At 34.4% G+C, this 124444-nt stretch overlaps 16 protein-coding genes across 16 annotated transcripts; 8 read left to right on the top strand and 8 right to left on the bottom strand.

Moving 5' to 3' along the window:
* Window positions 1-540: 540 nt before the first annotated feature.
* On the bottom strand, window positions 541-5653 carry LOTGIDRAFT_205563 (hypothetical protein). The gene is made up of 7 exons (XM_009045710.1): window positions 5619-5653; window positions 3428-3685; window positions 3090-3169; window positions 2632-2780; window positions 1646-1850; window positions 1368-1511; window positions 541-1186 (listed from the first exon to the last, which is right to left on the bottom strand). Exons 2-7 carry the CDS (start codon window positions 3663-3665, stop codon window positions 1028-1030), a joined length of 975 nt encoding a protein of 324 aa, XP_009043958.1. The 5' UTR covers window positions 3666-3685; window positions 5619-5653; the 3' UTR covers window positions 541-1027.
* Window positions 5654-8601: 2948 nt separating this feature from the next.
* Window positions 8602-9999, bottom strand: LOTGIDRAFT_103100 (hypothetical protein; the record flags this gene model as incomplete). Its single annotated transcript, XM_009045711.1, has 1 exon — window positions 8602-9999. The coding sequence occupies one exon, from the start codon at window positions 9997-9999 to the stop codon at window positions 8602-8604; it is 1398 nt and encodes a 465-aa protein (XP_009043959.1).
* A 17100-nt stretch (window positions 10000-27099) lies between these two features.
* On the top strand, window positions 27100-27765 carry LOTGIDRAFT_152266 (hypothetical protein; the record flags this gene model as incomplete). The annotated part of the gene is made up of 1 exon (XM_009045712.1): window positions 27100-27765. The coding sequence occupies one exon, from the start codon at window positions 27100-27102 to the stop codon at window positions 27763-27765; it is 666 nt and encodes a 221-aa protein (XP_009043960.1).
* A 537-nt stretch (window positions 27766-28302) lies between these two features.
* LOTGIDRAFT_152267 (hypothetical protein) lies at window positions 28303-36165 on the top strand (the record flags this gene model as incomplete). Its single annotated transcript, XM_009045713.1, has 7 exons — window positions 28303-28808; window positions 30142-30901; window positions 31156-31339; window positions 32325-32470; window positions 33838-33998; window positions 34349-34463; window positions 35230-36165. The coding sequence occupies 7 exons, from the start codon at window positions 28303-28305 to the stop codon at window positions 36163-36165; spliced, it is 2808 nt and encodes a 935-aa protein (XP_009043961.1).
* Window positions 36166-36769: 604 nt separating this feature from the next.
* LOTGIDRAFT_152268 (hypothetical protein) lies at window positions 36770-40991 on the bottom strand (the record flags this gene model as incomplete). The annotated part of the gene is made up of 2 exons (XM_009045714.1): window positions 36770-36807; window positions 40631-40991. 2 exons carry the CDS (start codon window positions 40989-40991, stop codon window positions 36770-36772), a joined length of 399 nt encoding a protein of 132 aa, XP_009043962.1.
* Window positions 40992-45922: 4931 nt separating this feature from the next.
* LOTGIDRAFT_181262 (hypothetical protein) lies at window positions 45923-54970 on the top strand. Its single transcript, XM_009045715.1, has 9 exons — window positions 45923-45972; window positions 46686-46896; window positions 47196-47303; window positions 47505-47660; window positions 49648-49796; window positions 50046-50192; window positions 52398-52527; window positions 53855-54072; window positions 54309-54970. Exons 2-9 carry the CDS (start codon window positions 46731-46733, stop codon window positions 54855-54857), a joined length of 1623 nt encoding a protein of 540 aa, XP_009043963.1. The 5' UTR covers window positions 45923-45972; window positions 46686-46730; the 3' UTR covers window positions 54858-54970.
* Window positions 54971-55033: 63 nt separating this feature from the next.
* Window positions 55034-57202, bottom strand: LOTGIDRAFT_228016 (hypothetical protein; the record flags this gene model as incomplete). The annotated part of the gene is made up of 3 exons (XM_009045716.1): window positions 55034-56432; window positions 56602-56713; window positions 57079-57202. 3 exons carry the CDS (start codon window positions 57200-57202, stop codon window positions 55934-55936), a joined length of 735 nt encoding a protein of 244 aa, XP_009043964.1. The 3' UTR covers window positions 55034-55933.
* Window positions 57203-65790: 8588 nt separating this feature from the next.
* On the top strand, window positions 65791-69010 carry LOTGIDRAFT_102642 (hypothetical protein; the record flags this gene model as incomplete). The annotated part of the gene is made up of 4 exons (XM_009045717.1): window positions 65791-66201; window positions 67208-67542; window positions 67912-68071; window positions 68645-69010. The coding sequence occupies 4 exons, from the start codon at window positions 65791-65793 to the stop codon at window positions 69008-69010; spliced, it is 1272 nt and encodes a 423-aa protein (XP_009043965.1).
* Window positions 69011-69659: 649 nt separating this feature from the next.
* On the bottom strand, window positions 69660-77826 carry LOTGIDRAFT_181264 (hypothetical protein). The gene is made up of 6 exons (XM_009045718.1): window positions 77407-77826; window positions 73491-73615; window positions 72543-72655; window positions 71886-72054; window positions 70880-71043; window positions 69660-70339 (listed from the first exon to the last, which is right to left on the bottom strand). Exons 1-6 carry the CDS (start codon window positions 77599-77601, stop codon window positions 70077-70079), a joined length of 1029 nt encoding a protein of 342 aa, XP_009043966.1. The 5' UTR covers window positions 77602-77826; the 3' UTR covers window positions 69660-70076.
* Window positions 77827-79203: 1377 nt separating this feature from the next.
* LOTGIDRAFT_228018 (hypothetical protein) lies at window positions 79204-83291 on the bottom strand (the record flags this gene model as incomplete). The annotated part of the gene is made up of 6 exons (XM_009045719.1): window positions 83084-83291; window positions 81911-82035; window positions 81531-81643; window positions 80087-80255; window positions 79605-79768; window positions 79204-79472 (listed from the first exon to the last, which is right to left on the bottom strand). Exons 1-6 carry the CDS (start codon window positions 83276-83278, stop codon window positions 79204-79206), a joined length of 1035 nt encoding a protein of 344 aa, XP_009043967.1. The 5' UTR covers window positions 83279-83291.
* A 497-nt stretch (window positions 83292-83788) lies between these two features.
* LOTGIDRAFT_205565 (hypothetical protein) lies at window positions 83789-94598 on the top strand (the record flags this gene model as incomplete). Its single annotated transcript, XM_009045720.1, has 17 exons — window positions 83789-84019; window positions 85093-85155; window positions 85479-85574; window positions 85946-86068; window positions 86802-86957; window positions 87570-87645; window positions 87882-87955; window positions 88304-88394; window positions 88769-88950; window positions 90176-90241; window positions 90553-90680; window positions 90892-90969; window positions 91255-91366; window positions 91597-91687; window positions 91852-91979; window positions 92198-92237; window positions 93621-94598. 17 exons carry the CDS (start codon window positions 83789-83791, stop codon window positions 93650-93652), a joined length of 1767 nt encoding a protein of 588 aa, XP_009043968.1. The 3' UTR covers window positions 93653-94598.
* Window positions 94599-97459: 2861 nt separating this feature from the next.
* On the top strand, window positions 97460-97741 carry LOTGIDRAFT_99434 (hypothetical protein; the record flags this gene model as incomplete). Its single annotated transcript, XM_009045721.1, has 1 exon — window positions 97460-97741. A coding segment is annotated over one exon (282 nt), but the record flags the coding sequence as incomplete, so codon positions are not given.
* A 6316-nt stretch (window positions 97742-104057) lies between these two features.
* On the top strand, window positions 104058-104339 carry LOTGIDRAFT_87448 (hypothetical protein; the record flags this gene model as incomplete). Its single annotated transcript, XM_009045722.1, has 1 exon — window positions 104058-104339. A coding segment is annotated over one exon (282 nt), but the record flags the coding sequence as incomplete, so codon positions are not given.
* A 799-nt stretch (window positions 104340-105138) lies between these two features.
* Window positions 105139-115616, top strand: LOTGIDRAFT_152277 (hypothetical protein; the record flags this gene model as incomplete). The annotated part of the gene is made up of 10 exons (XM_009045723.1): window positions 105139-105143; window positions 105329-105369; window positions 105812-106408; window positions 107035-107156; window positions 110525-110646; window positions 111319-111442; window positions 111747-111952; window positions 114613-114748; window positions 114993-115177; window positions 115487-115616. 10 exons carry the CDS (start codon window positions 105139-105141, stop codon window positions 115614-115616), a joined length of 1668 nt encoding a protein of 555 aa, XP_009043971.1.
* A 1377-nt stretch (window positions 115617-116993) lies between these two features.
* On the bottom strand, window positions 116994-117453 carry LOTGIDRAFT_152278 (hypothetical protein; the record flags this gene model as incomplete). The annotated part of the gene is made up of 2 exons (XM_009045724.1): window positions 116994-117107; window positions 117244-117453. The coding sequence occupies 2 exons, from the start codon at window positions 117451-117453 to the stop codon at window positions 116994-116996; spliced, it is 324 nt and encodes a 107-aa protein (XP_009043972.1).
* A 171-nt stretch (window positions 117454-117624) lies between these two features.
* On the bottom strand, window positions 117625-118007 carry LOTGIDRAFT_152279 (hypothetical protein; the record flags this gene model as incomplete). The annotated part of the gene is made up of 2 exons (XM_009045725.1): window positions 117625-117776; window positions 117806-118007. The coding sequence occupies 2 exons, from the start codon at window positions 118005-118007 to the stop codon at window positions 117625-117627; spliced, it is 354 nt and encodes a 117-aa protein (XP_009043973.1).
* Window positions 118008-124444: the final 6437 nt, after the last annotated feature.

Below are 124444 nucleotides of genomic sequence, written 5' to 3' on the forward strand. Positions count from 1 at the left end.
ATTGCGTTATGAGCTTTGTTCTGGATCCAATATGGCTGATGCGTGAATAAGGTCTATAGGGTTCATTTTATCAAGCACTGTCAAAATCTGTTAAGGATTGTGCCTTCTAAAGAGTTTACAGGGACAAGGGCAATAACTCATACTAAATATTTTTTTATTCTTCTGATTTTCAATAGGGTTCAACATTCACACCAAGTTTCATCAAACTCCATCAAGAATTGTGTCTCCTACAGCAAGTTAGGATGGACATGGATGACGCCAATATATATGTCCCCCATTTCATGCGTCATAGAGTTATTGGCCACATATTCTAAAATCAATCTTTGCGCCAGATATCCTAGAAACAGTGATACAAGTTAAGACATTAGGACATTCTAGTGTTAAGTTCATGTCGAGAGGTTTCTATGATTGATGCACCTTATGTGATATTATGAAGCAAAATCAAGGTAAAAGCAACAAATGCTGTGCAACTGAAAGCTAGGGCTAATTATCAAACTAAATGACAAAACATGCATGTTACAATATAACGAATTATCAGAAGAAATTTATAGAAAGATTTTATTGGCAAAGCACTTTTACAGCATTTTGAATGATATATCAAATGATAAATATTGATTCTGGATGAACTTCAATCGATTGAAAGGATCTTGTTTCTAATAGTCTATACTGACCAACATTTTGGGTACTGCCTTTCTGAACAATTTGGCATGGCTATTTTACAACCCCGAAAGCACTTCGTGTATATGCAACTATGATTCACTTCAATATCACTGATATACAATTGCAACATAAAAATACAACACAATACCCTACAGAGGAAAAAAATAGACTTAAGATTAACAAAAATATGTCGAAAGTTTAATTTGGTTTTATCAGTTTGATCACTCTCTAGTCTGTCAGACATGATTAGCTAATATAACCCAATCAAAATCCCTGACCGCTACAATATAACGGCTTTCAGAATTATACTAGAGATGACTTTATACATAATATATTAACAAAACAAAACAACTTGGGTTGATTTTCTTCATTTATCATCACCTTCTTCCTCATCATCTTCATCCTCATCATCATCATCATCGTCATCTTCTTCATCATCATCACCGGCAACTTCAGCATTTTGTAATTCTAACTTCTCTAACTGTTGAGCTAACTCAAATTCTTCCAAATCAGATACAACACGTGGCTAAAATTGGAAAATATAAAAAGATTTGCTACAAAAATAGTTCATATTTACTAGCTCCATAATTAAAGTTTATAAATGCCTTTTAAAGAGAAGAATTCCATAATTCCCATTTCCACTATAGATAGCTTACAATATTTGTTATTTGTCAAACCATAAACAATGAAATATAGAGGAGACTTACTGCTTGTTGTACACTGAAGACACCCTTATCAGATTCTATACTTTCTTTGATTGCCTCTATAGCTTTATTTAATATCTCTAACCCTTCACTTCGTTCTAATGTTTGTGTTGTTACCACATATTGTGGAGGAGCTATCAAATTAATCTGAAATTTAAAATTTAAGTGTTTAACAAACTCAAGGCCAAGTGCACTAAATGGAGTATTTAGTTGAGGTGGCAAATTATGTGAAAATCTGTGCTCTATTAAAAAACTGCTTTTGAATTTAAAGAAAAACTCACTTTGATAGGCAGTAATTCTGTGGTGAATTCTAAACCTTTCTTTAATGCTCGTTTAACAGCATCTACGCCTTCATAATTTGTACAAGCCACCTCTATATCTGCTCTGATTTTAACTGATTGTGGTGTCAGACGACGTTTGATATTCTCTAATAATACAGCTTTAGTTTTATCATCAATGTCACATTCATCTAATGTTTCTGGATTTCTAGAAAAAATAGTTTTGAACAATTACATTTATACATAATTTGATTCTGTCAATATTTTTACATAGCCTAGTGGCCACAATTTTAAAATTGTGAAATTTGCTCCTCTCCTGCAGATCAAAACTTGTTGATTCCAAACAACCTCACTTAGACATTTTGATGGTTATTAGTTAATAAAACACTGGCAGCTGGCAGAAATGATAAAACAGTCTTTAGTGACTTTAGTACGAAAGTTCTCATATTAAAGAAATTTTATTAGTTTGAATTCAATGATACATATATTTACTGCCAGTTATTAATGAAAAATCATCAAGTTCAAACTTGTCCACGATCTCATCAATATAAGTGAATACACCAAATTTCATTCAAATCAGTAGAAAACTGTAGTCTCTATTGTGTTCACAAACAAATTTTGACATGTTTTTCCTTTGTCAAGGGCAATAACTCAAAAACCGTTCATCAAAAAATCGTCAAATTCAAAGTTGACCAAGATCTCATCAATATACATTATCACATCAACTTTCATTGAAATCAGATAAAAACTGTAATCTCTATGAAGTTCACAAGAAATGTTGATGGACCAACGGACTGGGGCAACGGCAATATACGTCGGCATATAAAAAATCATAATCCATTAAAAGACAACATAAAGGAACTCTTCTGATAGCTATAAGCCGAACTGACTGACTCTTTCTATATACATAAAACTTTTGATTGTACAATTTTATCTTTTACATAAGGATGGGCATATAATTTTGTTATAAGATTGTAACAATAACTTACAAGACTGCATGTTTAAATATTTCAAATGCCATTCCTGGTTTTTTATATACATCATCAAAGTGCCATGCTGTTTTCATATGTAACTCTTCTAATTCTTCATTCGTTTCATAATGTAAAATTTCAGCTACATGTCTCAATATACTGCTGACCTAAAATACAAGCACATAATCTTGACACATTCTATAATTATTGCAAATGGTTTTTTATGTTCAAGCTTAACACCAGTCCATTTGAAATTTTTTGTTTGATCTTGAAATTTGTTTTAACTTATCATGTCAATTGGGCTAAGCTTACATAAGCATAGAATTTTAAAAATTTATTTTTTTAAATTACGTTGTTACCAAATGGATTTTTAAACCAATTTATTACAATAAAGCACTGTTGGATAAATCACAGAATTTTGTTCCTAAATATCAAAATGAGAAACTACCATATTTTATTAAAAAAATTGTACTTACTGCTTTTGCTTTGGCATATTTTTCTTCACACTTGATAACTTCTTCTTGTGACACTCTTCTTTTAGATAAATCAATGTAACCTTCAAGCATATTTGAATCGTAAGCTTATATGTTTTAAGACATTAACAAGTACAGTTACTAATTTACTGAAACTGGTTGGACCATAAGAAATATTAATCTAATTAATCAGATGTCGAAAAAATTACCAACAAAGGGCTTATATTTTACAAATAACTTGAGGACCAAATAATGGTTGTTTGCACATAATTAGGAATTCAACAACTACATTTAATAAGTTTATTCAAATTTGCCTATCTACATGTGAAATTTGTTCATACCTTTGTCTTTATCAACTCTTATTACCACTACACACTCGCTTCGACCCACACGAATAAGCTTATTGATGGATCTGATACGTCTTCTGGAAAGTTCACTAAGCAATATCATACCCTCAATATTATTATATTCTAATAAATGTACATAGGCACCCATCTCAGCAATAGATCTTACAGTTACCATTACAACATCTTCCACTTCTGGAAAGCGATTCTTATAGAATCTACACGACAACTTCATCTTGATTAATCAAAATCCTTCTGTAATGAAAATGAATAATTTTATCAATACTTCCTTAAAACTCAAGGACAATTATAAACCTGCCTTCAATTATGCTCAAATTCTAAAATTACTGAGCGTTTTAATTGATCAAATTTGCAATTTATGCGTAGAACAACATATCCACACAAAAGTCCATTAATGTCAACACCTAGCTTTGTTCATTTAATACAAGCTGTATAAATCAATCCATGAGAAGTTTGAAAATATAAATATTGTAAGCCATTTTACTGAAGGCCATCAGCAACGTGATTGGCTGTCACTGGCTTGTGATTTGATTAACTGCCATAAGAAGGTCATGAACCATGATCAAAGCTTTCACAGTAGATTTGAACCATTAAACAATGCCCATTCGTCCTTGGAGCAGGTATTTCTTCATATAAATGTATCATGTTATATCAATAGATTAATCGATTTCTAAGTTAGATTTCAGGGAATACTTATATCAGGACTGATGCCATGGCTATATACAGTATATTATATAACATGCAGTGTATGTTTGTGTGTGTGTCTTTTCAACTAAAATCATACTAATGACTAACTAATATTCAATAAACTTATCAATTGCTCTGTGACCTAGGCCAGTGCTTTCATTGAGACTCGTCTCAATACACCAATTGACTGATGATAAGCACATATGCTTAACTCTGTATACATAGAAAAAATGCAGAGCCCATTGCTGGATTAATGACTTGCTATTTATTACTTTATGTACCATGTTCATAGAATAACCAAACGCACTGGTACAGAATGAACAAGAAGTGTAGCCCTTATTGTGTACATTGACTAGATCGATTTTGTTTGTAATATTTTTTGACATTTTTACCATGTTTGTTATTATGTTAAATGCCAAATCTTTTTCAAACTATTACAGTCAAGTAACCTAATTTCGTGGTAACCTATTTTTCGTGGATTTCCGGAAATGATTAATAACTTACATGTGCGACCTCGCGTGACCTCCGCATTTGCTTGTTTTGATAAACATGGGTTTTCTGTACAATGTCAGCTAGTAGAATGAATTCAGTAGTTTCAAGCAAGGTTAAATGTATTAATGTATACTTTGACAAATACAAAATGGCGGATTTCACTTATTACCAAACGGAATTTCCTTATAATCCCAAGCGGTAATCGGAATTCCAAGTGCCGCCTTCTAAAATGTAGTCCAACGAATGAAGTCATGTGATCAACTAGCCGATTCCGTGTCAGCAGTAAATTTCTATGGAACACAAAGTGGGCCATATTCTTATGTTGTTTCAGTGACTTTTAGCAATAAATCACGCTACGTATCTTATTTTGTCAAATTTTTAAAATCGTGGTACTTTGAAGGAATTGTCACTAGTTATAATGAATTGATATTAAAGATAAATACTAAGAAAAGTTAATTATACCACCCGGTATCCATACAACATGTTTTTCTTGACTTATTTATAGATCAAACCTTGTACACGAAAATAGGTGACGCATTCTGCTGCCATTGCCGAGTTGGTTGCTCATGAAATATGGGTCAAAGTGAAGGATTCATAAAGAAAATCGAAACAAACCAATTTTAATTATTTTGTAGAATATCTGGGGAAACATCTAAGACATAAAAAAAAAAATTAGTTTTTTTAACTTTGACGAAATTCGGTGTTGAATCCTTATATCCACGAAAATAGGTTACACCACTGTATAATTATATCTGTACCACTAAGCTAATCTTCTAGCAGAACTGTTGGGGCATCACAGTGACGTCACACACTAAGTGACTGTGAGTGACACTGTCACTGACAGAGTTAGAGACACAGATGGTCGAATTACATATACCAGAGAGTCGGGTCCACTGGTAATATAAGAATGAAATGAGTTTAATTTGATCTGAAGTTTAACATTCTATACAAGTAAACAATATATTTAAAAAAAAAAAAATTATCATACATAAAAATTGGAAAATATACTTTTCACGTGTTCTGATGCAACCGGCAGATAATAACAATGTGTAAATGGTGAAATGGTTCAGAAATATGACACGATGTAATGAAGATTAGCTTCAGAATAATAAAACTGTTGAATGTAAAATTTTCTTTTTAGTTTTCTTTTATGATCATAAAAATCTTGATTGGAATTTTCTTATAAAAAACTATATGTAAACAAGATTACTTAAAACATTAGTTTCTACTTTTCATACTATCAATGTTTTAAATATTGTACGAAACCAAGAGAACACTACTCGTTATCGTTTTGTAGTCTGGATTTAGAGGACAATGCGTAACCATCAGTTTGGAATAAATATAGGAAGTCACTATCCAAACGAATTTATTGAAATTCATAGAAACGCGACTTTTCATTCCAAAGGAACTTGCCCAGAGAACCAAAGACGTCGCTAGTGGGGGTACGGGTGATATACCCTGACTTCATTTCTAATAAATTTAAAAATATAATTTTTATACGTTTTTACACAAAATATATGCCAACATAGAACTAACAGTTTTATGATGCCAATCATAAGAAGGCTGGGGCTATTTACCACTTCGTGTCAAATAGTCCTGAAACATTCTTAAGGCTATTTACCACGTAAACTAACAAACAAAGAGTTTTTTGTTACAGAATAAACTAGTTTATGGTAAGAAACAACAGTTTTTATGGATATATATTCTATTTATTATTGTGTTCAATAATAATAAATAATAAATATATTTCTTAATGTGCTGTGATACTTCTAAAACTCTTACAAGGATTAGTTTATAGTAATTTATCTGGTGTTACATGAATATTCTAGGGGGAAGACGATATTATTGCCATTGGAGTACCTAGAAGTCAACATAATGTTCGCACTTTGAACGATGTTCGTTATATCTCCATATCTTAACAGGGCAACGCTCTGAATTTGGAAACATGTACGATCCGATATATATTTAACGTATTGTAGAATTTCATTTGAATCGATCGAATAGTAGCACAACCGCGTATAGTTTGATCTTTGAATGGCATTTAGTAAAGGTGTTGGATATAATGAAAAAATTCTTATGGATTACAATTACTAACTTTATTTGAGGGACGTTTCGACCAGTGTTCTCTAGTCTTTATCAAGCTTGATAGTGTGTTTGGGCAAGGGAGGTAACTAACTTTACAACAGGAATTGTTTCAAATTTGATATCCTTGATCAACACAAAATAGTATGACTGTAGTCCGAGTTTCAAAGAATTCGAATCAAGGTGCAGGAAAGTAGGACGTAAAACTCCATTCATTTCATTCCATTTTGTTAGGGTTACCTCCCTTCAATTGATCCGTTGTTTACATGTGTTTTACTGTCTGGTACTGTCCGTCGCCATTAGCCCATTTAGGTGCAGAGGGTAGGGCGTGAAATTCCATTCATTTCATTTCATTTTCCATAGGGAGACCTGCGCCTATGGCGCTTCCACAAAACCACCACATTTTGAATTCAACCCGACAGTTGTCCCCAATTTAGTGGTTGGTTAGTGGTTAGATCACATGATAGTCAACGTGCCCTTCGGCGGATAGGCCTACTGATGTCGTAAACTATATAGGTAGTTGTTGTACTTGGAATTGGATTGCATGATTCTGTGCTGTTGGGCTTGGTAGGGTAGTTGAGAATACTGATCGGATGATATACCCGGGTGGTGTGGCATGAGTAACTCTTCTAGATTCTTCCAAACTCGTGATCATAGTAATATTTTAGTTGATAACTGTTATTAACAGTCTGATAATCTGCCTATTCAAATGCCCAGTCACAAAAGGCTGGGACTGCCACTGATAGTATTATTATATATCAATTATTACAGTATCAATAGCAGTATAGCAATAACTCCTTAGACTACCTACCAAATCTAATTGGCAGATGTCTCCCGCAAGGGTAGTGACTCTGTCCGTACTGAATTTATATTTTGCCATTGAAAGGCTTTATATTGCTTCATAGGGGTAAATGGTTATTTGTAAAGTCATTCAATTTTTAGCTCGTAAACAGATTTTTACAAACCTTGGTCATATTATACAGTATCGCCTCAAAAAATCAAAAAAAAGTGTATGAATGAAGGTTAAATATTTGTTATACCGGTGATTGTTACTCTACTGCCAAATAATTCTATTCAAAATCAAGCTGCCAGTGGGCGTATTTTACCTTGCCTGGAAAGCTATCTTTTAATTTGTTGTAAATAAAGAGTAGTTACAATTTGGGGTACAAACGTTTCTCCATCTATTTTGTGGGTGAGTCCTTTTTTATCATATAAGAAAAAAAATAGTTTAAAAAGATAGATTAAGAAAATCATAGTTTGAAACTATTTTAATTCCAAAACAATAATATAACAATAAACAAGTATTCGAAAAACAACATTGAAATCATTTTTTTCTGATCTCCAAGAACTTTAAGTGTTTACAAATATCCTTTTGAAACACCGGTACCATAACACAACAAAAATAACCTTACATTCATAATGTACATTCATAATACACCTACATTTTATATTCTGCATATAAAAATGGAAGGCAGTTGATACTGCCCAATCATTATTTCGATGTGATATTTGTGGAAAAAATTACATGGAACACCCGATACCATCCTGTGACTTTCTTTGTAAATTCGGCTTTTATCTCGAAAAGTAAATGTTCGTGTAGTTACTTTTTGCATTCTGTTACTTAAGTAGGCAACAGTGGTCCATTGTAACTATTAGTTTATGCACAGACAATTCCACTTAATATTGCATAATAAAGAAAATTGTGTATTCTACACAATAAAACCATTTCTGTAACCATCTTATGATAATAGGCGAAGAACCCCTAAAAACTTGCAGATTAATCAAGATAGTTCACGATAACACGACTGGAAAGTGCTTATACTAATTTGTATAGTTCAGTTTAAAATTATTTTACATTATTAAAAGGTTTAAAAGGGCCTACTATAACTCTAAAATAGTCCAGGGACGATTCTATGTGGGACTTTTTGACAATATTCCCGCCAAAAGACACCATATTTGTTTCCACATTTTTCATCATCCCGGAAGCTTCTGTGTGTCAATAATATGACTAGAAAAATGACGTAGGAATACGGCATTAAGTTATATAAAAGTGATGGTATGGTCCAACAGAAAGCCAACATAATTTCTGGAATGTAATGAAAATGTCGTGACAAACCCCACCAACCGGAAGCTAACAGAATGCTCTCTTTCTTGTCGCCATTTTCTAGGCGATAGGTTGCTCGGATGATTTCAGGTTTCTTTCCCCAAACAAGGCAATTACCATTTGCATACCGCACTTGTTGTTTCTGTTCATCTGCTTGATAATTGATGTAAATACTGACTATACCCATCCCCAAGAACAAAGAAGTTAACAATGGTCCGAGATGTACGGGTTGGTTTACATTATACAGACTAACAGATGTGTACAGTCCGGGAACGTATACCAAACATCCCCAACAAATATAAAATCCAGCTCGATCTAACATGATATCAATTGTTTTCAGGTAGCCAGCTTCCCACCAAAAGAACTTGGTGATGTAGATGAGCTGCAAAGTTGCGCATACAAACATACTGTCCACAAATCCATGTAGTTCGTAGCTTTTGAGCGCGAAAATTGAGACCAGTAAAGCCCACACCATCATGCCGAATCGACAATTAGTGAATGTTTTAATATCAAAGCCAAATATGCGAGGATATAGTTCTGTGCCCCAATAATAATCAAGGATTACATTGCCGGTTGTTCCGCTATCAGTTGTAGACGGTGCAAATAATCCTTTGATATACAAGAACCAACAGAACACAAAGCTAAAGATGTTTAGAGTTGTCAATACTTCGTCAAACCTATCATAAACAATAGTGGGACTGGATCCAAATTGTTTTAGCACAACTGTCAATATGGCAAACAAACCCATAGTGGTAATGTAAAACAAAAAACCATTGTCTTTATAAACGGGTACATTTCCTTTTGGGGTAACAGGTCCTTCTACACGTTTACCTGGAAGAAGCTTCATCATGGCCAGAGCGTACACACAATAACCAATAAGAATACTAGAAGTTGTCCAACTGCCAAACCTTACTTGACTCCAAATCGAATAGAGCCCATCGAACACAGAAACTCCAGAGAAGACTTCCAACATTTTTAAGTAACTTCCATTGCATTTGACGGCCGTAAACCACAAGAATATGACAAGATTGGGTACAAAACATATCAGTAATATTGGGATCACAGTATTATTCAAATGTCGGCGCAAAAATTGGTGACAAGTGCTTTGGCTTAGTTTTTCATATCCATCTTTATATTCACTGAACCCATTCGTTAGAACGTCTCCAGATTGGCTTTTCGACATCTCGTCTCCATTTTTGCGGGAACGTGTCGTCACCTGAAAGAAGGGATATCAAAATTTTACTAGAGAAGGAAAGACGAAGTTTATTTTACGACCACATGCATTCAAATGCATTAGTTATATCTAAACTAGGTAAAGTTGCAAGTGCTCATGATTCAAAAGTACCCAGTTGAAATACACGTGTGGAGACGATTAATTAATAATATTAATAATAAATACTCACCATTTTGAACCTCTGAGTGCTTTCTCAACTGTTTATTTAAAATGATGACTGACCAAACTACAAACCTGAAATGATTAAAAAGAGATAACAGTACAATAAAGTATACGACAGGAGTCTAATTTCTCTCTTTATCTATTATGTAGACCTATATAATATTTATATCGTTAAACAATATACGTTCTATAAAAAAAAATTATAAGCCGAACGGTTGTTCAAAAAACTAACTGAGTACAGGTTACAGAGCACGACACAAAGTTTGCAGAAGGCCACATACAAGTAAATCATAAAACCAATAAATGCACAAGACAAACAAGGAAGGATTCGAAAAATTTAGAATCTATTTTAATTGGGTATGTAAGCAGAGAATATATTTCAGTTAATGAATCATCATTATAAAAGGCCAGCAATATATATTTGTTGATTACCAAAGCATTTTGGATCCGTAAATTATAACAACCAATAGTCTCTTATGCTTCCGACTTCGATTTGCATTATTGGCTGTTCAAATAATATTATGCAGGTCTCTTTGCGTTCATTGTACACGAATCTTATTACATGTATACGGTCATGTATATAATTATATTGCATACATGAAACCTATATCATAATTCATTAAACATGTATAACGTAATCGTGACATAACTATTATGTTTAATAAAGGACCAAATTTATTACAACAGAACTACTTATCATTTGTTATCTGGCTCGGGTAGACTGTACATACATCTCATATAGTCTATAGTATAGATTCCAAAGAGGTCAGAGACCCGTGTTCATTGATTTCAACTTTCTGACCACAGAAATCCAAAATTGTGTCACGGTCAATGAGAGTTAATATCAAGAAATAGGCGTACATTTTTTAAAAAGCATAGAGTTATATTCAGTAATAAACTAGTTTCTACCTATGCCTATATAAAACAAAATGTCAACAACTGATCAACTGAAACTTCAAGGGAGGTAACCCTAACAAAATGAAATGAATGGAGTTTTACGTACTACTTTTCTGCACCATTCATTTCATTTGAACAAAAAATGTTTTTAGAGAATTGTTTCAAGTAAAGTGGTGGTAATAGTATTTAAATCCCGTGGAAGTGGGGCAAACCACACTTAAGTCCACGGGTCCCCACTTATTGAGTTGAGCCACTGCTAATTTGGCACTGCTAAAAAGGAGGCAACCTTAAATAAATCAAATTGTAACACAGTCTCAATACATCCACAAACAAGCTGCACGTTAGCAGTGGACCACACTCAAAACCAAATTAAATGATATAATTTTCATTATTTTTCATCTGTTATATAACCAGTACATTTGTCAACCACGAGTCAGTGAAAAGTCTCAACACAACACGACTAAAAACTAAAGAGTTCAAAACCGGTTCAACTTATTATTATCTACCCTAATGATCTTGATTATTTCTTGCTAAAACACATATATGACGAAAGCTACCGGCTTTTCAATTTGGTGTCATTTTCAATGCGTAAAGGTAAAATACTTACAAAATGTTATGCCAATATCTAGGCAATCTAATTCCAGGCGAAGCGGATATTACAAACTTACAATATATATATACTCTAAACGGAATAATCATCATCATCGAAATTTCTAACAAAGCAGAAGTATGCTTACCTTTTAAATCAGTGCGAAGAGAAGGAAAATACTCAAACAAAGAAAATGAATGAAAACTGACAATGACCGGGATGTCGTCTGCCAAAAGAATAAATTCCTAGCTGAAAATCAATAGTATGGTTATCCTACTCACTGAATAATAATGACAGTGGCGTTTTTACTGTCAATTGAATGGAGAAGATGATGAAGAGTGTTAGACTGACGTATACTTAATGAAATTAACCACTTCTTATAATTATAGCCTGAAGGTGTTGAGTATAAGGCTAGGATTAAACAACACTTTTTGCTTAAAGGAGAGTATATGCTACTATATTAGCCACATGGGCGGTTGGAAAGGCAAACAGAGTTCACAAACTCAGTCGATTGAGTTTCGAATGGAAACATGCCCTGCCTACTTTACGAGACCCGTGTTATTGTTGGTCGATAGTGCCTATAGGTTTACATCAAAGTTCAACATTGTCCTATCTTCATATCTCAGTTTACGAGATTCCAATCCTGTAGCCCACATACTCAAGCCGTACCACCTCCTAAACCTTCATTATATTGAAAGATTTTTTATAACTCAGTAAAACAGATTTACCATTCATGAATAATTTTGATATAGCTTGAAGCCATTGTACTTACTTTTTTCATTTAACCCTGACACGGACTAAACATTGTATTTGGTATAAATCTCGACATACATAAAGAACAATAACCGACATATATATAATGCAAGTTTGGTTAGATAGCAGATACATGTAGAGTGAATCACAAACAAAAGCACGACTGTTCATCAATAGACTATAACGAATAGATTACAATTTTGGGACAAATTGTGGGGACAAATTGTACAGTGTTGTGTCTATGCCTTAGACAAGAGTCACGAATCCCTCTAATGAATTGGTTAAGGGTAGTTTAAACCACATATCCCTGAATCGATGAGCCCTGTAATATAAATTTACATGCCTGGAGGTTTAGTCCAATTGTATCTTTGAGGGACTCGTCCATATATTTGTTTACGTGGATATGATGTATCATTCCAATATAAATCTGGAAGAACGATTTGAAAGGATGTATCAATCAAACAAAAGGCGTTTTTATTTAAGCAAATTGTATCGACACAGATCAAAGTGTGCATTTACACAAGCAAAGCGCCTACAGCGATTTGCCTACAGTCAGAGAAAGACCTGAAGAAAATTGTATTCAGAATTAACTGTCCAATAATGTATGTTTTGGGATTATTGAGAAGTAAACATGCCACTTGGTTATGCCGATGGTTATTTATTTAACGCGATTTGATTTGTACCGTGCTGATAATCGGCCCTCATAGCGAGTTGATACAATTTACTTAATTAAAGATTGCTTGCAAGGCAAGGTAATATACGCCTACTGGCAGCTTTGATTTTAAATAGAAATATTTGGCAGTACAGAACAATTACCAGTATGAAATATTCAACCTTAAGTCTTACACTTGAACTTTGAGGCGATACTGTATAATATTACCAAGTTCGTCAAAATCTGTCAAGAATTGAACCTTCTAGAGTGTGAACGCATTTTCAAGGGCAATAACTCATACTAATTACTTTTGACTTCAACAGGATTCATCCTTGGGTGATTACAAACAATCATACCAAGTTTCGTCGAAATCGGTCAAAAATTGTGCCATCTAGAGTGTTTACGAGCAATTGTGGACGGACGGACGTGGGTGTCGACGATATACACCCCCCTCCCCCTATTTCATGTAGGTATGCATTTAACGATAGATGGAAGGTTTAAACTAAAGTATGTGAAAGCATAAGGAAACATATTAATTGTACTATTGTTGTATCAAAAAATAACTAGGCCTTCACAATTATATTATATGTATAATATACAAACACAATGTCATCATAGAAACAGCTGTCGTACACATTTAACAAAAAATCAATATGTTCAAAATAAGTAGCATATCTTGTTTACAGTCGTTCAAAATAGAGAATATGATTATACATCTAATATAGAAAACTGAAACCATAAAAGCACAATAAAGTGGGTTCAATTTCAATCGATCTGCTTCAAAGCTCACTTTGTATTTTTTAAGATCATAATTGACCTCGGTGTTGTAGTTCTATGATCTCATTCGACTTGGTTTGATCAACATTAAATTCGTGGTTCAAAAATGCTTTGTTGTATCTGACAATAACGTAAATAGATTTTAATTCCTTTTCAAGAGGGTATTCACCTTTACATTCTTAAGATATAGCTTGCCAGGCAAGGTAATATTCGCCCACTGGCAGCTTTGATTTTGAATATTTGGCAGTACAGTAACGATCATTAGTATGAAATATTCAACCTTCAGTCATACACTTCTTTTGGGATTCATCCAAGTTTCGCGCCTTCTAGAGTGTTTACGAGCATTTAAAGAACAAGGGCAATAACTCATACTAAATATTTTTCGATTTTTATAAGGTGTAACATAAGATTACAAACGTAAATGTGTCTTTGTCATTGGACTACAATTATTTCAATGTTGATTTCTGCGAGAAGATTCATGAATCAAAATTATGAAAAAACAATTATGTAGTGGCGCAAACCGTGCGCATTTAACTCACCAACACGCTCGGCAGATAATGTTCTGGATTCGAAATGAAAATCTCACAAACGAATCTTTACTTATACTGAAATTTGAGCACGATGTGGTAATCCAGCTTGTGAATCAATTAAATGGCCTGATCATTTACATCTACGCAGTATTAAAATTCACACCTTAAAAAATTATCTCACATTACATCCCATTGATCTGAGTGATATCGATCTTAAACGGGGTTGTTGAGTGCATTATCGATTTAAAACCCCAAACCAGATTGTATCGCATTCTTTTCATTCAAGTCGCTCACGCCGGTATTTGTGACTTGAAGCAACAATCATTGAAAATATTTAGACAACCATGGACAGTAGCAGCGATAATAGTAATACACATCGGGCATTCCGAAGGACATTCAAATCTTTCGGCTAACTCATAGAAATCTAGGCTGACAACTTTGCCAGTTCCTCAGACGTTATATACGGATGAGATATCGTTAAGGTGCGGGCACATGAACAGTCTTGGTCGCCGATTTTTGTCGCCGACTCGAATCTTGAGCAAAATCTCGCATGTGCCCGCGCTTCCCCAAGATTTTCGCGTTGCCGACAGAATTTATAATAACAAACAAGCTTGATATTTGTCGCCGATTATTTTATCGTCTGCAAGACAGAGAGTTACATCAAATCAGATAAATTTTCTTTCCAATTGAATGGTCCGCACGTGATTATTGACATAGTGTCTCCTCTTGTGCCCGTGCCAGTTGACGAAAAGCTGACCAAGACTGCTCGTGTTACATGCTTTATGTTCTCTCCAGGCCATGCCCTATATCTTGTCTCTTATAGACCATTTATAACCTGGAATTTGATAATCTATGTTTTAAGCTGAAGTCCCCTGAGGCTACTTTCATATCAGATCAGACCCTTCACTCATGGATCTGCTAGTTTATTAAAACACCTTATTCATCGTGAACCGTGTCCCACTGTTGACCTATCATCATACAAGCATATCATTTCCCTAATTGTCCTTAATCATATAGATAGAGCTAGATAACGATATGTATGATCGTATGATCAAGTAAATTGAGTTGACGTAGTGCAAAGGTCCCATTAATAGGTTTTTACTAGTACTTCAATATCTTAGTAACTTATTAGAAGGTTTGTTATATGGCCACATCCGGATTTCCTCGTCTCATTCTTCTGGGCAGCGATAATATTACTTCACATAATAATAGTTTTTAATTAACTTTTAATGATAACTGACCTATTTAATATAACGTTTATAGGAGACAGAATAAACAATATCGAACGTTACATCTCGAGAAAAATATTTCAGAAGGAATAATGGAGGCACTCAACCGATCTGCAATCGGATCAAAAGTATGGATGCATCAAAAACAGTAAAAAGTTAGAATCAGCTGATATTTCCTGTTGATTTTGAATAAAACCCGAATAACTGAATACTTTTAAAAAACAAAACAGAAAAAATCAAAACATGTTTAGTATTTACTGAACATTTGGCACTCGAATGTAAAACAAACTATTTTCAGTAATTTTATCACGTTTAATTTCTATCATTCGAGTAAGAAACACTGCACTGTTTTGCAGACTGATTGAAAGATATAAGATGTTATTGCATTTGCATAAAAAGTTAATTTACACTCTTTATTTTGTCTTCCCGTGATTACTGATTAGGGAATATGATAACTCTTTAACGCCAGTTGGCATTCCTTGTAGCTTTCTGCCAATGCTTTAGAGCAAAATTTCGTTGACAATTTTCCCTGACACGTCTCTGACGACCAATAATGTATTTATTTAGTTTGAGTCCACTGAATCTCTATACATGTTTAGAGTGACATAAATACACAGACCTCGAACATACTAAGATAGAAATCATAATATATACTTGACCTGCTGTATATAATTATAGGCCCGTCTCATGGAAAGCTCATAATTAAATAATAGATATTATTCAGCCATTGAAAAGAAATTATACAAGACTATTTAAGTACCAGAATAGTACTCCAAAAAGCAGCATGTTATACTCACTGTTAAGTTTTATTTCCTGCGAACATTGCACAACCGGTCTATTCCATTCACTAAGTAGAGAAAAGTATTATACTTAATTAAGATTTCATTCACGAGTAGAGCATGTTTTGTTTTTATTTTTCGTTGTGGGTTTAGTCTCTGGCCTACAAGGTACCTTTTGGTAATTCATCGCTCTCCAAATACTGTCAGTCATGGAACAATTCATTTCAAAAGAAATTCCAAATAGCTTTTGAGCCATTATTTTGACCAATCATACCTTAGTCTCAGAAACGGAAATTTTTTAGTGTTTACAGTTCACCGTCGAAATCTATAGAAATTAGAAAAGAAACTCCTATTTGGGATATTTTTAAAGAAATTATGCGATTTTAGTACATTTCTAGTACTTCTTTAACAAGACTCAAATCAACCCTCCAAAATGGCCCATAATAATGAGTTCAGTAGAGCTTGTTGACTGATAAAGCCGGTCCCTTAATCTTCGGAAAGGGTGAATAATTAATTTTTGCACGGAAAAACGACACCCTTGCTTTTTGACAGATGTATAAATATATCTAACTAGTAGAATTTTTAATGCATTCTTTGTTTAATCGATGTTAAACTATTCAACTGAAACTTAGATCAAGAAATATCAAATATTTGAGTTATGTCTTTCACATCTATTCACACAGACAGCCTGGAGCTAAAATCAATTACTGAAATGGAATTTTAAATCAGTATAAAGGGAAGTTAAAGAGTTCTGTGCCCGACATTACATCGATTCCGTTACCATGGTTACAAGAAATGCGAAACTTGTGTATATTATTATATTTACGTCTGAGAGGGAAGAATGTTATTTGTAAGCTAACTGCTTCAATGTGGATTGATGAGACCTCCATCTGTTCTTTTAACACACATCAGTCTGATAATATATACCATTAAGATATGGGAATGGCACATTTATAAAAATTTAATGACTATTTTTTTCTCTATTCATTTAAGAAGTTTTCAATTTATCATTTTTTTCTTTCCACTCGCGGTGTTGTATCTTCGTGTTAAAAAAAAACGGGAAAAAACGCTATTATGAGTTTGCTCCAGGTTTTGACTATACTTTAATGTTTATATAATATAAAGGACTTTTTGCAATCGGATTGACCTCGTGGAAAGCACATAACACGTCTTGATTGGTTGTTATCTGGGTCATCACATCACTCTTCAAAATTTAATTCAAGTAAAAGCGCATCAGTTAAGTTTAAACGTTATCTAACATGGAATGCTCATGTAGCAGGAGAGAACCCACTTGAAATTTTGTGAAAATAAGTCTGCTTCTCTTACTTTGCACATTCCAACGCAGTTTTCAAAATGAGAATTTCACATCCAAAATACTTGTCAATCGACAATCTGGGCTCCCGTGAAACAGATAATAGTATATGTTTGGTATTTCCTATTATTATTGCATGTACATATACATTAAATGTACATTGCCGTTATTAAAGACCTCTTGATTATCATTACATGTATAGTGAATAGTTATGACTCCACATCATAATGGTTTTCAAGATTCTATCTTTATTCTTTGATTATTCAAGCATCTTTAAATCACATTTACTTACATTTTTATACTTATATTCTAGAGCTTTTTTATTCTTTTCTGTAGCCTTTATTTATATACGTTTACAAAATACAATGAAATTATGTTTTGATAATAGAGCTTTTCCTTCTCTATTCACCGGAAATACACCGAATTTAACTTCTGAAAGGGACTGCACCCATTTGGGCACTGAAAGAGAAACCTGTCAATATTAAAAACTTTGCGCATGAAAATTGGATCTTTATTTGTGGTTTATAGCTTGGTCGACTTAAAAACTTATGTTTTCAGTGAAACATTTGCAACTGTCCAACATGTCTATGGCAGTTTTGGATATGTGGTGAAGGCTCCTAGTTGCAGAAATTGGGTGACGGTTTGGGTGAAGGTTAAGGTTGCAACAGTCCAACTGAAACAGACAGTTTCAAATATCTTGTGAAGGTTGCTAGTTTTAGATATCTGGTGAAGGTTGATATAGTCCATGATATTTCGGTTGAAGGTTAAGGTTGCAACGGACGAACAAGTCGGTGAAGGTTAAGGTTGCAACAGTCCAACTGAAACAGACAGTTTCAAATATCTTGTGAAGGTTGCTAGTTTTAGATATCTGGTGAAGGTTGATATAGTCCATGATATTTCGGTTGAAGGTTAAGGTTGCAACGGACGAACAAGTCGGTGAAGGCTAAGGTTGCAACAGTCCAACATGTCTATGGTTTCTATAGTTCAAGATATGTGTTGAAAGTTGCTGGTTTCAGATATTCGGTGATGGTTGCTACAGTTCAACAAGTTGGCAATACGTTTAGATCATAAGGAATTGCATTCCACAGTCCTGGTCAATCGGAATCTGTGTGGTATCGGTCTTTTTGGAGTTATTAGAAGGCCAAAATCATAACTCAAATATTAATCTTAAAAACGGCGTTGGCCATTGTGATACGCCCACAATTGTAATGGTAGCCAAATTGTCCGAGAGATTGATTCGAGCTAACAGTAAATAAAACATTTAAAATCAAGGCAACAGTTTTATAATACAAGTGTAATTTTATATATGTTGCATTATTTGATGTTGGTTGGGAAATATTAAGTATTCATCCTTGGGTGATTATATACAATTTCACGAAGTTTCATCCATTCAAATTTGGTTAAAATCCAGCAAGAAACCAACTCTGTGTAGACAGATAGACGGACAGACAGACAGGGCCACCGACTATATACGACAACATTAATGTGTGGGCGTGTAAAAACTCGAGATAAATCATAGAAATCAAGTAGCTTCACTTTAAATAGTTTCACTTAAAATTCTATTCGTGACCCATCTTGATTCGACTACTGATTGTATTATCTATCACGACTCCACAATTCATTAATGTAATAGCTCTCGTGATTTACATATTCAAATATATCAGTCGTACAATTGATTGTTCAGTGAATCCCTCTCAGAAAATAATACAAGCCTACTTGATTTAAGAAAGCTTTATTTAAATGAAAATGTGTCAGCGATATTCACACAGCTGGTTGTAATAGAAGTGAATAATATGAGAAGGATACATTTTATAATTATTACAGTCGAAATGTCACGACTGGAGAATTACTCATTATGAACCATCAGTCATGACATTCTAACTGGAAAGATTTTATACAAATTGGGCGAAAACCTACATAATGGCTTTGTTGTTAAATAATAGACTACTGTGCAGTCATTATTAAAAGGAAATGACGTGTAATTAAAAACTAGATATTCCCAGACAAATAATTTCAGCCCTAAAGAGTACAGGTAAAATGCATAATGCTAGAATTTTGCAAGTTTATACATTATTAAGCCAGTAATTTCATTTCTGACTGCTGGTAGTGGTCGTATATATATACCTTGCAAGCTATCTTTATCATTTGCACCATAAATATAAAGAAAACGTATCGATTCAACATATTCAGTCCAAGTTGCATGAGGATAACATAACAATCTATTGCATCCAATGAGCTTGGCAGAGTGTTCTTGTTTTCCGGTTTGGTTTTCCTAAGGTATCGAAATCACACACCTATGCCCTTTGCTAACGAGGATTGTTAAAAAAGAAAAGAAAAGAGCATGCGTGTTAGACAATTGAACTTTAATGAACCTGGTGTTCAAGTAGAAATACGACCGAACCCTGGATTCAGAAAGTAAACAGGTACAGAAAGAAAACTTAATGTAAACACTGTATACTTTATAAAGTATGTATATTTAAAAGATAAGATACTGTCCGTATGTTGACATTAACGCGAGGAACACGCCACATAAGTTTTATATCGCGCCAGATTATTTCCGGATATTTTGACCACAATTGTGGATGTTGAAAGGGTGGAGAAAGGATATCATTGTAAAGATATTCGAGTGGTTTAACGATAATGACTAGCAATTTTGTCGAAATATTCAGAAAAAGTTGTCCATATACATATTCATATAATCCTAAATGACATAGTAACGAAACATTGCATGATTACATATACTATTACAGTGTTGGCTCTAGATCGAACAGGGCGCAACAATGATACGTAACAGTGTTGGGTGTCGCTCAGATCGATCAGATGAACTTCACAGTAGGCTTTGTTTAGATTGAAGTGGTCATTTCCGATAACCTTTCAAATCTACCCAGACTTTACGACGAGGCTCTAGTTCTAACAGTATAATTTATAACGTTATATCAGTATCATTGGATATTCCTCCTTAAAAGATCGCATACATTTGAAATAAAATGAATGGAATTTTACAACATGTGGGCTAATGAAGATATATATATATATCAGCTGATATAATACTGACCTTCAAACAACAGCTTATCAAGAAATTTAGAAATTTAAAGGGTTGTCAAGAATTGTAATCCAGATTCTTCCATTACAGTGTAGTTTTAAAACTGAATGTGACTTCTTCAGATTGTGATCCCCGCCTAAAATCTGCTTATAGTAATATACATGTATTTTGTGTTACTATTTTATTTGTATCCTTACTTGGACCGATTTTGGCGGAGCATTCTCCCTGGGATCATTCGTCAACCTCTTCTTAGCTTTCACCAAATATTTTATGTGGGTCATGCTTTATCAGTAGAGTTTTCAATGTTCATGATGAAATTGTTATGCAATAAGAATCTCAGATAATGTACGTACATTTACCTACAATGAGTTCTTTCTCACTTCAAATGTTATCTTTCTCGTTATCAAGTTAGATTGCAAAGCCTACGTCATGGTTGTCCTACACTTCGTACTAGATTCTACTTGTCATAAATTAAAAATGTACCTACATCTGAGAAATCTTCATTCTAAGATACATATATTATTGTGGTCACTAGTAATAACTAATATATGAATAAAAATGTTTTGCTATAAATATCTTACTGATACGCTGTAACTTTTCTGAGATTTCCGTGTAATAACTTTTCTTGACTGATCTATAGAACATAAAAATCTTCACAAAAATAACCAAAATCAACATTTTCTTAGACCTCAACATCTTAAATGCATTGTAATGCGGTTGCTGCATATAATATCTATACTTAGCAACTTTGCCATGGTCTGACTGAATTCAGTGTAGGCTTAAATATCTTCATTCGTTTATACTAATGTCCTGGTCTTCTAGTGTTCTGTTGACAAATCTGCGAACTCAGATATTTAACATTCAACTTAACTAAATCGAGATCAGTCAGTGTGCAACACCTTATTGCAATACCAGCTTATAACACCTCCTAAAGGGTCTACCTTGCAACTCGCATGAAGAGAGAACAATTGAATTTTCATCGACAGGTGGCATATCGGAAGAATCGATTCGGTCAATTGCCACCCGAGAACAACATCTAATAAATAGCAGTTGTCACTAGTTGCCATCCATTTCCGGTGTTCTTCTTAAACACTGTCTTTTATCTTGCTGAGCAGTCGGAATCTGTGGCCATCTATATGATGTCAACCAAGGGTATATTGTAAGAAAATATAAACAAGAGCTTAGTCTTTAGAATTTTTTGGAGAGCAGTGTTTCTAGTATTTAAAAGATCTTTAAGTCAAGTTATGAAAGTACCGATTGCCTGGTCTCGTACCAAGGTCACACATTAGTTTCTTTACACATTACATTTGTACACGGATTACAATAGGATAACACAAAGGCAAACTAACTCGTCAAAACACATACTGGGGAACGGCAAAAATCTAGTTATTTAATTAGCCTAATGGCTATGTAAACAGAAATTATGGAAACTAAGTAGGCTACACATGTTGAATATATACATGTTACAATAATTCAAAAACAAAGATGAAAATTCACAACGTTGGGTTTACGCCTCATCTTTTACAAAATAGGCAGACTGGCTTATTGACAGAAACCAATCATACGACTGTCATGATTCGTATAGTATATAGACGCATTGTGCAGCGTTGACTACATTTTAATATATATCCTGTTGATTCGAAGGAACTATGACCTAGGTTAATATTTCGATCAAATTGTGATTATCAAGATAATGGCCAATCATCATTTTCTCAATAGAATGTGAATCATCACACAATAATGAAATATGAATTGTTGGCAATAGCATACTAAATGTTAAGGTATTATCGATAATCCTAGATTAACACTTCTTTACTTGTTAAATCTCCCTTATAGCCAATGTTAAGTTTTTTATTAGTGGAAATGCTTCGTGGTAAGAATAGGAATTATATTATTTTTGCTGATTCTCCTTCAAAATTAGTCATAGTCAGTAAAAGATCTGGAAATGGAGATTAGAGATATGGTGTATTTGTGGTTATCAAAACAATCTCGATGTGAAATAAATGACTGAAATGAAAGATTTTTTAAATTCTGCACTCATTGGCCAAAATGGACTTCTCTAAAATTGATATAAAAACTCCCTTGAAAGACTGACTATTGAGATAAAGTGAAGTACATTGTAAATATGATACTAAGCTTAATGTGCTCATAATATCTAGTTGAAAAGAGCAAAATGCTTACGGTACCTTATTGCATATTAATTGCATTTCAAATGTTTCTAAACTTATAACAAAATATCAATTGTCAAAACATTACAAAAACAAAACAACAGAACAAACTACTCACCTTGAGCAATCTTCACACAATGAAGTAAAGAAAGTGTCGTCTGCTGAACAAATTTCGTCTGCTTAAAATTCCATCACGAGGCTACGCGGTAAAATGAATGACTCTGTAGTCCAATAAAAACTCGTTTCTCCAACATCGTACGATTGGGGTTATAAGAATGCGCATGTCGATTTTCCCAGCAGTCCTGCTGATTTAATCATGTTACAGAGAAATTTTATAATGGATTTTACATTGGATGAGCTCCTTGAACATTTGTGATTAACAACTATCGATATGATGGATTTCAGCCAACGGTTATTCTATTTTTACCCTTGACCGGTAGGCTACGTGTTCTCTGGGAACCGGTCGAAAAAGTCTGGTCGGCTTAAAGATTCTAAAAAGCTTGTTTTAGAGAGTACTATAGTTGCTGTGAGGTCAAGGGACTCTCCCTCTGGAAAATTCTCTTAGCTAGGAAAGCGGAGAATGAATATTACGGGATTTTGGATCTGAAAGTAGAATACATTTTTCGTTTTTCTATCCCTAAAAACGCCACTGCTTATCATTGAGTGCACAGTGCTAAACTCACCACCCACCTTCGTATCACGAAAATAGATTTTGACAGGGTCTTATAAACCCGTATTAAACTAAGCCCGCTTCACTTCGGTTTGTAGGCGTGAATATGAGATTGGTTCTATTTAAATAGGTAGGCCTAGATCGGTAATGAAGTTAGGCACAAAATCGCTTTGCTATCGCCCGTTTGATGAGATAACAACACATTTCCAAATAAATTTTCCAAAGTAAGGTTTGATTCTTATGGACACGATGCACCACCCACTAACAATCATGTGGCCTCTACTCGCTAACCTGAGGTCCAGGATTCAATTCCGGAATAGGTCGAAACAAAAAATTGGGATATTTCCAATCCTGTCAGTGATGCAGGTAGTAGGGGCTGACATGGAAAAACGTTAACTCGTTTGGATGGGACAATTATAGTCCAGCAGACACTAATAAAAATACCACAACAATCTTTCACTTTACAGTGCAAGCACCCAATTTTGGCATGGGTTATGCTCAGCCATTCCTCTGACAAAAACACATTAGCTACCTAAAATGTGGTGGCCATTTTCCAAGATGGAGGTCAATGGCAGTATTTTTTTATGAGCTTGTCACTGCAATGCAGCTGAAAATATATCGAATGCATTTTTTTCTTTCCCGTACTTTCATTCTTGAAATATTTATTGGTAGTCTGTGCGACTCAATAGTGTATCCAGGAGTATTTATATTGTGAATATAATTTATTCAATGATATGAAAATATGAGTTGAGCAAATGAAAAGATTACATCAATTGATACATAAATGTAACATAAAGTGAAACTCGTATTTCTTGGAACATAAAATATAGTTTGAGAAAATTAATTATGCTAGACACATCACCATTTGTAGTGACAAGCCCAAACCAAGACGTATAACAGTTACTGATCATAGATATGATCGGGGTTTTACCACAGGTTGTAGCTTGAGCAACCTGCTGGGAGAGAAACAAAAGTTTTAGTTGACAGCAACTCCTTTTCGACTTTTCAAGATGAAGATAATCAATAGATAACATTTCAAAAGGATGAGTGGTTATAATTGGTTGAAGAGGTGCTCGATACTGAATGTATGGCTTCTTATCTTTGATACATTTACATCTGGTCTGGATATAATCTTCCACAGTTTTAATCATTTAAGGCCAATAAAATCTCTTTCTGATCAAATTCAATACTCTTTCTGGACACCGATGACCCATTTGATTGTGTAATACAAAAAGAACTATACCTATATACTTTTCTGGTAAAACTAACTGATTAACAACACACTGATTTGGCAAATATGCAACTCTCCTCAAAATACCATTATCATTTTATCTTTAACCTTTTAAACTCTCTTAGTAACAATCTAACCTTTAAACTTAACTGGTCTCTCTACTTTACTAGGTAATTCCCATTTGACGACAAAATGTCTCACTATGGAAATGGAAGGGTCTTCTTTCTGATCGTTCAACACACCTGGTTTGTTGAAATCTGTTTGTATGGTGTAGACATTGCTCTCTGTTTTCATTTCAGCTAGGTATTACGAATGGAATTTGTCCCGATAACATAACAGACTCAACTGTAGTTACAATGGCTTCTTGACTGCAATGTTGAATGTAATGTTCAATATCCAAGGGAATTCTACTGAGACCATCAGCATCTTGGTTATATCGACCTGGTTTGCAATGAATTGTGAAATAAAAAATCGGATAATTCAGCTACCCATGTTACTCTAGTGGCATCTAATTTGGCTGTTGGGGTCCAACTGATACCTTGGTGTGAAGGAGGTTGACCCTTGATATTGGTTTTCTCTTTGTTTTCTTCTTATTTCCCGTGACTTGTGGATCTTTAGGTAATTGAAGAAGTTCATATAGTAATTTTGCTCGTCTAGAAAAGTCTTGAATATATTTCTATAATAGCCCATGAATCATAGTATTTTTCTAACATCACCCACTGTTGATGGAGTTTTGGATTTTTAACTGTAAAACAGCTTCCTTGTCCTTAGGATCTATGGTGTAACCATCTGCCATGACCAAATGGCCTAAATACCCGACTTTAGCTCTGAACATCTCACATTTGGCTGGTTTTAATTTAACACCCTTCTCCTAGAACCTCTGCAAGACAAATCTTAAATGTTTGATGTGATCTTCAAAAGAACAACTATATACTAAGACATCATCCAAGTACGGTCGACACATCTCATCTCTTCTTTTAAGCAACTGTTCATAAAATTTTGGAAACAACCAGGTGCACCTGACAAACCAAATAGAATCCTGCACCATTCATACTGACCCCAGGGAGTTACAAATGAGGTATATTTCCTACATTCTTCAACAACAAAAAACTGATGATAAGTCTGACCTTGATCTAGCAAACTGAAATTTACTACTACCTATACTATTCAATGCATCATCAACTCTTGGTATTGGATGTTGATTGGTGATGGTCTTCAAATTTATCTTTCTATAATCACTACATAGACGGATCTTTTCCGTACACATACAATGGGCTGGAATATTTGGAATCTTTATTTACTAATGAGACCTGGGAAACAGTGTCCCAGAGTACAGTCGAGTAACCTAATTTCGTGGAAACCTATTATTCGTGGATTTCCGGAAACGATTAATAATTTACATGAGCGACCTTGCGCGACCTCTGCATTAGTTTGTTTTGATAAACATGGGTTTTCTCTACAATATCAGCTAGTAGAATGAATCCAGTAGTTTCAAGCAATGTAAAATGTATTAATGTATACTTTGCGCCATTTCATGGTAGTTACGTATTAGACTAGCCTGAACTATTCTTATGTGTACGAACTGTACTTGTTGAATTACCTCCCCCTGCACGTGCATGTAAATTCATTCGTATTATTATTGTCATACTGTAAAACCGCCATCTTTACAATACAATATCTAACATCATTGATTGAAGAGTTTTCCCTTTAAGTGTGCCTGATTACTGACTGGCGTGGTGGCAGCAGCTGGGATTTCAGTTACCAAGTACAGAACTGATTCAAAAGTTCAACAAAAACTTTGTTAAAAGAACCTGTTAGTGATTTTGCCAACGCGAAGACTGGTTGTTCGAGCGTTACACACTTCTGCCGATAACAACTCGGAAAGGGAAGCAGTTAAACAACTACTGTTCTCAACTCTTCAGATCCTGCAGATAACTATGGCTAGTACTAGAGCCCCCAAACAATGGTCTTTGACGAAAAACGAGACCATAACATCGTTTGAAGCTTGGCGGCAGAATTTGCAGTATATTCTATCCCTTGATCCAAATTTTGCCGATTTTTATTAGACGGTGTGACATGGCTGAAGAAGTCTTCCACAACCCCCTTACGAGGTTTAGCTAATGACGGGGAACGCGTAGATCAGGAACGCAGGAGAACTGCCCAGCAGAAAGTCACACATTTAGACCTGATGCTGGGTCAAATTGCCAAGTACTGTCCTATCATTTCACGCAATTCTATCGTGAAGAACTCCACCTCCATGTCGTCTATTTGGCAAGTTATACGATTGCATTATGGATTCCAATCAACAGGCTCCCACTTCTTAGATTTTAATACCATTGTACTTCAACCAGACGAACGCCCCGAAGACCTTTATCAACGCCTCATGTCCTTCATAGAAGACAACCTCCTTTCTCAAAACGGACACATTAGCCATCATGGTATCGTACCTAGTGAGGATGAAGAATTGACACCTTCTTTAGAGAACATGGTCGTACTCACATGGATTAGATTAATCCACCCTGATTTACCTCAACTCGTTAAGCAGCATTATGGGACGGAACTCCGCTCTACAACTCTTGCATCGCTAAAACCAGAGATATCCCTCGCTCTAGACTCTTTATTAGATGAGGTAAATTCTGCTGTCGAGTCTAAAGTATTTCGTACTGTGACAAGAGACCTACTCCGCCAAAACACTCACAAACCTTCCAGGACAATGACCAATGCTCCAATAACCAACAGCAAACTGTGTCCTTTGTGCAGTCAAGCCAACCGACCTAACAACAAACATTTCTTGAGTAAATGCCCCTACCTTCCAGTTAGTGACAAACGTTTTATGAACAAAGCCCGACAAGCTTCCTGCTTCCATGATGAGGGTATAGATGCTAATGATCCAACCCCAGACGTAGATAGTCTAAAAATTTAATCATGTCGTGTAAGCACCAACAGATCTCCCCACTTCAAGGCATTTTACTCACAATTTCCCCTGCAACTTACTTTAGATACAGGGGCAGAGATGAATATGATGAAAGCTTCCGTCGTACATTACGTAAGTGCCCCAATACAGAAGAGTATTCAACGAGCTTTACAGGCAGACGGTATCACCCCATTGAAGGTTGTGGGCGAAGTCCATTTACAGCTGAATCGTGGCGACCACAATTTGACCCTCGATGCTTTGGTTGTTGAAGATCTTGATGTAGACGTACTAGCAGGAACACCATTTATGACCCAGACTGACATATCCGTTAGACCTGCCATGTGTCATCATCAAGGACAACGATGTCATCCAATACGATTCTTCATCAAATACCACACATTCTTCAGCTGTTAGGCGCACCCAAGCCTATGTGTTACGTGCACCTTCGTTCTCTACCACTGTTTGGCCAGGAGATTATTTAGAACCAACACTACCAGGTGACCTTCACTCTGAAGAGATCTTAGTTACGATACTGGTGCGCCGAAAATGTCAACCAAAATTTGGCCACAACCCAGCCTTACCGGACAAGTTGGAGGAAAAATTCGCATTGCTAATGATACCGATCAAGCACAAACTCTCAAACGCCATGAGCACTTCTGTCAAGTAAGACGTGTCCAAACTATCACAGATACAGATAATCTTGCTTACCCACCGGCCAAACCAGTTTTGTCTGCAGTTTTGAAAGACACTACCTTTTTCTCTGATATAGTCAAATTAGATCCAGATCATATTCTACCACAGTCTGTTCGTAAAGATTTCCAATCGGTAATGCAAGAGTTCGATTCTGTTTTTGATCCTACAATAACAGGCTATAATGGATCCGTTGGTCCCTTTCAAGCCATCGTCAATATGGGATCTGTGGAACCCCCACAACGAAAAGGTAGAATCCCCCAGTACTCAAAAGATAAACTACAAGAGTTGCAAGATATTTTCGACCAACTGGAATCAGTAGGAGTATTCCGTAAACCCGAGGATTTGAACCTTACAGTCGAGTACCTAAACCCTTCATTCCTGGTCAAGAAGAGCACTGGTGGATTTAGACTAGTCACCGCCTTCGCAGACGTAGCAAGATACAGCAAGCCCCAACCATCACTCATGCCAGATGTTGATTCCATCCTACGCACCATCGCCTGCTGGCAGTATGTCATCGTTACGGATTTGACACAGGCATTTTACCAAATACCTCTTGCCCCTGGTTCTATGAAGTATTGCAGAGTATGCACCCCTTTCAGAGGTATTCGTGTTTATACCCGTACTGCTATGGGAATGCCAGGATCAGAGACTGCGCTCGAGGAACTCATGTGCAAAGTCCTCGGCGATCTATTGTACTCTGGCAAAGTTACAAAACTGGCTGATGATTTATATAGCGGAGGTAACTCGCCAACAGAACTATTAGAAAACTTTCGTCTAACTATACAAGCACTCAGCAAGTGTGATCTCAAATTAGCAGCCTCTAAGACAATTATTTGCCCCAAGTCAACCACCATCCTAGACTGGATTTGGTCACAAGGATCAATTTCTGCAAGCCCTCATCGCATATCTACCTTATCGACGTCGCCTCCACCCGAAAACGTTCGAGGAATGCGCTCCTTCATTGGCGCCTACAAAGTACTTGGCAGAGTTTTACCTAACTGTTCCTCACTCATTAGACCCTTGGACGACGCCATCGCAGGTCCAAAATCAGCTGGTCAGAAGACTTACATCATCATTTCTCAGCAGCCCAACAGTCACTTACAGACCATAAGAGCATCTTGTTACCCCGTCCAACGGATCAACTATGGATCGTAACTGACGGTTCTGTCAGTAAGCGAGGACTTGGAGCCACTCTCTACCTAACACACAACAACAAAACCTCCTTGGCTGTTTTTTTAGTGCTAAGTTGAAGAAACATCAAATTACTTGGTTACCATGCGAGATTGAAGCCTTGTGTATTATTGAAGGATATGAAGATAGACTAAGTTTATAACAAGACAATTCCGTTATCTGTCGTCTGCTATCTTTCTGAGTTAGCACGCGCTGAAAAGTCACGTGATAGGCGATTATAGTCAGTTGTCATCTTGAACTCTATCCAAGCAGTGGGATTAGCCTTTAATTTCACTTATTTCATTACTTCGACAATTGGAGAATCTCTGAGTTTTGAAAGTATTTTTGGAGGTTGTAGATTTTGTAAGCAGTAACTTTGGTGTTTAATCGCTTCTACTAACGTTCTGGCTCGAGTTGGCCCGTTCTACCAACTTTGATATAGAACTTCTCATTTTTTCAAGATGGCGGCTCCTGCACGATAGAATTTAAGGACTTGCAGTATTGGTTTTTTTTATTGTTCAGTATGAGTTCCAGACCAAAACGAAACACAGATCCTCTACGATATTGGACATCAGAGAAAATACGCTTTGAACTTTCTAAGCTAGGAATTTTGGTTCTGAATTCATTTTCAAGGGCTGAAATGAAGCAGTTGTTAGAAGCAAACTTGGATTTAGAGGAGATGTCTACTGGCTCCAGTTCTGTAGCAGTGTCTATACCTTTATCAGTTCCAACGACAACTTTGACTGATTTATCCAATTTTTCTGCTCAAGCATCAGCGACTACTCACTTGGCAATTTCATCTGTTCCGGCAACAGATTTGACAATCTTACCAACAGTACAATCGGCAGTGATTTCAACTTCCATAATACAGACAGAGCCTATACCAGTTACAGCTTTGACCTTTGCCACTACATCCATTCAACCAACTATAGCCTGCCAGCGTCCCAGAGATACTACTACTACTAGATACGTGTACTCCAGTGTCCGACCGTCTGTAGTTTATCAAACTGTGCCTAATGATGTTAGACATTTGAATTCAGGGATTCAAACGTCAACTTCAGTTCATAACTTATCTTCGTTTTCTGATAATTTGTATAGTAGTCCATTGTTATCACTGAATGTTGACTCAAATTCTTTAGTGTCTTATCACAGCAGTGTTGGCCTTAGGCATATTCCTGCACAAGAACAACATAGTTCTCTACTTAACTCTATGGCAGTTACGAATCATTCATTGTCCTCAGCGCCACTGCAATCTAATGTTGTGTTTTCACAACCTAACATAGTCAGTAGATCTTCTTTGATCTCTTGCTTTGATACAGGCTTACGCCTTCCAGCAAGTAATTTGAATAACTCTTTTAGAAATCCTGAAATATTGCATTCTCATGTACCGTTGCAACAACATTTGCCTATAATAACTACTGCCTTTTTACAGGCTTCAGATGTGCCCTCTGCTACATTGCCTTTCACTTATGCTCAAACCAATTTTTTAAATGCTGCTACATTGCTCAGACTAATTTTTCTACTAGTATATTTCAGCCAGTAAACTATCAGTATAACCCGAATCAGAGTCAAGTCAATTTAATGCATGGGTCAAGCAGCTATCCAGGTCAAATTCCTGTTAGTCATGTTGATACAGGTCAAGGTTATCAAGGTTTAGCTCATGTTTTACAGTCTGTACAGTCTTCTGGTATGCCTCTAGAAATCAACCCACAATTACAGGGTATGAATTTTTCAGATTCAGTAGATCATAGCAAGTTGCCTCGAGCATTTGCGCAAGATTTGGCTTATGTTGATATGGTCAGCCCCGAGTTGCGCAGGAAAGTCTTAAAAGGAGAACATGTATGTCTTAATAAGTTACTTCTCCCCCATTCTGATTTCTCAGAATTCCTTAGGGGGGATAACAAACTTACCAGGAGTTTGTCTCTAGGTGAATTTATTATAGCATTTAATAGATTTAAGCAAATACTTTGCCACAAAACTGCATTTCCCTGGCGCCTGGAGGAAATGGATTTATATTTGAATCATGTCATTGAAACAGCTGGTCTTTGGCCAGATCGTTTCTACGAATATCATAATCTTTTTTCAGCCAAATGTGCCAATGCTTTGTCTCGTAATAATGTTTTAATAAATTGGTCAAAGAGAGACTCTGAATTGTTGCGCAAGGTAGTTGCTGGCTCTCGAGTCAATTGTTGAAATTACTGTCAATCCACTGCACATTCCTCTGCTACGTGTCCTTCTGTGAATCTCTCAGTTTTGACTAAAGTTCGTAACAACAGTAATTCTTCGAAGTTTGTGGATAAATACAATAGACCAATTAAATATCATGATGGTAAGCCTGTTTGCAATAATTTTAATTCTAAGGGCTGCTCCTGCTATGTGCCCTAGAGCCCATTGCTGCAATAATTGTTTTAGCTCTTCCCATAATGCTTCTAATTGTTCACAAACTGCTAGCATTCAGTCTCAGGGTGCCACTCGCAAGAGAAAGATTGGCGGTAGCAATGACGGTTCTAATATAAAAGAGTGACTAGACCTGTCATTAGTTAACAGAGTTTTAGATCCTGTTACTGGTTATTATTGTGATTTTACTGCTTCTACTCCTATTGATGTTGATCGTTTGGAGTTCGAGCTCATTAAACATCCGGATCGTGAATTTGTTTCATATCTTTGTGATGGACTTCGTTTTGGATTTGACACTCTTGTTACAGACTCAGAAGCTCAGATTCATTTTGAATGTAAAAATTTAAAATCTGCTCGTGACTTTCCTGCCATTGTTGATGAACTAATTCTAGTCGAAGTTGACAGGGGTTATGTTAAAGGACCTTACACTGTGTTGCCTTTTTCCCAGATTAGAGTAAGTCCTTTGGGTCTTGCTACTGGCAAATATTCTGGCAAAAAACGCTTGATATTGGACTTGTCCTCACCTCATACAGAGAATTCTGTTGACAGTATTAACAATCTTATTGATAAAGATCTTTGTTCTCTGCTTGATGATTTCCTAACAATCGATAAGCCCAATGTTGTGGGTGAAAGAACTATGGCATTGCTAACAACTATTTTTTCCAGATTGAAGGTTCCAATTTCATTAAAGAAAACAGAAGGCCCAACCACTGAATTACAATACTTGGGTGTAATTCTAAATACCCATCGTATGCAGTGCAGATTACCATCTGATAAGCTTGACCGCATTATTCAGTTCATTGAACTATTTTTAGATAGAAAATCTTGTACCAAGAGAGAACTACTACAGCTATTAGGACATTTCAATTTTGCAACAAGAGTTATTATTTCAGGTCGTGCTTTTACTTCACATTTGATTTCATTAAGCACTACAGTGACAGAACTCCATCATTATGTCAGATTAAATGCAGGATGTAGAGAAGATCTACGTATGTGGTATTCTTTTTGAAGGGACTGGAATGGAGTTTCGTTATTCTATGAGAAAATTTTAACTTTGTCTGCTGATTTAGAATTGTTTACAGATGCATCTGGTATTGGCTTTGGTTGTTATTTTCGTGGCTTTTGGTTTGCAGAGAAGTGGCCCTCAAATCTTCCTACTGTTGCTAATAAAACTATTTCAATTGCTTTCAGAGAATTGTATCCAGTTGTGGCTGCATGCGTGCTTTGGGGAAAGCACTGGTCCAGTATGAGAGTTTTATTTAGGTCTGATAATCAAGCAGTTGTGAATATCATTAAAAAGGGTCGATCACGTGAAGTTCGCCTTTCAGCATTAATGCGCACTCTTACTTTATGCTGCGCGCAGAATAATTTTGCTGTTTACTGTGAATATATTCCTGGTTTAAATAATACTATAGCAGACCATTTATCTCGTTTTCAGTTAGAGAAATTTCACCAAGCTGCACCCAATGCATGTCTTACACCAGAAACTTGTCCTACTATAGATCAAATCATTTGGAATTTCTAAATGATAAAGTTAACAGTTTATGTGCTATTGCTGAAAGCACTCATAGAGTTTATGCTACAGGATTCAGACTGTACAAACGATTTCTGACTTTGTATAATGTTCAATATATTTCATTAATGCCTCCCGTCTCTCAAGACCTTTTAATTTATTTTATAGCTTATTGCACTAGTATAGATATCAAGTGTGAAACCATTAAGGTTTATTTAAATGGGATACGTTTCTTCTTTTTAGAAGCAGGAACTGGTAGTCATTTCGAGACACCGGACAGAAATCCTCGTATTTTTACTTTTCTTCAGGCTGTAAAAAAAATGCAGAACAATGTTGTCAAACCTCGTTTACCCATAACTTATGACATCCTTGTACATATTGTTGCAGCTCTCAGAGCAGGTTACTTTGATTCCTATACTGATTTGTTGTTAGAAGCTATGTTCACTGTTGCCTTTTATGGGTTTTTAAGGTGTGGTGAGCTGACTTCAATCAGTAATTATAATCCTAATAAAGATTTGTCTATTCATGTTACATGTTACCTGATTTAAATCAATTAAAACTGAAAGTGTCAAAGTCAAGTCTGACCCTTTTCACAAAGGTATTTTTTATTAGTTTGTTTCCAAGTAATTCTTTCTTATGTCCTGTAAAGGCCTTGTCTGCTTACATTTTGTTACGCAATACATTATTTGGGAATTTAGACCCTTTATTTTTATCTTCCGATGGATATTCGGTTACTAGATTCTTTTTTATTAAGCATTTACATACCATTTTAAACAATTTACGTTATGACCCGAATTTATACAATGGTCATTCTTTCAGGATTGGAGCTGCTACATCTTCAGCTAAGTCTTGCATGCCAGATCATATGATTAAGTTTTTAGGACGGTGGTCCTCCAATTGTTACACAAGATATATCAGACCTGATTTAGATATGGTTAAACAAGCGGTTAAACATATTGCAGGCTGATTACTTTATTTTTATAACTGGTAGGCTGAAGGTTTTATTTTAATCTTACTTTGGGGACTACACAAATCCTATTCTTATCATATTTGTTTGTTTGGCAATTTCTTATTCATTATTTACATTCTGAATAACTTACCCCAAAGTAGTCTGGGGTTTTTCATTATTTTATGTTTTGCTTATAGATTGTTACAGTCATTAATGTTATTTCATTTGTTCTAAAGCTGATTCATCCAAGCTTCTTCCAGAACTTGGACAATTAGTATCAGTCGCTAACACTAACTCTTCGAGCTCAGTCACTCACGACGGCTCTACTAACTTTCTTCTCTTTGAGAACTTTGCAAACACGAGCTCTTCGAGCATTCAATCCAAGGAACTGCCAGTTGTGTGCAAGTCTGGTCTCTCTGTACCGATTTAGCCAAGTCAACACCAGTTTCCTCATTTACTGTTTATGTTCATTTTATGTATTTTGTATGTGTAGTCCCCGATCGCCAAATAAATATATTGAATTTATTTGTCTTGTTGTAAACTGCAGCTATTAAGCACTTCAGTCCTTATATAATCCAGTCTCACCACATGACGAATGTTTTAACTGACAGTAAGCCTTGTGTCCAAGCTGTTCTAAAATTATGCCGTGGTGAATTTTCCAATAGCCCCAGCGTCACATCCCTTTTGTCCATCGCAAGCCGCTACCATGTCCATCTTCTTCACCTAGCCGGAACATCCAATATTCCTTCAGATTTTGCCAGTCGTAATGCCACAGAATTGTCAAATTTGCAATTTTATATCCCGCACAGAAGATTCCGTTGTACGTGCTACCACCGTACAGGATATTATCTCTGGCACCTGTCCTGTTCCGTTTGCAAGCCGTTCAGCATGGATCCAAACTCAATCCGAATGCCCAGATCTGCGTCGTACACACGCCCACCTTAAACAGGGAACACGACCATCTAAGAAGTTGACTAATATTCCCGATGTCAAACAATATCTTCGTAGTGTCACCATATCCAGAGATGGTCTCCTCGTTGTGAAAAACTTTGAACCATTTTGCCCTACATCTGAGTTAATGGTAGTTCCTAGACCCGTTTTAAGTGGACTTTTAACAGCAATGCATATCAAGTGTAATCACCCTTCAAAGCATCAATTAAAACTCGTTGTGAAACGCCGTTTCTACGCCCTGGATCTCGAAAAATCTATTAGTGTGTGTTCGTCACTTAAGAAACTTCCACAGCCAGTAGCTGAACAGTCCACACAACCTTCACCACAATCTATTGGAATCTCATTTGCTGCTGATGTATTGAAACGTTGCAAGCAACTCATTTTCCTTCTACGTGAAACAGCCTCTACCTATACTGTATGTTGCCTCATAGACGATGAACGTTCTACAACGTTGCGTAATGCTCTGGCTCGACTTTGTCTTGAAATGCGCCCAATTACTGGTCCTCCTGTAGTTGTTCGTGTGGATCCAGCGCCTGGTTTCGTAGCTCTTCGTGAAGATTCTGCTTTGCTTCAACTCGGAATTACTTTAGACATGGGTCGAATAAATAATCCTAATAAGAATCCGGTCCCAGAGAAAGCTATTGCTGAATTGATAGATACAAAATGGCGGATTTCACTTATTACCAAACGTCACCATTTTTTATTAGCCGAATTTCCTTATAATCCCAAGCGGTAATCGGAATTCCAAGTGTCGTCTGCTAGAATGTAGTCTAACGAATGAAGTCACGTGATCAACTAGCGGATTCCGTGTCAGCAGAAAATTTCTATGGAACACAAAGTGGACCATATTCTTATGTTGTTTCAGTGACTTTTAGCAATAAATCACGCTACGTATCTTATTTTGTCAGTCATAATTTTTTTTTTAAATCATGGTTCTTTGAAGGAATTGTCACTAGTTATAATGAATTGATATTAAAGATAAATATTAAGAGAGGTTAATTATACCACCCGGTATCCATATAACGTGTTTTTCTCGACTTATTTATAGATCAAACATTGCATCCAAAATAGGTGACGCATTCTGCCGCCGTTGCCGAGTTGGTTGCTCATGAAATATGGGTCAAAGTGAGGGATTCATAAAGCAAATCGAAATAAACCGGTTTTAATTATTTGGTAATATATCTGAGGAAATACCTAAGACCTTTAAAAAAAGTTCGTTTTTTTAACTTCGACGTAATTCGGTGTTGAATCCTTATATCCACGAAAATAGGTTACACCACTGTACTACAAATTCTAATGAATTTAATTTACACTGAATTAAACACTGTTCACCAACTACCTTACAAAGTTTTTCTCTTGAAATGGAATACATCTGTTCCTTTAATGAACAAAAATCACGATTATAACCATTGGTTGCTGTAGGACATTTCTTCTCAGGAATCACATTCTGCCTCCTGGATGCGACACTCGTTCGTTTTTCCGACAAATTCGCTCTACAGTTGAAACGAAAATGTGAAGCTGAACCACATCGCCAACAGTGCCTACAATCTTTTTCACCATCCTTGAGACATTGGAAACAAGTTCTTTTATGCTTCTTAGGGCTTCCAACCCAAAGTAGGAAAAATGGATAAATATTTGATCAAAAAAAGACAAATTGCTTGATGGTTCCGACACTACTACGACTGACACACTGGGAAAGTAGCTTTTCGACTCTTACTCGCGTTGACTCACCACAACGACGATCTATGACTCAGCTTCGCCAGCGCAATCTTGTTCTTCTTGCCTTCAACAGGAAGCGTACCCAGAAAATTAACTTGGACGTATTTGTTCAAAGTTTTGCCATAAAATACCCGACTACGTTTAAACTAAAACGGCCATAAAAATGTAACGTATTATAACTTGTGTGTTTTAACAAAAATAATCTCGAATCTAAAATACTCCATGAAAGTCAGTTTCCCGACGTTTAATCGTCTGTCAAGGTGCTTTGCTAAATTGCCCCCCTCGATTGCAAAATTTCTTTCGCAAGGCATTAATCGTACAGCTTACACCAGAATGTAGTTGCTGGTAGTGAACAGACTTTACTATCAATTCAGTGAAGAGAGAATTTTTAGCAATAAGGACTGGAAATCTTGATCTGTCGTTGAGCATGGCATGTTCAAGTCTGCCAGGGGCAACAATAAGACCGTCACTGTTGAACTGTAGGTTAAGTTGCTTTATCAACTGTGGCGTAGGTTTGGTACATTTCTTCAGAAAGGTTACTTCCTCCACAAAATACTCCAGTTGGTGTTTATGTAAAAGTCTAACTTCAACATCATGGAGCTATTGAACTGTCAGACGACCTTCTGCTAGTAATTCTCTGGTATGTTGTCGACTTTTCAACAATTTGGCGAATCTTAATACAATTGCCACTGTTCGAAGAAGACTGGTATAGGAACTGAAGAGTTCAACATCAACCAGTTGTGACAATTAACCATTTTCGCGACTGTCATTAGCTACAGCAGACAAAGTTATTTGTTCTTCGTTTGAAAAATCAGCTGAAGGATTCCATTGTGGCCATAAATCTGGATCTTTCAGCCATGTTGGTCCTAACTTCCAAAGTGATGACTTCTGTACATGGCTTGAAGTACATCCTCTGGACAAAATATCAGAACATTTTCTGAAGTATCAAGTTGTAAGTGTCGAACGATAGGTAAGGTTGATGCGAATTCAATCTCGTGAAGAATACCATTAAATTCGACTAGATCATCTTCTGGTAACTCGTCGTCCCATTTGGTATTAGACGTCCACAGAGTTGAAATAAATTTCTTCGCCAAAACAACTTGTGATATAAAACCAATTGGATCATACAATGAAGAAGCGCGACTTAAAGCTAGTCGCTTGGTTAATATACGTTCTTCGAGTATAACCAGTGTCTTCTTAGGAAACTGCATCGTATTTTCTTTAATTTCCCACACCATACCAAGTAATCCAGATGTTAGAAGTGAAGAACCAGAACCGTCTGCGTCGATGAGACCTTGCAGCTTCGGCGAATTTGTAAATCATTGACGAAGATTCATGTCGGCATCTCTAATTAACTGACGTGACATTCGATAGTAGTTAATTGAAGATTCTTCATCATCTTGACCAGATAAGACGTTATCGCAGTACAGCTTACTCTGGAGGTCTTAAGCAATCTCAGTTGATGGACCACCATTGCAGGTAATGTACTTCGAAAGATGATAACTGATGACTGCATTCAGGATAAATGGTGAGCTGGTTCCACCGAAGAAGACAGAAGTATAACGGTATACTTTTAAAGCTTTTTCTGGATCACCATCTTCATACCATATAAACCGCACGTAGTCTCTATCTTCTTCTAATAGTTTGATGCGAAGAAAGGCTTTCTCAATATCAGCGACAAATGCATATTTCTTGACTCGAAATCGTTGCAAAAGTTCGTAGAGTGACTTTAGAAGACATGGACCTGTTTGCAAGCAGTCGTTCAGGGATACAGTTCCTGCATTAGCAGCAAATACAACTCTCAGTGGTGTAGTTTCGCTCCCAGGTCTCAAGACGAAGAAATGACTCAAATAGCGTGCATTGGTTTCTGTCCATGCTGATTCTGTAGGTACTGGCTCTAAGTAACCCTTTGTCAACTGCTCTGCTATAATCCGATCATAAGGTCCCCATAGATGAAGTTTCAGCAATCGTTGTTTAACCTGTTGAAGACGATTCAATGCAATACGTAAATTAGACTTTAAAGGTGGATGATCATCTAACCACGGTAGAGGAGCAAAGTATGTTAGATCTCTGTATTCTATCTGGCTGATGAATCGGTCGACGAATTCTTTGTCTAGAGTTACAGGATTTGAATCGTTGATTCCAATAGACTCAATCTGTAGAGCATTGTGAACCCGTCGGTAAAAATCCCTGTCAAAATCACTAGGTAACCAGCTTACATCTTCAAACGAATCCATTGATGTACCAACTGAACATTGTGTTACGCTTTTATCAAATTCAGCATTGGTAGAGGCATCAAGTAGTGGACCAGATAAAATATAACCTAAGTTGCATGCTTGTGCTGTTGGGTAGCCAATGTAGACTTGTGGTTTCAAGAATTGCCATACCGAATCTGCACCAATAAGTATGTCGACTGGAAAACTGGTATGCTGGAAGGTGTCTGCTAAAGTTAGACCTTGGAGATGTGGTAACTTCAAACAATCAGACCAATTTCTGCAATCTATTGGTTGTACAATGGTGTCCTTGAAATGAGTCTCAATGGTAACTGGACCATCTTCTGTGATGATGCTGACTAACCCAACATCATATTCTTGCCTGCATACACAGCATTTCCACTCACTGGTACAGGAATCAACTGTATGTGAATCCCTTAGGCAGTTAAAGGAAAGGTTTGATTTCTTCGCAGCAGTAAAGCGTTCATCTGCTGGCAAAGTACACTGGAAAGTACTATGTCCTCCTTTGCAAAATTGGCAAAGTTTTGTTGGTCGCTGAAATGGTTTGGTTCTTTTCCCTTGAGGTGGTTTTTTTGAAGATTGGTGTGTTGCTGACATGGATGTAGCAGTTCCAAATAGATTTTCAGTTGGACTGTCATGGTTAGATATTTTAGACTGATGAGAGGCAGACTTCGGTCTGGATTGTTGACTAGGCTGGGCAATGTAGGCAACCTGTTCCAACTTCTTCACCTCCTTATGAATGCAATCTAACAACTGGTCAAGGCTAGGGTTATCATCTGGGTACTGCTTCAAGTTATTCAGAAGGTAGTTTCTCCAACTGTACTGGAACATAAAATTCACCAGAAGCTACAGCATGTAATCCAAGTGTTGACAATGATCTAACATCAGCGTTGATACCATCATAGAATAGTCTGAGAGATGCAGCATTATATTGTGGTTTAGTAGCAAACACAAGTGCAGTACAATGTGCCTTTTTGATAGCAGTCTTATTTCCAAAAGTGTCCAGCAATGTTTGCACTAACAGACCATAATTATCATCACTGGCTACAATTCCTTCAACTCTACATATAACCAATTCAGAAAGTTGGCCCTTCAGATAGTTGAATTTAGTTACATTAGAAATGTCCTCACATTCATGAATCTCGCTTTGAAAAACATCCCAGAAACTAGTCCATTTTCGTTTGTCACCAGAAAATATTGGCAAGTTCATTTTAGGCAGTTTTACAGAAGATTGTTTTGACAGCTTACCAAAAATCGTTGGAGTTGATGTTTTTGAACTAACTTTGGACAGGAAATCAGCAATCTTATTCATGATTAATCCATGATTGTCGTACAAGATGTCACATTCTTCAAAATCCTGATCAGCCAAGTCACTGCGATCCATTTGCATGTGTAAATCTTGAATTTCCTCATCCAAACGATGTAATTGTTCCTTGGATTTCACCAGTTTGTTCTGAATTACTTTTAATAGTTGAACACCATCCATATCTTGGCTCTCAATGATAGAACAGACGCGTTTATCTTCCCTCGTAAACAAACTTCTCAAATTTGCCCTTTTTCTCACTGTTGATTTTAGCGAATCGGCGAGAGCTTTCTGTTCCGTAGGCATCTTTATAGAATACTTCAGCAACAAACAAAATAAAAGTTCTCAAACCTCAGAAAAAGTTCTTCAAATTACCCAAACTGTCCTTACTATGATCACCAAACGAAACTACAAATTACTGTCTATCATTTTGGCCATCACAGTCCACTGCAAATTTACGCACACCCATCAACCATCAAAGTATAACGATGAAATTGTTGAATACCGCAACTCAATTCCATTCAATCACCAACACTGTAAAACGTTCATCACGGCACCAATTTTTGTGGGAATATGTGCTCCACAAAGGTATCTGTAAACTTCACGTTGTGTTTTTTAAACTTTTAATATAACAGCATACATCATACAGTATTTACAACTGAGACAGGTTGAGGGAATGTGTCCGATGGTAAGATGGCGGTGAGAACATGTGGACAATATTTCTGACTTGCGCACTCAAACAGATATCGTGCAATTCGACTGTTGCTAAATATAGATAGGACTTGGGCAACAAATTCTTCTATAGTCCGAACTATTCCACAGTCCATAGCTCTTAACAGAAACTCTGAAGGATCTTCCTTACTATTTTGAACAATGCTCCCTAATTCAGTATATAACTCTGTAGCAGTTCGTTCCTTATAATAAGCCCTCAAAATTCCTCTAAATGTAGAAAATTGACAAATCAGGTAACTCTTCTAAACAACTTCTCAACCCTGTATTTACAGGAATTGCCCTGATTACACCATCAATTACCTCAATATTGCTAAAAAAGTTTAAGTTTGCCCAGGTCAATCTGTCTTGTTAAATTTGTAAAAGAAATGCTAGATTTAGAGTCAATAGTGCCACTAATTTTAAATTCTTTTCTATAAATTTCTATCTGAGGTTTAGTCAATGGGTTTAGAAATATTTACTGGTATTGTTTCTTCCTTCACAGGCTGAACGGGGCATAATATCTGTCTTACTGAACTTACTATAGATTCCAACTCTTCTGTTTTCTGTTGCTCTATCAACCACTTATCCACCATGCCAATAACTTCATAGAGGTTATCATCATCGGCAGGTAGTTTTAACTTATGAACTTCAATTATCTTCAGAAGTTAATCAGGAGTCTTATCTATAGCTTCTCTCCTCCAAATTGTGGTTTTAGTTGACAGCAACTCCTTTATTAAAAACGGAAAGTTCCAGACTGAGCTTTTTTACGCGACTTCCGCTTTAAAAAGGGATGTCCAACTCACAAATAGGGTGCGCCTAATTTGCAAATGGGGTGCCTAAATTGTCTAAAATCAACCAGGACGTTACGTAAGGAACCCACACCTAGGCCTGGATGTAGAAATAGGCTTTTTAAAATCTAAAACTTCTTAGAGCGGTTACCCAAATTCAGACGGTAACTATACACTCCAAGGCACAATCTAAAGTCCTTGCAAAGTGAGCACTTATATGAAACATAAAAGTAGAAACGTATAAATGATAAACCCCATTTCAAACTATAAAACACTTTAAATATCACGAATCTTAAAATAGACCTAAATGGATAAATTTGGCATAGCTCTTCCAGCGCTCCATTTGTTGCATATACCTTCCTCAGAATGGCCTTTTGGAAAAGCTGTTGAAGCAGCCCCTATTCGGAATGAGTGCAGTTTATAAAGAGCAGGGATCAAATCTAAATATGAAATCAATTTACGAAGGTACGAGTTGACGAAGTTATAAGTTACAGGGGCACCACCGTGAAACTGAAAAAATGGTTCAGATGCATGGGGACGATCGTGTCCAAACCACATCCCAATTCGTCATACTTCCACGGGGCCGTGGTAACAGAAGTGAGAAAATTTACGTATTCATAGCTAAATATTGTCCAATCAAAATTGGTCCTACTGTATTGGTAGCAAAATTCATCCGATCAAAACAAATCACTCGTTATGACGTTTTGTTTGCGAATGTTAACAAAACGAAAGCATTGTTCCATTACATATTTTGATTAATATGTACGGTACAGAATTGAGTAAGATTTTCGTTAAAGAATTGAAGCCGAGAATAGTTACTTGGAAAGAATGTGTTCTTATCTCTTTAAACGGGCGGCGGCAAAGCGGTGTTGTTCTACCGATCTGATTGGTCAGATTCAAATGCCACTAATCTAATTTCCACGCCCCCAAAACGAAGTGTAGTGGGCTTAGTTTTATACGGGTTAATAAGACCATATCCAAACCCGTATTTGTGATACTATCCATGGGGACAAGCTTTCAGATAAGCCAACATCGTACAAGGTGCACAAGTAATGGAACTATTCACACAATCAAAACAGGATCATCTGTTGTCTTATATTTAAAATGAAGAAGTGAAATTTGAACTGAAGACAATTAATTACTGATAACATTAAAATGAATAGAGGTTGTTTGTATTACATTTATAGCTGTATTGGCAGATTTTAGCACTAGTTCAACAATCCGACAAATCCTACAAATGCCAATGCAAAAATGGCATTCAGAACCAAACAATGAAATTTTAACGAAATAACTACTGGAATTGCGTTAACCAATTTTAATAAAAATAACATGAGTGATAGGTAACCTAGAGTCTGGACAGCCATATAGACGCTTTGCTCCCTTCAGAAGATTTTTCAGCATGAAAGAATTTAGAGTATCAGGAAAACTGTAAGATTTCTGAACATAAGAGATAGCTGAAGCATGGGTAACCAATGACCTAGGTAAGAATCCAGTTTCAAAAAGGAATGCCATATAATTACATATCAAAGAGTTGGGGGTCGGAAAACATGGTTTAAAACCTTTGCTTATACAAAAATGAAAAATGTGTCCTCACATAAAGTATTTTTATTGAACAATATTTGGATTGGTATGAAGAGAAACACTGAGGGAGATATAAAATAGGTCTTGTGTGAGGGGAAAATATTCAATGAAACGAATAATTGGGATTATGTTTCATTACGATAAGTGGTAGAAAATCGTCTGAAACGGAGATGGTCGTGACAGGCGTTAGCCACCTTCTCATATACATACTATTAGAGTCGACTATTGATAGAAACATATGTCTGTGGATAGACACTATTGTAGCTCTCGCCATTTTGTCGATATTCGCCAGAGAACGGGGCATAATGTCAAGGTTAAATAAGAAAGGTGGACTTCGTGCGATCATGCCAGTGACAGTGACGAGGATTATAGTCTGAAAACGCAAAAATCATGGGTAGTGAATAAAATCTACTCATCAGTTCTCAAAGAACTTTTCATAAACGTCGCTGAACATGTTTCTCAACGGTCGATCAATTTAATATTACTAACTAAACGTGGTCGAAAGACGAGAACGCACGATATCCAAAAATACACTAGACATTCAAAGTGATAGTACAGAATAGATAACTCGTTTCCGATGGGACGGAACTAGAACTGTCCAAAACACTGAACTGAACGACATTCTAATCCTATGCTCTTATTAAAAGATTTCATTTATCTTAGGTACCATAAGTAGTTTTATTGACTAACATGTGTTTAAAAGTTTTATCCATATCGGATTGTACAAAAGGCGCAGTTATACAGGAGGCACCAAAACGATTTCTGCCCCTCCAGCCAAGTTTAAGCCATCAGGACACTAGTGTCAAATCTGACATATTTCAGATGTTACTTTTATAGAAAAATCTATTTATAGATGAATAGAAATTGCTATCAAAGGATACCACTGATATTCCAACACCGAGATTAAAATTATATTCGCAATTGCAAAGTCAATAATCTTGGTCGAATCTTATTCAGGACCCTTTACTTACCAAAGACACTAGATAGGGTAATATCGTAATCTATTTTTAGGCCATTATTTAGGCCATGTAGTATTATTGAACAGTATTAACAATGACATAAGAAATTGTGGATTATATGCCAAAATCTACAAGAAATTGCGTAAAATTAGTGGTACACACACCATCGGCGCATCTGAGAGCTACTTCAAAAGCAGGAATAGTAACAAGATATCAAAATCAACTGGCAACAACCACATTTTTCGATCCGAAACTGTAAATTGTAGGTGTGGCTTCGTCGACGGATACCTGATATCCTGACGTACGCTCCGATGTCACAATTAGATAAACAAGATAAAATAGGACGATATATAACATATCAAACAGAATCAAAAGAGTGCTTTTAAGTATGAGGGTCGTTGGGGGCGTGCAATTGGAGCCATGGGTGCTCCCTATATAGATTTGAAACATTGTTGATCAATTGTTCAAAAAGTTTTCTTATTAAGCATGGGGTTTTATTTCGGCTACGATATGTCAACTTTGAACCTTTGAGTGGTTATTTTAAAATAACGTAGCATGTGCTGTTGAAATATGATGTAGATGGTATCAATTTCTAACATATTTAAATATTTAAAGTGTATTGGGGACCCTGATAGCGTCTTTTACCGTCAATCACTAACGCAAACGCCCTTCGATATTACTACCAGCTTTAGCGATAGTTCGTTGACGGTTAAGCATTTCTTAAATTACGCTTGCTCGCTAACCTGAAGGCCCAGGGTTCAATTCCGGCATAAGTCGAGATAATATCTTCGGATTGTTCAGTGGGACTGACATGGAAAAAGCGTCTAGTCGTTTAGATGAGACAATAAATTGAGGCTCCATGTGCAACAGGCTATGCACGTTTAAGATCCCTCGACAGTTGGAAATGGAGCAGACTAAAGCCCTGTCCTGGCAAAATTTCCCTCATTGCACCCTGCATGGTGTTGCACATCCACTTGGTGCAGAAAATAGGACGTAAAACTTTCATTTTTTTTAATTACATCTGACTGAAAACTTAAACAAATCGATGTTATCAATGTCTCTAGTACACATAAAAAGTTTAGAAAGCCTCTTTACAAACCCTCTTTATAAATAATGATATAATTATGATAATTAAGAAAATGTCAACGGATGTTAAAGCCAGTCACATTTGTACGCTCGTCCTTTTTATAATGAATAGGCCTTTGTGAATGCCTGTTTAAAGGATTGCACCTGAATTTGAGTCAAAAAGTAAGTAGATTCTACTGTCATTTCAATAAGGCTGTGTGTACCAATCCGGGAAATACTATATACGTATTTTAATTAGTTAGTTCGGGCTGGCATTGAAAATTCATTAGGTTAAGTCACTGTCATTAAGTCAATGAATCAATCAATCGGGCTTCCGTGTGTTACAGACTATGCATGTTAAATACAAATAATTTGAAAACGTAAGAGAATAAGCTCAAATCTCTCTTTGGCAAAGGTTCCCCTCTTGTCATACTGTGTGGAATAGTTCGGACAATTTAAATGCATAGTGTCTGAATAATCTAGAAATAGTAGTTGTCTTAAACACATTCCTCAAAGGGGCGCAACCCTACTTTTAACCGCATGTTCTCGCCGCCATTTGCACAGATCGGACGCACTTATTACTTGGCTGTATTTATTATGTAAATTGATTTACAATAATTATTCAGTTATATTAGACATTTTAAAAAACATAACGTGAACTCCAAGTATACCTTATCCGTGGAGCTACATTTAAGTAAACACACTGCATGTGAAGAAAATTCGGACTAATATGGACCGCTGCATACGAAATTGTCGAGTACAAAATGAAAACCACCAAAGGTCAATCGAGCTAACAAACACAATCACAGAGTACATCAATTGTGTTTCGTTTATCATTTATAGCTTTTATAACAAAAATATATTCCGGATCTTAATTTGACCATCTTATGTTTCAGACATATATCACCAACGTCACTGGTTACACAGATTTAAATATCAAAATGGCGATCAATGTCCCTGGTTTGATATCTGTTATTGTTTTTTATTTAATCATATTGGTTATTGGAATCATTGCGGGAAGAAAAACGGCGAAGTCTGGAACGACTCAGGAAATGCTGGTGGCTGATAGAAGTATGAACCTCGTAGTTGCTTTTTTTACGTTAGCGGGTAGGTAAAGCTAAGTATTAACCAATTTCGATGACACATGAGACAAGTAATATTATTTCTATAAGTCCATAGATGTTGTTTCTGCCATGCCTTTCGCATTTAATTCTTCAGTTTGGAGCGAGTTCAAAAATTGCTATAGGAAACCAAACCAAAATCCTGTTTACTGAAGGAAGGGGATTTCTTGGATATTTGGATTCTGTGACTTCTGCGGAAACAGATTGGCCAATCTACCCTGAGAACAACTTTGTTTTTGGGAGTGCAGTGACAATAATTCTCCTTTAAAAAAAACTTTGTTGTAGCAAGTCATATTGGTGGTGGCTATATCAATGGCACAGCGGAGATTATGGCATCAAGTGGAGCGGTATGGGCTCAAGCTCCGGTAGCTTACTGTATTTCGTTTATAATTAGTAAGTATATGTATATTCCACTCATAGATATCCATAGTTATGTAAGTAGCAATGTCCAAAAGAAAATAATTTTCCTTGAATTTAAAAAATAACATTAGAATTTGGATTTTCACAGATCTTCTGTGACCCTAGACCTGTAATTTTCATAATATGCAAGTATATTTTGCAGGTCTTTCAATGTCCATCATTTCTTCATTACAGATGGTATCTTTTTCGGGCCTAAGATGAGACGTGCTGAATATATCACAATGTTCGATCCTTTCCAGATTAAACTGGGAAAAAGAGTTGGTGCATTAATGTGTGTACCACAATTTCTTGGTGATTTGTTCTGGACTGCTTCTATTCTTGCTGCACTTGGTGAGTTTCCACTAAAGAGCACTCGACATAACAAAATCACTAGTGTCCTGTTTCACGATTAAGGAATTCCTTCAAAATGCAGTCATCCAAATTTTCCATTTTATTAGTTTATCCTAACATTAACTGTTGCCACATAGAAAACTTGCAAGTATCGATTTCTTTTTAATAATAATGTATACTGAAGAGATAAAGAAACGTCGCAAAGCACAGAAGATAGTGAATTGTTTATTCAAATTTCAACAAATCAATAGATAATTGTCTGACATCAACCACATTTGTCAAAAAGTATTGTTTGAGTGTCTTTCAAGTTATTGCTATGACATATTAAGGTTCTGATCACGTGATCTTTACAGATGGGAGCTGAAAGTCAGTATCTGGTGTGTCCATCTTGTGCATTGATAACAGCCCGGCAACTTCTGTACATGCAGTGGCAAAAACGATTTACAGATGCCATTTAAATCTACGCCCAGGCTCTTAGGAAAGCTGCACTGAGTTCTGCTGCATTTCTTGGAAGTGATTGGATCTGGATTAGTCGTCTTTCCACAAGTGTTCTATTGGGTTTAAGTCTAAACTGAATGAGGGCCATTTGATTACTCTGATGTTATGCTGTTGGGGGAAGGTGGCAGTGTGTGGATGGGCGTTTTCATGCTGAAAGGTGTGGTTTCGGCGTCTTGTAAAATGCGGTAAATCGTGGGGTCGGAGAACCTGGTCGATGTAACAGGTGGCTGTGACTCCATGGGCCGATATTCTGGAAGACAACAGGTCCCAAGTTTCTGATTGATGCTGATTGCACCCAATACCATAATGCTTGGTCCTCCCCACGGGTCTCTTTCAACCATACACTGTTCTGTAAAACGTCCCCGTCTTGTGCGCCACACTCGTACTGTGCCATCTGCGGTGGAAATGCAGTACCGACTCTCATCTGAGGAAACATGGATTCTCCACTACTGATGCCGCCAATGTTGTCGTTGGGTGGCCCACGAAAAACGTTGCTGACTGTGATGGGGAGTGAGCACCGGACCCCTGTATGGACGACGACAAGACATGTTCTGTAGGGCGAGCTGATTTCGAACGGATCAGCATTGATGGTTACTGATGGTGGCCAATAGTCTGACAAGGTGTCTGTGCCGCTATGGTGAATCTGTCATGCAGATGTTACCGCAGGACATAGTGATATTGTCTTGGTATTGTGGCTCGAGGACGACCACTACGTGGACGGTCATCAGCGCTGTCGGTGGTGTAACGAACAGAAGTCTCTCAATGGTTCGTACATTACAGTTAAATGCATTGGCAGTAACCCGAGCACGATGTCCAGCATTTGATCGTCCGATGGCTTGTTCATGTTGTTGGGAGGTCATGTCATGAGCTCTCTGTCTTCACAGCAACTGAATTCTCAGTAGGAGTTTCTTTTTATACAGAACTCTGGTACGTATTGCACGTGTATTTCGATTTTCCTCTGCATCACTTACAACATGCTCCCACGGATAGTTCCCAAGGTTCACAACTCTCAAATCGAACACAGCCGATATTATCAGTTGAATATCATACACTGGCCTTTGTAAATCGTAATAACAATTTTGATAGTGCACGGCTTTGTCCAAATAATCTAAAAATGCGACGTTTCTGTATCTGTTCAGTATTTTTATCAGTAACACAAAACTAACGGCGGTTGTGGCCTATAATCTTTGTCGGCTTTTGCAAGTCTTTTGAACTTTCCTCATGATTATCGTAGCCAAGGAAAAATGTTTAATTGGCAACTCCTTTAACAAGTTAATTTAAAACTTTTTTTGTCGTATAGTGACTTTAAGTATAGTCCAGGTCAGCTCTTGTCATGTTAACCCTTTCAATACCGGAGGTTACTTTTCAACTTCTACTCAGTTTATCCACTTAATTACTTTGAATTATTTGACAGACGATCATAGTCTTAGTTTTTTTTATTACAGTATTTGATTCTTTCTCTCTTTGCTGCAATAAATTTCAATTTCAGGGTCAACGATCTCTATCATATTGGATGCTGATGAGATCGTATCAATTGTTATTTCTGCTATTGTTGCCATTTTTTACACTTTTCTGGGTGGATTGTGGTCTGTGGCCTATACGGATGTTGTGCAGTTGTTATGCATTGCTATCGGTTTGGTAAGACGATTTAAATTGATACTCGACGTGATCTCACTTTCACTATTTTCTTATTAAACCGACATGTTGACACTCATCTGATCTTTCTTATCTACGTTTTCTTAAAAAAAATGTCCATACAAAATAGGATGGCCGAACCGAATATCGCTCTTCTTCACAATATGAAAACGAACTGTAAGTTACGAAATGGGCTCAGAAATGTAGGAATAAGTTGTAATTTGTGTTACTGATATGACAATAATCTGGCAGGTGATAGCTGCTCCATTTTCTCTGATACATGACGCTGTTGATATTGAGAGAGTGGTTGATACGTGGCAAGGTAATCTTCAGCCTAATCAGATTGGTTATTACATTGATGTCTATTGTCTGCTACTCTTTGGTGGAATTCCTTGGCAAGTAAGTCCTTTTTATACGCCCACATGGAAATCTGGACATTTCTTGTGAACACAATAGAGAATACATTTTTCAACTAATACCACAGTTTGTTATCGAAATGTCAATTCTTTTTTTTTTTTTTTTTTTTTTTTTTTTCGATTTTTACACACCTTCCTGAGCTTAGACTACAATAGTTGCAGCAACCATTCAACATTCACGAACCTTAGATATAGGCGACGATGTGCTTAAATATATTTTGGATCTTTTTTGCAAAACCGGAAGTGCCACAGTTCAATATGTGCAAGAATAGATAATCGGCTCTAGAAGTCGTATTTTTCGGTCGATTTTCTTTGAGTTTGCATTTTTGGAATCTACTGTTTAAATCTGAAAGAATAGCAGTTTCAAAATTTCAAAATTCGAAAATTTGTCGCAGACATTTTTTGGCCGATTTTCGAAATTTTTGGACCATTTTTCAGTTTTTTTCGGATTAATCTGAAATTTTGATAAAAGATGCATGTCACTAATGTAAACCATTAGTATTCAAAATTTTTGCGTCACTTCCGGTTAAAGTGGAAAATCGATTTTCACTTCCGGTTGAATAACTTCCGGTGTGATTGAAATATTTCAACGAAATTATGTATATCGTTATTAATCTTAATTCTATGGCCGATTTTAAAATAAAATTTAGTCCGAAAAAAATACTTCGGCCGCCATCTTGATTTGATACATTTTCATAAAACTCAAAATGGAGCTTCGGGGGAGAATGGGATTGGTCAAATTTTTATGTTGGTGTATACTTTAGTCGATGGCGACAAAAATGTTGGAAATGGATTTTTGAATTTGACTTTTGCTTTGTGGCAACTTCCGGTCGAATTTTTTCAATTTTTGAAGGCTTGTATCTCGTGACCTTGACCTTTGATGACCTTGACCTTTATGGGGTCAAAGGTCATTGACAATTACTCATTATTGACATTTTTGGCCAGGGGCATAACTCGCAAAGTATACATTTGTTCAAAATGGAACTTTTTACACAATTACCTCATATTTTGAGCCACTTTGGCTTTTTTTGTTGTTTCCGCTTCATAGTTCAAAAAAAGGAACAGGTTTTGGAAATTCAAAATTTTCAATTTTTGACCTTGACCTTTGTTGACCTTGACCTTTGTAGGATCAAACGTCATTGGCATTGGCTATCTATTTATACTTTTATATTTGCTGTCCTAAGTCAACTTCTGGTTTTATAGTCGTTAGTAATTTGAAATTTTAATGGCGTATATCTCTTGATCTTGACCATTTTAGACCTTCTCCTTTACAAGATCAAAGGTCATTGACCTTGGCTATCTGCTGATACTTTCATTTGTGAGGTCTGACGTCCCCTTCCGGTATTAAAATCTTCTAAAAAATGAAAATTTCTCAACTTTAGACAGTTCTTGCGCTTGATCTAATTATCGTGGAAGGTTGATTTTTTCAGGGTCTTTTGCATTTTGCTACATTTGCAAAGTCCCACTCTGTGCCACGTGTGGCTCTAGTTTTAATTAAATTTGGTGTGATCATTTATATTGATAAGATCTTGGTCAAGTTCGAATTTGATGACTTAGGGAACAGGCGTCAATATTTGTTTGTGAAAAAATAGAGACCACAGTTTTCAACTGATTTTGATGAAATTTAGTGTGATCATTTATATTGATGCGATCGTGGTCAAGTTCGAATTTGACGATCTTTCGATGAACGGTTTTTTGAGTTATTGCCCTTAACTTAGGAAACACACGTCAAAATTTGTTTGTGAACACATTAGAGACTACAGTTTTCAATTGATTTTAATTAAACGTGGTTTGATCATGTATATTGATGCGATAATTTGAGTTATTGATATTGATTTTTAAAAATTTGGTGGAATTTCTCAACATGAATAACTGGCAGTAAATATAATATATACATATATATATCATTTAATTCAAACTATTAAAATTTCTTTAATATGAGAAAATTCATACTGTAGTCACTAAAGACTTTTATCATTTCTAATAGCTGCCAGTGGGTGAATGTTATCTTGCCTGACCTTATTTAAGAGATGTGATTAAATCTCGAATTTAATATTTCAATTTGTTCATTCGACATTGCACACAATTAACCATAAGGTCGTTCGGGACCTTACATAACCTTAATTAAAATTTCTTATTTGAGGGTAGTAAGTCAGATAGCTCAAGATATAGTTTTGTTGTATTTTAGGCATACTACCAAAGAACTCTTGCTTGTAAATCGCCTGAAAGTGCAAGACTAGCATCATTCTTAGCAAGTATAGCCTGTTTCCTGTTTGCTATTCCAGCTGCAATTATGGGAATCGCCGGAGCTTCTGCTAGTAAGCAACAATATCGAAATATTAAATTTGAATTTGAATTATGTGGAAACTATCGGGCCGTCAGCGGTAGCACAACCCTTTTTTATACGCCCACATGAAATGGGGGGCATATATTGCCGTCACCTCATTCCGTCCGTCCGTCTACAATTGCTCGTAAACACTCTACAAGGCACAATTCTTGACTGATTTCGATGAAACTTGGTATGGTTGTTTGTAATCACCCAAGGATACTCTAAATCAGACGAATCGAAAAATATTTACTATGAGTTATTGCCCTTGTTCTTGAAACGCTCGTAAACACTCTAGAAGGTGCAATTCATGACGGATTTTGATGAAACTCGGTATGAGTGTTCGTTATCACCCAAGAATAAACCCTATCGAAAATCAGAAAAATTGAAAAAATATTTAGTATGAGTTATTGCCCTTGCTATTGAAAACGCGTTCAATTTTAGCACGTAATCACTTTGATGAAACTTGGTGTGAATTTTCGTAATCACCCAAGGATGAACCCTATTGAAAATCAGAAGAATTGAAAAATATTTAGTATGAGTTATTGCCCTTGTTCTTGAAACCGCTTTCAAATTTAGCTCTTAAACACTAAAAGGCATGATTCTTTCTGGATTTTAACAAAACTTGGTTTATTATTCATTCCTGAAGATTGGATATTTGCCTTCTAGAGTTTTCACGAGCTAAAGATTGAACACGTTTTCAAGAACTAAGGCAATAACTTATACTCAATATTATTCAGTGTTGTGCTAAAGAGTTCAAAAGAAGTATATGACTGAAGGTTGAATATTTCATACTGGTGATTATTACTGTACTGCTAAATATTTATGTTCAAAAGCTGCCAGTGGGCGTATATTATCTTGCCTGGCAAGCTATCTTTTCATACATAGCAGAGGCTTTACCCAAATGTAAGCAGTTATTACAGGTGTATTACTGTTTGTATCAAGGGCACAATTTTTCTGGCATTATCACATTAATCTTCCTTAAAATTTAACTTTTCTTGATGCTAAGGGCAAAATGGATTTGAATAAAAAGTAAGTTTTGTGGCCCTGGGGCCCGAGTGCATACGGAAAAGTTACCGTTAGGATGGAACAATAAGTTGAAATGTGTATGCTACAATGGTATCATGATATCAAATTAATACTTTTTCCTACAGATATAGAGTCTAGCAAGGCAATCGCGAAAGATTCCGTCAACTAGTCATTTCTTAAATGAAACATTTTATCTTTTGAAAGTTCTGCACTGCATTCAGAGCTGCATCATGGTACCCAAAAATAACATCAAAAGTTCTGCAATTACATTTATGATAATTGTATTGCAGATTGGAATGAGACAAACTATCAAGGGCTGATTCCAATACCTCAAGATAAGATGAGTTACATTTTACCACTGACATTGCAACATCTATGTCCTCTTCCGGTGGCCATTATTGGGATGGGTGCTATATCTGCTGCAGTGATGTCATCAGCTGATTCTAGTATTTTATCAACAGCGTCTGTCTTCGCCAGCAATATTTATAGGGAACTTTTCAGGAAACATGTATGTACTTAATTAAGAATCATGTATTAAATGGGGTGATGACTTTTGTAGGTCTAAACAACCGACGGCACCTAAATATTAAAGTTGCATTGGTTGGTGCCTCAACGTAGTTGATGATACTATATGCACTGACTGATTGTGCATGTGCTCTAGACCTTGATCTTGCTAAGGGAGAGTGATACCTGATGGTCTATTAATTTTACTGTCATTCACCAGTTGCATTGTTTTTTTTTAAGGCATCTGATCGTGAAATCCTGTGGGTGTTAAGAATATCTATAATTGTAACAGGAACTTTAGCAACAACAATCGCTATTACTGCTAAAAGTGTTTATGGATTATATGTGTTGTGTTCAGATTTAATGTATGTCATTCTCTTTCCGCAATTGGTAGCCATTATGTATTTTGATGTTACCAATGCTTATGGTAGCATAACCGGTTACGTTATAGGATTCCTAATAAGGATTCTCGGAGGTGAACCACTTATAAAGATTCCTGCATTGGTAAAATTTCCTTTCTACGATTCCGAATTTGGTCAAGGATTTCCGTTCCGAACATTCGCAATGTTGTTGAGCTTCATTGCTATCATAGGAATATCTAAACTGTTCGAGTATTTGTTTCTTTCTGGAAAGATACCGATAAAATACGACATCTTTCTTTGTTCTAGTCCAAATTTTCGCAATAGACTCAAGATGTTTAAAAGTACTCAAGAAATGAAGAGAGATATGAGAGAATATGTTGAAATGAAAAAAATATCAAGTTTTAAAGGCGAACATGTGATTTTGTAAACGCATGTTCAGAGAAAAAAGATAACTAGCACTAAGCTATATATACATATATATATACGAAATCCATCGTTTTAGCTTGATTTTTTATATGTTTTAATGTTTATATATATATTTACACATCAACAAATTCATTGCTTGTGACGGCCACCGGTATGGTCATCGCTAATTGCTTACCGAGGAGACAATTTGCAGCATTTTGCAAGTTCTCTGTCCCTCTCTTTTCGATGGAATTTCCCATCATTTCGATATCTGCAAACAATTATTGTAGACGAACTGTTTAACGATACCATCATAAACAACAAAAGGTAAAAGATGGTAATGACCGTAGGTAAAACCGATTGGTTAACCGAAACAGTGAAAACTTAGTAGGTTATGATGTTATCGGTAAACTGCTCGTTTACATTAAAAGTGATTGTCGGTAAAACTGCTTCAATTGAACTTTTAATGAACATTTACACATTTAAAAATTACCAATATACATTTGAACTTTTACAATTTGACAAATGTATTTTCTTCAAGATACTATACTACAAATGTACTTTCACAAATCGACATTATGCATTTTTCTTTTTGCAAAGGAAATTAATATTGACTTTTGGCTTTTATAATGGTGCAAATCTCTGATGCTATCAGTGTCCCCGATACTCACAATAGCTTTAAATAACCTTTGAGAATAGATGAAATTTCGGCTTTCTCCTTCGACTTTTGGTAGATGTATTTGGGATATATATTTGAATATAGTTTTAAACCATCAAATTTTTCTGATCCGATGCTTGTCGATAATCATCTGTGGCTAGTATAATATACAGGGCTATGTAAGTGTCATCAAAATTCGGACAAAACTCATTTGACGTAATAGAACTTTAATAAAAAAAAATATGTATATCCTACACAGAATTAATAAAAAAAAATGTATGTCATTGGACAGCAATTCTTGGATTTATATTTATTTTGATCAAGAAGACTTCTTAAAATCTGATTTTCAGATGTCGTATATATAAATATATCAGAGAACATTGACCTTAACACTGTGAATTTTACATCATCTATGTCGACAGATAAGATAGACTGCGTAATTAGACATTAGTTATAGCAGAGTTTTGGTAGATGGCATCTGAATAGGATGGAGGTACATCTTGAGAAACGTTTTTAGAGCTGGGACCCCTCTTTAGATTGACGTACTGGTTCAAAATATCGCCATAGCTACCCCGAGGAGGTGCTGAATTTTGATCAATTAATATTCCATTGGCGTAAATCAATCCTCCCGATGTTCTTGGCGGTCCTACCCCAGATTTCATGTTGATGTAATTGTTGTCGGATAAAACAGAAAATTCGGAGTCTCTCCATGAAGGTCCACTGGATGCATACAGGTTATTTTCCCTTGAAAGTCTAAATGTTGCCTCTTTGGTTACTGTTTTTTGTCCTTTGGGAGTTTGCCCAAGGTTCATTAAGCTGTTCAGATGAGTCATAAATATTCCATCGCGTCCAGTTCCTCTTCTCATTTGTACTGGGGGTACATTTTCATCTTCAAATGTTGGGCTATCATCCATGTACATCTCTCGCTTTGTTTTTCTCCTGTAAACGAAATGATGAGATGATTTTATGCGTATCATATTTTGTCGTTCGTCTCTTTTTGTAGAATGACACTATGAAACTCTTGACCTTGACTAACTTGTGAAAATTTTGAGGAATATTTAATTTTTACGATGTTTTATTTACGTTATAAATATGTGGAAATCTTTACCTTGATCCAACACACATTACTGTACAGAAAATCATAACAATAATATATATTCCACCAGCAATAGATCCAGCAATAATAAAAGCTCTTATTATCAATACCATAACTGTATTATCTGAAAGAATTTGACATTTTTCCTATAACGACATTTTCTTCCCGTCGGTCATCATCACAATGCCAAGCTATTACAAAACTGGGTCTTATACCTTGACCCATCTTTCTTGTATCACAGAGGTTTATAAGTGCAGCGATTTGATTGGATTGTATGTTAGCAATTACAGTCAATTAGGCTGTTAACAATAAGCCAAAATGTTTACAGTCTGTCTGTAGGCTATATATTCGCTAAAGCGTACAATCCAATCAATCAATCAATAAGGTCATAATACATGTATTTGACATTGTGAAGACTGGTTTAAGTTTAACCAATAGCCTGTAATACATACCGGATTGTGCATTAATAGCAAAGTAAAATTGTCTTACCGAAACTGCAACTATCACCACCAAACCCCATGGAGCAGCCATTGGGGCAATCTCCAGTGATCGGGTCGCATTGTTCTTCGTTATAACAATTTCCACATTTGGTAGAACAGTTCTGTCCATACATGTTATCTGTACAAGCTAAAAAAAACAGCCTCTGAGATTGGGGGTAAAAATAGAGGGAATATACTTTCAATTTTTTTTTTATCAATTTAATACTGAAAGCATAGCCTGTGTTCCCCTGGAAAATCTTGTGGCCCCTTCTCGGCCCCTCAGCAATTTTTCCTGGAAACGCCACTGTATGCTTCGATTCTAATTTAGGGATGAGTTTGAATGCAAATATGGTTCGAAATATGAACTAAACCTACAGCTCTAATGGGTTATTCATTTCAGTTTCAAAAGTTTCAAAATATTCTGACCGGCTAAATTCAAGCAGAGATATTTAGCCTCAATATGTCCCAGAAACTCCACGGCCTAGTCCAGAAGACATTATTATATATGCCACATCCGGCAATCCTCGACAGTTTCCGTGAAGCTGAATTTGTTGCAGAGCGATAGCACAATTTCACGGTGGACCATTTGACCCTAGGACGTTCGCACTATTATGCATAAATCATCAATTTCAGTCCAAGAATTAAAGTATCGGTTGTTTTTTTTATATAACCTTTTTGTTTTTTAGGTCCTTGGACTACGAGTAGGCCTACGAATTTCCATTTTAACATATCAACCTTAACATTCGTGAACATTGCTTTAATCCTGTGCCAGTGCCTTCTGTTGAACTAGTAACTTGTTACCTTTCAACCACCCTAATCACTACTAAAAATATGCAAATGTGGCGACTCCCCACACTAACAATGACCTTTTTAATATACTTACGCATATTGCACAGTGGTAATTTCCATCCCGCTTCACACCCTGCCATACATTCCCCAGTTATCTCATCACAGGTACCACTGTAAGCACACTGACCACAAGTGAATGCACACAATGGACCATAAAAATCCTCGTCACATCCTGAATGATAAAATAACTTAGTTTCACATTCACCATTTCACTGTTCATGTTTCCATGATAAAAAAAAATTCTCTGAAAAAGACTTGCCTCTTCATACATTTTTACTTTTTGACCCAATGGCGTGTAGGCCTATATAATAAGAATAATGGAGGAACCCATCTTTAAAATTTTGACAGCTTTACCGAGGATTCCAGCTTTATCGAAGGGAGATAACTATGAGGTAGGTGTGGCGCCACTGAAGAAACATGGCAGTATCTTGTAAAATAAAACTTTAATTTCTTAATTTTGTACCTTGAATTTATGCAGAGATTGTATATTTTGTTTATATTTTGCAAGTATATTGTATTTAGATAATATTACATTTACTAGTTTTCCTGCTTTCTATGACATGCAAGTACAGTTAACTTCCTGCTATTTTAGAATATATTTCATATCGGAAGTGATGATAATCTACAATAATAACGCAGTATAAATACACAGTCTAATATTACAGTTAAATTAATGTCGATCGCTTTGAAAGTTCATGACAAAACAAAACATTAAAATGGCGAAGAACAAATTCCTAATTTTTAATCCTCACCAATCGATCTATAGTTATTGTTTGCAATAAATAAATATAACTTCTTGAGTAGGCCTAGGTGTTGACATTGTTGGACTTTAGTGTAGATATGTTGTTCTCAGCGTGAAGTTCATATTTTGCAATTTCAATGCACGGTAAGTTCACAATTTGACCATAAATCTTGTCTTCAGTGTAGACAGACAAGCTACTTACACATCGTTATTACTCCATTTACTAGCATTAAACTGTTAAGCGTTAACAATTGTAGGCCTACTGTCTAAGTATTTGACTATGGAAGTGACTCTTTATTTTTACGGCAGTTTATAGTATAAAACAACAGATGTGTAGTCTGTTGTAACTATAGAAATTTATTTATTTCACATTACGGCACAGGATGACTTGTTTAGTTCAAGGGATAGCCATATCTTGTATTTTGTTGAATAGATTCATAAATTCATTTCAAGTTACAGCTGCCGTAACTCTATTTGGTGCCATTATTACTAGATCTATACTATAGTCATGGTATTAATATATATTCATTATAACTGGCAGTGACTACTTGCAGAAAGTGGTCATACTCATAGACCAGTATAACTGAAAGGTTATTTTTCTTGTCAGCTTTGCTTGGCAAATATAAGGATAGGCTTATATGGCCATACACAGTAAAATTTATTAAAAAAACAATGGTAATCATGCACATTGAGGAGGCCATAAAGCTCATCCTTTTAACTAAGCCTAAAATTTACCCACATTGCTCTATCACTAGAGGTTATGCCTACATGCCTGTGCCTGTGCTTTCGCTTAACTGCAATGTTACAACCTAAAATTCCTAAGAAGACCTTAAAGGCAGCTGAACCTTGTTCGATGTGTTTCAAGATAAGGTCATCGGTCATTCCTATCTAACCCTAAACAAGTCACTAAATCGCATATTTTTGAGAACTATGTACCTGGAAACATGATTTCCAGACATTATGAGTGATTCTTAAGTCAAACAAAAGCTAAAAATATAGATTTTGGGATGAACTGTTGCTCTTTGCTCACTTACAGAAATTAATATTTTTTAGTATGTATATTTTCTTTAGCATAGGAAGTAGCTGTTTGTTAAAGACTAGATTGTTAAGATGAATGGTGTTGCAAAGAATGAGTTTAAAACAGAATTTCAAACATTCTGTTCAATTTTACATGAGAACCTGCTTCATAATGGAAAACACCACCAGATTATAACATTAGACACAGAAAGAAAATTGTTAACTTATCTTCTGGATCAAGAAAATGCTGAGTGTTCAGAGGAACTATCGTCTTGGATTCAACAGTTCGTATTCTGTGTGGTCAGTGATGAATCACAAACCAAATTTGAGCTTCAAGTTTGGGTAAGCTTAGATTATCATGAGAAAAAGACAAAATGTCCCTATTTTTGAATGATTATATATATAGTAGTTACTGGGGCAATCTTCAGAACTCCTAATTAAACGGATAAATTGTGACAAAATTTTAACTCTAAGAATTAATAATTTTTTGATTCATTCGAAATATGATTCAGGTAGTACTGTAGTACATTGAAAGACAAATTTCTTATTTACATTTTAACACAAAGATGTCTAGCTGCCAAAAACAACCCAAAAACATTTAGGTCTTTCTTATGGTCTTTTCATGACTACCTACTAACGATTATGCTAATAGACATGATAGGATATTTTCAGACATGGCAGATTTCCTTATCAGTCTCTGTTGGAAATCGCAAAAAGGGCAGGCTTGTGCTGCTTTCCTGGCAAAATTTCCCTCATTGCATTATTTTGCGGTCTTCATTAGCCAACATAGTGCAGAAAAGTAGGATGTAAAGCTCCATTCATTTCATCTCTGTTAACAGTGGTGAAAATTTCTTAATATTTTAGGATGATGAACTTTATCAGAAGAAAGTTGTTTCTCTTGAAAACTATTTTGCAACATTATCTAACCTATACCTTCAATATGGTAGTGTATCTTTGGAGAGCTTTCAGAAAAAGGTAATTAATTAAATTGATAAAATTTTATTCAGCTCAAGTCCGAATTAAATTTCATTCCAAAAACAAAGATGAAGTGTTTCCTTTATTAAAAGGATTGTATTTCTTTTATCAAACTTCTCTGGCTTTGTTTGTGAACAGTCAGCATGTTGCCTTTTTTTGCTCAGGAATCTTATAAAAACACATGCTGTTCCAATCACAAATTTTATTAATGATATCAAAATAACATTTCAAGGAAATCAAAATATATAAAAGTAGAGGAATCTTGGAATTTTTTTTCTAATTTGCTTTTAACCACTTATCATCTACCATTAACTCATAAGTTCAAATTTTACAGTACATTTTATATTATTTATAGGTGAAAGAGATATATGTTTTTATACCAGAGTCTGTAGTGAAATATTTTTTTGATCATTTCTCTAACAATGGAATTAGTAAAATTAAGAAACTTATATTTGCTCGGAAAAGAGAGGTAACATTTTTTTTTGTGAAATGTCACTTATGCAATCAAAAGTTAATTTTGTGCTATTAATAGGGAATAATGGAAACAAAAGTTTCTATGCACCTCCAGGAACATAGGCATACATATGAAAATTGTATTTTATTTTTAGTCTATAATATGCCATATCTATTGTTTAGATTACCCTTGTGTGTGTAGAGCTGGGTAAAATATTATGAATATGTAAATCATTGAAATACGTAATCAATTAAATGTCAACTTTAGATTTTCTCCGGTATACCCTTTAACAAGTCATAATTCCTTGCACATAGTTTCCCTTCAGCGCATTACTTTCGCATATTGAACTATAATAACAGGTCAAAGCAATATTAATACTTCTATGATACAAAAATAACCCATGGAATTAAAAATTGATTGATTTTATTAAGTATTTGGAAGATTTCTCACTTAAAATATTTTGATTATTAAATCAATTATTGATTGGTATTTTGCTGTCAATAATCAATCACAATTTGGTAATTGATACCCAGCTCTATTGATGTGTATATATCGTTTTATAATAAACTGTAAGGATCATGAGTAATTTACATTCTAAGGGTTTATTAGTGTCCATATCAAGACAGATATACATTCACATTCTTTGCAAGGTATTGCAAACTTCTGAATTACATGCCACTTTAAAACAAATATGTAATAAGGCTTGAAATTTTTAAGTGTTTGATATATTTAAGAATAGAAGTCTGGAAAATGTTGTTAGAATAGTAAGGTAGTTTTGCATATCCAATGGCTACATCCTGCTGTTTCAGATCTTAGAAAGATAACTCTGATATGTAATTAGAAGCTGAGAACTATGATATGGCCTACTGTAATTATGTATGAATTTCATACAACATATTATAATATTGAGAGTTCTTGTTTCAGGATAAAGAAAATAAAATTGATAGCTGTAGAGTTATATGTTATGACTATATTAAAAAGAAAATAATGAAAAGAAAAGTAATCACTGACAAGATAGACAAATCAAGTGGAAATGTCATCTCATCTAAATCACATGAAGAGGTAGGGTTTTACAAATTGAATCTACATGCTAAAGAGGTAGTAAATATATTGCATAGTCATTCAATGTTTTAGATATTCAAGATATTTTGATTAAAAATAGGATAACTCTGCAATATTATCTCTCCATCCACTATGTCTAGCTTGTCACTAAATTATTTCATTGAAAAAAAATATTGCTTGAAAGATTATATTTTGTATTAGCCATCAAAGTCATCAAAAAAAATTCTCTCTCGAATTTGAGGTCCACTATGAAATGTATTGTGACAGGTTTAGCTATCTAAGCAGTTTAGGCTCACTTTTTGACTGGGTTAGTTATGTCGACATAGTTGACATTGTTCTTTGGTATATTTATTACTGGTCATATTAATGGCTACAATGGTTCAAGTAATACTTTTTATACGCCCGCAGATATATTTTTGGCGTATTTTGTAATCAACCTGTCGTCCATTTACATTTGGCTCGTGCTCACTCTACAGGCTATAATTCTTTGCATATTCTTTTGATTTTCATTTTATAGGTCAATGTCATTATGAAGATGATCCCTATCGATTTTCATGATGATCTGATAATTTTTCCCTGAGATATCGTCTCACTCTATTAGCTATATTGTGTATCTCGTGCTCACTCTACAGGCTACAATTTTTTACCTATTCTTTTGATTTTTATTTTGTGTGTCAATGTCATTATGAAGATGATCCCTATCGATTTTCATGATGATCTGATAATTTTTCCCTGAGATATCGTCTCACTCTATTAGCTATATTGTGTATCTCGTGCTCACTCTACAGGCTACAATTTTTTACCGATTCTTTTGATTTTTATTTTGTGTGTCAATTTCATTATGAAGATGATCCCTATTGATTTTCAGGATGATCTAATAATTTTTCACCAAAATGTCGTTTTCAACTTTGTGTATTCACTCTATTAACCATATAGTGTAACTTTTGCCCGCTCTTCAAGCAAGATCTTTATATGCCCACATGTAGTATGGAAGCATATTGTCATCCGTTCGTCTGTTCACAATTGGCTCATGCTCACTGTACTACAAACAATGATTTGTACTTGCAATCAAAGCTGCTGGTGGGCGTATATCACCTTCTTTGGCAAGGCTTTCTTTGCATAATAATATAATTTTGGTATATTTTTTAGATTGTTGAGGAAGATTTTGTCTACTGCCTCCAGAAAAGTGAAAAACTGTTTGATATAAGCAATGGTCAAAGTCAGGAATTAAGTTCTTCCAACTATACAGCTTCTGAACCATTAGAAGTTAAATTCTTAGATAAATCAGTGATAGCTTATTTTCCTCCAGATGAGATGCAAAACCATGACCATTTGGTGACTCTCAGTAACCTTATTTATAATGACCAGGGAATATCACCGGAAAAATCTGAAACTATTCAGATGGAATTTGTAGTTCCTAAAGAATCTCCTCAGAAATCCTCATTGGACAATGACGAAGTAAATAAAACTTTACAAGAAGATGATCATTGCAGTTATATTCCAAAGAAAAAATCCAAGAAGCCTGCTACACGTCGAAAGAAAAAAAAATCACTAAAGGAGAATACTTTGTCCACAAAATCATCTGCTTCCACTCCAAAACTGACAATCATTACTGATCCAGTTACCAAAGGTGCTACTTTGAAAATTGATCCAAATCCAGAGAATGACACTGCAAATTCAGAACAGCAAAGTTTTTCATCATTGTTTGCAGCAGCAACAGAGGATGAAAGTGTCTTTGAGTCTTCAGCTTCTGATATTCCACAATCAGTAGCTGATGTAATAAAAGACCTTGATACTGATATTGGAGAACAAGCTAATGATGAAATTGTTGAGAATAAAGATACAGTCACTGATCATATTTTGTCAGATAAAGAAATTGAGTCACCTGAAAAGTTTGAAGTGGAACATGTGAAGGTTGAAAGCATTCCTCAAAACATTTCAACTGTAGATACCTCAACACATCAGGTACCATTTTTATTTTTGATTGTTTAGTTATAAGTTTTTGGAAAGTTTTGGATAATATATTTGCATAATAAAACTGGTAGCCCAATTGATTAAAGTGTTGCAATCATGACATCATATAATTTGGTAATATTAAAGAAATGATGGTTGTGGGTTTTAATCTCTGTTGTTGTGTGAAAGTCATCTTTCCTAAGCATTCCTGTGGACCCAGCAATAATTGGTAAGGGTAAACCTTAATAATTTATCAGTTGTTATTTATAACATGGTTATTGATGAATGTTGCTGTGAAATTCACATTGTAAGTAACATTGTCATGTTTTCAAATACAATCTTTTCTCAACCAAATGACATATTTCACTCTGACAAATTATATAAATGGATGAAATTAAATTTCATCAACTAATATCAGCTAATATTATATCTCTTCAATTATCTTTAAGCGACATCTCTTCAATTAAAACTCAAAATTTGAGATGTAATGAAGTCTCATATATTTCTATAGATTATCTGTTTATCTTTAGAATTTGATTACAGCAATATTATGTTTTAGAACAATAGAATCAGGCCCATATAATGTAAGCATATATACTTGTTGGGTAACTAGTGTTTATGAAATTAAAGAGGTACAAAACTATTTATTCAACATTATTTTGTATAATTAACAGGTTGCTAAAGAAGGAATTGATGATGATGATGAGAAGATAAAAGAGGACACACCAGCTCAAAAGACACCAAGTCCCAAATCATCAACCAAGAAAACACCTGAGCAGTCAATTAGCCCTTCATTAGTTAGATGTTCTTTACGAAAATCATCAAGAATAATTCAAACCAAAGATGCTAAAAAATTGGAATCAACAGAATATGTTACCAATAATGCTGATGGTTTACAAGATGATAATACATTATCTGAAAATGACATCTTTGAAGATGACATAGCTGAAAATGAAAGCGATACTGAAGGAATTAACATAAAAAAAGATGAATTCAAAGTCCGAAGATCACTTCGTAAGGCAATTTCAAAAGTGAATAAGGTGTCCATTCAAGATACAACATCATTAGCTGCTGGTCCCACAGACACAACAGAAAGTGAGATTGAACCAATCCTTTCAGATGTCAACAGTGATACAGCACTGAATGAAAAAGATCTCAAGTGTAAACTATGTCCCAAAAGATTCAAATCTAAATCGGGATTATATTATCATGAGCAGGGACACAAGATTACCCAAACACATCAATGTGAGAGGTGTGGTAATACATTCCCGAACAAGTATTGTTTGAGGCAGCATACACGCAGGATGCATTTAGATTTAGTAATAAAAAGAGAATATGCTTGTGAATATTGTGGTAAAAAGTTCAAGTCTTGGAGTGGGTGTGATTATCATAGAACTAAAGAACATATGGACAGGACTATAACATGTGAACTATGTGCGAAAACTTATGTAAACATATATTCATATAGGAACCATGTAGCAGATATTCATTCCGGTAAAAGAAGAAAGAGAAAACCACGTGGGCCTCAGAAATGTCAGGATTGTGGTAGAGTTTTTAAAAGTCACTCAGGTCTGAATTATCATAGATATACTCGTCATAGTGGTGAAGACAAACTGATTTGTGGTGTTTGTGGTGTTAGTTTAAGTTGTAAGAGAACCTTGCAAATTCACATGGATATTCACGAAGGGAAAAGAGAGTATGTGAACTGCACAATATGTGGTAAAAAATATGCTTCAAAAAGTTCTTTATATAGTCATATGCTGACACATGATCAGTCAATGTCTGTAAAATGCAAACATTGTGACAAATCATTTCCATCTCAATCTTATGTACGTAGGCATATAAAACGTGTACATATAGAGTTTTCTGAAAATCCCAAAATTTTCCAGTGTGATTTGTGTCAAAAGAACTTTAAATGTCTGAAAAGTTTCAAATATCATGTTCTATCTCATACTGGAGAGAAGCCATATGGATGTACAGATTGTGAAAAGCGATTTAGATCAAAGGGAACTTTAGATCTTCACAAGAAAACACATACTGGTATTAAAGACCATGTTTGTACTTTTTGTGGAGATTCATTTGTGCAGAGGTCTAATATGATGCGTCATGTGAAAAAACATCACAGTTAAGGACATTGGTCTCGTTGATTGATTAATGAATGGGTTGTTGGTTTTTTACTATCCAGACGTCTAACCAGAATTTGTTGTTCAAAACTGTCATGAATATTCCCTGCTCACAGTTTCTGGACTGCAAATAAGGTTCTTGGTCAGTTTTGCATTTACACCTATATCTTCGATTGTTTTTTTTTTTATAAAAATTCTGATAAAATTTCAAATTGTATAGTTTGTTCGAGTTTTACTATTCCTTTGCACCCCTTTACCATTTTATTTCACAAAAATATCTATCGGTAAGGGATCCGAGATATTTTAATTTTTCTCCAAAGTAAACTAGACTCTTTTTATTTGCACCATCATTCAATTCGCGTCAGGCGTCTATGCTTCCTCAAATTGTAGAAACTATAATGCTTAAATCAGACGATAAATCAGTATGATACAAATAGACTACAAATAAACATTCAAAAGCTAAAAAAAAGTCCGGTTGAATCACTATCGGATTATGACAATGTTTTAGGATTTTCCTTATGGTTTTTCAAACACGGTTGATAATAGCCCTGAAAAGAATTGTCTTCTTGGAGGACATAAACCTCAGACAGCCATATATAAATACACATTTGTAGAGACAGAAAAAAAATACCCAGATGCTTGCCATTTTCAATTAAAAATTTGATTCGAAAAGTCTTTATTACCAACCCGTCTTCATGGGACATTCATTTTCTATTTCTAGGAAAGAAAAGGTCCAAAATTACATCAAGCAAATCAATCAAATCAGATGCACCATTCACCTAGATACTCAATGGGATATCAAGAAAACCAAATCCGAAAACGCAATTGGCCGATGTACGGGTTAACCAATTCAAACGAAATTGATGATCCTACAACCAAACGCGACACAGATATTAAAGGTACACCAAAGGGAACATTGGCGAAAATTCCAAACAGTTTTGAATGTCATATTTGTGGAAGAGAGTTAAAAACTAAACAAACCTTTAACATACATATGAAAAGACATCGTTCTTCCACGAAGCATATCTGTAAGATGTGCGGTGTGTCATATAAAGACGTTGCAAACCTTAGGCAACATGTCAACATTCACAAGGGTGTCTTCCCTTATAAGTGTAGGAGCTGCGACAAAGCCTTCCCTTCTGCCAAGAAGAGATTAATACACACAGTCAGTGTGCATCAGCCAGCCAGATTTAATTGTGATCTGTGTAAGAGAGATTTTAAGGTTTCGAGGAACTTCAAAAATCACATGCGTCTTCATGAAAATCTGAAACCCTTTTCGTGCACCCAGTGTACCGCACGGTTCAATTCTTTACGAAGTCTTTTATTACATGGAACAGTACATACGAATCGCGTATCGACATGCTCGGAAGAAACCTTGACTAATTCAAATAGTGCTGAACAAAAATACATTGAAAAAGATGCGTTTTCCAACGGTGTGCTAACATCTCAGAACGAATTAACAGATTTTACGTCCTCTTATGGCGAAGTTTTGCCGAATAATGCCACTCAAGACGTTCAGTTTTTATCTGTAGAGGAAGCTAATAAAGCTATTCTTTCTGGAATATCCGTGAAAGAGATGAATCTTCAGTATGAACCCGACAGTGGTGATAAAGAAACTTTTGACTCGAGTGTTCTAGTCAATGGCGGATTTCAATGTGAAATATGTAGTAAAAGTTATACAAGTCATCAAAATCTGAAAAACCACTTGCGTTTACACAGTGGGCTAAAACTTTTCACTTGTTCAGACTGTGGTCAAAATTTTAATTGGGAATCTGGATTACTGCGGCATAGGCGAAACAATTGTGGTATTCGTTTTCAGAGAAAGTTGGTGAAAGCTGGCGCTCTACTATCGTGCAATATTTGTAACAAACAATTTAAATCTTACAAAGGTTGTCAATTACATATAAAACGCTGCTTCACAAAATCAGAAAGTGGCGAGCACTTTACAAAGAAAAGAAAGCCTGTCTTGAAATGCAGCAGATTTAAGTGTCTAGTTTGTAGTAAGACTTACAAGAGTGATACGAAATTGGCCTTACATTCAAAATTATGCCAAAAAGGTTGTAAGCGTTTTACAAAAGACTCGAAAAGCGTTAAAAGACCTGATACAAGCCACGAAAATATGGACAATACAGACTTAGGTGCAGACCAAACACTCGTGGTCAGCAACGACATGAGCACCAAATCATTTATAACTTGTAAGCCAGGGGATGATGGTCATACACATCAATCCGCAGTAGATCCAATAAGAAGACTAAAGCTTGAGAACGATGTCAGTAACGGAATTGCTTCATCAAATGTTGACAGCCATAATTTGAACATTGAATATTTTTGTAAATTTTGTGATAATTCATTTGTGTCGGAGACCAAACTTAGAAAACATGTCAGTAGTCACAACACAAAGGCAACTTTCAAATGTGGTAAATGTGATCAACGCTTTCCAACTAAAAACATCTGCCTTTCTCATATGAAAAGGAGACATCAATTATGTAGATATTCTTGTACAGTTTGTAAACGGTCATTTAGATGTAAGAGAAAATTGAAGAATCATCTGAAGACGCACAGTGATTGTACGACTGTCACTAATACTAGTGACAGAGAAATGCTTCAGACAGAAAACACTTGTACAACAACCAAAAGTTTCATAACAGAACAGGGTGTATGTAGGATATCACAAACGGGTTCCAATACAACTGCTATGGAATTATTTGAGGCCATGCAAGGAAATGAAGAATGGACTGCAGATGAATTTGAATTAGAATATAATTAAAGTTAGGATCCGGTCATAAGAAATACACATAATAAATTAATGAATATTATTCACTTGTCTTTTTCGAAATCCATGTTAACAAATTTACCCTCTGAGCAAAGTACAGCTGATAGCTTGGTATAGCGAAAAATGACCTGAGATAACTTCTGATAATCATTTCAGCTTGTAGTGCCGTACTTCTACAGAGGACAAGGCGAAACCTCGCTTTGAAAGTTTCTGTGAGGTACAAAAAACTAATCAACTTACCACTCTGAGCGCGAATTCTTCCACAAAAGACAAAAGGTATCAAACATGAAAGTAACAATTTCATATTTCAAATACATTTATCTTGAACTATTTTATCGAAATGTCATTCTTACTCATTAGTGTTCAAATCGTTATATCATATATCCGCAATCACATACTTTACGCCTCTTTAATTAGAAGAGTTTGAACAGGATTTGATGATAATGTTTAATATGAGAAGTAATAAGAAAGGTCACAGTGGACAACCTTGTCTTCTACCAATATTACAATTGTTGAATTGTGTTGAAATTTAGTGTATTATGAATATTGTGAAATTGTTAAGACAAATTTTAAGATAATTGTCAACTTGATTTGATAAAAAATTTGGGTTATATTTATAATTGTGATGGTCGTTGTTGTAGTCAACAGACAAACGTCCGGAAATGTAAAGTGATCAAACGGAAGTCAGGATGTTTGAATATAACTAAATAATAGCATGATTCAATTTGTAAGTGGCGTTTCAATATGTGACGTACATACATATTGTCATTTGCTTTAAATTTGCTTTCACATTTGCTGCAATCAATCGAAAATATTCTATTTTGAACACCAAATTTAGTCGAAATAGTCTTGGAGTCAGATATCGCTGTTACCATTTGTTTGAATGATCATTATGTTCCTTCAGAATTATCGAGACCTAGCTTTTGAAGTCACGGTCATCGTTGATGTTTGACGTTGTTTCATTCATAATTATTTGGCTGGAAAAAAAGCTAATGCAATATTCCAATTCGCTTAATTGCGTAAACAAGTTCTTCATTGGCAAATCATTTTATTAACAAGTTCAAAGTTTGGACTGATTTAGAAAATCTCTCATGATTTGATTAACTTTCTGAGGTTGATCCATTTGCACCCAGTGCGATGCTTCTTCTATATAGGTAATAGTAACGTCGTTAACATATTCTTTACTTGCTTCAGCCAAGCCACGTTCCAAAGCTCCGTCTTTACATCCCCATATAATTTTAGTTTTTGATTCTACCTTTGGTCGTCTTCGGGATCCATAACGAAAAGCAGCTCTATAGTAGTTAATAGCTGATGTCAGTGTTTCTAAAGTAGAGTAGAATAGAATAGAAGCCATTTTATAGGTATTCAATATTAAACGTGATGTTGCTCAATGGGCGTGTTAAATATTACTAATGTAGAATACGGAAATGTTATGCTAAATGAGTGCATAACTCTTCAAACTATAAATCTGGACTGAAAATTAGCATTGTCATCCTTCAAACATTAAAGGGATAGTTGCGCCATTTTGGGGGTTGATTTGAGTCTTGAATATATGTAAATATTCTTCAAAAGTACTAGAAATATACGAAAATCGCATAATTTCTTAAAAATACTTCAAACAAGGTCTTTAAGGCTACTCACTATTTCTATATATTTCTTTTCTATACCACAGAGTCTTAAAATGACGAGTCATAGGCGGATAATATTCTGGACACACATGGATTTGAAGGCTCAAATTTGAACACTGTTATTGATTGGCTGATCGGGAACTAAATTTTTTCAAATATCCAATTATTGACGATGATGTGGGCTTAATCATCGGTTCGATTTGACGATTTGGCCAGACAGAAAATCTCGACAAACCTGGTTTGCTAAATGCATATTTGTATGCCTCGATATCTTCTGGTTTTATTATACCAGACTGCACACCCATAGCTTTACTTGTGAAAGCTAATTGAAAAAAATCAAAATCACTAGAGCGGCAATATAGTTCTGGTAACCATGGTAGTTGAAAGAAATACATATACCTGTAAATAAACATTAAAACATATTAGATCGCACTTTTTATCGTTCACTGCTTGCTTATTACTGAAACTTATTACTAGACGTAGTCATGCCTCCATAGTTCAAACGGGCTGTGCAATATTTATGTGCGGTCGACATGTGATTTAAGGTAGGTCTATTATCCAACACCAAAACACTGGTGCTCTCAGAAAACTTCTATGTTCCTTAAGCAACGTTACATGATAATGATCATGTAGCAGTTGCTCTCACAATCCCATATTTATTATGGGAAACTCAAATTAAATATTTTTAAATCCTTCTGATTTTTGATAGGGTTCGTCTTTGGTTGATAACAAACATTCACACCATCCGTCAAGAATTGTGCCTTCTAGAGTGTTTATGGGCTAAATAATTAACGCGTTTTCAAGAACAAGGACAATAGCTCATACAAAATAATTTCGATTTCTCTGAGTTTCAATAGAGTTTATCCTTGGGTGATTATAGATACCCACACAATGTTTCGTCAAACCCGTCAAGAATTGTGCCTTTTAAAGTTTTTACGGGCAATTGTGGACGGGCCAAGGGACTGGCAAAATTTCCCTAGTAGCACACTGCATGACGCTACCCGTCCTTTTTAGCCCGATTAGGTTCAGAAATTTAAGACGTAAAACTCCATTCATTCAATTTCAAATATTTGAACTACTTGTAGGATATGAACACTGTGCATAAGACATAATCTGAAATCATTAAGTATGTTACAGCGATTGAACATCAGTTTGTTGAGCAGAATTTCTCAAAACTTTCTAGATGTAGCTACTGTTGTTTAACGTGAGTAAACAATCAGGCTGCTGTCGAGGGTACATACCAAGACTTCCAGAATTGTGATCTATTTTTCTGTATGTATTTCGGAAAAGCTGCCCCATGTGGACAGTTCATTATTATAAGTTTTTCCACCAGATTTGGATGGTCACCAGCAAAAACCCAAGAAATTGCTCCACCCCAATCATGTCCAACAAGAACACATGATTTATATCCTGAAAAACAAGAAATTTGTATAGTGGTTGATGTTTAACCGAAGTAAATTCTAAAAGAAAAACAGAAAACTCAATGATCATATTGACCATACACACATTGGTACCCCTGTTTAGATTTTTGAAGACGTAACCAGATATATTAAATTGTCAAATCTGGTTCTCCCAGTGACCCAATATAAGGATGTGATTGATTATACTCGTCTGACAAAGATATCATCCGTATTTCAGCTGTCATTCTAAAGATTAGTAAGTCTACAAATCCATCTGATTCTTTTTTTGTTTTCCCGAACACTTGAGTATTGGGTTGTTGTTATATTTTTCACTTTGATTTTGCATCTCTCAGAACTAAGACAACAAAAAAACCACCAGTAACTAGTACAAATCAACTTTATGGGGCTACCTTCATTCTGTCATTTTATACCATAGTTTTATTGTGTGCCACCCAGTGTGAATCGAACCCCAGCAAATTTCACAGAGACTGCACTAACCTAAGGCTGAAATAAGTTGTTTCAGATCTTCCACCATATGTTTCACCTGATAGTTGCTGACCCCGGGTGGTTTATCAGAATCATTGTAGCCCCTCTGATCTACAGCAACAACCCTAAAATCATAAAGTAATAATAAAAAGGCAGTGTTTTATCCAATTTAGAAAGTTGTCATTGATATGCTACATAACTGCAAGAGGAATATCAAACTATCTACTTTAAAATAAGATAGCTTGCCAGGCAAGGTAATATACGCCCACTGTCAGCTTTGATTTTAAATAAAAATATTTGGCAGTACAGTAACAATTACCAGTATGAAATATTCAACCTTCAGACATACACTTCTTTTGAACTTTTTGAGGCGATACTGAATAATATTACCAAGTTTCATCATAATCTGTCAAGAATTGGGCCTTCTAGAGTGTTTACAGGCTAAAACTTGTTTATTTAAGAACTGGGGCAATAATATTTGTTGATTTTTTTGATTTTCGATAGGGTTTATCCTTGGGTGATTACAAACACTCCCACCAAGTTTCGTCAAAATCCGTCCAGAACGCGTTTTCAACAACATACTCATTATTTTTTTATCTTTTTGATTTTAAATAGGGTTCATCCTTGGGTGAAAACAAACACTCACACCAAGTTTCATCCAAATCAAAATTGCGCCTTCCAGAGTGTTTACGAGCTTTTCAAGAACAAAGGCAATAACCTATTAACCCATTTCACGTGGGCGTTTAAAAATGATGGTCGCATGTTGTAATCTATGTCGGTGTTTTCTCCTTAATCTTTATTTTCCCATATAAGGATAAACCTGGGCGATCGAAGCCAAAAGAGTTCGCAAAAACCAACTGATATATAGAATGATTTCGAGAACAAAATTGACATTCTTTCATTCTTAAAGAAACCAAAAATATTAAAACATTTGTTAGATTTTGGTTCCACATGACCTACCTATAATCTCGGGCGAATTCTCTCAGTTGATATCTCCATGAATACCAGAATTCAGGGAAACCATGAACAAATAACATTAATGGTTTACCTTCCTCACCATTAGCCACATAGTGAAGTTTAACATTCTACAAAAAAAAAGTTTCTAAAACGTCAAATCTAAATTACCTAACAACTGCATATACCATCTGCTTTCATTCTAAAGATGCGATTAACAAAGCAATGTCCACATTCCCATACGTTATCTGTTGAAGGGACACAATCCTTACTTTCTCAGCTTGATATTATTAGGCCTATTTAAGTACCGGTATGCATTTTACTCCACCGCATATGAAGATTTACAAAGTGTATACAGAAAGGCAGTTCAAAATCAGTTTTGCACGTAGATAGTAAAATTCAATTAGAACAGTTAGAACAATAGTGCTAATGAAATTTAATACTTAATACTATTGCAGAATTACATTTTAGAAGCTCATCTGTAAACTGGACACTGTTTAAATTGTGCCAATACAAGTAAAACATAGAACATAAATCCTTAAAGTGTATGGAAAGTCAATTATGGGCCACTTGACACCTACCGTGAATGTTTCTATATATCCTATTGTATCCAATTCGAATCCTATAATCGATAATTTAGATACATGTATAAGTAAAACAAAGACGATTTGTGTTTAATTCCCGTTTGTTTACAAAGACAGTCCGCCATTACGTCGTATTAATCACATGACGTAATTTTTGGAACCATCGTTAACCCAGAGAGTATAGATAGACGAGAGTGATCACTTTGCTCGCGCCATTTTGTTTTCATGTACTGTGGTGCCATCTAGTTGGAGGGTGTTCATATAGATTGCAGTGCTCCAACATAGAGTGCTTCACTCGCTTTACAACACGATTATCTAACTTTATCTAAAGTTTTCATCTCTATTCGAATACACAAAAGACTTACAGATAAATTGTCCTGACTTTCAATAAATGAAATGTTATTCCTTATGGCATTGATCAAGTTTAATGGAAACGGCAAATTCTGCCATTTATAGGCCAATAAATATCAGTCCTTACTTCTATGCATCAGAGTTAAGCCTATAATATAACATCCAATCCACCCACAATATCATCACAAAAAGACACTTTTATAGCTGTTTTATGCTATGTGCTATCATGCCACTCCAACAGATAATATATCTCAATAAAAAAAAAGACTTGATATAAGATTTATCATTGTTGTTGACAGATTTGACAAATTGTGTGAAAGCTGTAGTCTAGTAGTGTAGTCTATTGGCATTCATGAATTCTTGTGTCTCAAAATGACAGCTACAGAGCCTGCAGTTAGCATTTAGATATGCAGATGATTTTGTTTCCAAATCCTTCCTTCTGCAATTTATTACCCATCTCTTACACCTAATACATAAGAAAATAAAAATGAAACATACATTAAGGATCAAACATTTTGCTTAATTCAAAGGACAAAACGAGGTCAAGCACCCATCATCATGGAGGATCATCAAGCAAGACAAGAAAGAAATCGGTCTAGTTGACGCAAGCTGCACGTCTCCTCAGTATGTAGTATACTGTAAATTAACGATCAATTTTCCTGCCTGGGTCTTTAGGGAATCGGAAAAAGTGCAGGTATGGGTGGCGTTTCTTGACATTCGAACAATTTGGAGCAGAACAATAACTGCCGCTGATCTGAGACGGCTGAGGTGAAACCATTTTTTACTACCTACCCACATGAACACCCTTCCACTAGATGGCGCCACAGTCCTTGCTAAAAAAATGGCGGCAATAAATATTTGAATATATTCCTATTGAAGGCATTGAAGAAGATATCCCTATAACTCTTGCAGTTGAAAATGTTCTGTGTTATGTTTCTGGTTTTGTGGTAAATAAGCTGCATATTAATGATAACTGTTCGAAATGTTTTAACAAGCTCACAATTTCTGATAATAATGTAGTGTCAGATTCAAATCTGTTTGTCATTTTAAGGTATATAAACACAAAACCAACACTGCATTTGGTTCCCTAACAGTACCATCTGTTTCTTTGATATATTTATTCAAACGCATTGAACTTGTTTTTGAAAGAAACATTCACAAGAATATTTCAAAAATGGGGTGTTAGCCATCTTATTAAAGATTGTACAAAACGTAGTTCCATACACTGTATTACAACTTTGTGACAAGCACTCCGACAGTAAAATAAAGTTGAGGAGTTATAAAGCAATTTGTCAGCTATACATTAGATGTAGGCTTCATTATTTTTGTAAATTTCAAAGTAGGGAACTGGAACAAAAATAAATGTAAGGAAAGTAGGAAAGCTTCAGTTGTTATGCACAAATAGTAATGTTCTATAAAAAAAACATGTGTTCAAGACACTACACTGTATTACTAGACTACAGTTTTCACACAATTTGTCATCTTTACCTTTGAGGTATATCTGTGGTATTTGTAATTCTCCCAGAAGTCTTTTTACATATATTCAAGACCTAAATCAACCCTCGAAACTACTGAATGTTTCCCTATAATAGACAATGATAAATCTTATATCAAGTCTTTTTTTTTTATTGAGATATATTATCTGTTGGAGTGGCATGATAGCACATAGCATAAAACAGCTATAAAAGTGTCTTTTTGTGATTATATTGTGGATGGATTGGATGTTATATTATAGGCTTAACTCTGATGCATAGAAGTAAGGACTGATATTTATTGGCCTATTTCAGGCAGAATTTGCCGTTTCCATTAAACTTGATCCATACCATAAGGAATAACATTTCATTAATTGAGTCAGGACAATTTATCTGTAAGTCTTTGGTGTATTCGAATATAGATGAAAACTTGCAAATCTAAGTTAGATAATCGTGTTGTAAAGCGAGTGAAGCACTCTATGTTGGAGCACTGCAATCTATATGAACACCCTCCAACTAGATGGCGCCACAGTACATGAAAACAAAATGGCGCGAGCGAAGTGATCACTCTCGTCTATCTATACTCTCTGATTTACGTCACGCATACATTAGCGTACATTCGGATATTTCCGGAACGTCCTCGTGGTTTTCCGTACAAATCATCGATTTTCCATCAAAATATCACTTTTTCACCCTCACGAATTTTTTTTCCGCGAAAAGGATAGCGGTATTCAATTCAATCATTAATTATTTATCAAATACAAAAGTACACCATAAGGCAAAGTGTATTCTCTTATAAACATATTGATAAAGCATAAAAGATTACATTTACGGACTAAGCGGACAACATCCGCTCGGATTTCTTGAGCTGCCATTTTTATAATCTTATTACCTTTAAGTAAGAAGTCTTCGTGGGAGATGATTAATATCAAGATTAAAAAGTTGGCCTTGGCCTAGGCCCATAACCAGCCCGCACGCCCCTCCCCTTAGTTACGGGCCTGATTGCAAGCCGTAAATTAAAGTTTGACGAAAAAATAACACCTACATGTTTCAGACCTACTTCTTGAACCTATAGAACTGTTATCAGACTATTAAAGATTAAAAAGTTGGCCTTAGCCTAGGCCCATAACCAGCCCGCACGCCCCTCCCCTTAGTTACGGGTCTGATTGCAAGCCGTAAATTAAAGTTTGACAAAAAAATAACACCTACATGTTTCAAACCTATTTCTTGAACCTATAGAACTGTTATCACACTAACGAACATTTAGACCAGGTATAACTTTGTAAATAAGACTCCCTCTTACCCCTAACTTCCCCCTTGTTGTGTACCCCTCTTTCGACGGTAAAGTTTAATGATAGTTGGTATTAATTCTAATAAGCTACCCATATTCGTGTATAGGTTATTAATTATAGTAACGCCTATAGTCATTAGTTTCTGCACAATTTCGTCAATTTACATGGGTGAGTTTGGTTAGATTTATAAAGTGACAATTCTGTTAAAAAGTTGACCACTTACCTTTAATTGAACATAATGATGAGTTCCCAAATTTGGGTCAGTAAGGCATTTAGGTGCAATATTTCTTTCTTTAACAGATAACACATTACTGGGATTCTTTATGACGCGCCATAGCAATCGAATCAATACAATGCCACCGAAAAAACATCCGATATTCAGAGAGATTACATATCTTACTATATCCATGAACGCCATAATTCAGCAACAAGCTGTTGTTGAGTCCAAAGCTCAATAACTAGTAAGGTAGACATATAGTGAACTGTATTCCTGAATAGCTTTATCACTCTACAAACAAATACATTATAGAATGGGAGCATGACGTTTCATATTGTTATATCAAGGTGGCAGTAGGTTTTTATACACCCATATGAAAATTGTTTTGTTATCAGTGGCGGAGCAGTTCAAGACACCTCCCCTCACCCCCATGTACAATTTAAATCTGATTTCAATGAAAGTAGTTTATATTATTTAAAATGGAAGATTTCTTAAACTTCGTTAGAATTTGTTCGTGAGGACCAGTCCCATTGTCTTTACTGCGTTAACAATATAATTTTCGTTCAATAAGAGGCAATAACTAAAAAATAGTTGGTTAAATGGTTAAATGAACACTATTGATGAAAAATTCAAAACAAGTCATATAAGGGAGGATACCATTTGGAAAAAACACATGGAAAAATATCACCAACTTAGTCTTCAACAGTAAGTAAATGTACATGTATATAAATTAACAATGAATCAATAATTAAAAATACTATAAAAATATAGACTGTATAGTACTAAAATATGGTATTGGCACTTTTATTTGTCATAGAATAACAAAAAATATTTTACAAATGATTGAAAAAGACTCTATACTTTACTAGGAATTCATAAAATCATTCAGTGATTCCTTCATCCTGATAAAGATAGCTTGCAATGCAAGGTAACATACGCCCACTGGCAGCTGTCATAAATGATAAAACAGTCTTTAGTGACTAAAGTACGAATTTTCTCATATTGAAGAAATTATTTATGCTGAATAATTCCACGAAATTTTTTAAAATCAATATCAATAACCAAAATACAACAAACAATTAAATCACACAGCTCTAATCAAGGGCAAAAAACAACTTTTGACGCGTGTTAACAAAGCCAAGGGCAATAACTCAAAAAATGTTCGTCAAAAATATCTCTTGCTAGAGCTTGTCTGAGATCTTATCAATTCCAATGATCACACCAAGTTTCATCAAAATCGGTTGAAAACTGTAGCTTCTATTGTGCTCACGAACAAATTTTGACGCGTTTTTACAAAGTCAAGGGCAATAACTCAAAAACTGTTCATCAAAAATGCATCAAGTTAGAACTTGTCCGAGATCTTATCAATTCCAATGATCACACCCAGTTTCATCAGAATCGGTTGAAAACTGTAGCTTCAATCCTGCTCACAAACTATTTTTAACAAATTTCGACGCGTTTTAACAAAGTCAAGGGTAATATCTCAAAAACCGTTCAACGAAAATACGTCAAATTCAAACTTGATCGAGATCTTATCAATCTAAAGCATCACACCAAATTTCATCAAAATCAAATGAAAACTGTGGTCTCTCTAGTGCTCACAAGAAATGTGAGGGGCGACGACAAAATACGACCACATATTCATGTGGGCGTGTAAAAAGTTACAGTGTTTCTGATTATAAACCCTAGATAATTTATTCATAGTGATACCTTTGGTAAACTATATTGATATGTCAGTTGAAAGATTTACATCATAATTTCATCAATTAATTAATTTTTTGATCAAAACTATTGTCTAACTCATCACTTATTTTGTTCATCCTTCAAAAAAGCTTTGATAATTTGATTGACTTTGTCAGGTTCATCAATTTGTACCCAATGTGATGACTCTTCTAAATAATCAATACTTAGATTGGTGACAAATTTCTTACAAATTTCAGCTAACCCTTTTTCTAATGCTGCATCTTTACATCCCCATATGATTTTAGTTGGAATGTTGATTTGTGTAGCATCTTGTCTAGAAAATGTCCGAGTAGCAGCTCTATAATAGTTTATGGCTGCTGTAGATGCACCTGAAAAATATTTTCACGTTAAATGATATTGTAATGCCACCAACTGCCAGTTAAGTATGTTAATAGCGACCTAGAATATTGAATTTTAAAGTATTTTGAAGTTGTATAAATAGTTAGGAATTTATATCAAACCTGGTCGACTGAAGGCATATTTATAAGCTTCTATATCATCTTTACTAATAGTTCCACACATAACACCTGATCCTTTACCACTGAATATTATCTCAATATTCTTATAATCATTTAACCAAAAGTTAAATTCTGGTATCCATGGCAACTGAAATAAATAAATATACCTGAAATGTAAGAAGAAAATATCATTGACTGAGGTATTTAAGGTTATGTTTAGCAATATCTATCATGATCATACAAACAAATATGGAAATATCAATGCTTTATCATGAATCAGATAAATACCAAATATACACCTGGGTTAATTGAAGTCAATTATGATTGAAATTTAATTCCAGAAATTGTTTTACATAAATCCCCTGAGCCCTGTTTCGGAGAAATATATAAATTGTTAGCACTAAGAATCTATACAGAAAAGGAATTCTGAACTTTATATAACGGACTAATTCTAATCTATTATTTAGGACAGAAAAAATACTTGCCAAGATTTGAGAAGCTGTGAAGGATTTGCAAGAGCATAGGGTAGAAAAGACCCCATATCAGGACAATTCATTACCACTAATTTATCTATGAGGTCAGGATATTTACTAGCAAAAGCCCAACAAACTGCTCCTCCCCAATCATGTCCAACTAGAATACATGATTTATATCCTGTAATGAAATGGGAAATTTCATTGGCTTTCATGAAAGACAAAAATCTGAATATTATCTGGATGGTTTGTTTTCAAACCATAATATAGTTCTTTTAGAAATGATTAAATGAGGACTGTCTGCACTTCATTTTGGAGCCGTGAAAATGAGATTGGTAGCATTTAGATCTGACCAGTCAGATTGGTAGAACAGAAATGAGGTAATGTAAACAAAACTAAACATCGCTTGGCCGCTGCCCGTTTGAAGAGATAAGAACACATTCTTTCCAAGTAAATATTCCAAAGTAAGGTTTCTTTTTCCATTGAAAGTGCCTAACTTTGGCTGAAAATTATCCTCTGTAAAACAAATTTTGAAGACATAATGCGTGATTGTGTGTATATTTATATCAATGCAAAGACATTCTACGACCAACAGGACCATTTTGAGGCTTAAAGACCTTAAAGCTAATATGTTGAAAATAACCCTATAATAAAACAGTAGAGTAATTATGTAAAAGATAGCTTGCCAGGCAAGGTAATATACGCCCACTGGCAGCTTTGATTTTAAAAATAAAAATTTGGCAGTACAGTACCAATTACCAGTATGAGATATTCAACCTTCAGACATACACTTCTTTTGAACTTTTTGAGGCAATACTGAATAATATTACCAAGTTTTATCAAAATCTGCCTTCTTCTTGATTGTTTACAGGCTAAAACTTGATCGTGTTTTTAAGAACAAGGGCAATGATATTTTTCGTTTTTTCTGAACAAGGGCAATAACTCATACAAAATATTTTTCAATTATTCTGATTTTCAATAGGGTTTATCTGTAATTACAGAGACTCACACCAAGTTTCGTCAAAATCTGTCAAGAATTTTGCCTTCTGGAGTGTTTTCAAGCTAAAATTGAATGCGCTTTCAAGAACAAGGGCAATAACTCATACTAATTATTATTTGATCTTTCTAATTTTTACTAGGGTTCATCCTTGGTGATGACAAACACTCACACCAAGTTTCATCAAAATCCATCAAGAGTTTATGTTTTAAGAACAAGTGCAATAACTCATACTAAATATTTTTGGATTTTTCCTTGGTTGATAACAAACAATCATACCAAGTTTCGTTGAATCAGAATTGTGCCTTGTAGAATGTTTTCAAGCGATTGTGGATGGACGGACGGACGGACATGGGTGACAACAATATACGCCCTCTATTTCATTTGGGCGTAACAGTTGGTAGCTTAGATTGCGTATATGGAGCACAAGATGAATGTTGAATAACAATAATTCAATACCTAAAGCTGGAATAATCTGTTTTAAATCTGTAACCATGTCAGAAACTTTATAATTCATGATCCCAGCCGGTTTATCTGATTCATTGTAACCTCTCTGATCTATAGCTACAACCCTAAAATACAAATAATGTACATTATCATTTAAATGAAATGAAATGAATGGAGTTTTACGTCCTACTTTTCTGCACCATACATTATCTTTTAAGTGCTAGGGCTATAAATACATTTTGGCTTAAGAATAAAACAAAACATGATTACTGGCGTATTATAGCTACTTGTGTCATATATAGATGTGCCTTTTAGCTTATATTCTGGAGAAGTTTCCATCCAATTTTATCAACTTTGATTCACAGAAAAACCAAATTCAAATAACTGGTTACCTGTAATCTCTGGAAAATTCCGTAAGTTGATATCTCCATGAATACCAGAATTCAGGGAAACCATGAACAAATAACATTAATGGTTTACCTTCCTCACCATTAGCTACATAGTGTAGTCGAACATTCTGCAAAAATAATAAAATATGATGTCTCAATGATCATAATACTGCTGAAAATTTCATCTCAGATCTTCTGAGTAAATCTAAAATATCATGCTGACTGACAAAGAGTAATTTTTAAGTGAATTAGAATATCAGCCTCAAATTAGCAATGTTAGTCTAAGAATATCATTGCATTCATGTTTATGTCTTTAGATTATCTCTTTTAATACAACCATAAAATATAATCAAAGCCTATATTTTGTCCAAAGACGACCGATTCATTTATTTGTGGGTGAAATTTTTTTACCAAACAGAACGTTGAATTTCATAATGCCTAAACTTAGTCACCTATTTTGACATACATATCTGAGGAATAAAAATTGATACACAACAAGAAAAAAGAAAACTGTTCATCAAGTGAAAAATAATTGAAAAAAAAGAAAGATAATTATCCATCTGAACTTGAAATATCCATACAAGTAATTTTACAGTTGTTAAATGAATATAGAGTGATTAAGCTTATGTTTTAAAAAAGAACTCGCTTGACTTTGACAGCCTAGAATTCATAAATAAATTTTGAATAAACCATTTTGAATTATTTTTACTAAAACTATTGTATAAACCTGTTCATCTGCCAGGGCTTGATTTCAGTGTACTAACCAGAGAGCTGATTTTTTATTTAAAATATTGAAACATAAACCGATCACATTTGTAATATGTTTACTTTGTACTGGATACCCGAAATTCATCATCAAAATAGGTATCTGTAAAATTATGACACAACATGATACAATTGAAAATGTTATTTTTGATATTTATAAAATGAAAGAAAAAATTCAATTCAAAGCTCAATGTAGTCAGAGAGTAACTACTGCCCTGGTGTTGTAGGTTATTTTATATTTTCTTCTATATGTTTCAATAATTCTATGAGCTTTGAGTTTGGCTGTTGGCTATCTAATTATAAGTTGTAAGGCTACTCAGTAGACTTATCTCAAAATATATCCCTTTATTAGTATGTTATAGGCCTAGTACAGTAGTATTAGACAGGTTTTAAATTGATTAAAGCACCTGCCTCCAAGTGAATGAAGTGGTGGGTTCCTAAACTTGGGTCAAGTAAACATTTTGGTGGGTCCATCCTTTCCTTGACATAAAACGCCCTTTTTGGATTTCGGACAACAAACCAAAATGTCCTTATCATAACAAGGGTACCAAACACACAGCCAACTGCAAAAGTTGCAGTAGAGAACATAATACTAAACAGTCCCATTCTGATATTAATCCGTCGACTGCTTCAGGTTAAAGTTCGGTAAATTACAAATTGTATACAAAATAATACAAAACGAAATATATTCGCGAAGTTCTATTTGGTTGAAACACATTTTAATAAATAACATATTTCATAGGGCTTAACGATTTGATGTCCTCATACATGCACTTTGATTTAACTGAAGTAAAATAAGCGGTATTCGGTTTGAAGTGTGGCATATTCTTGTTTTTAGTTGAATGAAAGTTACGCAGACAAAATGAATTAAAAAATTTTATTATAAGAAATGCAGAGCATTTCATTTTCCTTCAATGAAATATTAATAGTATGATCGGTTCGGGACGGATTCAATGTTCATTTCAATTTTTTCAGTATAATAGAAATAATATTATCCAACCAGGTCATGCAGACATTGTAGCGGGAAGAAATAAATATTATAGTCCCGAATGACAGGGCGAAATGTTTTGAAATGTAAACGTAAATTGAGAGACTGGATAATCATGGTCGATTAAAATGGCGTCAACATCAAATGATAGTTCTTGGTACACATCTCTTTTAGGATTATCGGAATATTTCAGAACTTCTAATCCTCCAAATATCCGCCTGTGCATTCACTGTCTACAGACAATTCTTGGTTTTCCACCTTCATCCGAGATTGAAGCGCGCACGCACCTCCAATTAGGGAATATCCTGTTAGCACACACAAAAAACATTGACACATCTCAAAATCATTTGGAAAAGGCGGTATGTTTAATTATTCTTTGTTCATTGTTATTTGACAGGCTCTGTTGTTGTTTTAATTAAGTTATATAATGTGCTAGTTGCATGAGCTACCGTCTAGACTTTTCCTAAAACATATCCCACACCACTTAAATGGTAAAAAAGAAACTGATACGGACTATTATGATTTTTATAAATTAATTGAAAACCCTACAACAGATTCTGTTCTAATATGTACCTTTATTTATTTCTATTTCAGTGGTCTCTTACATCAAGTGTATCCTTTGAATATCAATCATTACATTAATAGTGAAATTGAAATACAAACTGAGAAAAAGTAGCTGAAGTAGTGATGTGCTTATTTTGTATTATTTGACCTAATTATACCAAACAAACCTTGACAACCTGATAAAAGTTAAATATAATGTATAAACTAAGTATTGCTATGGTTAATTGTTGCCTAAGAAAAAAATTGTGCTTTTTCTGTGTAAAACAAACTCAATATTTTGACAATTTTTCTTTGCTTCTTGACTTTTATCTTGATGATTCCTTATGGACTTATTTGTTATCTCCCTTTAACCATGGAAGAATTGTGTATTTTTGCTTTTGCAATGCTTAAGCTTTCATATCACAAACACAAGACAATACTTTTTTGATAGAACACACCTCTTTAATAAAGCTATGCATGTAACACTTAACACAATTTGCTTTCATATCTAATGTTTGGTAAATCCTCTGAAACTGTCCTTTAGATGAATTCATTTCAAAGGACAGAAATATCCAAATGAAAGTTATCAAAACAAACTAGTGGCATACATCTAAAATAATTTGCATGAAATCTTTGGGTATAGCCTTCAATCTTTTGGTTTGTTTTCCTATGGATATTTGAGAAAAGTGAAGTAACTAACAAATAGTTAAAAAATGAAATCTTACTGTTTTTATTTTGATTAGCTTTAAAGATATTTAATATTTGTGAATTGTAACTTGAAAAGTAGGATTTTTGTTCTCAATAGCAGAAATAGAATTACAATTTTTGTGTAAGTCAGCATTCTAATATGGTTTTTTTTGAAAACTATATTCCTTAACTCATTTGAAAGACACATCTAGATGATGTACGGTTTGAATCAGCGAGTGTTTTAACTCAACTGTATGAGAAACAGGTAAGAATCAAGTATAAGCTTAATGATATTTATATAAAGACACACCGGAACGGTAATGTGATTTTGACAAATTAGTAAAATCATTGTTTATTAATAAATCAAAGTAAGGAACAGAATCTATTCATTAAAGATTATTTGCCCATATTCAAATAAATTCTATATAGCAGTGTTTTTTTACATGCTTTATTTAATAAATATTGTAGCTGCTTTAATTTCTAATTGATTGATTGTGCTGCTCGTAAATTGTGTTCATGAGTTTTCATCATAAAGTTAATTTTTTTTTTCAATTAAATTAACTTGTTTTAATGCTTTTTTTTTTTTAGAACCAAACCAGTAAGGCAAAACCATTATTATTAAGAGCTATTGAACTGTCACAACAGGCACCCTATTGGCACTGTCGACTTTTATTTCAATTAGCAGTGAGTAACACATTTTAATTTTTCAGTTAGCACACATTTGCCGTTGATTCCATAACTGTAAAGTGCCATTCCTTTTCTAAACCATTAATGCAGGTTTGAGGGGCTGCTTTGGAAAAAATTTCTAAATGCAAAAATAAACTTATTTCCCTTTCTGAAAGAGGCAGTACACATTAACATTAGCAAATGGCATTCTAAGGATTGTTGGTTTATACTGCAGAATGGCCTTGATGGTTTCTTTTAGCCCATCAGGAGCAGAAAATTTTTGAATAAAACTCATTTTTTGTCCCCTCTTCCCTCCTCTGCAGAAGTGGTTACTCATAAATTAGCGAGTTAAAACAACATTGTTCAACTATTACCTCTTAATTCTTCAGCAAATTCATACAAAAGAACATGATTTTTCATCTGCATCTAATTTATTGGCCATTGGCACAGATTTTGCTGTTGTTTCTCGGTCAGAATATACACGACTACTGTTTGTCCTTAGTAGAGCCATGGTAAGTACATTTGTTTTACTTCTTTATGTAAAAGTTGATCAACATTATTGTTGAAACGGTTAATCAGTTAACCGATTTCGGATAGTATTTCATGGATAACCGGGTCTGATTTGAGATAATCGGTTAACTGTCAATTTTATAAGAAGTGAAAAGTGAGATTCATTGAGACAATAGATTTATACCAGTTGTGGAACTGATTCGCGGACACATAAATGAGATACATTCATTACACTTACTCCACAACTGGTATAAAAACCTTTGATCTGTTAGAGACTGTAGCAAGGAGTGACCGCTCGTAATCTTACATTGAAGCAGACGCTTCTGGGTATTCATTTACACTTACTCTAGTTTATTTGACGTTGAGTTACCGCCGCAAATGTGGTTTTTGACCCCTTTTATAATCTTTAGTAATTAACCAGGATTAACCGGGTAACAAATAGTTATTGCCGACGATTACCCAGTTCGTAAAATTCACTAACCATTTCAACACTAATAAACATGATCATTCTATTAAATAATTGGTACAATTCATATCTAGATGTTTTTCTTTTTGATCAGATATCCTGTAAAATAATAGACTTATGATTATTATTTTTAGGTGATAAAGATTTATTTAAACTGATGCTGAAGTAACAAATATGTTCTCTTTTCTGGCTAATAGAAAGATAGATGATATATAGCATTTTATAAGATGAACTGTAGGTGAAATAACAGATTGATAATTTTATTTTAGGTGTTGTTAATAGATAAACAGATGGGTGAAGTTCACAAGGTTTTAATGGAAGCCAATCAGTTGTTGGAAACTTATCATGGTCCCCATTTACAGAAAGAGTCATTGCGTGTGTTTTTTCTTGTGTTACAAGTTTATCACTGTTTGACTGCCGGTCAGGTTAGTACTTGATAATTGGCAATTATATTTTATACTGAGAAAACCTGAGAAAAGTGGACGATCTTTGATATTGTTAATGTTAGGTGTGATTAATGTTTGCCATATGTACAGCAGAATTGACGTATTTATTTTAAATTTAATTCACATGACGCATCACATGTCTGGCTGATTTTTTCACAACACAGTTTTTGAAGAAGTGAGATTTTGGTCAAATGACTCTGGCACAGATGAAATTGAGACGAGAAGATGCTTTTTTTTTATCAATTTAGTTGACCTAAAGATAGAAAGTAGGTGTAAGATATCAACAAACATACCTATTTAAAGAATGCCTTTGTTGACACAATAGTTGACCAGACCAGAATAGCTCCAAACCCAAATTTGTGTTAAAAGATTTATATATTTGGTCATAATTTAATGACAGTTGGAAATTATTTGCATCTGTTGTAGTTAGTAAGTCTTCCAAACATTGACAAATGTCTTAAAAGAAATGGAAATATGTTGTCCTTATAATGACTTTTTTATTTTATTTTTTTTTCGATTTTCAATGGAAAGCAATGGGTTTTTCTAATTTGATTTTTACAAAAAAGATGAATTTTTACAAATTTATTTCAGGTTAAAACAGTAAAACCATATTTAAAACAATTACAACAGAGTATACAAACTATTACACAAATACAGTCAGAAGATGGTAAGCCTTTTATGTTGATCCTTTTATTTCATTGACTATTTATTACCAAATGACCAAAAGGTTTTTCTATTTTGTAATAATTTACAAATGCTTAAGTAGTGCAAGTATGTCAAAAATTGCTCAAGAGTCTGTTTAAACAAGTTCACCTGTCTATAGTGTCAAGCTAAGATCCAACCTTAATAGTTTCTATTTTTTAAATCTTATTCTTATTGTAAATTTCAAGTGTTATATTTCAGAGCCATTATCAAATAATCCAGTAGATTTATTTCAATGGTTACCCAAAGAACATATGTGTGTTTTAGTTTATCTTGTAAGTACAATTGTTTTTTGCAATGTATATTCAATGTCATTGTGCCTAATTTTGTAAGATGTCTTGATGATGTGTGAAATCTTGGCACTTGTTATGGAAACTAATAGGCCAGACAGTTTCAACAAGGATTTTATCTCTGTTCACAATTTTCAGATTGCCAGTTTAAGAATCAAGAACTGATAAAATGACTGATTATGATGTTCTTAAATTGAGAAGAAATAAATCTTGTGTCAATATAATTCAGTTTTGAAATAAAAGAAAAATTAGATATGAGTTAAGGTGATATTATTTGGTGTTATTGCCCTTATATTATATTGCCATCTGGTTATTATGTAATTTATTTTTCAGGTAACAGTAATGCATTCAATGCAGGCAGGTTATATGGATAAAGCACAGAAGTATACCGATAAAGCGCTAATGCAAATTGAAAAATTAAAAAGTAAGTTTTGAAAGGGTCCCCACATTATCTTTAAGTTATTAAACAGCTCATTCTTTTTGATGATACAAACTGATAAATCTATAAATTAGTAATAAGGATGATTTAGCAGTTGTATTTGAAAAATCCATTTATTTAGAACAAATAACATACCTAGCTGCTGCATCTTAGTAATTGTATGAAATGGACAGTATTGAACTTGGTTGAACATATCAGTTTGATATCATTTGCTTATTTTTTTTTTATATCAGCTACCTTAAATGTGTTTAGAGAATCAAGTAAAATATTATAAAGATAACTGTGTTTTTCTCTGGTAAAAAGCCCAAACATACAGTTAATGTGAAAGTAACTTAATTTTGCTTTTGTTTTTATTTCAGTGTTAGAAAATCATCCCCTACTCTCATCCTTCCAATTAATGTTAATAGAACATATCGTTATGTGTCGTTTAATCATGGGTAATAAATCGTCTGCCATACAAGAAATATTTCAAGCTTGTCATGTTTGTCAACAACAACCACGTCTTTTTACTACTCATGGTGCACAAATTCATACTTTACTGGTAAAGCATCTTTAAAATCTTTCCATAAATATAATACTTTATGATAGCATTTTTATATGCCCACATGAAATGTGGAGCGTATATATTGCCGTCACCCATATCCGTAAGTCCGTCCGTCCACAATTGCTCGTAAACACTCTACAAGGCACAATTCTTGACTGATTTCGACGAAACTTGGTATGGTTGTTCACCCAAGGATGAACCCTATTGAAAATCAGATGAATCGAAAAATATTTACTATGAGTTATTGCCCTTTCAATTTTAGCTTGAAAACACTCTAGAAGGCACAATTCTTGATGGATTTTGACAAAACTTGGTGTGAGTGTTTGTAATCACCCAAGGATGAACCCTATCGAAAATCAGAAAAATTGAAAAATTTTAAGTATTAGTTATTGCCCTTGTTCTTGAAAATGCGTTCAATTTTTAGTTCGTAAACACTCTAGAAGGCACAATTCTTGACGGATTTTGACGAAACTTGGCATGATTGTTGGTTATCACCCATGGATAAACCGTATTGAAAATAAGAAAAATTGAAAAATATTTAGTATGAGTTTTTGCCGTTGTTCTTTAAAACTCGTTCAATTTGTAGCTCGTAAAAACTCTATAAGGCATGATTCTTGACGAATTTTGACAAAACTTGGTTTTATTATTCCTTACCGCACTAAAGATTGAATATTTGTTAGAGTTTTTACGAGCTAAAGATTGAACACGTTTTCAAGAACTAGGGCTCATACTCATTATTATTCATTATCGCCCTCAAGAGTTCAAAAGAAGTGTATGACTGAAGGTTAAATATTTCATATTGGGGATTGTTACTCTACTGATAAATATTTATGTTCAAAATCAAAGCTGCCAGTGGGCGTATATTATCTTGCCTGGCAAGCTATCTTTAATGGCTCCCTAATCTATACAAGTAGACACCATGTCAATGATGTCAAATTTTAAGGAAAGGAAACTTTAGCACTTTGAAATAGTTTTGGTTAAGATGAATTATAATTTTGTTCTTTTACAGTGGCATCCTACTTTTGTTCCACGTCATTGTTACAAAAGGAAAATTTTTCAATTTTGAAGTGATTTTGGTGAAATTAAAAGATAATTGTTTAGCTTTCTCAGTAGGGTTTCTGTCACCCAAATGTTATATGAGATGAATTAGATATAGATAGAAATGATTATTATTTGTTTTCTCGCATAAAATTATAGAATAATACCTGTTTAATATTTTAAGGGGTTATATGCTATGTCTATGAATTGTATGGAAGCTGCTGAATCCCAGTTTAAAACTGCATACAAGGTAAGAATACTCAGGTTGCACAGGTCTTAGATAGGCTTATTTTGGCAGCCCAGTAGAACTTAGTCGGGAACAATTGTCAGACCCAAAGTTGTGACCCGTTTATTAGTAACTGGTTATATTTTCTAGTGTATTTGGTGACTTTGCCTCAATGGTCACAAAACATTGAGAATAACAAATAATTATCTATTTATTGTACAGTTATGAGGGCAGTATCATAAAGTGACTACAGTTGTATCTGCTGGAAACCACTGCAGATTCTTTTATAATGGGATTTTACTTTTGATTTGAGTTTCTGTTTTTTTTTATTTCAGTCATCTTCATCTACAGATTTACGTTTATTTGTTAATTTAAATTTAGCTATTGTGTATATAAGAGCAAATAGACATACTGACTTAGCTACTTTATTAGAATCAATCAATCCAGAAACAGTTCCTCAACAGTAAGTATCCAATTTTCTTGATTGAAAAGAGAATTAGATCAGATTTATAAAGTTATTCATCAAAGCTAGCAGAAATTAAATGAAAAAATTCTAATCTTTAAAACAAATAGGGCTTTCTTATATCACTCTTCAAATAGTACATCATAGAAATATATGTTTATATGTTTGAATTTTTGTTAATAATAAATTTTATATTTATTTTGAATGGTAGCTCACATAGTTTAAAGGCAGCAGCATATTATGTACAGGGTTTACAAGGTTTTTTCCAATCTAGATTTACAGAAGCAAAGTAAGTTAAAGGCCAAAGTCTCATCTTTTCTAGTTAATTCTCAACTTCTTATAACACAATACATAATGCCAACTAATAAAATATTATATTCAATACTGAATATTTGACGTACTGTTGTAAAAGTGTTTTTTCGAACAAAACATTGATTTATGGTAATTTGAGATGGACATGTTGTGCTGGGATGTTCTTAGAAATGACTGTAGTATAATCTTTCAGTTAAGAGACAAAATTCAGAATATATCCATGATTCAATCAAATAAGATTGTGAGTTTCAATCTTTTTCAGACGCTACCTCAGAGAAACTTTAAAAATGGCGAATGCTGAAGATTTAAATCGTTTAACGTCCTGCTCTTTAGTGCTATTAGGTCATATATTTTTATCAATGGGCAATCACAGAGTAAGTTACTAAACGATGTACCATATCTTATCGAGACTTTCTCTTTTAGTCAGTTTTGATATACATTAGCATTTGTTAGAGCCAAGACAAATTTGTGAGATGAAATATTTGGCTATGAAATGTATTTTATTTGCAATTCATATGGTTATGTTTGGATATTAAGTGGAAGCTATAATTTCAATTATATGAATTTAGTCCTATTGAAAATCTATTAAATTTTATGTTTTCAGGAAGCAATGAATATGGTGACACCAGCAATGCAATTAGCAGGAAAAATACCAGACGTACATGTGCAATTATGGGCTTCTTCTTTATTAAAAGGTATGTAGTTTGAATTTCCTTAGGCCTTATGTAATAAATCATGAAATTATTTAAGTAAACTCAGTCAATATTAAAAAGGTCATTATTTCCTTCAATAAATTCAGAAGATTATTATGTTGTACTATTATAGTTTTATAAAGTATTGTTATATTTTAATATTCTAGATTTATACAGATTATGTGGTGATAATGTAAATGCAGAAGAAGGCTATATGATGCATACAAATTTTTCCCAATCATTATTAAAAGATCATTTCCAATCATCACAGTTATCTGAGCATGGTTTGATACAGGTAGGGAAATGGTATTTTCATTGTTATATGTCTATTTTTTTTCATGGGACTTCAGCATTGCCTGTTATTTCATTTAGGATTTTGTCTAGTAATATATTGACAAACCTCAAATGCCTTGTTTTACTACGATCAGTTCAAAATTAAACTTTTAATACAGGTTTTTTTTTACAAGGACAAGAAAAACATATAATTCTATTATATTTGTTATTATATTTCAGTGGACTGATGGTGAATGTCCGTTTCATTTAAGTAGTAGTGGTATGAGTAGCAGTGCAATGATTTAACATGACAATCGTTAAGACATATGAAGCTTTATATGAGTCACTGCCATGAAATATTGCTGTCATAGCAGAGCAGATACAATAAAAGGAATGGAAAATGATCTGTGAAAACCTTGAAGCTGGTTTACTCCCAAAACAAACTACAATAAAGTGTATTTGTGAAGAAGCACATGACTTATTACACTGTTGTTAAAGGAGTGTAGAATGAAGACTTAGTAATGATTACTAATTATCAGATAGCTCAGGTGGAATATTCAAGGATCAGCCAAAGTATCAATAAGATTTATAAGTGAGTCCCTTTATTATCAGTAATTACTGATGGATGATTGTGGTGTCACAAATCACAAGATACATATATTCCTGTATAGACTAGCTTCCAGTCGTTATTCTTTTAATTTTTTCCTGCTTTTCAGTTTTTTATTCCATTATTTTAACGACTGGATAAATTCAGGGGATATTGAATATGAATAACAGGTTGATGGTGCCTAAAGGCATTCAATGAGCTAAAAATAAAAAAAAAAATCACTCAGTAGACAGATTTCTTACATGTCTTGGTTGTAGTTAGATCTGGTCAACCCAACCTGCATGCTCACAATTCTTACATTGGTATTCAAATAGTGGTATGTGTTAAAACATGAAATGATGATCAAATTTAAATGGTCTGTAAGACTGCATCTTAGATATGGAAATTGGGATTGCTTAGATATGTATACTTAGAAGAAAAACAGTTGGTTGGAAAGAAGCAGTTATCAAATATATGAAAAGAGTCTTAGCCATTTTATCTTTTTAAATAATCAGAGTTGTGTATCACTCAAACTTGATGTTGAAATCAACGCCTTGATCAATCAATATTTGCTATTTGAATTGGAACATTTATCAGAAATTGCGACCCTTAATGCTGTTATGTTCGACCAAGACTGACAATGCTTGGGATGTTACTTCAGGATTTTAAGTTAAATAACTGGTATTGTAGTACAGTTTAACATGTTAAACATAATTGTTACAAGTTACAACATAAATGAGAGAGAATATTTTATAGTTTTAATGTGCTAGATATCATACTTTTATGTTGGGAGTATAGAAGATTTTAGACTTTAAACTTGTTTGTTTAAGGAAAGGTTGTGCAAATATCATTAATCTCATTTCATTTCATCTTTTCTAGATTTTCTATACATCTGATCTTTTACATTGTTTTTTTTCAATCCTATACAGAGTATATAAAACCAAATATTTCCATATTTATAATTGAAATCTTTCGAGGAGGTTTTCTTTAATCAAATTTTTAAAACATTCTATCAGTATAATATTAGGAATAGATTCTATTTCTTGTTCTACTTGATAATGCCAATGTTCATTCTAGAATACCAAAATTCCTACCTGCATCTCTTTTAATACTGTATTTTTTTTTTTCTACAATTCTTCCCAGTTCATGGTTTTATAGATTATGTTACCTTTTAAGCACTAATTCTTTAGAGTTCATTTGAACATTTTTAAGTAAAATTGTTTTTTGGTTTTATATTTAAACTTTCATTGATAGTACTGATCCATAGTAGTTTGGTAGTTAACATAGATATATTCAGACCTCATGTTGGACTGTTTTTGGAAAAGAAACTTTAGTTATGAATTCCATATTGATTTATAATGTTTAAATTTAGTAAACCATAAATTTTTTCATCAGTTGGTATTTTCATCAATACAAAAACAATTGAACATGATAATAATTTTATCAATTGATACAAAAATGATGAAAAAAGCTATTCAAAAATTATTGACAAAATCAAATTCAAAAACAATGTGGATTGATGTGTTTCAAAATCATAATTACATTTCATGAATTGATAATTATTTCATAGGATTAAGGTTGAAGTATGATATTTTATAACAAAAATATTTACTAATAGAATTTGAGAAAAGAGTAAAACATACTCTCAAGTTAAAATTATACATTTTTCCTTGCTGAAGTAGGATACAAATGTTGTCAATATAAGGTGTGATAATTTTTGACAAGGTGGAAACATAGAATATAATTATTTGTCAGATTACTCCCATTTTTAATTGAACTGTAATGTTAAGTCATGTTTATGTGATAAAATCATCTTTGTTCATGATTACTTGATCATGTTTTAAAATCAATTCATAATAAACATTTGTAAATAAATCATTCTTACAGAGCATTGTAAATAATCATTTTTACCAAATCATAGATCTTTGTATATATTCATTATTTGTGTATAAGTTTATAGCCTGTAAAGAAATACCACCCTTTTACAGTAGATAAATGTTTTGTATAAATTCATTTCTCTTGTATTTTACTGTCTTACTGTTTATAAAAGAGAACAGATATAGTTTCTTGTTTTTTGTTCAACAAACTATTATGTGGTCATGGGAAATGGCAATCGCAATAAAAGCCTCTAATAACGTCATTCCATCTATTATTTGAAATACCAGGGATGAAAGCCTTATCAAATATTATAATATAAATGCAGTCAAAAAATGTTTTGATAGAATACCTGATCCTCGAAATTTGTCTAAAACGGAATGATTTTTATACGCCTACATTATTATGTGGTATATTGTCGTCGCCCCGTCCGTCCACAATTGGACGCAATAGAGATAACAGTTTTTATCTGATTTTAATGAAATTTGGTGTGATTATTTATAATGATGAGATCTCGGACAAGTTCGAATCTGACGATCTGTCGATGAATGATTTTTGAGCTATTGACCTTGACTTACGAAAAAACGCGTCAAAATTTGTTTGTGAACAAAATAGAGACTACAGTTTTATTCCGATTTAAATGAAATTTGGTGTGATCATTTATGATGATGAGATCTTGTTCAAGGTCAAACTTGACGATCTTTCGATGAACGATTTTTTAGTTATCTTTGAAATAAGGCAGATATAAAAGTATTTCTCAAACCCATTGATACCTAACAACTTTTACTTAAAAGCTCATTCCATCCTAAACACACATTTTACACAAGTTTTATGAAACCGAAGAATTTTCACTCAAACAGACGATTTTGAAAATGCGTGTCGATTATAATGAAACATTCCTTATGGATTTATTACCTTCTATATTTTTAAGTTTATTTGAGCGACGTTTCAACCAGCGTGTTCTTTGGTCTTAATCAAGCAATGAATAATATTATAGGTCGGTAATGATATTTTATGGTTAACAAGTATATATAGGTAAAGCCAAAAAGAATAATTACTAGAATACTGTCTTAAGTTAATTGATTCGGTGATTGATATTTAAAAGACTATTAATATCATATTCTCATAGAACTAGCAACGTTTCATTTATACTGTATTTCATTAAGAAATATTTAATATTTCAACATAATTCAAATAAGATTTTGTTGCACCTGCTGTATAGCAGGAATTTGACACATTATGTCTTTTCGCACATGATGCTGTCGGGGTGTGAATGTTGGGAGTGTTTGGCGACGACATGCTAACTAGATTCTGTTTATAACGGGTTATAGGTGCTGAATAGGGTTTATGTTCTTTTTCACGCACAAAATATCACAATTCTGCTTGAATAATTGTATAAGCGTACTTTGTGGTCGAAAATATTTGTCCGATTTGTCACACACGATAACATTGTATTACTGAGATATGACCCTTCATTTTGTCTTTCTTTGGAATAACCACTATTAATGAAAACAGTGGCGTTTCTATGAATCATTTCGGTGGGTGTGGGGCAACAACCAACTAATTTTATATTTATTTCTTTCGAATTTTGATCAACTTTTCCAAAATCATTTTTTTTCTTTTTTATATTGTGGCCTCCTAGGAGAGTTCTAATAAAGTGTTGACAGTAATTGCGAGTTGTGGTAAACTTGTTTGTTATGACAATTAATACAACGTTCAATAATTAACCGTTCCATAAATCAATTTTTTAAACTGATTAGTCAAACACACATACACATTTACACCCCTAATAATGTGTTGGCTGTGTGTTCCCTCGTCGAACTCCAGGATAGTGGATGATAATTTCAATCCCTTTCGTCCTCTGTCATTGACGTTTAATATTTACACCTTATATGACAGGTTGAAACGATCATTAGAGACGTAATTGCAATCCGAAAGACTCCTCCGTAGGCCTAGTATTGGTGTCAAAATGTTCAATTTTAAATACAGAGATACATTTTCGTAGGATACCTGGAAAAACAATTACTGAATGCATATTTCACCATTATGTTTCCAAATAATTATATTTCAATGTCATGGATCCACATTTTCGAAAAATAACATTCCGTCTCACAAGGAGGCTCAATTAATGTGGGAAATTGCTAGTGGATGTATCCGATGTAAACAATAGAAAAAAGCTTGCTGGATGGACAGTATTTTGTCAATATTTTGGTCTAAATAAATAATCACCTAAAAGAAAAATACTCATTTAATATACATGTGCATTCCATGATATAATGTATTCAATTAAATATCGACAAAATAATTCACAAACATTCAGATAAAACGTAGGAAACTTGATCGAATCACAACAAGATTTTTCTCGAAGAAACAGAACTACTTGCAGGATATATATATAAACCGCAAAATATTTTTTATTAGAAAAAGCAGCCAATTCCGGCTTAAAGCTGAAAAATATATAATTCACGAGATCTGTGTTTCAATACAATAGATTTTCGTGGTCAGAAGAGCACAGACACGAATTTCTATGGTTGATTAATTTTCTCTCTGTGAGATATATATTTAGGCTACCATTTTAAAAAAATATAATTAGCTGTTTGAATTATCTAGGCAAAAAGCTGCACAATCTGTTATTTTTTTTTGGCTTTTTTTATCCCTTAGGTCTATTGATAGCCTACCGGTTGTGTGTGACGTCAAACGAGTAACAATGTGATAATTAAGGTAACACATACAATTGCCTTCCGTTGTCAGAGTACCCACGTGTGTATAAAACGAACCATTCCACCATTTAAGTTTTACAGAGTAAAAACGACTCGTGCTTGGCACATTGCAGCTCTGTGTTACAGCTGACTATCGAAGAAATCGAAAACGTTATGCATTCTTTTAGCATTGATTACCTAACAAGAAAAGAAGCTGATGATGGGAACAGAAGTCCAGCTCGTTCACTGAACAGTTTTGGCGAAAGTAACTCTCCGAAAGACTGTGGGAATATCTCCGAACGCTCCGCAGACGGTGATCAAGAACCAACGTATGGCTCTTCAAAGCCGCCTCTCAGCTACATCGCCTTGATTTCAATGGCTATCTTGGATTCGGCAGATAAACAGACGTTGCTCGGAGATATATATCAGTTCATTATGGATAAATTCCCTTATTACAACAATAAGGGCAAAGCTTGGAGAAACAGTATCCGCCACAACTTGTCACTCAACGAATGTTTTATCAAAAGTGGACGTGCTGAAAATGGTAGGGGTAATTTCTGGTCAATTCATCCTGCCTGCATAGAAGACTTCTCTAAAGGAGACTTTAGACGCCGAAAAGCCAGAAGAAGGGCTCGTAATAGTGGATTGTTAGATATAAGCGAGATGCCCTTAAGTTACAGATGCAACCTTGGATACGTTCTTATGACACCTTCGGTAGTGCCTTTCAGTCCTGTAAAACAATCGTCGTCAGAAGTCACGACATATTCTCATCCAGAAACGCCATTTCCTTCTATCTATCAGCAGAGTCCTGAAAGTTTTAATTCGTGGTGATGATAATATTTATGGTAACTAAAAATATCAAGATTATATTTATATTTTACGTTAAAATGTATTTTCCCAACCTAAAATGGTAAATTGGTGCTGTGGCGTTTTGTAATTCTGCAAATATTTTTGGGTAGCTTGTTTAAAGTTGTCTTATGATAATTCATTTGTACTCTATCATATTTTGTAAATGAAGTGTCATAACCCTTTAGGAATTTCGAAGCTTATTTTCCGAGAGATTATTATTAAAATACAAGACACTGTTGTAAAAGGGGATCATTAAGCTTAATATACAAACCCAAACAGCATTAAAGCAATTCTTTCCTTCCTTAATATTGCTTTCTATTGTTATTGGTATTATTGTTGTTATTCTCGATTTGTGACTTTATGTGTTTTAAACATTGAGTAATATTCATAATTATGGTGTTAGATTCTTAATAGGATTGTCTATGAATATGGTGTAAGATTCATAATTATTGTGTATGATTCTTCTAATTGTCCAAGATTTATAATCACTGTGCAAGATTCATAATTATTGTGTAAAATTCATAATTATTGTGTAAAATTCATAATTATTGTGTAATATTCATAATTATTGTGTAATATTCATTATTTGTGAGTAATATTCATAATTATTTCCAAGATTCATAATTATTGTTCATTATCACATAACAGAGATAGTATAATATTCATTAAAGAGACAGATGCACCATTTTTTACCAGTCTCAGAAAAGGGAGCATTTTTTAAGTAAGCCAATCAGTAATAATGTTCACAGCTCATCGTCGAAATTTGAGCCTTCAAACCCATGTGTGTTCAGAATTATCCGCGTTTGAATGTTAAAATTGAGAGTATATATTTTAAAGACATATATTGAAATAATAAGTAAAATTCCTTATTTGAAATATTTTTAAAAGAATTTTGCGATTTTCTTACATTTCTAGTACTTCTGAAGACTATTTACATAATATTCATCACTCAAATCAACCACCCAAAATGCTGCATCTGTTCTTTCAATATTTTGATCGTTAGAGTCCTTCATAATCTTACTGGTCCAATATTTTTGTTTTCTTTCTTTTTAACTTGCTATTTATAATAAAATAGTTATGAAAATAACATTTGTTTTTACTTTTTTATTTATAAAGATATGGATTCAATCTGTCCTTCGCGTTCTTGCATAATTTGTTTTTAAAGAGATTCGTTGAGATATTGACGATAAACACATGATGAACATGGAAGTTAAAGACGAAGATTTAATAGAAAAAGGTCATACATCATTTGGGTATTATGATATAACTGTATATAATAAAACAAGGGGAATTGTTACATTAAATTCTTGTGATGAAATGGTACTTCACTATTTCCTTCTTCAGCGGTTTGACGAGATCGTGGTAAATAGGATAGAAAAAAGTAAACATCAGGAATGTCAGCCTCAAAATAGTACTTATAATTGTTAATAAAAATATAAACATGAGTACAAATTATCTCTTTAAATTGTTCACAATGGTCAATATTCAGCTCCAATTTTTTTTGTCTGTTTTTTTCAATATTAACTTACAATCAATTTTTATGAACGTCATTGTAAGACTGTCAGTACTGTTTTAAAGGATTGTCAAGAGGTTATTTAAACTGTTTATGTACCTTTCCCATATTGACGTCATCCGAACCAAAGCAACTGATTGAAAATTGGAATAGTGCAAATGGATGCTATCAGTGTCCACTATACTCATATAATCTTTTTTTCTAAACCTCTTTACAATCCCTTTAAAGCAGGTATTCAGTTAAATTTTAAAAGAAAGGTCAAATTTCGATTCACCAACTAATAATCGAAGACAGTAAATTGCTTTAATGGACACAAGTACAGATCAAAATGTAAAATTTAATATTGAATTATGAACTATAGAACAGACGCAAATGATTAACAACAAACTTCAATGAGAGGAACGTTTTAATTGTTGGGATCTTCAAATCATTTAGATCAAAATCAAGAGTTAATTGCAAATATTAACAAGCGTATTGAACACAACAATTAAGAGAAGAAAAGTGCCACAAAGTAGTGTTGAATGAAAATTGATGTTAAGAGTCAAGCACTGTATATAATTTGGTGCTAATTGGTTTATTTTATAAAAGAATTACCTAACGGCTCTCCTTTCTTTCGTCAAATGGTTTTTATCACATACTTTGCACGATTTAACAAGGAAGTTGAAGGTGATAAACAATCTTGTGTTGAATCTGAGGCAACAAACAACTTTTCCCGGACACGTTCTGTGTATGAAAATTTTGATTCGACACTCAGGTCCCATTTAATTTATCATCAAGTACCCGAAAAAGTAAAACGATTACACCTACCATGTATTTATTTATTTAGATTAAGAAATACAATTCCAGACCATATTTAATTCTATTTAATTCATGCATACGAAATGTTGTGGAATGAGAATAATATTCCAATAAAAAGCACGAACCTTATAGCTAGAACTATATATTTTTATGTGCCATTAAATTTAAAATTCGATTCATCGCAACCACCCGATAGTAATACAACTTTTTTATAAGCCCACAAAAAGAAAATAAAGCTAAGATTCCATAAACGCGTCATGCGGATGCGTCATGCGGACATAAATGGCCCATGCGGATCCGTCATGCGCCAAATATGATTTCATATGTGCGTTAAACCTATGCGTTATCTTTCTTTTAACGCACGGACTTCGAGACAGATGGATGCTTTGGTGCATAAAAAAGACAGGGAATCCCCACAAAATACGTCACATTTGGGAGATCTCCGCGCGGAAAGGCGTCCGGATGCGTAAAAAATCGCTACACCCGGCGAGTTTTTTTTTTGACGCAAGACGGAGACCATTTGACGGATACCGCTTCCGCATATATGGAATCATACCCTCTTAAACCAACCATTTCGATATTTTAACGCATGACGGATGACGGATCCGCATGACGCGTATATGGAATCTTAGCTTTATACTTTATATAGAGTGGATATGCTGAGAATTCAAACCATTCTTAATGGTTATAATTTAACAAGTAAGACCAGAATTCTTCAGATATTTGTAAATGTTTAATTTATGTTTAATTTATCTTAAAATAGAAACAGAAAGACTCTAATTGATAATTATTGTAGTTTCGAAATTTTCTTCTGTCTGTTCCACATAATTATACATATCATCTATATGCACCATGGTTTATTTAAAGGGACATAGTTGTCAGGTTCTACCGTTCCCCCCTTGTCCTCATAGCCTGATTTAGTTAGGTAAAACAAATCACGTGAACTGTAAACAGGTCTTTATAGTCTGAAATAGGTAAAACAAATCATGTGAACTGTAAACATGTCTTTATAGTCTGAGATAGGTAAAACAAATCATGTGAACTGTAAACATGTCTTTATAGTCTGAGTTAGGTAAAACAAATCATGTGAACTGTAAACATGTCTTTATAGTCTGAGATAGGTAAAACAAATCATGTGAACTGTAAACATGTCTGTATAGTCTGAGATCGGTAAAATAAATCATGTGAACTGTAAACATGTCTTAATAATCTGATTTAGGTAAGCCAAGATATTTGAACTGCTCCCTTTTGCTCCCCAGTAGCTACAGGCATGGATGCACAAAAGGTTGCACGAGAACCATAATCACTTTCAATTGATAACTAACCCTCCATTATCGGTCTATTCTTACCTGAATACATCACCGACATTTTGTCTTGAAACAACATTAATAAATAATTGATGATGTAGAATGATGTTTAAATGTCTTCTAAATTACCATGATTTAATTACAGTTAGTTAATAATTATTGTGTTAACGATAACTTTAGTGTTTATATTCCATTATAAGCCTTCCTGTTTGATCAACATTATGAGTTGAAAAGTGAAATTCCATCTTTTTCCAATGAACAATTCCATTAACTTGGATAAAGAAATTCTCTATGAAATTTTGTCAGGCGACGGGTGGAGATGTTTTCGGTAGAAACAACTATTAAATAATCAGTTTAGTTTAGAATGTTTTAGACATTGTATTTGTGTGTAAAGATAAGCATGGATAAACGCTTATTATATATGTAAGTAATAGTTATAGCAATAGAGCCTATATTTCAAAATGCAAATTTTCGATAATGTATAATCGTATAATTTTCATTAAAGTTTTCATCGTTTCTTGTCAGTTCTATATTTTCAAATGCTCATTGCAATGTCAGTTTACTGTTTATAAGCTATTTGGGTATGGTATTTTCAAGATGGCCGTCTTTGTCATCCATCTTTGATTATTAGTTGGTTTTGTTAATATAGAAACGATGCAAAAGATTGATAAATAATCACTTTATTAGGTTACGAAATTAGACCTTTCTTGCACTTCGTCCAACTTATATACATACAAACCAAATTAATCAGCGACTATTATACAAGCAATATACAATTGATAACAGAAGAAACATGCAATATTTGTCAATTTGGTAGATTTATATACAAATTTGATCAAAAACTGTAACTATTTGGTTTTTGGGATGTAAATTAAAATATATTTATGAAATGATTCGGGATTTTTCAAAACTTTTAGAGTGGAAGGTAGGCTAATCCAAAGACTGGATCCCTTAAACTTTACACTGTATTTGGCTAGAGAAAGTCGTGGCTCCGGACAGATATGTAGGGTAGGCTATTGATTATTCGATATCTATAAATATATTTCAAGGAATTCAGTTTGTGTTTTAAAAAGATATCTATAATATTGAAGTTATGCAGGGATTTTAAAATGATAGATTTATTAGGGCAGATCTACGAAAGCGTACGGAAGCGTATTAGGGCCATTCATTTTTTTTTTTTTTTGAATTTTCAAGTTAGTATTTTGAATTTTCAAGTTATTATTTTGAATTTTCAAGTTCGTATGTTGAATTTTCAAGTTAGTATGTTGAATTTTCAAGTTAGTATTTTTATACGCCCACATGAATATCCGATTCTGATGAAACTTGGTGTGATCATTGGAATTCATAAGATCTCGGACAAGTTCTAACTTGACGCATTTTCGATGAACGGTTTTTGAGTTATTGCCCATGACTTTGTTAAAACGCGTCGAAATTTGTTAAAAATAGTTTGTGAGCAGGATTGAAGCTACAGTTTTCAACCGATTCTGATGAAACTTGGTGTGAACCTTGAAATTGATAAGATCTCGGACAAGTTCTAACTTGACGCATTTTTGATGAACAGTTTTTGAGTTATTACCCTTGACTTTGTTAAAACGTGTTGAAATTTGTTAAAAATAGTTTGTGAGCAGGATTGACGATACAGTTTTCAACCGATTCTGATGAAACTTGGTGTGATCATTGGAATTGATAACATCTCGGACAAGTTCTAACTTGACGCATTTTCGATGAACAGTTTTTGAGTTATTGCCCTTGACTTTGTTAAAACGTGTTGAAATTTGTTAAAAATAGTGTGTGAGTAGGATTAACGCTACAGTTTTCAACCGATTCTGATGAAACTTGTTGTGATCATTGGAATTGATAAGATTTCGGACAAGTTCTAATTTGACGCATTTTCAATGACGGTTTTTGAGTTATTGCCCTTGACTTTGTAAAAACACGTCAAAATTTGTTAAAAATAGTTCGTGAGCAGGATTGAAGCTACAGTTTTCAACCGATTCTGATGAAACTTGGTGTGATCATTGGAATTGATAAGATCTCGGACAAGTTCTAACTTGATGCATTTTTGATGAACGGTTTTTGAGTTATTGCCCTTGACTTTGTAAAAACGCATCAAAATTTGTTTGTGAGCACAATAGAAGCACAGTTTTCAACCGATTTTAACTTGGTGTGATCATTGGAATTGATAAGATCTCGGACAAGTTCTAACAAGAGATATTTTTGATGAACATTTTTTGAGTTATTGCCCGTGACTCTGTAAGCACGCGTCAAAAGTTGTTTTTTGCCCTTGATTAGAGCTGTGTGATTTAATTGTTTGTTGTATTTGGGTTATTGATATTGATTTTAAAAAATTTTGTGGAATTATTCAGCATAAATAATTTCTTCAATATGAGAGAATTCGTACTTTAGTCACTAAAGACTGTTTTATCATTTCTGACATCTGCCAGTGGGCGTATGTTACATTGCATCGCAAGCTATCTTGAATTTTCAAGTTCGTATCTTGAATTTTCAAGTTAGTATGTTGAATTTTCATGTTAGTATGTTGAATTTTCAAGTTAGTATGTTGAATTTTCAAGTTAGTATGTTGAATTTTCATGTTAGTATGTTGAATTTTCAAGTTAGTATGTTGAATTTTCAAGTTAGTATGTTGAATTTTCAAGTTAGTATGTTGAATTTTCAAGTTAGTATGTTGAATTTTCAAGTTAGTATGTTGAATTTTCAAGTTAGTATGTTGAATTTTCATGTTAGTTTGTTGAATTTTCAAGTTAGTAACTGGAGGTTTCATAGCCTACATGACCTAAATTTAAATTGCCTCGAATTTTAAGTATTGTAACATTGCAATTAAAATGGAGCATCTGGATTTTCTGTCTCTACCCTAGTCTAAAATTGTCAGGAAAAGCTCTAGTGGCATAGGCTAGCGATGTCAGATGCCCCAAGACAGTTTGTGTAAGAGTTTTCATACGCGAGCATTGTCATCTCGGCCAAAGACAAAGAGTGTTTCCTGGCACAAATGTCTTAGAATACATTTGTCACAAAAGATAACGACCCAAATCAAGCCCTGAGATACTATATAATTTTTTGGCATTTTATGTGTAGGCTAGTCACAGTCCAGAAATTTCAAAATAATAAAACAAAAGAACACCGTTAATCAAAAAAATACTTTAACTCTTCTATTTTTTATCAAGAAACTGTTAAACTGTTAAACAGCTATTAATGTTACTAAGCAACAAGTATAAATTCTAACAACTGATAACCAGCTAAATTACTAGCCTACCCTGATAATGTTTATTATTGCAAATCAACAAATACGATTTTTGCATTTCTTTAAAATTATGTTGACTATTATAAAGCCAAACGTTGGGTTTCTTTTCTTTTTTTCTAATAATGTCCTTCATTTCTCTATGATTCTATCAAAACCCTTCAACGTTTTCAGTTAAATTTTCTTTGACACCGTTGTCATAGTCAAAAATCATTCAAAATGTTTTCTTTGATGGTTACAACTGGTTAAATATAACGCCATTTTAACAGGACTGTGGTTGAAAATTTGTTTGATTACAATGAAGTAAGAAATATTAGGATATAAAACAAATTTTAATAAGATTAGGCTACCATGGTTATTATGATTACAAAAAGTTTTTTTTTACCAAATCGTATAAAAGCATGCTTCATGATTGTTTGCAGAAAAGAAAGCTAAAGCATAATATGTTATGAAAAACGTTTCTAATAACCCTTTTCCACATGTTGTAGGCTAATTATAACGCATATCGATTTGGTACATCTAATTGTGGGTAAGTATTAAATAGTATCTACGTTTTCATAACCTTTTCCTGTTTGTGAGGTAGAAAAATACGAACATGGTTAACATGGTTTTGTCACACCTCGTCCGGTCTTGTGAAACTGCCTTGTACTTTTAAGTATAAGAGACCCTAATATGTCTTTTTTTTCTCGTTTTTATAATTATATTTGTCTCCTTTGTGGAAAATTTAAGAAATTCGTAAAATACATTACTCGATTTCCGAGAAATCAACAATTTAAAATCTGGTTATTCTCAAATGAACAATGACGTTGAAATTGAAGAGGTAAGATTGCTGTAGTCTCCAATTCAGAACACAAGCACATCCGAAGTGCTGATGTTGATTAAAAGTTTTCTGCAGCCACCCTTAAAGTTATTAACTGGGAAAATGACGCCATCATTGCAAGCAAAATAGAGTCTTATTCCTTCTAATTCAGAATCCAATACGACCACGACATTTGAAAGTGTCAGCGAAAATGTTGATCGTCTAAACAAAACCACGTCTACGCCAGTATCCACAAATTCCAAAGAACAAATACAAACAACGACCGACCACAAAGTACCATCCACAACCGATTTTAAAAGCAACAAAGACATATATGTTCAAAAGTACAATACAACTACTAGGGCAGATGCTAAAAGCATCAAAGTACCAACCACAACGGGTGAAAAAGGGGTTTTTGTACCAACCATCGAAAAGGACGATACAAACAGTAACCAGGATAGTCAGGTACTAACTACAACACTTCTTGGTGTAGCCTCAACGCCTTCATCAAAATCATCAAGATGTTTTATTCTGAGAGAATTCGGGACATGGGATTTCTTCTACAAGTACACACGGGAAGAAGTCAGACAGGTATTATGTATCTGTAGAAAAATATGTGTACCACCACCACCAGCATCTAAACCACCTGACTCCAATTCAACAGATGGATCTTCAGATGACGGCGATGTTAAGATCAAGGAAGAGGATAGGATGTCATTTATTGTTCTTACAACTATTTACTCAATACTCTTTACTCTAGGCGTTGTTGGTGAGTACATGTTTATGAATTGTTTTGTTTTTGATATTTCTTGTGTCATAATTTATGTCTAAAAAATTTTTGGTCAGAGAAATGAGAAACTCGAAAGGTAGAACAGATCCAACTTGTCATCATCGTATATGCAATGCTTCAAAAAATATGTCATTTTTCTTAAAATATAAAACACAATGTATCATATTATGTATAATTATGGTGGTAACATGCATTGACGTTTCTAAAAACAAATGTTGAGGGTGGCGAGCAAGGGTCATACAATTGCTAGAAGGCCACAGGCTATGCTTTCATGTAGACCACCACCACCCTCCCCTTCCCCCACTGGTAAAATGAGAGACAAACGCAATTATAATAGCGTACATATACTTCTATCTAATCTATTTAATATAATTTCGCTCACATGAAAGCTGTTTTGTTATTTCACCTATATCCTTGCAAAAATTATCCCATTCACAGAACATAACTAAAAAAATAAAATAAAAATACGAGCGTGTCAATAAGATTTGGAACAAAAGTCAAGAAAATGTTTCCTAAATTTTCATATATCAATGTTTAATAGCGGTCATTGTTAATCTATACTCCAAGGTTCGGGCCCATATAACATTGTATGTGATTGATTACAGGTAATATCTTGACGATTGTTGGATTGTTATTTTGGATGAAGTCAAGGTCAGCAACTTTCTTACTGATACTGAGTCTCGCTGCTTCAGATTTACTTGTTGTAATGGTGTGTCTACCTCTTAAGGTAATATTTTCAATACTTTAATAGTAAATCGGTATACAAATGCTATTTTTGAAAAAAATATGTCATTATACTACGTACGTGAAAACATGCAAACATTTTACAGTCTTTCTGTTGATCGCTCTGATTATTTGTATTTGCTTAAAATAAAATCACTATATTTACAAACAATACAGACAAATCACTGTATTTACAAACAATGCAAACGTGATACAAAGAAAAGTGCTTAACGAAGCCCTGGTATTAGATGAAGTTTGTGATAGCTTGAGAGTCGCCATTTGCAGTGCGTTCTGCCTTGTTTTCGTAATTTAAATTAAAAAAATATGATTTAGTGTCGCCTAATCTGAAGAAATTGTAATAATCGCAGCAACATTTTCTATACCTTACATCTACATTTGTGGTAATTTACAGAATGAATATAAATTGGAACATGTTTGCTAAACGGATAGTGCCACGGTGCAAAATGTGCAAAAAGTAGAAAATTTGCTCTAGAAGGTGCATTTTTGGAGCGAATTTTTACGGATTTTCAATTTTAGAATCTCGCAAGAATATCCAATAGATTAGCATTTTCGAGCACATGTTTGACCAAATTTTCGATTATCTCTGATATTGGTCCGATTGCTTTGAAATTTATGCAAAAAACTTTGAATTACTTCCAGTTTTCACGAAATCGATGTGCAAACTTCCGGTTGATCCACTTCCTGTATTATGAATGAATGTAACTGAAACGTATACTAAAAGGTAGATATCGTTACAAAATCAGGGGCATTTACTACACACGAAAATTGATATTTTGACCTTCGCTATCGGTTGATAGGCCTAATTTTATATTTGATCTCCGATTTCTACTTCCTGTTTTATAGCTTTCCAAAAACAGAACAATTTTCAATTTTGGACTGCTCTAACACGTAGATGATATTTTGTTCTGATTCTTGATGGACTTTTTGTGCTCTTTCTAACTGTATAAAACAAAAGTTTTCAATGCCAAATTTAAAATTTTTACTTTTGACACTGATTTTTTGATTTTTAAATTTTTATTTTTTTTGCAAACTAAAATCAGTTTTTAAAAGTTTGATATAATTTCCGGTTCTGGTGCAATATGCTTGTAAAGGTTAAATTTCAATATCTGGAATTTTATAATTTTTTAATCGGATTTGCATTATTTATATGTCTATATCATCAGTGAACGATTCCAACAATCGTGTGGGAGCCGATTTTTTTTAATTTCCTTTGTTTTTTAGTTATTTCCAGTTGATGTTTTTTTTTCAATATTGACCAAAACTTTCAAGGTTCATATCTGGTGACCTTGACCTTTGGTGACCTTGTGACCAGCACAAAAGTCAGACGAGATCTATCCAAAAATGTATCTACTTTTGTCAAGCAATGTTAACTTTCGGTTCCGTTTGAAAATCGCTATTTTTAACTTTGAAGATCTCTGTCACGTGTTCTAATTAACACACGACAAAATGTTTTTTAATATCCTTCATGTGCGCGTTCTCTACTTTCTGATAATATATCGCACATGGTATTTTAATCAAAATTGCGCTTTTTAAAATTTGAAAATTGTGTACCGACTTCTATAGTAACTATGCGTAACTTTTAAGTATAACAACTAACATTTCATGATCTAATTAAGGTAGACTCTTGAAAATTTAACATTGTGCACAAAAAAGCAGACATTACAAAAAATCTGGGGTGGGCGTGGTACATCCTGGTAAGATTTACATATACTTAAACTATTTGAAATTTTTAATAACTCACAAAGTATGCACTTGTCAATCTTTAAACTTTGCATCAAAATAGGACACTACTTCGGCCAGTTCATGATTAAGACACAGTTGTCTGCACTTTTTATTTCAAAAAAGGAATAGGTTTTATAGGCTTTTAACTTTTAAGGCTCGTAATTCTTTTATCTGACCTTTGTTGGCCTTTTGATCAGCACAAATGTTATTGTGCTGAACAAGATCTATCCAAAAATATCTTCATTTTTGTTTTGCGATGTATACTTGTGGTTTTACAGATATTTAAAAAATCGACTTTACACTACCGAATGTTAACACCTTTTAGTACCAAATGGTATGCAATTCATGCGTCTTTTAACTACCGAACGTTTAGTAGTTTAGCGATTTTTTTCTACTGAATGTTTACATGTTTTTCTTTTCAGTAAGAAATCCCAGTGTGACTATAAAATGCAGCGTTTAAACGATGTAGCAGATCGGACACGCACTGCATGAGAACCGTCCATGTTTCTCGTTTATTATTCTTTAAGTAATGTGGCAAATTGAATGGACACGTGCAAAGCCATTTTTATACGCCCACATGGAATGATCCGTCCGTATGATTGTTTGTAGTCACCCAAGGATGAACCCTATTGAAAATCAGGAAACTCGAAAACTAGTATGAGTTATTGCCCTTGTTCTTGAAATGCTCGTTAACACTCTAGTGGGCGCAGTTCTTGGCGGATTTAGTTGAAACTTGGTGTGAGTGTTATTAATCACACAAGGATGAACCCTATTGAAAATCAGAAAAAAAGTAAAATAATTAGTATGAGTTATTACCTTTGTTCTCAAAAACGCGTTCAATTTTAAGCTCGTTAACGCTCTAGAAAGTTCAATTATTAACAGATTTTGACGAAACTTGGTGTGAGTATTTTTTATCAAACCAGGATGAACCCTATTGAAAAGCGGAAGAATCAAGAAATAATTAGTATGAGTTATTGCCCTTGTTCTTAAAACGCGTTCATGTTTTAGCATCTTGAATTCTTGACAGATTTTGACGAAACTTGGTGTGTGTAGCTCTGAAAACTGTATTCAAAATGTCTAAAATGATAGTTTCTGTTGAAAAATAGAATCGTTCGTACATTAAGTTATTTAAAAATTTCAATTCATTATGAATGAAAGTCTGCCGATTTGACCACTGATTTGTGATATTTATCAAAGAGAACAGGTGTGTATATATAGTAGAAATATCATGAGATATAATATCTGTCACAGCTAACTACTCTTTGAACACCATGCTGTCTGCATTGGATTTTATCCAATTTTTTCCATATAATATTTTCAATGTATGTGTTATTTGTCACAGAATTAGTTCCGTTCCACAAAAACAAAATTCCCCGTCATAAATTCGGCATGAAAATTTGAAAATTTACCATATTTTTTACGGATATATATTCACAATAAAAATTGTTCATTTTTGGCATTTGTATCAACTCAAAGACAATCAATGACTCTCAATATTATTTGGAACTATAATGCGATGTGGTCGGACAGTTGTAGTAGTCATATAGGATTTTATACTAGTAAATCACTTTCAATTTCTATTATGCTGCCATAGTCACTTATTTTCATGTTTATATATTTTTCTATTAGGAAATGGAATTTTTTCGTATATCTAACGTATTAGATGGAATGGTTTGTAAAGCAGTTTATTATCTGAAAGACTTCAGCTTAGCGTGCTCCGTATTGACCCTGACTGTTATTAGTTTTGAAAGGTAACATAATTTGCCGTATCACTTTTTTGTTAGAATGTCTGATTTGCCTTAAATGAATAAAACAGAATGTTCCCATAGGGTATTGCTGGCAAGAAGATATTTGGAGATATAAATATATGATAACGATCTCACAAGCAATTGTATTTATATTTTTCAATTACAATTTTTAACAATCGATGCAGCTATACCGAACAACAACAAAATAAAAGGATACGATGATTTATCACAAATTTTAAAATATTGATTTTTGCAATAGTATTGAAAACTACAAATATGGGAAGAACAAGTACATTTGATTCACAACTATTTCGAAAGGTCAGGTTCGAATCTCCGGGTTCGGGCCTAAATCTGGTAATTAGAAATATTTTTCAGGCAATTACTGAACTTAAAGTATTCACCTGTCACATGTTTTAAAAAAAGATTTTTTTAGGCCTACGCAGTTTAAGCTCTATCTATCTATCTATCTATCTATCTATCTATCTATCTATCTATTCTATCTATTCTATCTATCTATCTATCTATCTATCTATCTATTCTATCTATTCTATCTATCTATCTAAACGCTCAGCAGTTTCAGACTAATAACTTGCAAGTTTTTAGTGAAAATCTTTCTGGAGAGCAACTCAGGGTTTGATCAGCAAAACAATCTTATTTTCTTCATTATGTTTACAGGTTCTATGCTATCTGTTACCCATTGAATGCACAGTTTCGATGTAGTGTTAAAAGAGCCATGGTTTTGATCTTAATTATATGGCTAGCATCAGCACTGTTAGCTTCTCCTACAATTTTTGCAATGGTAATCCTTTCAAATATTTTCAAATAGTTATGGCGTTTAAAAAAGATAAGGGTCACATTTTTCTTTGGAGGACTAACTTTCCAAATATTGTTAAAAAAAAACATATTAGTCAAGAAATTACAAACTTCGTCTTTTATCTTTTGAGTATATAGAGTTCGTTAATATCTTGACCTTTGTAAAGATGCAGTAGATAGGTATCATGGGTATTGGGCACCAACGGTTGTCTACAATAAATCATTGACACAAGAATCTTTGTTTTTCATTTTCTTTCTAACACATTGACTTTTCTTATTTTATATTTTAGAAAAGTTACATTAGTTCGTGGACAAATTCAAATTTGTGTCGCAGTAATTTTGATTATCCAATCCATACAAAGTTGTATTTCATCTATTATTTATTGATATTGTATTGCATTCCACTAATGGTGATGGTTTACACTTATGGCAAGAGTGCTTTGACTCTGTGGAAAAGCGCCCAGATTGTTCAGAATATGCAAGGCGACAACAAAAGGTAACTAGATACTATTTGACTTAAATGTACTGATAGACCTGCATCCCTTTCCAGATTGGTTCATCAGACCCTGTGTCTTTGTCAGGACAAAATGCGCCATTTCTGTAGGCTTTCAAATTGTTCTTTTAAAATTTGATCTGATGCATTCTGATTCAGAAAAATGTAAATGTAATGAAAAATATCGCTGTGGAAATGCCGTACAGCTGAACCATGTAAATTAATGGTAGGCCCTACATTTTATCTTGGACAGTGGTTTAGCTACCATAAGGATCAGTTGAACTAAGCCCATGGGCCTCCACCCTTAAGGGGGTCCCATCCCTAGAATATAATACTCATCTAGTTGAACCACTAAGCTTGGAAAGATCTTTATGACATAGACCAGAGGGAGAAGGGGGGTATTGTCACCCGAAAGGGGGCAAAATCTGAGTTAACTTTTGTAGAGGCATTTTTCCTCGGGAATCTGAATCAGGGGGCGTTTTTGAGTTATTCAAGGTCAAAGGTCACGAAAGTCAAAAAACACAAAAAACGTTAAAAATTTAGAATTTAACTACACAATGTGTACAAATTCATTGATATCATCTAGAAATTGGCGAAAGCCCATTAGTGTGAATCGGCACTATCTATAAGTCCCAATTCTTTGAGGTAATCCAGGTCAAAGGTCACGAAAGATCAAAATGGAAAGACGGATCTCATTGATCATGTCATAAGCAATATCAAGTAATTGTTAAAACTCCTATCGAAATAAATCATTTACTTGTACATGTACATGCATGAAAAAAATTAAACTAACAATTTGAAAATCTCTAAATCACAGTAATTCGTCTAAAACGCCGTCGGTGAACTGTTCAATCGATAATCCTTCGTCAACAGTTTCTCTTAAGTCCAGATGGATTTCCTCATCGAGTTATAATAATAATGTGTATATTTATTTAGAGTTCCACTAAAAGGTCCGATAACTCATCTGGATATGGTGTCTTCAGCCATTTAATCATTAAATCGTTCGTCCAACCATTATTTGACGCGGGGGTATAGATAATAGGCTGCATGATCAGACAGCCGCCACATTCTAGCAATATATTTAGAACGCTGTATATGCAGTACTAAGGACGTCAGACACGAGGGGGGAGGGGAGAAAACATAGGTCGACTATCTTTCTCTATCTCAGATTTCAGGGTATTCACTTTACTGAGTACAGTTTTCAGTTTCTTCTGATTTTGATCGTAATTTTTCTGAAGTTCTGCCTGGCAATTACTCAATGCTGTTTGTCGATATTCGTTGATATTCTTCAACGAATCCTCGGCTATATTCTTCACTGTTTTCAATTCTTCTAACTTACATTTCAGTCTGTCTTTCTGATCTTTGTAATTTTGGTGTAACAGTCTTCACAGAAACATTTCAGCTCCTCCTTAGGATGTTTGGAGCAGTAATCTGTATCTCCTGTTCTGTTTGTTGAACTCGTTGATGGAGCAAATAGATAAAAAATTGTTGAAAACTTCCTCACCCCGCTATCAGGAATTTTGCTGATTTTGTTACACAACGGACATTTGATGGCGTTGCGGCTACCCGCCAAATTGGAACTAGCCAGGTCTTCCAGACACTTCCAACAAAATGTATGATGACAATCCAATAATTTAGGTTCCTGGAATGGTCCAAGACATGCAGCACATTCAAACTCTTCTACATTCCCATCCATTTTGATTTTGAATTCTGAACAATTCAATAATCTTTATGGTACGTAATGATATAATCGAATCTCTTATGTCATGTTTTTATCAACCCGAAAACTGAACAACGTAATAAATATAATCTGAATACCAGTTAACAATCCACCATAGTTTCCCTTGAAAAAACATCCTGTTTGTAGTTTGTAGTTTAAAGTTTAAAGATCTCCAATCCTATGGTAATAGTAATATAAAGTGCCTCCAGCATTTCTAGATTTATACCTCCAGTTTTGGTTAAAGGGACAGGTGTGCCATTTTAGAGGGTTGTTTTTAGATTTAAAATATGTAAATAGTCTTCAGAAGTACTGAAATGTACTAATCATACCAATGATGTTAGTTTCTTAAAATTATAAAAACCACCGAGAGTTGCCTTGTATTTCTAGATTTAGTGGATTATTCTCCTGAAAATGTTTTGAAACTTTGAATTTGTTGTCATTAATTTTGATTTAAGCTGATCAAAAGATAAATAATAAGGCTGTTATTGAACCCAACTATTTTGTATTTGAACATGTAATTATTTATGTTTGTGATCAAGTAAGACTAGAATCGTATTAGCTAAATAGATGGTGTTCTAAATAAAAGCATATTGCTCTTTTAATTTGTTGTAATGTTCACAATGTCAAGCTATTACAAACTACATCTTCACAATGTCAAGCTATTACAAACTTCATCTTCACAATGTCAAACTATCACAAACTTCATCTTCACGATGTCAAGCTATTACAAACTTCATCTTCGCAATGTCAAACTATCACAAACATGACCTATTTTGACCTTTCGTGACCTTTGACCTGGATTACCTTAAAGAATTCGGACTTATAGATACCCTTCTCCCTCTGGTCTAACATGTTCATTTTATTTTGTCGATAAGCCTTTCGGACCACTACACTGTTAGTTTGCATACGCGCAATAAATTTATATATTCCTTTTTAATTTGAGATCGAAACCATCCCAGCCAGAGAGCTCCGGATATGATTTATCATGCAGTGAGTCACATACTAATGACGATTCCCATGACAAAGATAAGGATAAGGATAACGAAAATGTTGCAAATGCTATAGACAAAAGAAAACAGGTAGGTTCATACAATAATTGTCGTGTATTGCCAGATGCTCGTGTCAATCAACTTTTCCAAGTACAAGTGCAAGCTTATTGCGTTCCAACAGTAAGTGAGAAATGAAAATGAACAGAATGTATGACCTTTTTATAAAAAAAAAACTATCAATACAGTTTCCTGTTATTTTAACCGTCTTTTTTGGACAAAATAATTAACCCGACGATAATGGCATGCATAATGATTTAAATTTTATATGCCACAGGTTCTTAGGATGTTGTTGTCGCTATTGGTAGTATTTGCTGTTTGTTGGGGCCCGACTTTGATAATCCATGCATTATTAGCTTTTGGATACCCCATCTATCAGCATTATATAACCAGATTAACAGCTGATACATTGGCATTCTTCAATAGTTGTCTCAATCCCTACCTGTTTATGTCTATGTCGACGTAAGTATACTATGCATAATCTGGTTTCCTATTTCAAAAACCCTTCTGGCTAATACCGCGCCTCAATAGCCTACAGAAGCTGTGTTTGACCGAGCGTTGGTTCCTTTTCTAATTAAGGTTCGAGACTAAACTCATAGATTCTCGATGTGATATAGCTATTCTCCAACTTTCCAACTCTTTTACTCTGAGATATGCATTGAGCGTTCTCGAAATGTCAATATCATCAATCTATATATCAAGGGACATAACTATTTGTGGTATATGTGCAGAAAACTCTATTCTAATTGGTAATTTTCTTATATTTTATAGTCAGTTCCGACGCACAGTCAGAAGAAAGCTGTGCTGTGAATCTAAACTGGACAAACCAACGAAATATTGGTCCACTTTGAAGTACAGTGAAAGTTCAACCAGAGTCAGCACTGTATCAGTTAAATATTAAACTTAAACCTTGTCACAGTGATCCTAAACCATTATAGTAACATCTTAGTACGTTCTTGATTTGTCCCTTTTTTCATACACCTATTGTGATGAAACATACTACATTTACGTACTTCTGCAATTGAAGTTCCTTTATATCCATCAGTAGACTTCATGGACTTTATGTGTGAGTGTATGCCGTCTGAACATGTTTATGTTATTCAAATTCGCCCTATTAATTTTGTGCCATAAAATTTGTGTTGTAACCAAATTCAGTCTATTACAACTTTATAATATACTATATTTTATTTTCTGTATATATTTGTTTCGTCTGTTTATCTGATCTATTTGTCTCATCTAGTTTACTATATATTTTTCCCCGTTTGATTTGCTATAATATCATATTGTCTCATCTGATTTTCTGTATATTATATTTGTTTCGTCTGTTTATCTGATCTATTTGTCTCATCTAGTTAACTATAATATATCATATTTGTCCCATTTGATCTGCTATAATATGTAATATTTGTTCCATCCGATCAGCTGTTTGGCCCACTTATTTTGCTACATATTAATATATATAATATATCTATACACAAAAAAGACGAGACCACTATACAGTATAATTAAACTCTTTTTCTGTTTATAAAGGGATTATTATTTAAGCTTTTAGACTTCTTATTTTTGTTTACTGAACACTGTTAAATCGTCATTCTACTCCCGGGAACAACACTAGGCCTAATCGTATAGAAATATAAGAGAAAAATATGTTTAACTGCCCTTTGAAGTGCAATCTATATCTAAATCAGAAATATATATCAGAAATCAGTCAATTTTGTCTTACCATAGTGATGTCCTGTAAATTGGATAAATGGGTCGGTAATTTCAGTTGGCATTTTGATAACAATGATTGCCATGAACATCCCCGCTGCTTGGGTGTACTCTCTTAGGAGCTCCCAATTTGTGATAATACATAACCATCAGGCCATGTAATACATTACAATACAACTAATCCTTCTATTAATATAAATGATAATAATTTGTATTTGGAATAAATAGTAAATTGCTCTGCTGTATACGTTTCAAAGTCATTGAAAAGAAAATTGGGTGGTTTTATTATTTCGTTAATCCCTATAATCCCATAATTAGAAAAATTGTCTATGAAAATATTTTGTGAATAGCTGTCTGCTTTTAAAACTCGAAAACATTTATTCATGGGCTCTTGACATTTTTTTTCAACATCCCAATGATGGCCGTTCACCCCTAGTGTTTTTTTTCAAAACTGTACCCAATGTACAAGGTTTCTCTATAACCCACAATTCGTCTAGCATATTATTCCCCGTATATACGTTCTACAGGCGTTAACGCTAATGAAAATAAAATGGCGAAATTTTTACAATTACGATGTCACAATCATATTGTATAACGTTGGGCGTAAAACTGTCGCAAATATTAACCCATGTTTAATAGGCGATGCATGTACATTATTAGTTGGAGGAGAAGAATCTTTGTTCTGTAGAAAGAAATTATATTAGCAGTTATAAGATTTAAAACTCTTTATTAACATGATTGTGATCCATAAATAACAATACTTTATCTCATATTCCCTCTCCTTCTTCTCATTTAACTTCAACAAAATCAACTCCTACGTCTTCATGATCTTTCTCTAAGCAGCTAAATTTTTCTCTCGCTACAGAGAATTCGCCTTCCTCGATACCTTCTCCAACATACCAATGGACAATATCTCTCTTAGCGTACATCAGATCAATATCAGCATTAACATCCTTGGGGAAGACATCACCTCGGTACAACATAAAACAAGCCATGTATTTACCATGACAAGAATCACATTTGACCATTTGGTTAGCTGGTTAAAAGCAGGCGTTGGTGATTCGGCTACAGAGAGTTGTTCACAGGAGGCCTTCTCGGCAGAATGTTCCAAAGTGGTATGGATTGTTAGGATTGGGTTGTTGAGTTCTAGACATATGTGGGGCAGGGTAAACAGCAAACTCCATCTTGGATTACTTACCCTAGTCGACACTCAATCTTTCCATCAACAAAGATGTGAAACCAGATCCAGTTCCTCCGCCAAAGCTGTAGAAGCCGAGGAATCCTTGAAGACCAGTACATTGATCTGCCAGTTTCCGAGTTCTGCCAAATTTATCAGTTCTTTTCCAACAATCTAGTGACCACGAGCATAGTTATTAGCACCATCTATTTTGCCTGTAATAAGCTGTTCAGGATGGTAAAGTTGGAGGTAAGTACCAGTTCTAACTTCAGTAGGTTCCAGATCAACAAACACGGCTCTTGGAACATGTTTACCAGCTCCAGTCTCACTGACGAAAGTGTTGAAAGTATCATCTCCACCTCCAATAGTTTTATCAGAAGGTATCTGACTATCTATTGATACCATGTTCTAAACAATATAGCTCCTAACAGGCATTGTCCATTTGGACATCAGCTTGATCAACATGGATTGAGATATACTCAGGCCGTTATTAAAAGTAACTATTTGTAGATACGAGTTATTGTAAATTGTTATTTTGAAGCAGTAACCAAGTGTGTAAGTATGCAAAAAAACTCTTCATGAAATATTTGAACTGTAACATTTGATAGGAGCGTATTGCTCTTGATATATCAATGTGTCCTTAAGAGGCCCTCAATTGCATGTCTAAAAATCGACCTATTTTTGAAAACAAACTTACCATATCACTAATATGAATAGTATTCAGAAATAGATCAACAGAAGCCCATCACTCAGCAAAAAGAGACTGGTGCTAATCCCGCAAGCGGGTTGGCTAATGACGCAAGAGATGCAGATAAATAAAGCAAAAGCTTTGAATGACATGTTAGGATTTATATGGGAATATGCTGCACCCTTATTAGCTCATGACATTAAAAAAAAAAGGCGTCCACATGATTCGAAAGCATTTGCCAACGGATTCGTAAATATAATGGTTTTAAAAAAGAGCGAGAACCAGTTTATGAAATATGTCGAAATCACTTCGGAACCTGCCGAACGGCCTGAAAATTTGTATCAACGTGTGGTAGCCCATTTGCAAGACAATTTATTGCGACAATGTTCAAAACCTCTTCATGACGGACAAACTCCTGCTACGAATGAAATCATGATACCGACTGTTGAACGTTTAGCTGTTTTGAAATGGATGGAATACATCCCGGTTTCCCGCACTTGTCAAAAGAACGTTCGCATTCGATTTACGCATGACACTAAAAGATATGCAGCAAACACTTAAGGAAGTTTTCAAGTTCTAGCAATCCTGGTAAATTGTATAATATATATGCAAAGCAGCCAATAGTCGCCAGTATGTTCTACAGCCGAAAAACGAGATATTGCTAAATCATTTCGAATTGACACAATCTATAATCTTGAAGATTATGTGGATCCTGTTGACGTACAGGACAGTGAGTCAGCATGACAAGACGATGAGGCTATTAAATCGCCAGAGTGGCGACGCCCACATTTGACGTCTTTTATGGGCATTACCATGTTAGTTTAACATGTGACTCGGGTGCCAGGTCTTCCTTTATAAAGCACATCGTGGCAAAGCAAATCAAAGCACCTATACTTCCAACTAACACTCTTCAAGTCAGGCTGATGGAAAATCTCCCTTAAAGATTGTTGGCAAAATTCATATTGGATTAAGGCGTGGTGACATTCAGAACTCGCTGTAGAAGATTTAGATGCCGACATTCTGGCCCGCATGCCATTCATGAAACAAAATAATATAATTTTGGAGAAACCTAATGATGCAATACGCATAGGCAATCAAGTTACTATTTTCCTAAAACTGCCGTCCGTTCAGCGACTGTTCGGCGTACTGATTTTTTTCTGTTCCGTGCCTGCATCGCCATGTTCTACATCCTGGTGAATTTCTTGAGCTTTCAGTACCACCTGACCTCACTGAGTCTATCGAATCGACCAACTAAACTTAGAACTCCTGGCAAAGGCAAGAAAACGCCTGTCAGAGGAAGAAAATTAAGAAAATATTCGATCCGATTCAACGTGGCCGTCATATTTCCAAGGTAATTGTTGGTAAAGTCTGCATACCTAATAACAGTATGACAGTATCATATCAATTAAAAAGAATCAAAATATTGCACAGGTTTGCCTGAAGATGCTAATGTGACCGTTGAATATATCTCTTATTTTTTCACAGTGGCGTTACATTATTTAGACTGATATGACTAAACAATTTTTTTAACTCCATTCGCCAGAGAATTATTTAGGTGTCGTCACCCCATTTAAAGGAATACAACGTATTCAGACGCGATATGCAATGGGAGTGCCCAGTTCCACTGAAATTTTAGATGAGTTGATATTTGGCCAATTCATTCATAAAGGCTTTGTTTTGAAGATAGCGGACGATCTATATATCATGTCAGCGGTTCCAACGTGTCGGATCTTATACAGAATTGGGAAATGGTGTAAAACTGTATGCATTAAGTCTACCACTGCGATGTTCAATATGTTGGCGAAAATCAAAAAGCGTTGCGTACTCGTCTAAGCCGTCATCGCTTTGACATACTTCATAAAAAAGACAGACCAATCGCGAATCATTTCAATTCAACCAGTCATTCCATTGAAGATCTTCTTGTTATGCAAATAGAAAAGGTTTCTGTATCTACAACGATCAAACCAAAAACCAAGCCATTGCAAAGGGAGAGTTTCTGGATAGACCAATTAAAAACAGTTGTACCTAACGGCCTAAATATATAGCATGACAATCAGATTATACCTTGCGTTGCCACCTACTAAAATTTTAACAGATTCCAGACCTTGTATTTAAGCTCAAAAGATAGCTTGCCAGGCAAGGTAATATACGCCCACTGGCAGCTTTGATTGTAAATAAAAATATTTGGCAGTACAGTTACAATTACCAGTATGAAATATTCATACGCTTCTTTTGAACTTTTACTAAATTATATTACCAAGGTTCATTAAAATCTGTCAAGAATTGGGCCTTCTAGAGTGTTTACAGGCTAAAACTTGAACGCGTTTTTAATAACAGGTGCAATATTTTTCGATTTTTCTTATTTTCGTTAGGGTTCATCTTTGGGTATTACATGCACTCACACCAAGTTATTAATGACATTCTCATCATGCCTATAGAAACAGTTTTTACATCACTTAGCATCAAAACTAAGCTTAGACGTCTACAACGCGTAAGTTACTGGATCGATCAACTACAGACTGTGAGGCCAAATGGACTCAACATTCAACACGATAACCAAATAATACATTTTATAACGACATTTGATTCTACAGCAACCAAAGCCTCCATAATAGTCAAACGCCATTACTCGGAACTTCAGAACAAATTTCCCTATGTATACACAAAACGTTTGGTTGTAGCTTACAAAAGAAATTAAAATCTTAGCAATTTCCTCTTTCACGGTAGGTAGACTTGAACCATTGAACAATGCCCTTTCATCCTAGGAGCAGATTTTCTTCATATAAATGTATCATGTTATATCAATAGATTAATCGATTTCTACGTTAGATTTCAGGGAATACTTATTTCAGGACTGGTGCCATGGCTATATACAGTATATTATATAACATGCAGTGTATTTTTGTGTGTGTGTCTTTTCAACTAAAATCATACTAATGACTAACTAATTTTGACATAATTAATAGACTTATCTGTTGCTCTGTGACTTAGGCCAGTGCTTTCATTGAGACTCACCTCAATACACCCTAACACCAAGTTTCGTCCAAATCCATCAAAAATTGTGCCTTCTAGAGTGTTTACGAGCTACTAATTGAACGCATTTCCAAGAACAAGGGCAATAACACATACCAATTATTTCTGATTTACAATAGGGTTCATCCTTCGGTGATAACAAACACTCATAACAGGTTTCTTCAAAATCTGTTAATAATGGAACCTTTTAGAGCGTTTACGAGCCAAAAATTGAACGCGTTTTCAAGAACAAGGGCAATAACTCATATTAATTATTTTTCGATTTTTCGGATTTTCAACAGGTTTCATCCTTGGGTGATTACTAACACTCATACCAAGTTTCATCTAAATCTGCTACAAATTGAACGCATTTTCAAGAACAAGGGCAATAACTCATACTAATTATTTTTCTATCTTAATGATTATAAATAGGGTTCATCCTTGTGTGATAACAAACACTCACACCAAGTTTCATCAAAATCCGTCAAGAATTGCGCCTTCTAGAGTGTTTTCACCATAAGGCTTCATCCTTGGGTGATTTCAAACAACCATACCAAGTTTCGTCTAAACCAATCATGAATTGTGCCTTATAGAGTGTTTACGTGCGGAGAGGGTGACGACAATCTATCAAGCTTTTCTTCGTGGAAGAAGTCACAAAAAGATTGTCAAATCTTCGTAGAGTATATCCCCATCTCTCTCAGGGAACTCGTCCGTCTAAAAAAGTGACAAGGCTTATACGTAACTACCATGTTATTACTTTTTGTTTGCTTCAATAAGTCGTGATGATGTCCTCGTCGTACCCCAAAAGGTAGTTTTAAGTGCCAGTCGTTCCTCGTCATATACTTTGCTTTGGATTCTGACAAAGAAATCACGTCCACAACAACAAGCTTCATCCAATGCACCTCATTACCAGAGGTGCCTACTAACCTTCTTGATTTTACAACTGTTACAAACTACTCAAGGCACTGACTTAACTTTTCGTTTGTCATATTTTGTCGAACGTCAAAAATATTTGTTTTTAGACTCATTTTCGTCCTTTATCAAAGGTTTGATTCTTTCGAATGAGAAGACAGACACACTTTTAAAAGCACTGCTTAAAACTGATCTTAAAACCAAAAACTGATCTTAAAACCAGACATGCTATTATGCGTTTTGATGGTGCATCTGGCTTTCAAGCGCTCTTTAAAAGTCCGCTACTCTCCCAGAATAACCTTCGTTTAGAAGTTGGCAGTTTGAAAAGTGTTAACAAGAATTCAGATGCGGAAAATGCCATTCAAGAACTAGAAACTGATTTGAGAAAAGTTTTTTTCCGACGGTTGTTCTATAACCTCCTGTCAATTAGCCACTGTTGTCGCCACGTTAGATGGTCGTATTCGCAACCTTGGATTTTCTCCTCCCGGAATACTTTTCCTGCGTGATTTGATAACAGGAGACGATGCGTTGTCAGATGCTCAATCCTATATCGCAAGCAGAATCACGTGCCTAGTGCTGAATCTAAATGTTCCAAGAAGCGTATTCAAGCTACCATAAGCGTGACACCCGGAGATCTTGTGTTCCTCAAATCTGACGGGAGTAGACATACAGCGCGAGATATATATAGTAGTGTGACTTAGATGATAAAGAATTTATTACTGTCCATAAATTCTGCTTTGCTCCCAGCTCCGTACAAAACTCTATGATGTGAAACTCACCGAGATCTTACCCTTCACTACTTATATGCCTAATTGAGAACACATTGATATAGATTCAAGTGATAGTCAGGTTTTTAGTGGGCAAGATACTGAGTCAGACTATGATATTATACCCGATCGCTTCGATTTTGACGTTGAGCCACCTAGTCGTCATCAGATCACTCGCCCACCACCTGCTTGGTTACACTAAGGACAATGAGATGTAACATAGACTTAATTTCTGTTTCCTATGCGTATACTGAATATTTATCATATTATATATTTTAAGGCAGTGTAGGGGGTGTAAATGGATGCATTGGGCCCATCATTTCTTGTTTTTCTCAAAGATTGTCTGAAATAGCTCTCCATAAAATATACTTGTGTCTTCGATTGTTCTCCATATTATTACGTTCTGCATTCCTACCTTACTTCCGGTTTTGATTAAAGTTTATGGACTCAACTAAAACATTTTATGGAAATGACTACAACATTTTATGAAAATGATTGTATTTAGTCCGGGCTATATTTCGAAATCTTCTAGTCCATAATATTTTTCGAAATCTTTTCTCTCTGCTCTCCCTCTCTCTCTCTCTCTCTCTCTCTCTCTCTCTCTCTCTCTCTTTTTGGGTTTTTGCAAGCCTATTTTTTTAGTAATTTTTGGACTAGATTTTGAATTTGATGTCTTTGGTGAGATGATGAGAGACTTAAAGGCGGAAGGATAATTCTAAAAACAGTCGTTTTGTGATCTGCCTAACTCTACGGATGAGTATAGCCAGTAGTGGACTACTTTCAATTTGACTAGCTCAGAATGTTCATTGTCATCATATATTGAATTTTTTTAGGAGACATTAAGTATTGGTCAGGCTTTCAACGAGATTTCTGGAAAACAGTTGTAGAAGGTTGAATTTCGTGTTTAAACAGGGGAAGAGATGGCAAATGAATTAGTGGAGTGAATCCTTATGTTGTTTTCACACTCAGCAAAGTTATCCTCAATTCTTTAATGTCCAAAGAACTGTCGCCGTACTCAGTTACGAGTTGTTATCGACCATATTAGTCGACCGGCAACAAATAATTTGTTGATATTTCAAAGGTAACTGAACAAATGTAGGTTACTAAGGGGTAAATAATGTTAGCTACACATGTGATTAGTAACGAATTAAGATTAAGATAAATGGCTTTATTTGGATACCGCGATTTACTAGATTTAACAGTTGTTTTCTTCATTGCGAAATTGTTTGAAAACATCTTGTCCTCGTAGATCGTTAAACATTGTCAATTTTTCGGCTTGTAACTAACTGCCATGCAACATTGAAAAGCAGTTTGCAACAATTCAAGGACAAAATATCAAAAAGGTTTTTATACGCCCACATGAATATGTGGTCGTATATTGTCGTCGCCCCTGTCCGTCGGTCCGTCCGTCCGTCCGTCCGTCAACATTTCTTGTGAGCACTATAGAGACTACAGTTTTATCG

Source organism: Lottia gigantea (genome assembly GCF_000327385.1).
Source record: "Lottia gigantea unplaced genomic scaffold LOTGIsca_1, whole genome shotgun sequence".
NCBI classification, from domain to species: domain Eukaryota; kingdom Metazoa; phylum Mollusca; class Gastropoda; family Lottiidae; genus Lottia; species Lottia gigantea.

What these genes read in the sequence shown, in the direction of transcription:
- LOTGIDRAFT_205563 (XM_009045710.1), bottom strand. Translation starts at nt 3,665, where the DNA reads ATGAAGTTGTCGTGTAGATTCTATAAGAATCGCTTTCCAGAAGTGGAA. An exon ending in AAGAGTTGATAAAGACAAAG is followed by an intron (nt 3,170 to 3,427) that starts GTATGAACAAAT and finishes ATATGCTTGAAG; the next exon opens with GTTACATTGATTTATCTAAA. An exon ending in CAGAATTACTGCCTATCAAA is followed by an intron (nt 1,512 to 1,645) that starts GTGAGTTTTTCT and finishes TTTAAATTTCAG; the next exon opens with ATTAATTTGATAGCTCCTCC.
- LOTGIDRAFT_181262 (XM_009045715.1), top strand. Translation starts at nt 46,731, where the DNA reads ATGGCGATCAATGTCCCTGGTTTGATATCTGTTATTGTTTTTTATTTA. An exon ending in TTCTATTCTTGCTGCACTTG is followed by an intron (nt 47,661 to 49,647) that starts GTGAGTTTCCAC and finishes TTTCAATTTCAG; the next exon opens with GGTCAACGATCTCTATCATA. An exon ending in GGGAACTTTTCAGGAAACAT is followed by an intron (nt 54,073 to 54,308) that starts GTATGTACTTAA and finishes TTTTTTTTTAAG; the next exon opens with GCATCTGATCGTGAAATCCT.
- LOTGIDRAFT_181264 (XM_009045718.1), bottom strand. Translation starts at nt 77,601, where the DNA reads ATGGCGTTCATGGATATAGTAAGATATGTAATCTCTCTGAATATCGGA. An exon ending in ATCATTATGTTCAATTAAAG is followed by an intron (nt 73,616 to 77,406) that starts GTAAGTGGTCAA and finishes TTTTTTTTGTAG; the next exon opens with AATGTTAAACTTCACTATGT. An exon ending in TCACAATTCTGGAAGTCTTG is followed by an intron (nt 71,044 to 71,885) that starts GTATGTACCCTC and finishes GTTTATTTACAG; the next exon opens with GTATATGTATTTCTTTCAAC.